A 120668-nucleotide genomic window follows, 5' to 3' on the forward strand; every position below is an offset into this window, starting at 1 on the left:
GCTGGAATGCATCTCCTTGGCTCAGGCCACCATCTTGAGACCACAGTAGTGAGGGCAGCAAAGCAGACAAGGCAGAGGGACCTGGGAACTGGCTCCTCAAGGATGCTAATGAGTGGCTGTCCTGTTTCAAGAGTGCTTCCTCATGGGGAAACATAAAAGCTCTTGTTTTTGTTTTGTTTTGTTTTAATTGTATTTATTTATTCATGAGAGACGCAGACCTAAACCTCTTGTTTTTAAACCGGTTAGCCTTGGGTTATCCAGCCAGGTCTTCTCTCCAGCACTCCCTACCCGGAAGTGGTGCTTCTGCCCCCCAGGCCATCCAAGACTCCTGTCGGAGGCCTATGGTGGGGCTTCCACTCCACTGTTTAACCTGTTCTCTGGCCCTCCACACCCCACCAGAACTAACCAGCCCCCTAGCCTCTGGGCTCCCTCCTTCACCCACATTCTGTTACCCTAATGATTTATCTAAAATACAAATCTGGGATCCCTGGGTGGCGCAGCGGTTTGGTGCCTGCCTTTGGCCCAGGGCTGGATCGTGGAGACCCGGGATGAATCCCACGTCGGACTCCCGGTGCATGGAGCCTGCTTCTCCCTCTGCCTGTGTCTCTGCCTCTCTCTCTCTCTCTCTCTCTCTCTCTCTCTCTCTGTGTGTGTGTGACTATCATAAATTAAAAAAAAAAAAAAATCTGCTGTTTCCTCCTCAAGTATCTATGAGCTACAGAACAATGTTTGAGATCCTGAGCATGGATTTGAGACCTTCGGTACGTGGCCTGCAAACCACCTTCTGCTCTCCCCACCGGGGCTGACACTCCCACAGGCCCAGTCTGTACCTGTAGCTACCCCAGAGTGTTCCCTGCACAGACTGCCACCCCTGCGACTTATGTTCTTTGTTCCCCTCATCTCTGAATATGAATGCCTACTTATCCTCCAAAACCCATTCCTTTTTTTTTTTAATTTAATTTTATTTTTTTTTAATTTTTATTTTTATTTATTTATGATAGTCACACAGAGAGAGAGAGAAAGAGAGGCAGAGACTTAGGCAGAGGGAGAAGCAGGCTCCATGCACTGGGAGCCCGACGTGGGATTCGATCCCGGGTCTCCAGGATCGCGCCCTGGGCCAAAGGCAGGCGCCAAACTGCTGCGCCACCCAGGGATCCCCCTCCAAAACCCATTCCAAATATCCCCTCCTCTGTGAAGCCCTCCTCACCCAAATAAACATTCCTCCCCCACCCCAGCCCACAGCCTATTGTATCACTTATGACTCTATTATAATTCTCAACCTATATTCTAATTATATATTTGCCAGCAGGCTAAATTACTTTAGGGTAAAGATACACTTCAGAGTCCCCATTGTTTCCACACACACATACAAAACACCTTCTGGTGATTTTTGTGCAGAAACCACAGTCATGTCCATCCTCCTTAGCACTGCCTGTTCCATCTCCCTCCCACTCCCCATCCTGTCTAGCCTCCTCTTCCCAGCAGTGGGCTCCCAGGGGAAGAATGCCACCCCCCCAAATCTGGAGTTGGATATGCAATATGCAGGAAGGACAGATCCATTAGGTTCTGGTCACCTTATCCCTCAGTAAGAGAATTGGACCAGTAGTCAAAAGAATTTGGCTTCCATTTGGCAATATCAAAAGCATTTTCTCACATCTGTAAAATTCTCCAAAATCTAAGAAAGCAGATGTCCAGATTTCATCTAAAATGTAAATTCCACAAGAGCAGGGCCCTCACCTACTGTCCTCGGTTAAGCCCTCAGCCCCAATCCAGAGCCTGATCAGAGTGGGTGCACCATAAATATCCAGTGAATGGAATTCAACCTCAGGATCACCTGTAAGTTCAAAGAAGCAATCAACTCTGCTCAGCCACTGAGGAGTGCTTGAGTGAGTGTGCAGACACTCTAATTTATTTCTATGTGTCCTCATGACACTGGCAGACAGAAAACACTCAGACACCTAATGAAACATTATGCTGCCATGAAAAATGTCTGGGATGCCTGGGTGGCTCAGGGTGTAATCCTGGAGTCTCGGGATAGAGTCCCACATCGGGCTTCCTACATGGAGCCTGCTTCTTCCTTTGCCTATATCTTTGCTTCTCTCTCTCTCTCTCTCTCTCTCTCTCTGTCTGTCTCTCATGAATAAATAAATAAAATGGATAAATAAAATCTTTTTTAAAATGTTGTTTACAGGGAGTTTATAACACTGAAAAATGTCTTCTGTTGCAAAGCTAAAAGGGAAAAAAAAGAAATAACAATAGAAATGAGTCACTTATCACACTATCTAAAAGCAAACAAACTCTCAAGCAAAGGCTGGCAGGGAAGGGACAAAGATGCTAAGAGTGGAGGCTGTGTCCCCCACCCTATTCTACTGTCCTCTATTTTCCAACTTTTGAAAAATATACACACATTACTAATAAAGTGGGAAAATATCCTTTATTTTTCAAATGACATGGACAGAGAGGAGCAGAGGCCACTCCAGGCTCAGGATCTACCCTGGCAGTCCCCTTCCCGCCTCACCCCATGGCCCAGAGATGCCCTGGAGCTGTGCCAGGTTACACAGTGCCCAGGGGCACTATGGCCCTGGCCTTCCCCACCTCAAACCACAGGGCACTCAGCAAGGGAGTGGCAGCCTGTTACAGCCTGGAAAGAGCGCCTCCAGGAGGGTAGTGTGCCGTCCCGCAGGTGGACAGCATCTCTCTCCGGGGGTGGGCCTCCCCTGGGGCCTCAGAGGGCTAATCCTGCACCTCAGGAATTTCCAGAAAGGACTCACTAGGGGAATTTCCCAGACAGGCAGACAGGCAGACAGGCAGCCACCTCAGCTCTCACCACTGAGCACAGATGTTTGCCTGGGGGTGGCAGTAGCAGGAGCCAACAGAAGCACACAACTGGCTGCCAGAGGTAGTCCAAGGCCAGAGCCAGACACCAGCTGCCTGGGCAGGCTGGGTCCGGGGTGGGCAGGGAGGGGGCAGGAGGAGCCGCATCTGGGAGTGGAAGTCCTGGCCATGTCTCATCCTGGGTGGCAGAGTACCTGCAGCCCTCCTCTGGGTCTGGCAGGTCATGGTGCAGCTCTAAGGGGCCACCAGGGAGCATGGTGGCCAGTGGACAGCAGCCTGGGCTGCAGCACCTGGCCAGTATGTTGTATAAAGTGTGACTTGTCTAATAGTTCCCCTACTGGTCTAGGGGCTTCCCAAGGGCAGGGATTTTATCTCAGACCCACCCTTACCCTCGGTAACAACACCACACCTGAGGTGCCCTCCCAAGTCTGACAAATGACACCCCATGCACAAATACATGTATCGAAGAATGAGGGGATCAAAGCCTGAAGTGAGAGTACTGGGAACAGCTCTAAGTCAGGGAGGGCCCCCACCTCTTCCCCATCCGGCTCGCCCCAGCCCTGCCCCAGACCCAGACCCAGACACAGGCAGAGTGGAACGGACGTGGCCCCGCCGGGCTGGGCCCAGCGCGCCACAACCTGCCCGACCAAGCGGCGCAGCCCTGGGACTCCACACGATCCCGCCCCCAGGCCGGGCGCTCGAGAAACGGGGGATGTGCTCCCGATCCGCAACGCAAGGCCACCCTCCCCGGAGAGCTACCAGCACCCTCCCCTACAAAGCCCTCTTCGAGCAGTAAGTCTCCAGAAGCTCAGCCCCTTCACTCGACAGTGACTTCACTCCCTCCACCAGCACGTATTGACCATCTGCCGCGCGCCCTCGGTGCCGGGCTAGTCCAGCGGAGCCGCCGTGGGCTCAGACCCTCTACCGGCCGAGCCGCGATTCTCCGGGACACACGCGCGCGGATCGGGTGATCTCTCCAGGGGCACGTAGGAGGCCCACACCCAGGTGTCCTCCCAGGTGAGCTAAGCGCGCGTGAGGCGTCGCCCCGGGGCTGGGGGGCCGCTGGACTTCGGACCCGCGGGAGCAGGCGGGCTGCAAGTCTGCAACCGCGGGGCTGGGCGCGCCGCCTGGGGCGGAGGCGCGGGGGAGGGGGAACCCAGACATCGGCTTAGGCTCAGGAGGTGTTTACAGTCCGCGGGGTGGCTCTCTCCTACCGCAGCCCGCGGCCCTCGGAGGCCAGCCCCGGCCCTCCCGCCCCAGGCTCCTCCCCCGCAGGACCTCTGCGCCCGACTGGCAGCGGCGTCGCGGCCGTGTGTAATTACAGGCGCTGTCGTCAGGCCCGGCCGTAAAAAAAGAGGATGAAACGTCCTGGGAAGCAGGGAGCTGGGCCTGAGCCGGCCAGGAGCCCCGGGTCTGCGGCTTCCCGCGATGCGCAGCGGCGGGGAAGAGCCGGCCGGGGAGGCGCACACATTCTCGAGGCCAGCCGGGCGCGCAGACAGCCACGCAGTGACACGCAGACACACAGCATCGGGCCTCCCTCCCCAGACGCCCACACTGGCCTCGGCAAACACCTGTCCTCCCTCGCGCCAACCTTTCTCCAGAGGGCTGCAGATGCCGGCGGGGGAGCCCCGGGAGGCCGAGCCCCGCGGGCTCGAGTGCCCGGCGAGGGGGAGGGGCCCGCCAGCCCGGAGCCGCCGCCGCCCGGCGGTCCCCGCCATGCACACTCCCGCCCCTCCGCACACGCCCCGCTCGCCTGTGCACCTTTCCCCTCTTCACACGCCGTTCACTAACATTAGCACGCGTACGCCGGAGCTGCACACGCTTCCCCACACGCGGCTGTGAAGCTACACACACATGCCTTCACGCTCGCGTGCCAGCACACGTATTTACACATGCCAGATGCACATGTGTGGTTACAGTTTGTCACCCTGGGTGACTGCCCAGATTCTCACAGTCCAGATTAAAAACCCTTTCGCGCGGTGCACACGTGTGTTGGCACACAAGCGCGCACACAAATACACGCGTCATTAGCATTAGAAACGGGAGAGACTTTTCTCGGACCCGGGAACCCGAGTGTCCCTCCCTCTCGCAGGCGATGATGGGCAGAGGCGCCCTTCGCCCCAGCCGCACACGTTTCACACCTGATCACACAGGGTCGCACTTTATTCCCGGCATCGAGACGATGACACAATCTTCCGAACAAAGACAACATTGACAATCTCAACGAAAACAAACAGCCGCGTGTGTGGGGAGGGGCAGCCGAGCGCAGAGTCCGGGGAAGGCGGGTGGGAGGAGGGCGGGAAGGCGGGCGCCGGAGCCCGGGTGTGCGGGGCTGGGGAAAGGTGTGGGCCGGGTAGAGGACCTTGCACCCCGCGCAAGCCGCGCGCGGAGCGGCACGACAGGTTCCCGCACCGAGCGTTCGAAGATCTGCACGTGCAGCTGGCTCCCTTGTCCCGCACGCCCCCGAGCCAGGGGCCGCAGAGCCAGCCCCCCGCACGGGCCCAAAGGGCCGCGCGCAGAGCGACGGGCAAGCCAACTCGCCGCGCAGGGCACCTCTGTCACCGCAGACGCTCCCGTCCGGCTCCTCCTCTCCCTCCTCCCCCCTCCTCTCCCTCCCAGCCCCCAAGCGCCGGGGCCGCAGCGCTCCTGGCTGGGCGGTTCTGGGGGCGGGGCCGGGGGCGGGCCGGGCGGCGCCGGCCCCAAAGGCGAAGTCGCCGGGAGGAGGGGCCAGAACAGTGCGCGGTGCTGCCTGCGCCGCCGAGACAGCCCGCGGGAACCCGACCCCGAGAAGCCCTTCGTCCTCGCCCGGCCCGGCCAGGCTCTGCGCTATGGAGTTCCTCTGGGCCCCGCTCTTGGGTCTGTGCTGCAGTCTGGCCGCTGCTGACCGCCACACCGTCTTCTGGAACAGTTCAAACCCCAAGTAAGCCCTGAGTCTCCTGCGCGCAGCCCGGGCGCCCGGTTGGCACTGCCCACGCCCCGGCCCCCTGCCTGGGTAACTGCGCTGGCCAGCCCCTGTCCCGAGTCTTGTGGCAGTGACCAGAGGCGGGAGGGATTCCTAAGGCTTTTTCCCCCTTTTATCCCCATAACTGGGAGTACTCCGCCCCTGGGTAGGAACCTGCCCGGGACTACTTGCACAGGGTTATTTCTGCCGCTCCTTCCCATCCCTCTGTTACCCTGAAGTGCGGGACTCTTGCTGAACACTTCAGGGCTCTTGTTCTAGGTCCTTCTACCACAAAACCCTCTGTGCCTCTTCTTGTGGGTCACCTGGACTTCTGCCCACACAGACAGGTACCCTAATGTGACATCAGGAGTAAGCAGAATGCTCATATTGTAACCCTGGAAGGACCCCTCAGAAGGAACCTGGCCCTTCCGGCTTTAAGCCTATGCATTCTGTGTTTGAGATGACCCTGGAAAGCTCCTCTCCACACACAAGAGATCTTTTGAGGTGGCAGGAGGGAGGTATGTGGTTTTGAGATGGGGGGGCACACCTGGGAAAAGTTCAGAAAGAGTGGAAAGGATTAAAAGGGCCACAGAGGGCTCTGGGCAGGAAGGAGTTAACGTCTCCTGGGCAGGTTTAGGGCTGGGAGGCAAATGGTCCTGGGAGGAAGAAGCCCATTGGACCCTTTGTTCTTGCCCTTGAGTTTTCAGAAGTTAAGGGAACAATATTTGTGGGAAAACGGGAGAAGGATGTGTAGGGGGTGGTAGGGCGGGGCAGGGAGAGAAGGGCTGGGCAGTGGGGTCAGGAAAAACACTTCACTCCGCTTGGCCACCCTCAGCCCAGAACGCCTGACCCCCCTCCTCTTGAGGAATTCCTTGAACCAGCTTCCTCTGACCCAGTGGCAACACGGCCCGGCCCGGTGAGGGTCTGTGGGCTGGGGCTGGGAGAGAGGGAGCAGCCAGCTGCTAACCCCGGAGGGCAATGCCCTCTTGCCCCCTGGCCACGGGGGCAGCCCGGGCAGCCCCCCCTCCCTCCTTGCTTCCCGCTCCAACCTCGTAGTGGGAGAGAGCGAAGTCCTGTTATTGCCCATGCCAGGTGCTGGGGGGGGGGGGCAGGAAGCCGTGAGGAGGGAGGGGGGGAGCCCTTTCCGTTCCCAAGCTCCCAGATTTCCTCTCTTTCAGGAAGGAGCCTCTTCCTTGCTCCCCCTCCCCGCCTTCCCTGACGCCGCCGCTGCCCCCTTTTCCCAGACGGAGGGCCAGAGTCAAAGGAGCGCTAAGTGGAACAGATTGTCCTGGGGGCGGGGGCAGGTCAGTGGGTGCCCCCACCCAGCACAAATTCTGCCTTGTCCATCTGGCTGCACGTGCGCACCCCCCTCCCCCCACCCAGAACGGGAGAGAAGCCGGCCAGAGGGCAGTGTACAGGCGGCCAGGCCGGGCCAGCTTGCAGGCTCCGAAGAGGCGGTGATGAGCTGGGTAGGGGTGAGGCCGGCCAGGGTGACTCAGGCCGAGGGCCCCGGCGCGGATCTCCAGCCGGGGGCGGGGGGCTGCCGGGAGGTGGGCGCTGGCCTCCACGCCCCGCCCCATCCCCGCCGCCCGCGCAGACCTGCCCGAGCCCCAGGCCTGAGGACAGTGCCCGGGGCAAGTCCTGGCCCCGGGGGCCCCGGGACCCCTCCACAGTGGACCGAGCTCTCCGGAGCGCCGGGGCGGGCGGCAGAGGTGGGTGAGGAATGAGTCAGTGCCCGTCACGGGAACCGGGGAAAGACGCCAGGCCCAGAGCTGAAATACCTGTTCTGAAATGGCTTCTATGTTTATCTCTCCAGAGAGGAATTTTAAAAGCCTCTCCCTCGGTCGCGCGCTCCTCCCCCCTACTCCCCCGCCCGGTGGGGGAGGGGGAGGGGTGGCTTGCCGCGCGCTGGCACGCGGCCCCGGAGCCGGGCCGCTGGGGGCCGGAGGTGCCCACCCTGGAGGCCTCCCGTCCGAACTCCTGCCCTCCCCCCGCCCGTGCCCTTGCTGGTGCTCCGGTTGGCAGCAGGTTGGCAGCCGACCCTGCAGAGTCTCGCGGGCGGAGCTGGGGGAATTCAGAATAGCAGGGCAGCCGAGCTGCGGGGAGGGAGGCACCTCCCCCGCCGGGACCCCGCCGCGCCCGGCTGGAGCCAGGTGTCCGGGCCGCCGGGCTGGAGCCCTAGGGGCCCCGGGGGCAGGGCTGGGAGAGAGCCGGCTGCCCGGGGCGGCGGGGCTGAGAGGCAGCCTCCCAGAGAAGCCGGGCGGTGCTGGAGCTCCGCGCTTGGGAAAGTGTGGCTTGGGAGGCGAAGGGGCTGGGAGTTTTGGGGTGCTTTGAGAGGCGGACACAGGTGTGAGCTACAACTGCGGAAGCTTGGTGGGGTGGGGGGAGGATTTGCTGTAAGTGGGCCGATAGTGTCTGTAGGCCTGGTGTGCTGGGGGCGGGAGTGAAGCTGACCGGTGGACTGCGATCGGGGTCTCCCCGGCGAGGCCAAGAGGAGTGAGGGACCGGGAGCCGCAGGTGTGCTGGGGGCTGAGCGCAGAAAGAAGGGTTTCCTCAACCCTGATGGGAGGGTCTCAGCCCCAGGGCTAACAGCATTTAAGGGAACACCTGTGAGAACAGATTTGGGGAGATACTTCCTGTAGAAGAGCAGGATGAGTGAGCTACGACAGTCATTTGCCCTTCCTTGGGTAAATATCTGGGAAGTGCTTTGGTACCTGAAGGATCCTAAAGTGGATGCTATGTAGAGGATGAACAAGAGGTAGTGATGGTAGGAAGCATGTTTGATGATGGTGTAAAGATATTGAAGAGGTCAAGAGCAGTAAACATTGGGAGTTGGGCTTCCAACTTTCCAATTTTTCCAAGAAAAATCTTTGTAGGGTTCCCATGTGAAATGTGAGGGGCCAACTAAACATTTGGTGGCTCACAGCCCTGGCCTGGCTTCCAAATGACCACTTGCTTTCTCCTGCTCTTCATGCACAGGTTCCGGAATGAGGACTACACGGTACATGTGCGGCTGAATGACTACCTGGACATCATCTGTCCACATTACGAGGATGATGCTGTGGCGGATACTGCCATGGAGCGGTACACCCTATACCTGGTGGAGCATGAGCAGTACCAGCTGTGCCAACCCCAATCCAAGGACCAAGTCCGCTGGCAATGCAACCAGCCCAGTGCCAGGCATGGCCCGGAGAAGCTATCTGAGAAATTCCAGCGCTTCACGCCCTTCACCCTGGGCAAGGAGTTCAAAGAGGGGCACAGCTACTACTATATCTGTGAGTCCTCAGGGCATGCACACAGGCCATAGAGGGACACGGCCAGTATGATGCCTGCGCTCAGAGCTGCACACAGCCCCTTCCAATCCTGAATTGTTTTCATTCATTCACATTACAGGCATGGAGTCAGCTGCTGCTGCGTACTGGGGACTCTGCTTGGCAGAACAGGCACAGAGATAAACAAACATGATAGAGTCCCTATCCCCTAGGAAGCTGGAAAGCGACATACAGAGGAGACTGACCATTAGAACAGTTGTGATATGAAGATGTGGACCAAGGGGCCTTGGGAAAATGACTTGGGTACCTGCCAGGCTCAGGAGGCTCAGAGAAGCATTCCTGGGGAATATGGCCCAAGAGCTTAGGACAAGCAGAAGGGTTGGCCAGGCACAAGGAGACATGTGCAAAGGGGAGCATGGTATCTTCAGGGAACTCCATATGGATTCAAACTATGGCAGGAGTGACGCTGGAAGTGGGGAGAGGTAGACTGAGCAGATCATGGGGGCCTAGAAAGTGCTAAGGAGTTAGGACTTTGTCCCAAGGGCACTGGGGAGGCACTGGTGGCTTCATGAGTTGGAAAATCAGCTTGTCAGTGGAGTCTAGGCAGGGGGAGCAGAGTAGGAAGGCCCCAACCTACTTCAAGCTGTGAGGAGGAAAGGACGGACTGTAGCAAGAGGACATGGTCTGTGTGTGTTTCTTAGTGCTATCTCCAAAGCCAAGGGTCATGGCAAAGAATGGAAGGTTGAGCATGAGGCAGAGAGCCGGCCAACAGGGACGCCTGGGTGGCTCAGCAGTAGAGCTTCTGTCTGCCTTTGGCTCAGGGTTGTGATCCCAGAGTCCTGGGATCGAGTCCTGTGTCAGGCTTCCTGCATGGAGCCTGCTTCTCCCTCTGCCTGTGTCTCTGCCTCTCTGTATCTCTCATGAGTAAATAAGTAAAATATTTAAAAAAATAAAAAGAAAGCAGGCCATCAACAAGGAAGGTGAGGATCACAGATGAGTGGGAAGAGAGTGCCTCAAATGAACAAGGCCTGAAAAAGGAGAGCAGAAGGTGTCTGCCACCTGTATTTTCTTCCTCCCTTGACACTCTGCGGGTTTATCTTACAGCCAAACCCATTGACCATCAGGAAGACCGGTGCTTGAAGTTGAAGGTGACAGTCAGTGGCAAAATCAGTGAGTGTCAGAGTCTTGTGGGCCTCCCTCCTCCATCTCGCTGCTGGGCCTGTGCAAGTGATTTCGGGTGGCAGGGAGGTCCCGCCCATCTGCCTCCCCAGTACTGTACCTGATTTGCTACCACTCTTGCCTTTCAGCTCACAGTCCTCAGGCCCATGCCAATCCACAAGAGAAGAGACTTCTGGCAGGTAGGTAGCCTGAGCAAATTGGGCCTGAAGTCTGCTTAAAGAGGTTGGGTACAGAAGGTGGCTTCTGCACAAGCAGGGGCTGGGGAAACCTCATAGAGCTGAGGGCCAGTGCCAGCAGTAGGGCCACTTACCTTGGGGGCTTTGCCCTCTCATCTTGCAGATGACCCAGAGATACAGGTTCTACATAGCATCGGTCACAGTGCTGCCCCCCGCCTCTTCCCCCTCGCCTGGGTGGTGCTGCTCCTGCCATTCCTGCTGCTGCAGACCCCATGAAGGCAGAGGCCACATCTAGCCTATGGATTGGAATGGGGCTGAGGAGCCCTGGCAGAGGCATCCTCACCTGTCCTGGGAACCATTCCCACCACATGCACAAGCTGCCATTCAGCAGCCTCAAAATGGGTCAGTATTAAGGGTTTCAACCCAAAGGAGGTCAACGAGCCTGGCAGTGCCAACCCTGCCTCCACCCTGAGGGACGGACAAAGAAGTGGAGACCGTCCTTTCCCTACCATTCCTGCCCTTAAGCCAAAGAAACAAGCTGTGCAGACCTGGCCTCTTAAGACCAACACTGTGGGAATCAAGCTGGAAGGGGCCTGGGGTCATGCAGATGGACACTGAGTTTGGCAAAGATGCCCCTCCAAAGAGAGGCAGGATGCCCAGATGAACTGACTGAAGGAAAAGCATGAGACGGTTTCATGCTTGGGAGGCAGAGACAGGAGAGGCAGCATGCTTGAGCTGATCCAGCATCTCTCCCAAGGCTTCTAGAAGTCTTTGGAGCTGCCATGGAGAGGTTTGTAACCAGGCACTGCATCCTGTCCCATCTGGGGACTGCACTCCCCAGAGCTGTGCCAGCAGGGGGGCTGTGCCACCCTGTGCCTAGAGTGTAGCTGTCAGGGCAGGGCCCACGTGTACAGGATCTGTATATAAACTTGATGTGTGTCTGTGCTGATTTCTACAACTGGAGTTTTTTTATACAAAATAAATAAATAAAGCCATGTGTTTCTTTATTTGGACCTGTTTCTCTGCCCTCACCCCACCTCCACCCTCATTTATGACCACTGAGTCCTTGCCATGTGCTAGGCTCTGGAGGACCACCAGGTAACAACTGGGTTTAAATTTTGTTCCTTCCCTCTGAAAAGAATACATGCCCCTCCCCAGCGCCAAAGGGCAGGGTGTTTCCTCCTCTGTGCGCCAGGCAGCAGTCTTGGGGGCTCTAGGCTGCAGCCCACCCTAGAAGCCCTTCCTGTGAAACCTCTACCCCCCACACCCCTCCCGCACTGGGCTCCTGCTGTTGGAGGGGTCCGGGGAACAGCAGCTGAGGCGTGACCTGCTCCCACAGCCCCAGCCACCGGGGCAGTGGGCTGCGGCAGGGGAAGTTCCCAGCAGCCTAGTCGGGCAGACTAGGGGTCAGAGGCTGGCGCTCCAGCAGACTGGCCAAGGCACACAGCAGTATGGCTGAAAGCCCCGGCAAGAGGCTTCAGACCGGGGAGCCTCAAAGCCTGGGCCGGGGAGCCGTGGTCCGGGGCTCCTGGCCGCGAAGGTTCAGCAAGCTTTGCTTTGTGGGCGGCCACGTCGGTCACGAGCAAGAGACTGGAGGCTGGGGTCCGAGTGAGCCAGGGGGTAAGCAGAGCGTTGAGGGGCGGCGGGGACCCGGCAGGTCCGCGGAGCCGGGACGAGGTACCAGCTGGAACCCGGAAGGAAACATCCGACCCGGGCTTCTGCGCGCGTGAGGACCTGCAGGGGCGGGGCATGGTTCCGGCTGGACGTCCGTGTGGGCGGGGCTGCGGGCCCATTTCCGGCGGACGGCGGCGCGCGGGGGCGGAGCTCCGCCGGGGCGGGCTCCGGGTTAGCTAGTTGACGCCGGCGGGCAGCTCGGGATCCGACCCCGGGGGAGATGGAGCCGGGCGGCGTGGCTGACTCACTCCTTTCCGGGGCTTGCGTGCTCTTCACCCTCGCCATGTACTCCACCGGCCTGTGAGAGTGCGGCTGGGCTAGGCGGGGGCAGGCGCTGGAAGTCAGGAAGGGAGAGGGGACATGGACGTGGGCGCAGCCCCAGGCTGCGTCCGAAACCTGGGTCAAAGTGGATTCGGGTCGAGGGAGCCGGGGCACCTGAGGGAGAGGCCAGAGACGGGGCGGGGCCGAGACCTTCAATTGTCCGGGGACGACCACAGGTGTCAGGGATCTCGACTCCCCAGCAGCCCGCTTCTCTCTTCCCATCTCTCACCTCTACTTTCGGGGGTCCATTACAGCTCGGACCTCAGGCACATGCGGATGACCCGGAGCGTGGACAATGTCCAGTTCCTGCCCTTTCTCACTACGGACATCAAGTGAGACGGGCGTCTGCGGCGGGAGAAGTTGAGGGAGGTGGGGATTGGGGGGAGGAGGAACCCCGGGTCCCCCTCCCATCCCCGTCCCGAATGACCGTCTTGTCCACTCTGCAGCAACCTGAGTTGGCTGAGTTACGGGGCCTTGAAGGGTGACGGGATCCTGATCTTCGTGAACGCCACGGGTGCTGTGCTTCAGACCCTGTATATCTTGGTGTATGTGCACTACTGCCCTCGGAAGGTAGCGGCCCTCCCTGGGACCCACCTCTGTGCTGCACACCCTGCCTTGCTGGCAGAGTAAACACTGCTTCCTAGAAGATGACAGGCTGGCACTGCCACCCTTTCCTGGAAGGCCCCTCCAGTCTGCGGTCTTGCAGTCGTCCTTCCTCCGTGAAGCCAGCCTCTGGAACTCACGCATTGAGCAGTCCCCCACCCCCACCCCCCTATCTCTGGCAAGCTGGTAGTTCTGCTCAGCCCCATGGTGCCTTGTTGCCCAACAAGCTGAGGGGAGCGGGCTTTTGTCTCTGAGAGTTCCTTCAGAGTCAGGACTGGCAAAAGAGTTGATTAGCTCTGCTTCCCCAATCACACCAGCATTTATTAGGTTCCTACTGTGTATACCAAGTTCACACCAATACTAGCCTTCTCCTCTAGAAACCTCCAGTGCTGTGAGGGGATCAGACGGGTTTGTTACTGGTGGGGAGGAGGCTGCAGCAAGAGCTATACTGGAGGCTTAGTGAAGGTTACCTCCCCCACTGGAGCAGGAGAGGGCAGGATGAACTAATTCCAGCAGGGCCATCAGAGAGGACTCCTGGGACACCTAAAAGAAAGGTTCCTCTCTCCCCTGCAGCGGCCGGTGCTCCTTCAGACTGCAACCCTGGTGGGGGTCCTTCTCCTAGGTTTTGGCTACTTTTGGCTCCTGGTGCCCAACCTGGAGACCCAGCTTCAGCAGCTGGGCCTCTTCTGCAGTGGCTTCACCATCAGTATGTACCTCTCACCACTGGCTGACTTGGTGAGTGGGGGCTGTGCAGGGAAGTGGGGGAGATAAGAAGGGTCAGGGTCCCATAGCCAGAGACTGTAGCCTACGTTCCAAAGGAAGGAAGATCCTGGAAGACAGGCAGTAGAAGTAGGTGACTGGGAGACAAGAGGGAGAGGATGTTTGATCTTTTTTCTGAGGAAATTCTCAGACAAATGAGAGCTTTATGATGTGTCTGGGACAGCGGTCTTTCATCCTTTTACCTAGGCCAAGATCATTCAGACGAAATCAACCCAGCGTCTCTCATTCCCACTCACCATTGCCACCCTCCTCACCTCTGCCTCCTGGACCCTCTATGGGTTTCAGCTGGGCGATCCCTACATCATGGTAAGCTGAGCAGAAGGATGGGCAATAGGTGTGAAAGGTGGAAAATCCTCTCCTCATAGCAGCCCTTGTGACTTCAGGTGCCCAACCTACCTGGGATCCTCACCAGCCTTGTTCGCCTCTGGCTTTTCTGGAAGTACTCGCAGGGGCCAGACAGGAACTATCAGCTCCTGCAAACCTGAGACAGTTCACCTGACCACTGCTCATCTTCATGCCAACCTGCTACCAAAGAGAGCTCTGTGTCTCAGCAGTCTGCTGACCAGCTCCATGAGTGCAGTGGGTTGTGGGAAAGAAAAACTAACAACTAACACTGAGACTCGAGGGACCAAAGAAAGTGTTTTGCTTGGAAGATTGGCTGAGACTTGGGAAATGAATCACTTATTTTTTATAGATTATATTTTTTAATTGTGGAGGTTGGGGTGAAATCTTCAGAGTGTGCCTTAAAATAAATTGTTGCCTACCCCTGCCCATCAAAGCTCCATCTCTTTTTGGTGATTCTCAACCTGCCTGGTTTGGTGAAGGGCAGAGGTCCACGATCCCACCCACAGCTTGGCCTGCTAGGTTGGCTCCTAAGAGGTATCTGAAGGAACCACGAACTCGGTGGAGGCCTTAGAACAGAGCCTGGGTGTTGGGAAGAAGAGAAGCTGAGAAGTACTTCCAGACACGGTTAACAGGACCAAGAAAGGGAAATGACACTTCTATCAGAGATCTTAAGAAGGGGTCTTTGCCTCCTTTGGAGCAAAGAGGAGGAGGGACCCACAGCTGGTACACGGAACCCCCAAGTCCCCGCTGTCTATGCTCCAACTAAACAATGTTAGAAAATAAACTTCTCTTTAATGGGCCGCGGGAGGAAAGGCTGTCGGGTAAGAATGGGCTGGGGTGTCAGAAGCGCATCCCCCTGCGGGCTAAGTCGGCGCGGGCCTCCTGGATCTGGCTCTGCAGCTCGCGGGCGGCGTCCTCACAGTCGTGAAAAGTGGCCACGCGGTAGCCCACCGTGCCCAGGGCATAGCAGCCGGCGGACACTAGCAAGTAGGCCGGGAGTGGCCACAGTACCTCCCGGCATGGCGAGGGCAGCTCCAGGCCCAGGGCCCCCGTGGTCAGGGCCGCCCAGGTGGAGCCCAGGAGCGCCAGTCCCCAAAGCCACTGCGCTAACTTCGTCATGAGCACTGCGGGGAGAGGAAGCAGAGCTCGCGGTCCCGTCCGTCCCGCGGCCCCCTCCACCTGTCCCCGTCACCCACCCTCCGAATCGCCTGCCCGCGGGGCCGCTCCGCCGCGGTTCTCGCCCAGGTCGCCCCGGACCCCACCCTACCCCCGCTATCGGCCCTCAAGCCGCACTCACCTTCGCCCGCGTCTCCCTAGCCCGGCGCGGCTCCTACGTCAGCATCCGGAAGGCCTCTCGGCTCGCGCAGCCTTCTGTGAGTTGTAGTTCTCGCGGCGGCGCCTCTCGCTAGGCCTCGGCGCGGCATTCTGGGAGTTGTAGTCCTTTCGGCGCTCTGCCTCTGCCTGGCCTTTTGGAAGTTGTAGTCCTCGCGGTTGGTCCTCTGGGAATTGGGGGCCTCTGACGGCCGCCTGAGTCCCCAGGGGCTTCGGTGCCGCTTCTGTCCCTCAGGACCCCGCTCCACGGTGGCTGACGTCCTTCTGAGAACACTGTCAAACTTTGCAAGAAGATGGGAATGTCACTAGTTCTCCCTAAATTTGACTCACGTATTCCTCGGGAGCTGTTCCATCCGAGGTAGCAGGTTTTCTTTAATACTTAGACGCAGGAGTTCACTGCCCTGGCGCCCTGAGGAACAGGGGCCCTAGCAGGAGGTCTTGGAGGAAAGAAAAGTGTGGAGCCCGAGAATTACCTGATGGGTTCGAGCTATTGAGAGGTTTAGGGACGAATTCATGGCAGGTACATAGGAAACTACGTAAAAGAGAAGGCCGGGGGCACAGGTGCAGGCAGGTGAGGCTTACAGGCCTCAGGGGACAGGTGCAGGTGGGGCGTACACGCCGCGGAGTCTTGACAGGTTCAAGCCAAGCACAGGTGTAAGGGCAGACATCAGCAAGCCTGGGCTGAGAAGGGGACTGGGGTCCACTTTGTAACCACAACATTAGGATAATTAATTTTAGGGAATTATGTAATAGATAACTACATAATTAAGATACAGGTAGAGGGGATCCCTGGGTGGCGCAGTGGTTTGGCGCTTGCCTTTGGCCCAGGGCGCGATCCTGGAGACCCGGGATCGAATCCCACATCGGGCTCCTGGTGCATGGAGCCTGCTTCTCCCTCTGCCTGTGTCTCTGCCTCTCTCTCTCTCTCTGTGACTATCATAAATAAATAAAAATTTAAAAAAAAGAAAAAAAAAAAAGATACAGGTAGAGTGCTGTGTCCAGATGCCCCCTTTTGAAGCTTTGCAGGGAGGTTGGAATTTGAGGCTGCCTCTCTGTGTGGACATGATGCACCTGGTTCAGACCTCTAGGCCACAGTGGGACGTCCCATTCTCACCCATTGGTTTCAAATCGCAAAGTCAGTACCTACAGGATATTAGAGAGTGAAGTTTCTCAATCTCATGTCCTTGATGTTAATTAACAAAAGCAATTTTTACAGATTCACAGAGTCTTAGTAGGGACATGACATAACTCAGCTCTGAAGACTATTTTCACAGCCTTAGTAATGTAAGCACTGAGTATGGAGTTAAGTAAACATTATGATGTACTTGAATGCATGGGGGGGGGGGGGACATGAGGAGGGTCATGAATTGAAAGAACCATATCCTCATCTTCTAATTGAAGAAAAGAAAAAAAAATAAAAATAAAAATAAAATGGAAGAAAAGAAACAATAGGACTATGTTACTAAGAAATACGAGGTGTCCCAAAGAAAGCCAAGAAGCCCAGGAGTGCCATCTAGAGCAGCACGTATGGAGGTAGGAGAACTAGAACAGGGGACTGGTATTTTTAATTAAGTGCCTTATAAAACTAATTGGCTTTTTAAAATATGCAAATTCCTTTGTTAAGGTAAAAATTAAGACAAAATAAAAACATTTTTATTTTTTTAAGATTTTATTTATTTATTCATGAGAGACACAGAGAGAGAGGCAGAGGGAGAAGGAGGCTCCATGTAGGGAGCCCAATGTGGGACTCCATCTCAGGACTTCAGGACCACACCCTGGGCTGAAGGCAGGGACTAATCCCCTGAGCTACCCAGGCATCCCTAAAGACATTTTTAGAAATTTGCTATATGAGGGGCACCTGGGTGGCTCACTTGGTTGAGCAGCCAACTTTTTTTTTTAAGATTTTATCTATTTATTCACAAGAGACACGGAGACATAGGCAGAGGGAGGAGAAGCAGGCTCCACGCAGAGAGCCCGATGTGGGACTCAATCCCAAGATTCTGGGATCACGCCCCGAGACAAAGGCAGATGCTCAACCACTGAGCCACCCAGGCGTCCTGAGCATCAAACTCGATCTTAGCTCAGGTCTTGATTTCAGGATCATGAGTTGAAGCCCCACATTGGCATGGAGACTAATTTTTTTAAATTTGCTATATAAACTTCAAAGCCCCACTCCACTCACTTCCCCATTCTGTCTAAAACCCTATTGGTTGCTCATGCAAGACCTCACTGGTCACAGTGACTTCCAGCACAGTTCAGGGGTTCAGTATCAACTTTGTAGATCCAGAAATTCTATTTGTTCACCCAAAGAAGACCAGGCCCTGAAAGATTGCCACTCCCCAGAACAGTTTTGAGGGAAGAACATGAGAAGGGGCTTGCCCTACAACACATAATATAATAAATCATATATTTATTTTTACTTTCCCTACAGCTCATAATATAATAAATTATGTATTTATTATATCTTATGTGCCCCATAATATATAATAAATTATGTATTTATTGTTATTATTATATATCTTATGTGTCCTACAACACATAAGATAATAAATTATAACATAATAATAATCAGCCCTTCATTGAAGGGCTGTGATGTGTCGTGCCCTAAACATTGTCATGTTTAATTTTCACAGCATGCTGCAGTAGGTACTTTTATATTGCCATGTATAAATGAGGAAGCTACAACAGATGGTAAATGGTAAGTAACTTGCCCAAGGTCCTGCAGATAGTGAGCAGCAGAGCTGTGCCATCCAACTTGAAGCTCAGTGCTTAATGATTTCACCCTCCCCATCCTGGTACTTGGTCCTGAACGGGGCAGGGAGGGATCATCATGGCAGTTGACATTCACTGATTCAATGAGCACTTTCTGTGCATTATCTCATTCAATCTTCCACAGCCACCATACGACGCAGGTACTATTGTCTCCACTTCACGAATGAGAGCACTGGCAAACCTCACAAACTGTGACTTCTGAGCTTGCAAACGCTGCCATTCCAGTATAGCACTTCTCTCCCTAGATCAATGAAACAGAATAAAAACTAAGGAAATAGATTAAAAATATACCAATTTTGGGATGCCTGGGTGGCTCAGCAGTTGAACGTCTGCCTTTGGCTCTGGATGTGATCCCGGGGTTGGGGGATCGGGTCCCACATCGGGCTCCCTGCATGGAGCCTGCTTCTCCCTCTGCCTGTGTCTCTGTCTCTCTGTCTCTCCTGAAAAAATGAATTTAAAAAATCTTTAAAAAAACATACCGGGGACACCTGGATGACTCAGCAGTTGAGCGTCTGCCTTTGGCCTGGGGTGTGATCCTGGAGACCCAGGATCGAGTCCCACATCAGGCTCCCTGCATGAAGCCTGCTTCTCCCTCTGCCTATGTCTCGCCTGCCTCTCTCTCTGTGTCTCTCATAAATAAATAAATAAATAAATAAATAAATAAATAAATAAATAAATAATAAAATCTTTAGAAAAAAAAAATACCGGGACACCTGAGTGGCTCAACAGTTAAAGTGCCTGCCTTCAGCCCAGGGTGTGATCCTGGAGTCCCAGGATCAAGTCCAGCATCAGGCTTGCTGCACGGAGCCTGCTTCTTCCTCTGCCTGTTTCTCTGCCTCCCTCTCTCTCTGTTTGTGTGTGTCTCTCATGAATGAATAAATAAAATATTTTTAAAAAAATAAAACAAAAATAAAAAAATACCAATTTACCATATGATAGAGATGGCAACTCAAGCAAATAAGAGAAGATGGATGATTTAAAAACCATTTGCAGGGACTCCTGGGTGGCTCAGTGGTTGAGCATCTGCCTTCAGCTCAGGGCATGATCCTGAAGTCTGGGGATGAAGTCCCGCCTTGGGCTTCCTGCATGGAGCCTGCTTCTCCCCCTGCCTGTGTCTCTGCCTTTCTCTCCTGTGTCTCTCATGAATAAACAAATAAAATCTTAAAAAAAAAAAAACCACACACACACACAAAACCCCCCACAAAACCCCAGAAAACTTAATGTGAAAAGTGAGACCATAAATATGCCATAAGAAAATGTGGGTACATATTTCTCTATGTTCCACTCAAACTTCATGTTCTCCAAAGTTGCAGGGATGGCCACCATCTTGCTTCTCTGAGCTCCCAGACTATCTTAATAGGTAGCACTAACCATGATGATCTGCAGTGTTTTTATTTCCCTGCGTGGCCTGCCCAGGGACATTGTAGCTCCAGGACCAAGGACAGTGTGGCAAATCAGCAGGGCTTCCCTAAATGTAAAATGAGGGATAGAGGGAAGGACAGGTTAATCTCTGATGTTCTCCAGGGAGACTGACCCAGCTCTCCTGGTCCCATGAAATAGAACTACTCCAGAGACTCTCATCTGCTGGACACAGCATCCTCAACCTTGGATAGGGCTGGGCAAAAGCCAGTAGGTTCATATGATCCAACCCCTTTCTCTTCTGTCTTTGTGCAGGCCATCACTCTCCTGCTGCCACAGGACATGCTACACGTGATTACAGCAGAGCATGAGAGGCAGTACAGCTTGGGGGTTAAAAGTTTGGGGTTTTAGGGACGCCTGGGTGGCTCAGCAGTTGAGCGTCTGCCTTCAGCTCAGGGTGTGATCCTGGTCCAGGGATCGAGTCCCACATTGGGCTCTCTGTGTAGAGCCTGATTCTCCCTATGTCTATGTCTCTGCCTCTCTCTGTGTCTCTCATGAATAAATCAATAAAATCTTTTTTTAAAAAAGTTTGGGATTTTAGGGGCGCCTGGGTGGCTCAGTCGGTTAAGCATCTGACTCTTGATCTCAGTTCAGATCCTGATCTCAGGGTCATAAATTCAAGCCCCAAGCTGGGTGTGGAGACTATTAAAAAAAAGTTTGGGGGGTCCCTGGGTGGCTCAGCAGTTTAGCACCTGCCTTCAGCCCAGGATGTGATCCTGGAGACTTGGGATCGAGTCCCACGTCGGGCTCCCTGCATGGAGCCTGCTTCTCCCTCTGCCTGTGTCTCTGCCTCCCTCTCTCTCTCTCTGTCTCTGTCTCTCATGAATAAATAAATAAAATCTTTTTTTAAAAATTGGGGGAGGGATCCCTGGGTGGCGCAGCGGTTTGGCGCCTGCCTTTGGCCCAGGGCGCGATCCTGGAGACCCGGGATCGAATCCCACATCGGGCTCCCGGTGCATGGAGCCTGCTTCTCCCTCTGCCTGTGTCTCTGCCTCTCTCTCTCTCTCTCTCTCTCTCTCTCTCTGTGACTATCATAAATAAAAATTTTTAAAAAAAAGAACTTTAAAAAAAATAAAAATAAAAATAAAAATTGGGGGATTTTAGAGCCTTGTTATCCCGAGGTTGGGTCCCTGCTCTTACTATTCCTTAGCTGTATGATCTTGGGCAAATAACATAACCTTCCTGAGCCTCAATTTCCCCATCTAAATACTGGAGCCAGTCATTGGTCCTCCCCCCAGGTTGCCATAGAGATGGAAGGAGAGAATGTAGGTATGATGCTTACAACAATGTGCAGCCCGTGGTAAGCATGCACTGGGCGTTGGTGCCTCTAGTTACGAATAGTTATCATCACTCACCTTCCCAGCCTACCTAGCATCTTCTGGGATAAATTACTTCTATGGGTGGCTCTGCTCCTGTTTGGAGGTGGGGGGATTTCAGCTTTTGCAAGCTTTGGTGTCAGAGAAAGAAAATCCAGACCTGGGTGGCCTCATTCAACAGGGCATTGAAGACAGGTGGATGGGCGAAACCAGACATGGTATGGATGAGGGCTTGGCTTCTGGGGCCAGGCTCCACAGATGCCCTGAAGCCTCCCTGATGCTGGAACGAGGCATGAAAGCTGTTCAGGTGGGGGGGGGGGATGCAGGGCCCTGGGACCCTCCACAAAGGTGTAGATGCAAGAGAGTTCTCGGGGAGTAATTAACATCCATGGCTGACTCTGGGACAGATGAGCCGATGGCTTTGGGGGTGGGGAGAGTAGCTAAAGAGGAGGCTGGAAAAGCAGGCCAGGGCCAGGCAACTAGAGGGCCCTTAAGAGTATCTGTGTGGGGTGGGTGGCACCTGGGTGGCTCAGTTGTTGAGCATCTGCCTTTGGCTCAGGTCATGATCCTGGGGTCCTGGGATCGAGTCCTGCTTTGGGCTCCCTGCAGGGGAACCTGCTTCTCCCTCTGCCTGTCTCTGCTTCTCTGTGTCTCTCATGAATAAATAAAAATAAAATCTTAAAAAAAAGAGTATCTGTGTGTGTTGTAGGTTGTTGGCTCCTGAGGTCAGTGGTGATGCTGGGTGTGCCTGTGTCTGCTGTCAGGCACCCACCCAAGCTTTCCGGGTGCCCACGGGTACCAAGGTGATTACTGGGTCCTTGGGGAAGGTCCTAGTTAGTCAGGTTGTGTTGCCTCCATCCCTGTCCTAAGGGGCCCCCACCATCCGCAGAGGCAACAGGACAGACACACATATAATTAACAACAACACACCCAATATCACCTGCAGGGTGAGGGGACAGGGTAGATCGGAGACGGCGCTTCTGCTCTGAGGAGGGGCTGGGTGCAGCAGGATTTCCCAGAGAAGATGGTCAGCTGGAGAAGGTGCTAGCCTGAGGGAGGAGGCCCCAGGCCTTGGGGCTGGCAGCAGACGGAAGTCCTTGGTTGATTCTGGGGATTCAACAATTTGGAACTGAAGCAGAGAGGATGGTGAAGAGCTCAAAACATGACAATGGAAAACAAAACAAAAAAAAAAAAAACGTGACAATGGTGTGTCACTGCAAGAAGTTTGAGCATATTTAACAAATGTGTATCAAGTACCTCAAGTCGTATTCCGGTGAACAAACCAGACAAATTCCCTGCTTTCAATGAAGCATTCAGTGAAAACAGATAAATTTCCTGCTTCAGTGAAGTAAGTGGTGGGAGACAGACAAGAAACAAATAAATATTTAATGAATCAAGTAATGAGCAGCCCTGGGAAGAGAATGAGAGCCAGGGAAGGGGCAGGAGGGTGACAGAGGGCACTGTGTCACACAGCGTGGTCAGGAAGGTCACTCTTAGAGAGGCGGCTGCATGGAAACCTGAATGCCAGTGGAGGCCAGTGTCCAGACCTCAAGGAGCTGTGGAGGCTGTGGAGGCTGCAGAGGCTGCAGAGGCTGCAGAGGCCAGGCTGGGAGGTGGGAAGGAGGTGGGACCAGAGCCTGTGTGGGAACCGCATCAGCTCAGCAACGTTGTGGCACCAGTGGGTCTGAAGTTCAGCTGCAGCCCTGCCTTCGCTTATCAAATTGGTTTTGTTTTTGTGGTTTTTTTTTTTTTTTTTTTTTTTTAAATAATCTCTACACCCAGGAACGCCTAGGTGGCTCGGTGGTTAAGCGTTTAGTTCTTATTTTATTATTTTATTTTATTTTATTTTATTTTATTTTATTATTTATTTATTTATTTATTTATTTATTTATTTATTTATTTATTTATTTTAGTGTCTAGTTCTCAGAGAAGAGCTATTCACAGGCCTGGGGTCTGAGCAGCCAGGGCCTCAAACACACCCCAAGCGCAGCCATCCCCCCACTGCCTCTGACAGAACCAAGAGAGGGAACACACCACACAAGTGACCCCATCTACTATCACAGAATTTCCAAATTATACAGAAGTAGAGAGACTTGTACAATGAAGCTGGGATGCCCATTATCACAGGACTTTGTATTATGAAATAGGGCCATGAAGGAAAATTTTCTAAAAATCTTGTTAATGATCTTGTTACTAGCATGATTATAATATATTGCAATTTTGTGTTAAAAAGTGTTCATGTGGGCAGCCCAGGTGGCTCAGTGGTTTAGTGCCACCTTCAGCCCAGAGTGTGATCCTGGGGACCCGGGATCGAGTCCCACGTCGGGCTCCCTGGATGAAGCCTGCTTCTCCCTCTGCCTGTATCTCTGTCTCTGTGTGTGTGTGTCTCTCATGCATAAATAAATAAAAGCTTTAAAAAAAAAAAAAGCGTTCATTTGTTAAATGTAGAACTAAAAACATGTTTCCATTTTTCTTTCTTTTTTTTTTTTAATATCTTATTTACTTATTCATGAGAGACACAGAGAGAGGCAGAGACAGAAGTAGGCTCTATGCAGGGAGCCTGATACAGGACTCGATTCTGGGACTCTGGGATCTTGCCCTGAGCGGAAGGCAGACACTCAACCGCTGAGCCACCCAGGTGTCCCGTCCATTTTTCTTTATCTTGAGGCACATCTGGGGCACAGACAGACACAAGGGATCTGAGTCCCAGGCATGGTGGTCGAGCACTGAGGGCCCAGCTCCAGGAGAATGAGTTGGAGAGGAGGACGCCCGCCCAAGCCTTCCCAAGCCCTCCCAAGCCCTTGGTGGCAAGGCCAGGAGAGGGACAGCTGGCTCTGGGGCCTCCCCACCAGGCTTTTGCCCATCATTCCAGGTGAGGCACTCCCCATCACTCTGGGGCCTGCAGCGGCTTCCCTGTCTGTCTCCCTAGGAACCCCAGCAAACAGTATTTCCAGCACAACCTCTGAGGGGCCAGCTCATTCTCAGCCCAAGCCTGGGGGCAGGAGGTAGGGTGTGGGGAGCTTCCCCTCTGCTGGGAGAGAGGCAAATAAAGCTACCAGAAACAGAGCAATCAGGTGCCATCAACTGTGCCTGCACAGGGGTTCTACCCATTGTTTGCTTAGGAGGCGGCTCTGTGACTGACCCTAAGTCCAGAAGGAGTCCAGCTCGAGGCCTCTGAGGGGCAGGGCCTTGGGCTTCCTATTCTTTTAAAGTTCCCACAGTGCCCACGGCCTTTTCTGCTCACAAAGAACTTCAATGCTGGCTTTTGACTGAACCTTTCCCCTTTGTGTCTCTCGGCATCTCTGTCTCTACCAGTCTCTGGCTCTCTAGTTTCCCAACATCCTTCCTGAGCCCCTGGGGAGCAGTGCTGGGGGGCCAGGGCAGTGGGAACCTAACCATGTCCTGTTCTCACCGAGGACAATAAGGACCGGAAAAGGCTGGAGCCAAGGCCTGGCGCAGACTCGCTCACTCCCTGCCCGTCCTGGGCGCCCCCCACCCTTGTTACACCCTGTGGTGTCCCTTCCCTCTGGTGCCAGCCTGGGAGGAGTCTAGCCTGGGGTTAGGGAGCTCTCTCACCTCACCTTCCCACTGCCCTCCTCTCCAATGGCCTCACCTCTGGCCCCACAGCCTGTGCTTCCCAGAGCCAGGAGCTGCTGGAGCGCCCTCCCCTGCCTCCCACACATCCAAGGCCCCCTCCCCCTGTATTATTGACTCCTGTTTCCGGAGCTGGTGGCGGTGCTGACGGGTGGGAGGGTGTCAGGGCCACGTGTGAGAGAGCAGGAGGAAACATCTGGCTTCCCTCTGTCCCCCAGGGGCTCACTGCCTCTCTCCCCGAGGCCTCCAGCCGCTGGCGTGAAGTGGAGTCCAGGAGTACAGGGGCCAAGAGGTTAGCACCTTTGCCCTCCCCATCTTCAGGCCCTCAGAAGCCATGACGGCCTCACGCCCCCTCACTTAATGATGGTTATTAGTGGGTAGGATACCCCTGCCAGGGTTAATTGGTAGGTTAAGTCAGGCAGCCTGCAACTAGGTACCCCAGAGATAGGCTGGGTGGAGAGCTGAGGTTGGCACCAATCTGTCTTGTAAATGCACCTGTTCCCTGAAGAAGGGGTCATTATCCCTGAGCCACTCACTGTCCCTGGTGCCTACACAGTGGGTGACAGCAGGTGCTCAGATCATTGGGTATGGCCCTGGCACCTGCTCTCCGACTCCTCCCCACCCTTCCTAGCCTGGCCCCACCCAAACTCTCCTCTTGGAAGCCAGGGTGTCCTCAGGTGGCCAGAACCCCAGGTGCCTGTGCTCCCTTAGGCTGGGACCTGGCCCTCTGCCCACAGCTCTCACCTCAGTTGGGAAGTTAGGGTTTTACAGAGGGAGCCCTAAAGCCAAATAGCCTCCCCTTAGATCCAGGGCCCATTTTGGACAACCTGTTATCCTCCCCCAGAGGGTCCCCCATCTCACAACACCCTATCACTAGGTAGAGCTTAGACCTCCATCTCCAGGGGATGAGGGGGGGCAGGGGGCCCGGACAGACCTCTGGTGTCCCTTTAACTCTGTCTCCACTCCCAGTAACATTTGATTCAGACTTCAGCCCTCAGAGGCAAGTCCTTCAGGGCTTAGCCAGGTTGAGCCCCAGTCTCCACTCTCCCTAGCCTTCAGAGCCAGCTTGACTGCAGTGGTGCAGGTATGCAGGAGATGCGAGCTCGTGGCGCCCTCTGCAGGCATCCTGGGCACACTGCACAGTACTCAACCAACCTAGGGCCTCTACTCAAAGGGACTCAAATTCTTGACCAGAACTCTTTCAACTCACTTATCTCCATTGGGACGTCATCTCTACTTAAACACATCCTATGTACATTATTTTGTGACTAGAAAGGCTGGTTCTTTCAACCAACCCACCTGTCTTTACTGCCCGTTACAAAGCACTGTGCAGAATACAATGCTCACCAAGGCACTGTGCACACGCTAAATCTCACACAATCCAGCCGGAGGGAAGGTGCCTAGATGCCCTCAAGGGACAGGTACTCTGGACAGAGAGGATCTTCTCAGGGCAGAGCAGAGTAGGACCTGAGAAACCATAACCTTCATTCCTATCAAGGATGGCTCCAAGGTTGATGGCCTTGTCCTTACCGTTTTATCTCATTTTAATATTTTATTTATTTATTCATGAGAGACACACACAGAGAGGCAGAGACATAGGCAGAGGGAGAAGTAGGCTCCCTATGGGGAGCCCGATGCAGGACTTGATTCTAGGACCCCAGGGATCATGGCCTGAGCCAAAGGCAGATGCTCAACCACTGAGCCACCCAGGTGCCTGTTCCTATCATTTTATATACTCTGCTAAAACACAGCAAGTTCCAGGGTGCCTGGGTGGCTCAGCGGTTGAGTATCTGCCTTCGGCTCAGGACATGATCCTGGAGTTCCAGGATCGAGCCCCACGTCAGGCTCCTGCATGGAGCCTGCTTCTCCTCCCTCTGCCTATGTCTCAGTGTCTCTCATGAATTATCAAAATCTTAAAAAAAAAAAAAATTAAAATATTAAAAAAAAAAACCCAAAAACATAACAATTTCCTAATCTCTTGTCTGTAAAACAGAGAAGAGAAATGAAGACTCCAGAACAAAGACGATGGGGCAGTGACCAACCTTGGAGTCTTTCTGAACACAGGCATGTGTCCGAGTTGGAGTTGAACAAATGGGTCCAGAAGGGAACATCAGTGGGGAATTCCCTCCCAAGGACTTGGAAAAGGGGCAGGAGGCTTGTTTGCTCAGAGTAACAAAGTCCCCAGGGGTGTAAATGAACTCCATGGGGAACTGGAGGGGTGAGGGTGCCTTTTCTTCCTTATTCTTCTGTTCCTTATTCTACTCTGGTTCTGATGGGCATAGAAGGCTTCCTGCATTACAGCCTCAACCCCTTGCCCAAAAGGTCAAGACGGCAGGTCACTCACGCACTTCTCTTCCATGAAACTTTCACACAAGCACTCACAGCACTGACGACAATCAATAAATATTTGTTAAGAGACGAACCCTGGAGGAAGGTAAGCCCCACATCCCCAAGGTTTGCAAACAGTAGGTATCCATCTGCCATAAGTAACATTCTGCATACCCATGCAGGCCTTGGCAGAAGAAGCCACAGAATATCACAACTCACAGAGCTACAAAGAATCAACTTTATTGGACAGTCAGGGTCAGTTTCTCTTTTTGCCTTTCCCCGTGACCTTGGCTGGTGTGAGAACTGGAGTTGCTGCCTGGTACAGAGTAGAGGAGATCTTGTTGATGTAATATAGGCCAACCATGGAGAAGATAAAGCTACAGGGCAAAGATAAAAAGACTGTGGCATCAGTGTGTATGCTCCCAGCCTGGTGCCTCCTAGGGTCAACAGCAGCAGCAGCCTTAGGAAAATGGGGAAGGGGAAAGGAGGGAGGGCAAAGGGGGAGGGAGGGACAGGGAAGGTCTGAAATTACTGGAGGATCCAGCACCAAAGGACAGGATGCTGCACCCCTTATGCAGCTGTGAGGCACTTACCAAGTGGTGACGCACACTCGATGGATGAGGCCAGATGCAAAGAGAGCCAAAAGGAGGCAAAGAAGAACTGAGAAGGCAAGAGGGGACAAGGAGGGTGGTGGTCAGAATTGGAAACACCAGGCATTCATATGTGGAGTCTAGGAGAAATCTGGGGCCCTCTGAATCTTGGGGGATCTGCTTGGAGGAGTAAGGCACAACATCAGCAGGACGATATCAGACACGTTTAATGATGCCCAGGACACAGAGAAGAGACATGTGCTCGTTACCAGCTCTGTCCCATCACTTCCCTATCCTGGCCTTCTTCTAATGTAAAGGAAAAGGAAAAGTGATACAGAATGTGAAGGGCAAGTTTTGCTCCCATTGGAAGTAGGCCTTTCCAACAAAAGCCAGCCACTAAGGATCAATTCATTAAACTGGCTGGCCAGTGGTGGAAGTTGAGGGCCTCACTCCCTGGACACCATTGGAGGGCCGGGTATCTGGATGCATGTGTCCATGGAGGCAGGAAAGGGTCTTGGGCTATCTAGCATAAGACTGGAGAGAAAGTGGCAAGCTAGCCAGCAGGGCAGACACCACCTGCCCAGCTGGGGAGGCCAGGGTGGGAGAAGGGGGTCAAGAACCTTGCCCCACAACAAAGGTTTCTTTCAGAAACACAGGAAGACGATACACATGGAAACAACATCTCAGAAGTCTAGAGGCTGCTGGACCGAATGAGCTCTGGAAGGCTGCAACTGGGCTAGGTGGAGAGCCACCACCCAGAGGAGCACAATGACACGAGAGCTATGCGGCAGGTTTGCGTTCTAGCAGACGAAGGCTCCTCAGAGGCGGCATTGGCTGCCACTTTCAAGTTCATGACATTCCTTAGGTGATCCTAAGGTGATACCCCAATTGCTTTATGAACTTAATTCTGTATAAATAACTAAATCATCAATTCTCCATTACATGAGCAATAACAAGTATCCTTTCAAAAAAATAATCTAACAATAATTCTAACTTGGTCAGGATTCCTGCCGACCAGAAATCTGGTGTATCTACTAGGGAAGCTCCTCACCATTATCTCAAATAAACAGAACCCATTGCCGCTGATTCAACTTCCCATCAGAACCCCTCAGTAAACTTGGTCCTGTTTCCACCCCCCCCTCCACCTCCCCCGAAGACTATGCAAAGCAAGCATGCAGGTGCCCAGTGTCCTCAGAAGCCCCTGAGAACTGGGCTTCCTGCTTTCAGGCCCGAGTCCAAGCGCTCAGAGAGGCGCTGGATTCAAGGGTGGCACCCACCTCCGGCCGCTCTTAGGAAGTATTTCCTCCTCCTTCTTCTTCTTCTTTTTTTTTTTTTTTTTTTTTCTATTTCCTTCTTTTGAACAAACTTTACCACCCAAGCACCTGGAAAGTCAGCATTGTGTTGGGGGAGGTTACTCGACTCTCGTTTGCACTTACTCTCAGGGAAGATCTTTGCTTGGAATCCTTTGCCAAAAACCAGATTCTCCAGATTATTGAAGGCCTGGTGGAGGGAGTTAAGGGCAGGTGGAGCGAAGCGACGAGGCGGAACAGCGCCCCCCACCCTCCCACCTCCAGCAGCCCTGGAAGGATACGGTGAGCGAGAAGACGAACAGGCCGGAGCCCAGCAGGCCGCCCTGGATGGTAAGCCACTCGGTGGAGGCCAGCTGGCGGCTGTACATCTGCATCCCGGCGAAGAGCAGCAGGGACAGCAGGGACGAGAGCGCCAGCGAGGTGCCCGTGCCCACGGCTGGAGGGGAGGAGAGCATCAGAGGCGCAGGGTCGGGTCGGGCCCTCCCTGCCGCCCCTCGGGGTTGCGCACCCCCGCTGCGACCCTCCCCCCACGGCGTTCCCGGCCCCCGCGCCCTTCCGCCCCCGCGGCCCGGGACACGTCAGCTCTGCGGGCAGAGGACCGGGGCAGCCGGTGCGCCCCCGCCCCGTCCCGCCGGTCCGTAGGGGAACCCCGCCAGTCCTGTTACCCATCGCACGCTGCCCCCAGGCCCAGAAGGCACTTCAGGAAAGAAAGAGAGGCACCGAACCGCGGCGGCCGTCCGTGCGCATGCGTCAGCCCAGCTCGCGGACTCGCGGGCCCCCAGGTCCTGCCCGCACTCCCTCTAGGCGCCTGGACGCAGCGCCCCTGCCGGCATGGAGGAGGTATCGCGTCCAGGAGCAGCCTTGGCCACCGCCCTGGTCCCCTGCCCTTCCCCGCACCCCGAGAGTCGGCTGCCTTCCGCGCAAGACGCTGGGTTCATGGCCCATGGCCTCTAGCCCACTCCTGTCTTTCTTGCATTTATGTCATCTCTAGTGCCCGTTCCTCACACCTCCCTCCCCCGCGTTCGTTGCCTTGGCATCTCCCGTGGGCTCTTGCCCAAACCAAAATTGAGTCCTCCGGTCCTCTTGCTCCGAAACTATCCTCCCGCTGTATGTAAGTAAGATTAGGGAGCCAATGAAGAGTGCGAACATAGGAAATGGCTCCCCCCCTCAAATACCATTCCATGTCACCCAACCCCCCCCCCCCCCCCCCCGCCGTCTCCAAAAGACCACGTGGGGAGAACTACTGCCCACCTCCTACCTCGACGGGTGCTGTTCGAAGCTGTCCCTGGAGCATGCGCAGTGACATCTCACCCCCACCCCTCCCACACCCCCACCAGGCTCCTGCATCAAGCCCGGGGTTCGCAGCCGCAGCCGGGATCGGGCACCCGGGGGCGGGTGGGCATGGTAGGGCCATGGCTGAGGGTGAGGATATGCAGACCTTCACTTCCATCATGGATGCACTGGTCCGCATCAGTGTGAGTTAAGGTGGGGTCGAGGGGAAGGGGAGGGGGAGCATAGGGGTCTGGGACAGGCCGGGACCTCGGCAGGTGGAGATGAGGCAGGTCGCTGGGATGTAGCCAGGGGGCTGGGGATGGCAGAAAGCACCGGGAGGGTCGGGGTGCAGACTGGAGAGGGTAATCCCGGGGGCAGCCCAGGGGTGAGTGCCGTGTAAGCGTCCATCTGCTGGGGTTTAAGGAACCCGGAGCTACCCGGATGCGGCGGGTGGGCCGGGGTAGCCGCCAGCAGTGCACCAAGGCTGGGGCTGCAGGGCCAACGGGCTATGCTATGAGGAGGGGGCGTGCGTGAGCTTGGACTGTTTCCAAGAAAACTGAGGCTAGGTGAGGGGCGCTGAAGGAGCCGCCCCAGGGTGCAGTTCCAAATTTGGACCCTTCCGCGAGACCCCACCCCACCGCGCCCCCACTCGGGGCTGCCTCTGAGCCCGCGGTTGTCATGGCAACCCGTGCCCGGCTCTCCCAGGGGCGGTGCCAACCCTGCTCCCCCCCACCACTTCCTTCCCCCTCCCTGCCTGTGCCTCCCTCCTTTGTGTCAGCTGCGCCCCTGACCGGGATGGCTGCGAAGAGAGGGACCAAGGTGAGGTGTGGGGGTGGGGCATAGCTTGAGGACCCCCTCCACCAAAAAAGGGAGGGGTACTTCCGGTGGGGAGGGGGCAAGTAGGCGGGCGCTTGTTTCCCTCAAGATTGGGAAGGGGCTTGTGACGAGTCTGGTTGCGCCGGGGGAAGGAGCGGGAGGGCCGGATGGTGCGGGTGGAGGGCAAAGGGAATGGGTTAGTGTTGGGGACCCGAGAAGACGGCTGGGGAGGTGAAGGATGGGGAATGGAGGCTGGGGCGGCTGCAGGCAGAGCCGCGGCAGGATGATGGACGCGGTGAGCAGCAGGATGGAGAGCGTGCGGCGCCTGGCTCTAGGGAGGAGTCACGCTGGGGAGAGGGGTTGCCAGAGAAGGGGGCGGGGGTCTGCATCAAGCTGCAGAATGGGCGGTGTCCTTGAGAGAAGCCGGCGGCCCAGAGGTGGGGGGATGGGGGCCGTGGCCAGGTGAGAGGGGCTGCAGGCCCAGTGAAAGGGGTGGGGATTGATGCTGGGGGAGGCAGGTGCTCCCACCCGGAGCTCCAACCGCCCCTCCGTAGGCTTTAGCTGTCTGCTGTCTGCCGGAGGAAGACGGGCAGGAGCCGGCGCTGGGAAGGTCTGTGAGCCCGGCCCAGGCTCGTGGCTGGGGAAAAGCCCCAGATAGCTTGTTCTGCCCCTTCCTGACAACCTTTGGGCTTCTAAGGGCAGCTGAAAGGCTTGCTGAGATATGCCCAGGTGTCCATGCTCTGACCCAACTCCTGCTCCCTCCACAGACAAGCATGAAGAACATGGAAAAGGAGCTTCTGTGCCCAGTGTGTCAAGAGATGTACAAGCAGCCACTGGTGCTGCCCTGTACTCACAACGTGTGCCAGGCCTGTGCCCGGGAGGTGCTGGGCCAGCAAGGCTATATAGGCCATTGTGGGGACCCCAGCTCTGAGCCCACCTCTCCTGCCTCCACCCCTTCCACCCGAAGTCCCCGCCTCTCCCGCAGAACTCTCCCCAAGCCTGACCGCTTGGATCGGCTGCTTAAGTCAGGTGGGGCTGGGTCCTGTGGGGTGGGGGTGGGGATGGGGATGCTGGGATGTACATCAGGAAGCTGGAAGGGTCTGGCACTGTGCAGAGGGTGAAGATACCGCTCATGCAGGCTCTAATGGGAGCTGAGCTCTGGCACAATAAAAATTATTTTTTTAATTGAACAGACTTTCCCCATTCTCAGCCAGCTGTAACTCCTCCCTCCCTACCTCTCTGGCTCTTCCACAGGCTTTGGGACGTATCCCGGGCGCAAGCGAGGTGCTCTGCACCCCCAGGTGATCATGTTCCCGTGCCCAGCCTGCCAGGGTGATGTGGAACTGGGGGAGCGGGGCCTGGCAGGGCTGTTCCGGAACCTGACCCTTGAGCGTGTGGTGGAGCGGTACCGCCAGAGTGTGAGTGTGGGTGGTGCCATCCTGTGCCAGCTGTGCAAGCCCCCACCGCTAGAGGCCACCAAGGGCTGCACCGAGTGCCGGGCCACCTTCTGCAACGAGTGTTTCAAGCTCTTCCACCCCTGGGGCACCCAGAAGGCCCAGCACGAGCCCACCCTGCCCACCCTCTCCTTCCGCCCCAAGGTGAGCCCGCTAGGAGAGGGACCTGGCAGTGTTGGGTGGGTGGGCGCCCGGCTCTGTGGGCTTCTGAGGGGAGGTGGGCAGAGGTTTGCCTTGGCCAGGCTCCTTCTGTGACAAAAGAGAGGGACTGGATAAATCTTTAAACATCTTGGAGCCCCAATCTTCTGTGTGTGGAATGAGAATGATAAAATCTGCCCTGCAATACCCATACCTTGGGGTTTGTGGACAGGATCACATGAGGTAGTTGGTGAAAGCTCCCCGTCAACAAAGGTCTGGCTGCATTCATTCATTCAGCGAGCAAATATTTATCAAGCACCGTGTGCCTGGCGCTATTATAGGCAATGGGGATGGGCAGGGAGCAAGATGGACAAGGTTAATTATTAGCCATGAGGCAGAGATTAATTATCATTATTATTGCCCTTAGGACACATGTCCGTGTAGACGAAGGGAGGGTGCTGGCTGGGCTCCCTTCCGAGCCTTTGCCACCAGTAGGTGGCGCTGCAGGGCACCCCGGCCCCTCTCCCCACTCCCCTCTCTCCTCTCCCGGCTCCAGCAGCTGGTGGAGGCAGGGCTCCATACTGCTTCTGTGTTAGGTCAGCTGCCTTAAACTCACCCTTGGCTGATCATGTCGTTGGTCTCTCTGTCCCTAGGGCCTGATGTGCCCAGACCACAAGGAAGAGGTGACCCATTACTGCAAGACATGCCAGCGGCTGGTGTGCCAGCTCTGCCGGGTGAGGCGCACCCACGGCGGACACAAGATCACGCCAGTGCTGAGTGCCTACCAGGCCCTCAAGGTGAGGACCCTGCCTTACTCAACCTTGGTGCTAAGCCACACGCATACCCTCTCACACCGCCTCCTGCCAGTGTGCTGGCTTCTGCCGAGTGAGGCATGATGCCCACCTCTTTCTTCCCCCTCAGGACAAGCTGACAAAGAGCCTGACATACATCCTGGGAAACCAGGACACAGTACAGACCCAGATCTGTGAGCTGGAGGAGACCGTGAGGCACACTGAGGTGAGGGAGGGCACGGAGGTGGGCCTGCAGATAGGCATGGCCCAATCCCCTGGTCGAAAGCTCAGGGAGCCCACGTGTGGTCCACGGATGTGTCTGGTTCAACCAGGCTAGCAGGAACAACAGTGCCCCAGGCCAGGCTGTACCTGGGGCTACAGTGGGGACGGGGTGGCTATCACCCAGGGCAAGGATAGTTTAGGGAGCCCTAGGGACATAGCTCAGATGCCCTCAGGCTCTGCTGCCTGTTGAGGATGGCACATGTCCCTGGAGCTAGGGTAAGGCTATGGTCTCTGATACCTGCTGCCAGGTCACTTGAGTAAACTGACCTGGGGACAGACAATAAGGGTGGCCCGGAGGCCAGTAAACATTAGTGCAGTCCAAGTGGACATTAGTGCAGTCATAGTCTTTTTTATTTGGGGGACTCCTTATAGGGTCAGGATTATGGTGTGGGCATCCAGGAAGGTTGGCACAAAGTCTCAGGAGCTGAGCCCATCTGGGTGTGCAGGTGCTGTTGCAATAGGGCCGTGAGCCTGGAATGGGTGGGTAGGATTTGCCTGGGGCCTTCGTCATCCTAGCTGTGCTGCAGTGCCCCAGGAGGCTGGCATAGGCTGGCACAGGTGCTGCCTTCAAGAAGGTAGTGAGTGTTGCTCTTTGGGCAGGTGAGTGGTCAGCAGGCCAAGGAGGAGGTGTCCCAGCTGGTTCGGGGACTGGGGGCTGTGCTGGAGGAGAAGCGGGCATCACTACTCCAGGCCATTGAGGAATGCCAGCAGGAGCGGCTGGCCCGTCTGAGCGCCCAGATCCAGGAGCACCGGAGCCTACTGGATGGCTCAGGTCTGGTGGGCTATGCCCAGGAGGTTCTTAAGGAGACAGACCAACCCTGCTTTGTGCAAGCAGCCAAGCAGCTGCACAACAGGTACACGGGCACAGCACAAGGGCACAGGCTCCTAGGGGCAGGGGCATCATGGGTGCAGCCACTGTGGAAGACGGCCTCCAGAGTGCTGCCCAATGGAGAGATGAGCCCTGAGGGGGTTTGTCCAGCCAAGCTGATATCCAGCTGGCCTGAAGGGACAAGGAAGTGACCTAAGCAAGTGCCAAAGCTCTAGGGATGGGCGAGGCAGAATCAAGGGGCAGGACAGCTGCCCACACAGCAGTGCCTGACCCTTGCCTGCCCACATCCCAGGATTGCCCGGGCCACGGAGGCCCTCCAGACGTTCCGGCCAGCTGCCAGCTCCTCCTTCCGCCATTGTCAGTTGGACGTAGGGCGTGAGATGAAGCTGCTGACAGAGCTTAACTTCCTACAAGGTGAGGAGGTGGCCGGGGTGGCCCCGCGCCCAATTAGAGCCTTCCTCCCTTCTTTCCCAGCAGCGGGCCCGGGGGGCAGTGCCCACCGGGGACCTCCCTGGCCTCCTGCCCAGCCTGGTCAGCTGCCCCTCCCACCTCACCCACCCGGCCACACTGTCCCACCGCGCTCAGCGCTGCTTCTCCCTCTCTTTGTTTGTAGGCTGTGGCCACCGCGGACTCTGCTCCGGAGCACCCCAGGCAAGTCAGCGGCCCTGCCCCGGGGGCCCTGCCCTGCCGCCCCCACTCAGCTCGGCCACCCACTCATTGCTTCCTTCTCTGTCTTGCCCTCACCAGACTCTTGGTCCTCTCCCACCCCCCTGCCCTAGTCCCCTTTGTCTCTCTCTGCCTGCCCTAGGCTCCTGCCTCATCCCTGCCTTCATCCCTGTCCTTGGGATCCTTGCCCTCTGGACTTTACTTCTCTTTCCCTTGACCTTTGTCTCCTGCCATTGTCAAGCTGATGCTTGCCCTTTGCTGTCCCCTTCTCTGCCTTGCTGACTCTCACATCTGTCTCCCTCCAACTCCACCCCTCCTTCCTGTCCAGTGCCCTTTTTCCTGGGTCCCAGTGGCCTCTGCCTGCCTTTCTCCATGGCTCCTCGTTATTCATAGAATTTAAAAGGTCATAGAAAGAAGGGTCCCCATCTGGTCTAAGACCATTTTTGACAGAGGAGGAAACTGAGACCCAGAAATGGGAAGCAACTGCCCCAAGGCCGGAGCTGGGCAAAGGGCAGTCCAGGACCCGCACGAGGCCTCCTGCCCCCTGCAAGTGCACGCCAACACACCTCTCCCCTGCTCCTTTGGGCTCTGCCCTACCCCTCCCTGCCAGGCACCCAGGTGGCCTCACCTCCAGCCCCCTCTCACCCACACTCACCCCCCCGGCCCCCGCTGCTTTCCCCTTTCCTGCCTGCCCTCCATGCCAGGCCCATGACCAGGCCCCGACTGACCCCAGCTGTCTCTCCCAACAGTGCCCGAGGCTCCCGTCATTGACACCCAGCGCACCTTTGCCTACGACCAGATATTCCTGTGCTGGCGGCTGCCCCCCCACTCGCCACCTGCCTGGCACTACACCATCGAGTTCCGGCGTACCGATGTGCCTGCCCAGCCAGGCCCCGCCCGCTGGCAGCGGCGGGAAGAGGTGAGGGGCACCAGTGCCCTGCTCGAGAACCCTGACACAGGCTCTGTGTACGTGCTGCGTGTCCGCGGCTGCAACAAAGCTGGCTACGGCGAGTACAGTGAAGATGTGCACCTACACACACCCCCAGCACCTGGTGAGTGGGCAGATGGGGGGCACCGTGTGGCACCTCCAGGGTGCAGGGTGTGTGGGGACCCACGAGCCCTACTGACAGCTGGTACTGGGCAGGCACTGGACAGACAACAGTGGGATGCGCTCCCAGACCCTGGGGCTAGGCTGCCTGGGTTCACATCCCCACTCTGCCTCTTGCCAGACGTGGCCCTGGGCGAGTCGTGTGCCCCCACTGAACTCCCAGGCCCTCTTCTGTAGGGACAGTGACAGTGTCTGTGAGACTGAAGCCAGGTGAGTTCCCAGCTCCCACTAAGAACTCCATGATGGCAGCTCTCCAGGGGGGCCCAGCTGGGGGGTGCGCTGCAAGGTGTAGGTTGGAGGTAGGGGGCATAGCACCAGCTGGAACAGAACAGCAGTGGGGACTCTCTGGGGGGCCAGCCATCAGAGAGGGGTGGGAGGAAGCCCTGCAAGTCCTCTAGGTCTGGAGAACCAGTATCTGGGCCCACCACTAAAACTCTTCCTGGGATCCTGGGCCCATTTGGGATGCCCTTCTTTTCTCCCTATGTCCTCCATTGCGATTCTGTAGGCCGTGGTCCCTGGAGCCCCTACCCATCCCTGGCAGCATGTTTCACGTTCCACAATCTTCCAGTGTCCTTTGCTGACACCTCACGGCCTCCACGGCCTCCCTAGCCGGTGTTGAGGCCAGTGTTCATCCCCTGACGTCTCTCCTTTGTTACCCTCCCCAACTGCAGTCCTGCACTTCTTCCTCGACGGCCGCTGGGGGACAAGCCGGGAGCGGCTGGCCATCAGCAAGGACCAGCGAGCAGTGCGGAGTGTGCCGGGGCTGCCACTGCTGCTGGCTGCGGAGCGGCTGCTCACCGGCTGCCACCTGAGCGTGGACGTGGTCCTGGGCGATGTGGCTGTGACCCAAGGACGCAGCTACTGGGCCTGTGCCGTGGACCCGGCCTCCTACTTGGTCAAGGTGGGCGTCGGCCTGGAGAGCAAGCTTCAGGAAAGCTTCCAGGGTGCCCCCGATGTGATCAGCCCCAGGTCAGGCCTCTTGGGGGGGGTGGCATGGGGGCCCAGGTTGGGGAGCTGAGGATGGGATGGGGGTGGTGAGGGGAGCTCCCACGGGCTTGGGGGGCAGTGGGGCACTCTAGGAGCATGGATGCCAGGCTGGGGCCTGTGGCCGGGGCAGGCGGGGGCTTAGGGGAAGGGCTTGGAGAATTGTTTTTCCAAGAAGGAGCGTATGGCTGGGAGAGGGGGCCATCCACTTGCTCCATCTGTCCTCAGGACCACCACACCATCTCTCCGAGCCTCTGCGCCTCGCAACACCCTGTTCCAATGCATTTTCTCCATGAAACCCTCTCTCCTCCTTCACCATGTCTGTTCTCAACATCCTGAGATCCTTCCCTGAAAATGTCCACCTCCATCTCCTCTCTTGCCAACGCCTGTTTAACACCCCCTAATACATGCACTTCCCCAAACCCTTCCTCCCAGCACTCCCTTAGCAATCTCTAAACACCCCATTTCTCTGCAGTACTCTCCTGCCAACATCAGTCCCCCCAACCCTGTGGTGCCCCCAGCCCCCTCCATCCCACCTCCCTCCGAACACCCACCTCCCTGACTACCTTCTTTTTCCAGCCCCTCAGTGACGAAACCCTCATCCTTGAATGTTCCTTGAGGGCCTCACCAGCACGATGTCCCCATGTCCCCACATGGTTCTCCTTGCCACTTGCTCATCTCCTATCTCCCTGGGACACTTGATCCCCAGCTGATCCCTCCTTCTCCGCCACCTCCCTGCCAGTGTGCCTGCTTTCAATACCCCTCTCCCACTGGACTCACACCCGCAGCCCCACATTTTCATTGCTGTGCCTGCGACACATCCTCTCAGTACCCCAAATGGATCCTTTCAACCACTTGCTCCCTGACATTCCATCCTCATGGGCTCAGGCCTCTGCCCCCACCCACCCACCCGGAGTGCCACACCCCTCACCCCCAACACTCTCCTACCCAACTCCACTTCTGCAGGTACGATCCGGACAGTGGGCATGACAGTGGTGCCGAGGATGCCACAGTGGAAGCGTCCCCGCCCTTCGCTTTCCTGACCATCGGCATGGGCAAGATCCTGCTGGGGTCTGGGGCCAGCTCAAATGCAGGGCTGACAGGGCGGGATGGCCCTGCCGCCAGCTGCACTGTGCCCCTGCCACCCCGCCTGGGCATCTGCCTGGACTATGAGCGGGGCCGTGTCTCCTTCCTGGATGCTGTGTCCTTCCGCGGGCTCTTGGAGTGCCCTCTGGACTGCTCAGGGCCTGTGTGTCCTGCCTTCTGCTTCATTGGGGGTGGTGCAGTGCAGCTTCAGGAGCCCGTGGGCACTAAGCCTGAGAGGAAGGTCACCATTGGGGGCTTTGCCAAGCTGGACTGACCCTTTCTGGCCCCTCCTGGGCCCTGGTCCCCAGGCCTGCTGGAGCTGGGTTATTCCTCCGGCAGCTTCTCCCCAAACTCTTCCTGCCATGTCGTCCTGTCCCTTTCCCTATGTCTGTGTATTCCTGGGGCCTTCTCTTGACCAAGGGACTCTCCCCTGTTCACCCTTCTAGATGTCTCCCATTCTCTCCATTGCCTGTTAAGCCAGGCTCCAGCCCCCACCAAGTCTCTGCCCCACACCCTGCCCATGGCATCTTACCCAATTCACAGAGAGAGCCCCTGCCCCATCCTTGTCCTGTACCCCTCCCCAGGCTGACTGGGAGGGAAGGCATCTGGAACACTGGGCATGGCCCCCAGCTCTGCGCCCTGCCCTTGGCCCTGCCCAGCTCCCTGCCCCATGGATGCTGAGCTCCAGCCTCGGGGCAGGCAGGCACTCCCTGGTGAGAGGATGGGGGCCCTGTCATCCTGCTTGAGTTGTCCGGGTCCCATGTCCCTCAGCCGCATGCCTGTATCTCTCCTCTCTCTTGCATGCTTCACCCTGTCCCACACCCATGCCAACGTGCCAAGTCTCCCTTGGGGCCCCAGCTGAAGTTGGGTGTCCCCAGTGGGTTCGGCTAGGCAAGGCCTTTGGGGCTCCCTGCTGCCCCCTGCAGTGGGTGCTGCCAGGCCTGTGCCAAGCAACAGCTGTTATTTTCATGGTTTATAAACAATAAATGACGTTGCCAGGCACATCTCTGCCTTCCCTGAGCCTGACCATCCCTTTTCATTTCTGCGCTGGGTGTGACAGGTGGGAAGGATCCAGGGAGCTCCACTACTGCTCAGAGCAGGGGTGCTCAGGGGATCTGATGCCCAAGGGAAGGAGATCCCAAGCCAGATGCTCCCAACCCTCCTCCAGCCACACGTTCTGGCTCAGGCTCCAGGCGACAGTGGCCTTCAGGGGGTGCACTGTGCTGGTGGCTGAAGGCCATGCCAGGGCCAAGGCCCCCAGGGCATGTGGTGAGGGGGGCAGGCACCGTGCCTGGGCCCAAAGGGTCAGGGAACCAGAACCACTTCCCCATTCCCAAGGTGCCTAGAGCAGACCCTGCTGGCCAGGGAGGGGGCCAGGCCTGGCGTCAGCGTCCGGATCTAATGCTGTGCTTATCGTGGCCTGTTGACTCTATGTTGACTCTGCCTCTGTTATCGCTGCCCACAGACTTACTTCACACCCTGGCAGCTAAGAATAGAGCTGCCTATGGGCACTGGGCCAAGGGGAGGCAAGGGCGTGGCTGCCACCAGCCCCCAGCCTGAGGAGAGGGGAGAGCCAGGGGTGCAGGTGGAGCTGGGTCACACTGACTTTGGGTCATGCTGGCCTCCAAGCCAACTCAGTTTCGTTTCCTCCTTCCTTGTGTGCCGCCAGGGATGCAAAGAGGTGACCCGTGCCCCAATGTCATCTCTCCACGTCTGCTTTCCAGACAAAGCCTATTCCTTGCCTTCTTTCCCTGCCCCCAACTCCTGCAAAGACCCCTTCCAACGCCCCCCCCCCAGCCTGCCCCTCACCTATGGGTCACAGATGACAGATCCAAAGTTGGCAGTCAGCACAGATGAGGTCCCCATTTTATTCAGCCATGGTCTGGTTTGTACTTCCAGCCTGGAGCTTTCTGGGTCAGTCCTCCTGGGAGCCCCTGTCCCCAAGGGGCTCGGATGGGCTTCAGCAGGGTTGACATGGGTTAGGGGACATGGTGGGGTCTGTGAACAGCCCACCTGAACCCCCTAGTTCACCAGCCCAGAACACAGTTGAGAGGAGAGGACTCTGGTGGGGGCCTGGGGGAGGCAAGTGGCATTGTCATCTGGACGCTGGGCAGGCAATGTGCTCCTACAAGTTGGCAGAAGTGGCTGCTGGGTTCGGGTTCATGTAAGAGAGGCTGCTGCCCCCATTGCCTGCAGAAACCTGGGTGGAGGGAGGAGACATGGGCTGAGAAGCTGTGGGTTTCCTGGGAGGAAGTGGCTCCCGGATCATACCACGGGGGGGGGGGGGGGGGGGGGGGGGGGGTAATAGGTCCGAGAGTCTAACTCTCAAAGGGTTAATTGGGAGAGCACCTGCTGGGCACTAGCAGCAGCCAGGTGACTATAAACAGGGCGCAGGGCCACTCCTCCTCCCTCTGGTCCCCTTCACTGCCCCCCTCGGCTCTCAGCAGCCCCCTCGCCCTCCCCTACTGCCCCTTTCTCCTTCCATCGCGCTCCTGAACCCAAGCAGGAGTATCTGCCTCTGTAAGACTGGGAGAAGGAAGTCTCTGAGCAAAGAAAAACAGGCTCAAGAGAAGGAGACTCCCCTCCCCCGACCTGGAGTGTTGCTCAGGTGGCCCAAGTAATTATTGACTAGGTCCTGGAGAGAAAGGCCAGGTGAGAAACAAGGAGGAGGGGTCCTCGCTTCCTCCAGACTCCTGAGAACCCCTTGGCACCCAGGCTCACCTGGATGGGTTATACTTCTCCCCCACATCCGAGACCCCCTCTATTCCTGCCAGACTTTCTAAATCCACCCTGCTCCTAGGAGCTAAATGAATAGGGGCACAGGTGCTCCTAGGAGCTAAATGAATAGGGGCACAGGTGCTCATTCCTTGGTGAGTCCTGCATGGATGGCGTCACATCCCTTTCATCCTGGGTCCCAGGGAGCAGCTTGTGCTGCCAGTTCAGCGGAGCGGGGAATGCTGCTTTGGAACTGTTGGTCATGGGGACACTCTCTTTTGAGATCCCCTTCCTCCCAAGGTCTCCTCCCCTCCCCCGCTGTTCCACCTCACCCCTCGAAGGCCCTCCTGCCTCCGAGGGCTGCCACCACCACCGCCACTGCCACCACCACCGCCACTGCCACCACCACCGCCGCCACCATCACTTACTTGGTGCCCCTCTCCTATTCTACCTTCTCTGAGCATTTTCAGAAGCCCGGCGCAGCCCAAACCTCTGCCTCCCTCCACCTGCGGGGCCCTCCTCACCTCCTCATAGGGGCTGTGTCTATTACCGCCAGGGGGCACATAGCGCCCATGGGTGTGGTAGGTGGGGTACTCGCTCATAGGATGGTAGGCGTCTCGGGTTGGAAAGATGTCCAGCTGCCCACAGTTCTTTCGGCGGCACTGGCACACAGTCTGGGAGAAACAGGGTGTTATGGGAGGCCATGGAGTTCCTTCTAGCAGGGGGGCTTCTGGTCAGGGCTGGAGACCTAACACTTACCAGGGCAACAACATAGATGATGGCGAGTGCAACCAGAACACAGACCAGCACCAGCAGGGCAATGCCCCAGCCAGGAACCCCAGACTCGAACGGGGCAGAGGAAGGGAAGGATGCATCTCGCACTAAAAGGAAAAGTAGGGGTCAGAATATTCTTCCAAAGGAGTTACCTTCCCTATACTAACACCCTGGGGGACAGTAGGAACCCAGGTGCTGGACAGAGGGGCCCCCGGAGACAGAAACAGAGACATGGTGCTGGGCCACAGCTTGGAAAGGTGGCCTCACCACTAATACTCGAGATGTTCAGGTTATATCTGGCTCCTTCTTTGCTGTCTTCAAACTGTGTCTTCACCTTGTTGGCATCAGTGGCACCATTTCGGAAGGCCAGAGTTGATTCTACCACCACAGATCCTGGTCTGCTCACAGGGAAAGCGGTGACTCAACCATAAGTCCCACCTTCAGGCGCAGAGACTCCCCCAACCAAGGCAACCTGCCCCTCCCCCACACAGGTTCCACACCCAGAACCCCCTACCTGAATCTGATGTTACAGAGGCCCAGGAAATCTTCCTGCCCATAAATCTGCAAAAACTGGGGTGAGAATGGAAGGACTAAGGCTTGAGGCAAACAATCCAGGCAGTTTGGAGGCTGCTGTGGGGGGAGCATGGAGCACAGAAGAATAAAGACACCTACTCACCAATTCAGAAATGTTCCTCTGCAGCTCCTGGTAGTAGTTGCTGCTGGGATTTTCCAGAGAAGAATTAAACTGGAGGTTCAAAATGGAAAAGGACAGAAAGAAGAAGGAGATCCTAATAGACTGGGGAGAAGTGCTATGATTGGAGGAGATGGGAGGTTCCATGCTATGGTCAGTGGTGCTGGCAGTAGTCCTGGTGGTGTGGCTGCTGGCCCAGGATGAGGCACTGAGTTTTCCCAAGGTGGAAGTGGAGTATGAGACTGGGCTGGTGGTGAAGGATGAGGTGCCATGTTGTGCTGGGGTGGCAGTCAAGCCTGAGACAGGGCTGCCGGGCAGGGATGAGGAGCTGAGTTTTCCCAAGGTGGAGGTGGAGCTTGAGGCTAGGCTGGTGGTGGAGGATGAGGTGCCATGCTGTGCTGGGGTGGTGGTGGAGCCTGAGACAGGGCTGCCGGTAGGGGGTGAGGAGGTGGAGCTTGAGGCTGGGCTGCTGGTCAAGGATGAGGAGCTATGCTTTCTCAAGGTGGAGGTCAAGCTTGAGGCTGGGCTGCTGGTCGGGGATGAGGTGCCATGCTGTGCTGGGGTGATTATCGAGCCTGAGACAGGGCTGCTGGTCAAGGATGAGGAGCTGTGTTTTCCCAGGCTGGTGTTTGAGCTTGAGGCTGGGCTGCTGGTCAAGGATGAGGAGCTATGCTTTCTCAAGGTGGAGGTCAAGCTTGAGGCTGGGCTGCTGGTTGGGGATGAGGTGCCATGCTGTGCTGGGGTGATTATCGAGCCTGAGACAGGGCTGCTGGTCAAGGATGAGGAGCTGTTTTTTCCCAGGCTGGTGTTTGAGTTTGAGGCTGGGCTGCTGGTCAAGGATGAGGAGCTATGCTTTCTCAAGGTGGAGGTCAAGCTTGAGGCTGGGCTGCTGGTTGGGGATGAGGTGCCATGCTGTGCTGGGGTGATTATCGAGCCTGAGACAGGGCTGCTGGTCAAGGATGAGGAGCTGTTTTTTCCCAGGCTGGTGTTTGAGTTTGAGGCTGGGCTGCTGGTCAAGGATGAGGAGCTATGCTTTCTCAAGGTGGAGGTCAAGCTTGAGGCTGGGCTGCTGGTTGGGGATGAGGTGCCATGCTGTGCTGGGGTGATTATCGAGCCTGAGACAGGGCTGCTGGTCAAGGATGAGGAGCTGTTTTTTCCCAGGCTGGTGTTTGAGTTTGAGGCTGGGCTGCTGGTCAAGGATGAGGAGCTATGCTTTCTCAAGGTGGAGGTCAAGCTTGAGGCTGGGCTGCTGGTCGGGGATGAGGTGCCATGCTGTGCTGGGGTGATTATCGAGCCTGAGACAGGGCTGCTGGTCAAGGATGAGGAGCTGTTTTTTCCCAGGCTGGTGTTTGAGTTTGAGGCTGGGCTGCTGGTCAAGGATGAGGAGCTATGCTTTCTCAAGGTGGAGGTCAAGCTTGAGGCTGGGCTGCTGGTTGGGGATGAGGTGCCATGCTGTGCTGGGGTGATTATCGAGCCTGAGACAGGGCTGCTGGTCAAGGATGAGGAGCTGTGTTTTCCCAGGCTGGTGTTTGAGTTTGAGGCTGGGCTGCTGGTCAAGGATGAGGAGCTGTGTTTTCCCAGGCTGGTGGTTGAGCTTGAGGCTGGGCTGCTGGTCAAGGATGAGGAGCCATGCTTTCTCAAGGTGGAGGTCAAGCTTGAGGCTGGGCCGCTGGTCAAGGATGGGGTGCCATGCTGTGCTGGGGTGATTATGGAGCCTGAGACAGGGCCCTCTTCCTCCTTCCTGTTAGTCTCCCTCTCTCTTCCCACATCCTCTGACCCTAGCTGTCCATTTCTCCAATCCTAATATTTACCTCTCCCGACTCCCACCACCTCCCCAGACTTCTCTCCAGGTCACTGTAAGGTCCTGGCGCCAGCTCTCCTGAGGAGCTGACTCTCCCGTCTGTCCTTAGCCTCTCTCCATTCCGGCACAGACTGGGTCACCCCTGTCTGCAAGTTCTGCCTCTGGGGGTGCAATCTGCTAGGAAAGAAAACCCACAGAATGGCTGGGAAGACCCCATGAGCAAGGCAGCCCCCATCTTGTGCCCCTCACCTGTAAGCTCTCGGGTTACCAGGAGCAGGAAGAAGAAAGGGGCCTGGAAGCTTGGAATCATGGTGGTGGTGAACTGGGTGGGAGGAGGTGGAACAGTTTCAGGAAGGCGCTGCGTGTGAGGTGGAGCGATCACAGGCGCCTGCTGCTTTATACCGGTCCCCAGCCCGCCCTAGACTCCGTGCGAGCAGGTGACAGGTAACAAAACTCCGCCCCTTCCCCCTTTCCTTACCTCCGACTTCTTCCTCCTCCTCCCCAACCATTCCTGGGCCCTCCTGGAGGGTACCTGGGCTCCCATCACTCAACCCTCTGACAACCTGTCTGTTCTCCAAATGGTCTACTCCTTCTACCAACCACTCCCTGGCTGCAGAAGGCAGTGGAAGAGTGGGGGGAGTCCAGGACCTGGGTCTCCCGGGCTCCCCGTTTAGCCTCAGGGTGACAATCAGGGTGAGAAAAGGAACAGAGGAATGGGCTACGTCAGTCCCGGACAGCAGGCCGAGGAAGCCCACCCTTAGGTCCCTCACCCCACTGCCTCATTTTCACCGGGTCCCTGGAAGCCGCCCTGCGGGGACTGGGGAGGAGCGAGACGGCTCGAAAAAGGGTGGACCGGGTGCCACTCGTGAACCCCCTCCCCCCGCCACTTCCCGGAATCTCTGCTCCTCGGCCAGTCCCAGCCGCTCCCTGTCCCGTTCCTCACGCAGGTCCCCCGAAACCCACAGTCCCCGCCCCTGCAGCAGCCCGCGTTCCCGCCTCAGCTTCTCTGGAGGCGGGGGCGGGGGAAGAACCCCTTCACGCTCCGCGGGACCCCGGGGTCTTTCCTGTCGGATCCTCCGTCAGCGGCGGGCCGGGCTCTCCTGCCCCCTGGCGGCCCCCGGGAGCCTGGCAGCCGTGCGCGCGGGAACCGGGGACGCCGGGGTCTCGGGAGAAAGCAGCGTGCTAGAGCGCGGCGGGAGGGGCCGAGGCGGGAGGTCGGGGAGACGGGGACCCCGGCGCGCAGGTCAGGGGCTCGTCCGCAGAACGCAGGGACGCGCGGTTCAGTCCACGGAGGGCCTGTCGGCGATAGGGGACCCCGGGGCGCGTGGGGGGGGGGGCGTCCCAGGGAGCCGGCGCTCGGTGGGTGGGGCCCTGAGGTACGTGGTAGGGGCGCCGAGGTATGTGGGAGAGGACAGCGGAATGCGGGAAGGGAAATGGGTCAGGTTAATGACTCATTTAGCAGGCAGGGACTAGGTGGGGCAACAGAATGGTATTTGGGGGCCCCCGAGCGACGCTGGGGGGCGGCAGGCTCTGCTGTGACCACGGGCCGTCTGTCTGGGGGCGTGATGGGGGTGCAAGGAGGACGAGGGCAGGAATGTCTGGCGCGGGGAGGTATTTGGGGCACAGAGCACATGGAGCGCGGGGGTCGGGCCCCCTCCGGAGGCTACATCCCCCCAGTTCTCGGTGGCCGCGAGTACAGACTGGACAAGGAACTTTCAGGGCACTCGGGTGCCGTGCGGCTGGAAGAAGCCGGGCGGCCAGGCGGGGCGCGCGGCCCGGGGGTGGGGGGGAGGGGGTCGGCGCGGAGGCCCCCCCACCCGCCCGCGGGAGAAAGCGCTAGCATCGAAGTGGGCGGTCCCAAAAATTCGGCCCCGTCGTTTCCTGGCAACAGCCATTCAGTCCGGTTGCTGGGACACGCGTCACCATGGCGACAGCTCCGCGCCGCCCGCTCCGAGTATTTAAAGAGCAAGCGCGCGCAACGGCTGGGTGTCGGAAAGCAGTTTTCCGGGCCACCGCGGTCTTCCCTCCGGCCTCCGCGTCCCCCCACGACCGTCCCCTCCCCCTCGTTCAGGCGCCAAGTCTCTGGCCTCCAGGGTGGACCCGACTCCCCAGCGCGACACCGTTTCTGGGGCTGGTCCGGCTGCAGGCGGTGCGGAGCGGGATCCCGGGCCCCGGGTGGGCGGGAGGGACGGGACGCGGTGCAGTGTTGTTCTCTCCCCCGCCAATATTGCACTCGTCCCGGCCTCCGGCCCCCCCGGCCCCCCGGCCTCCCCCTCGCCCCGAGCGGGCCAGCTCCAGCCCTCCTGGCTCTCGATCCGAACGACCTGATAGACTGGATTGTCGCCGCTGCCACACCGTGAGTAAGGGGGGGCCGGGAGGGCTTTAGCCATCTTCTGGTCAGCCCCTCATCCTTCACCTGCCCCAATCCAGTGCCCTTCTTCCAGCACGCCACGGGGCCCCACACTCAGAGGAACTTCCAGCCTCCCAGCCCTCAGGCTCCTTCCTGCTCCCTGCACTATCCCGGGAAGTCCCTCATATAAGCAACACGTGCTCCCTTAGAAAACCACTGTAACTTTATGGCAACTGGAGGTTATCTTTCCTGGGGTTAGCTCCTGAGAAAAATACCCCTTGAAAAGCTCCATCTCCTGGACAGTGGGGGTCACCAACCCTCTGGGGCTGAACACCTGTGGGTGCCACAGGACAGTCTGTTTGGCTGGGTGGTTGTAGATTAGACCCCAGGGGCTCCAGGATGGACCCCAAGGCCGGAGGATCTAAAATCGGGATTCTGAATCCAGTGGGCACCTCTTCACACTCTTTCCTGGAGCAGCTGCCTCCGGAATGGCTCAAAATCCTCAGGCACTGTGTCTAATGAAGGAGAAAGGATTAAGGTCAGAAGATAGAACTCTCCAAGAGGGGATACAGAAGGTCAGGGTGATCTCAGACTGGAGCCTCACCATTGCATCGATACTGGAGATTGGACCAAATGATGTTTTCTTGGGAGAAGCAGAATACACCAAGACGCCCTCCTCGCATGGCTGTGTCAATGATCACCCCAGAATCCGCCACTAGCTGAGGACCCTCATAAAGCTTCACCCTGTCCAGGATAGGGGTGTCCATTGGTGCTAGGGTGCCAGCAGGCACTGGGCCATCGAACCCAGGCCCTGCTCATCCCCAACCCCCCTTGAGCTCACCAGGCCAGAGAGAGAACGGAAGGAGGGAGTGGGAGGAAGGAAAGGGGAGGGACGGGTGCTTTTCTCAGGACTGGGGCCCCTGCCTCTTTGTCCACCCCCTTTGCATCTCAAAGCACCAGCCGCATTCCAAGCGAGGATTGGGTTGCCATGACAATGAGCACAATGGGCTGGGGGGTGAAGTCACCCGCTTCCCAGGCTCTAGTCCACCCTCCCTCATCCTCTGCCCTGGCACCCTGCAGCCCCAGGCACCTTAAAGGGAAACCAACCCAAGTCCCTGGACCCTAGGCTCTTGCGTTTCCCCTCCCTTCCCTGTCACCCCCACCAACTAGGAAATGCACAGTGCTGCACACAGCACAGAACTGAGAAGCCTTAGCTCTGCTACTGCTACTAAGAACCATGTGGTCTGGGCCTCAGTTTACTCTTCTGCAAATGACCCCTTCAGAATCAGCTTCTGGGAGGTGCCACAGAAGGCGCCGAATGTCACGGGCCTCTCCACAGACTGGCCTGCGCTTTAGAGGCTCCCAAGGTATGCCCTCATTTTACAGAGGGGAAATCGGATCATGGACCAGGAAGGACTCGCCCAGCATCGCCTATAGGTCCTGGGCAGCACCAGCTCCAAGGCCCAGGCTGCCTGACGGGTAGGAGAGTGGGGCTGAGAGGGCAGAGAGAGAAGCGGCTTCAGTCCCAGCCCATAGCACCAAGGAATGGAGTAGCGGGGCAGTCACTGGTGAGTCCCAGCTACAGATGAAGAAAGAGTGGGCTGGGGTCCCTCAAGAGGGTGCAGCCCCTCCCCTCACCGAATGTAGCCAACTTGGGGCCGGTGCAGCAGCTGCCAGCGATAGGAGGTCTTGTCACGCCAGCCCACGTTTCGTGGGTCAGTCCACAGCAGTCGGACCTGATCAGGGGTGTGGCCAGTATGCCACAGGGCATTCCGGAGGTGTTCACCTGGGCCGGACACTGATGTCACTGCCTGGAGGGTATTGGCAAAGACAGCAGCTCAGCCACAGGTTGACAACGGGTTGGTAAGTGCAGGTGGAAAAGGAAGTCAAGGAGATCGGAGAACATTCTAGAGTCCTGGGGAGCTAGCTTCCAGGCCAGATGTCTAAGAAAGAGGGTTCCCCCTCAGGCAGTGGGGGAAGCCCTAGGGTCAGCCCAAGGAGGCTTTGGGACTGGGGGAAGTGGGCAGACTCAGACCTTGAGCTGCAGCCCGGGCTGAGCGACAGCCCGGAAGGGTGTGGCTTGCCAGTAGGTCTGCTCTGTTTGCTTCCACATGACCACATAGAAGCGGCCGCTATCCTGATAGCTGAAGAGAAAGCCTGCGTAGTCATCATCAGTCACTGTGTTCACATGGAAGGTGCCTTCAAAGTCCACACCATTGAAGGCTGTATACCCTGGAGGTGGGTGGGATCAAGGTCAAGGGCAGCAAAGCCATTACAGGCCTGCTGTGGGCCAGGGGTGGGAAGGAATGCTTGCAGTATGGGTGGCCAGCGTGGCCGCCTCCCTCTGCCCCTGTAGGATTCCTCCATTTGGAAACGATTGACTGGGTGTCCCGCACATACCAACTGCCAGGCCGGGGTCACTGTTCATGGTCTGAACGATTTCCATACCCTGGTGGTGTGTAGTAAAGAAGAAAGCCCTGTTCCGGGTACGCTACCTCATCTAGGCCCCACCTGGTAGTCTGCTCTGTCCAGCACTTGCCCAGCCCACTGCCCTCATACCTGATTGAGCACGACCCAGTTTGGATCAATCTGAGCATCACCCTCGGGATCCAGGACGACAGTCTGATAGGCTCGAAAATCTGTGAGGGTCACCTCTGCACTTTCAGGGCACACGTCCAGGGGATCTACCACCGCATCATTGTCAAAATCATCCTCACACACATCACCAACGCCATTGCCTGGGCAGAGTGAAGCCAGGCATTCAGGAAGGCCTGGTCGTGGCCTCTAGACAACACTACCAACTGTTGGGCCTTGTCTTCCTGACTTCCCCCTGGCAGCACCCACCACCTCCCCCTGGTTAGGGCTCCCACCAGTGCCATCCTCTGTGGGACCCCAGCCTTACCATCTGAGTCCTTCTGATTGGGATTGGGTACCAGGCGACAGTTATCAGGACCAGGAGGCACATAGTCTGGGACCCCATCATTGTCATCATCCCCATCACACTCATCTCCAAGTCCATCATTGTCTGAGTCCAGCTGGGAGCTGTTTGGCAGCTGTGGGCAGTTGTCTTTGGTGTCCTGATGTCCATCCCCATCACTGCCCAGAAGAGGCATTGAGTAAAAGCTCTAAAAGTACCACGTCCATCCCCTCTCTTCTGCTCAGGAGTCTGGGGTGTGCCCTCCATTCAGCCACATCCCCTACAGTCAGCCAGGTGAGGCGAAGCTCCAACAGCAAAAGTGGGGGGTAGCCTAGGGGAGTGACTTCCCACCCAATAGTAGTGGAGAATCAAGCTGTATAGGAAGTAGAAAACAGACTGGAGGAAAGTAAAGGAGCCCTGATGAGACCAGCTATTTCCTGGCGCCCCCTACCTGTCCTCATTGGTGTCACAGACATCCCCCACCAGGTCACTGTCTGCATCTGTCTGAGAGAGAGGGGCCTGTTCTCACCATCTCTTGATAACTCTGGAGATAATGGCCACACTGCTTCCCATGTGAAGGGCTGGGGCTTTACCTCCTGTCCTCCCCATCCCCTGTACCTGGGTAGGATTGCTCATTTCAGGGCAGCTGTCACAGGCGTCTCCTACCCCATCCTCGTCCCTGTCTGTCTGCAGGGGGTTGGGGACTTTAGGACAATTGTCTAATCCATTGGGGATGCCTACGAGACAGGCAGGTTGCACAAGGTTGTCACTACAACATGTCACACTCTTTTGGGGTCAGCGAAAGCCCAGAGCTTGTCTCCCACTCAGAGGACAGCAGGTTAGAGAATCCACCAGGACCCCCTTGCCCACTCCTGCCTCCCCCTGCCTCCTTCACGTTTCCAGGGACTTCTGCTCAGCCTGCCTACCCCCACCACAGGTCTCACACTGCCCAACTGCCCTTCATTCCCACCAGCATCCGAATCCTCACAGGCCTCCCAGTCCCCCCGGCCCCAGCTGCACCGTCCCCATCCACATCGTTGTCACACGCATCCCCTTCCCCGTTGCCGTCTGTGTCCTTCTGGTCATTGTTGGGAACGTTGGGGCAGTTGTCACAGGCATCCCCGAATGAATCTGTATCAGAGTTTTGTTGGTCCTTGTTGGGGAACAGCCGGCAGTTGTCCTGGGGCGGGACAAAGAGTCAGGCTTCCCTTGCCCCACTGGCCACCCAGCCCTCACCTTATCCCTGAGCCCTTGTCTGCCATCACTTCTCAGGATGGCCTTCCTGCCCACCCTCCATGTGATCCATCTTGTCCTCCCAAACTGAGTACTGGGGCCCATCCTGCAGAGCTGCCAGGGACTGAGGGGGTTGTGGCAGGGTTATGGGACAAGGTGTGGAGGGGAGCAGAGGAGCCACCTCGACATTCTTGATCCCATCCCCGTCAGCATCATCGTCACACTGGTCCCCCACGCCATCATTATCAGCATCTTCCTGCCCAGAGTTGGGTGTCAAAAGGCAATTGTCCTAAATGTCAGGGGAGGAGGTCAGATGAGTCGTGGCCTGCCCCAGCCTGGATGCCCACCACAGCCCACCCGCCTGCCCCCCCCCCCCCCACCTGCTTGCAGTGCTTATTGTTGTCCATGCATGGCAGGGCCTGGTCCGGGTAGCCATCGATGTCCGTGTCGGTCCCACACACGTTCCCATTCCCGGCCCAGCCCACATTACACTGAGTAAAAAAAGGGGAGCAGTGAGGGCCAGTAGGGCTCTTCACACCCCAGTCCCATTCTTCTCAGCCAGTTCCCAGGGCCCTTTCCCATGTGGGGCCCCATCCCAGGCCCTAAGTAGGTTCATGGCCCTCCCCCCTTTCTCCAGATTCTCCTGTTCCTCTCAGGCCCCAGGCCTAGCTCACCGAGCAGGATACTGCCCCATTGCGTTCAAAGAGACAGTGCGCGTGGACATGGCAGGGGCTGTGGGCTGGGCTGTGGCAGGTGCGGGCTGGGAGGCAGCCCTGGCTCTGGTTGCCCAGGAAGCCCAGGCGACAGGGACCACACTTGAAAGAGCCCTAAGGACAGGGAAGCAACGTCTCAGGAAGGAGGGTCATCCTGCCTGGCACCTTGGACCAACACTGTCCCACTTGAGGGGTGTCCACAGGCACACCCAGCTTGATGCCAGCTAAACCTGGCAGTACCTTTTGGGCTCTCCTGGCAGCCTGTCCATATGTATCCCAGCCCCAGTTTTCAGGGGAGGATGCTGAGGCTCTGGAAGGCTGCTAAAGGTCACAGTGGAAATGGACCCAGAATTCCCAACCTGTGTGTGCAACATCTATGTGGACTGCCCAAAGGGAGGAGGTGGCCACGCAACAGGTTTGAAGTGGCCGCACACCCCACCACCACAGACACATACTCAGGGCACTTGGCTCACCACAGTGTTGGTACAGATGGAATTTGGGTCACAGCCACCATTGTTCCCATCGTTGCACTCGTCCACATCGTTGCAGACCTGAAGGGGCAGACTCTGGGTAGAACCAGACTGACGGCGGGTCTCCTCCAGCAAAGCCAGTGCACACATCCAATCCCACTCATCACAAGGACCCCAGATCCAGCCTAGATACCCTTGGTCCCCATGAAATCAACACCTCATCTTCACACTCTGCCCAAGCTAACCTGTTTGCTGGCACGGGCATAGTCGATGCCCACACCGGACACACGAGTGCCTTTGTAGCCTCGAGGACAGGCTTCACAGTGGAAGCCAGGCATGGTGTTGATGCAGCTGACCCCAGGGAAGCAAGGGTCAGCGTGAGCACACTGGGGGCAGAGGACAAAACAATCAGTAGTCAGGCCCGCCTGTGCTTTTCTCTCCACCCAGCTTTACTGCACTCTGATGCCTGCCCCTGGGCCCCTAAGCTCCCTCCCAGCAAGGTTTAGCTGGCCCTGTGCTCCCCATGTGGTCCTCTGGTCTTCCCCATGGGCTTTGTGTCCCCCCTCCTCACTCCTTTTCCAGCACCCCAATGTCCTAAAGCCCAGGCTCTTCTGCTTCTGAGGGATGGACATCCACCCCTCCCTCCTTGGGCCAGATCTCTCTGCCCTCCCGGGCCACCATCCCCCACCTCATTGATGTCAGTGCAGTGGGTGCCATTGCCCTGCAGGCCAGGGGGGCAGGGCCCGCAGCGGTAGCCGGGGTACTCATACACTTCCATGCAGTCCACGCCTCGGAAGCAGGGGTTGGGGCTGCAGTGGGAACGCTGCTCATGGAAGCCTGACAGAGGGGTGGGGGGCACCATCAGAGCCACCTCAAGGTGGCCGTTCACATCACCAGAAGTGGAGGCTGAAGCCTTGGGGTGGGGAGCACAGGGACACCATCCAGAGCCTGCCCCACTCCCACTCACCGCACACCTGACACTCCATGATGGTGTTTCGGATCAGAGACATTTCCTTCACCTGGTAGATAGAAGGGTGGGGGCTGTAGGCTCTTTGCCTCCACCAGCTCCCCAGGATCAGGGCCACCCTCCACTGATGCACTCAAACCTGGTCTCGGATATCGTCCCGCAGCTCCACCAGGATCTGGTTGAAGAGGGTGAGCTGGGTGACCAGCGCCTTGGTCTGCTCTCCTGTCAGAGCCCCAGGAGCAGAGAAGCTCAGACCTGGGCGACAGCCCTGGACCCCCTCTGGGGCAAGAAATCAATTCCTGCCCCTGCTGCCCACCCCACCTTTAAATCCACCCAGCTCTTGGGCTAAGGATTTTGCTTCAGGCAGCCTTTCCTCCCTCCCACCTCCTCGACCTGCTCACCTAGGATGGACTGGAGTGCATTGGTCACTGTAGAGGAGAAAAGAGCATCAGAAGGCAGACATGGGAAGGGGGGAGGGAACAGAGGCTGAGAGGTGTCTTGGAACAAGGCAGCACCAGCTCTCCCCCAAGGGTACAGACCCTCCAAGGGGTTGCCTGGGTCACAGCCCAGGTCCTCCTGGCTCCCAGGCCTGGGAGTGGCAGAAGGGATCCCAGGGAGAGGTGACCCAGGGCAGGGCCAGGGCCCCATTCCACTCCATTTTCAAGCCCCTCCCCTGCACCAAGCTTCTGGGAGAAGTCGGCGTTTTATTTAACTAAGAACCTCTGATCATCCTTTTCAGAGAGACTAGGTGGATGGACAATGCTCAGAGGAACTGCTGGTAGGTGACAGCCACCGGCAAAGGCCGACCCAAGTTGCCCTCTGGGTCACCACAACCAAGCTAACTCCCTCACCCCCACACAGGTTGCTTCGGGGTCCATTCTTCTCAGATGGACCTGTTTTCCGAGCCACCCCAGTAGGTGTGCTGACCTGAACAGGTGCCTGTTCTGACCCACACCTCCCTGGATGGCTGTGTCACTTGGAGATCATAGAGCCAGAGGTGAAGGAGATTGGGGGCCACAGGGTCAGAAGCCCCAGGAACCAGTGAGCCAAAGGAATGTGTTAAGGGGGATGTCAGGGAGATGAGAATTGACAAAGGTCAGAGGATGTGATCTGGGGTCCAGAAGGTTAGCTAACAGAAGTCTCCATGTTACCTGCACTGTGGATGGACTCGTCCCCCTGGAAGGGACACTCACTCAGGGCTCCCACCCGGGCCATGGACCCGCCCAGAATCATTTTCATAGATTCCACGAAGCCCTGGGGAGAGGACAGCAGCAGGGTAGGGTGGTAGACCCGCCAACACCTCCTTCCCACTGTTGCAAAATGTTTCCATTGAAGCTTGGGGCCCCCTCCCCGCTCACCTGCATCCTCAGATAAGCCTTCTGCCCAGTCCGAATCTCCAGCCCGTCCACCTCTGCTGGGGGAATGGGGGCCATTCCAGGGAGGCCAGCATGCTGGTCTCCCAGCTTGCAGTCCACATAGAGCTGCAGGGCAGGGCTGGGTTGGGCCGGGCCTCGGAGACGCAGGAGAGCTGTGTGTGTCCGCCCGTCAGCCAGGCCTGCTTGCTGCAGGTTCACTGCGTGGACTTTGCCATCCTCCCGCTGGTACCGTACCAGCACTGCCCAGAAGGGGAGGTTAGTACGGATACTGTCTCCCAGCTAAGCCTTGGATAACCTCTTCCGGATAGCACACCCATTATCCCCTAGTCAGCTAGGTATCTCTCATCACCTTGTATGTGATAGGTGAGGAACAATAAATGTTCCTCAAACTGGTTCGAAGACTAGAACTTCCTTAGTCTTCAGTGACATCAGATCACTCTGTCCCTTGCTAGAGTGGCAGCTAGTTCTGTACCCACTGGACTGTGCCAGGGATTTGAGAGATTATTGGGACACAGCAATGTTCCTCTCCCTCCCCAAGGCAGCCCCAAGTACAACATGCCCTCCCTACGAGTATCAGGCCTTGCTTTATTGCTGTGTACCTGGCCTTCTGAGGCACCTCCTAGGCACCCCATTCCAAGTGCCCCATGGTGCCCAAGCACAGCCAGATGGATCCATGCCCCACCCCTCAAGAGCCCGAGGAGAATTAAGAGGAATATGGGAATGGAGGATGAGGGAAAGTGCTTGAGGGGATCACTGTGGCAGGAAAGGAGATGCGCACTAGTCACCTTTGTTAATTTTGCCCACAACAGAGGCCTCCAGCCATCGTGTGTTGTCTTGGCGAGAGTAGAGGCCAAAGAGGACACCACCCTGCTTGGGGGGCAGGCGGAAGGTGGACAGGAGGTAGATGTCCCCAGCAGTGAGCAGGGCTGCCCGGATCTTCTCCGCTACAGCTGTCATCTGCCGAGACTCGCCCACAGTCAGCAGGTCAATTACTAGCCAGGTCAGAGAGAGGGGTCAAATGCTAAATAAGGCCTGCCCTTTCTCCTGAACCCTGGGGGGTGGAGCATCCTTCATCATTACCCCCGCCCCCACCCCTAGGCAGCGTTAGTCACCTTCCTGAAATTCAACCCTTGCTGGCATCTAACTCAACTCGAGGAGCCTGCCTTCCCTTCCTGGAGGTTGCTTACTGCCACCCTCTGGGAACCCGCAGGCCTGAGGCTCTCTTGGAAATACAGAAACAGCGCCCGGCACACTGGAGATGCCCCCAGCAGGTGGCGCAAGGGAGCTACTGTGCTGATCCCACGCAGAAGTAGCACCTGGTGCCCACAGGGCAGAAATGGAAAAGCACTTTCTAGGCTGCTGGGTTTGGCTCATTCCACACCCAAATGCCCCTCCTCCCATCCTGGGGGCTCAGCACATCCACTTTGGATGAGCAGAGCTGCCCAAGGAGGACTCCAACTCTCCTCCTGTCTGCCTCTGTCCCACGGGAATGGAGGACCCAGCTCTTCTGCCTCCTGTGTCCTGGCCAATCTGTGGTTTCCCTTCCAGCCAGTAATGAATCTGTGCCTGTGTCATCTGTTTCAGCTACCTCTCCCACACCCACAGGCCCATCCCACAGCCAGACCTCCGGGAGAGCCCAGACCTCTCCGTCCCCACCCCCACCTTGTCCCAGGGCAGCCAGGAGCCCCTGGCTGGAGCCCCTGGATGAAGAATCCCACCTTTGCACTGCCCTCCCAGACCCTGGGGTGCCTGGGGATGCTCAGCCACCAACCCGGCAGAGCAGCCCTTGCACCCAGCTCCTGAGTCCTCTGCCCTGGCCTGGTGCTGACCCTGGCCAGCTCCTAATCACCCACTACCCTCTGGTGTTCACTCCTCCCCCTATGGCCAAAATTTCACCACCTCTTCCCCCTGTTCAATTTCAGGACTCTCTCCTTGCCCACATGTTTCCTGCTCCTAGGCTGGAGGCAAATGGAGCAGAGGCCAAGAGGGGTCTAAGAGGATGGACGCTGGCTTACCCTGCAGGTCCTGACTGGCAGATGCGAAAGTGCAGAGGAGGAGAAGAGCCAGGGCCCCCCGAAGTTCCTGCGTCTCCATGCTGCTCAGCTGGCTCACTACCCCTGGCAGGCAGGCAGCTGGGAGGGGAAAAGGCTAGGCGGAGAGAGCAGGAGCGGGGGGCGGAGGGACTGGAAGGGGGAGCCGAAGGGGGGGGCCAGCAGGCGGTGGGGGGGTGGGGGCGAAACAAAGAGCTGCCAATCAGCCTGGAGGCATCCCCAGCTCTGGGACTCAGGGGCACTGGGGAAGAGTCTGAAGGCCTTCCTGCCTCCTGCCTTTCCCTAACGGTCCTCTCTCCCAGGTGCCTACCTCTCTCTCACCCTCCCGGCATGTCGCTGCTGGGGGCCACTACCGAACGCTACTGTTTTCTGTAAGTTACAGTTGGGGAAGACAAGAACCCCAGGCCGGGGCAGCGTCAGACAGTGGGCCTTATTCCACAGCTGGCAGGAAAGGATGCCAAGGGAGTGGTGGAAACCAGCTTGCTATCGTGCTCAGGGGATGCCCACATGGCTTGAAATTTGCTGCTCTGACGAAGCAAGTACTTTTTATTAAGGTGGGGGTCCTCCGACACGTGCCTCTTTCCTAGGGAAACGTGGAGGCCTCCGCTGGGAACCGCAGGGCCAGTTGAACACAGTGGCCAGTGGAGAGGTTGGAAGGAAGGCCTCTGGAACGAGCAAAGGGCCAGCAGGGCCAAGAGGGAACCAGGGCACAGGCCGGGAGGCCGGGGGCCGGGGCCGGGCCCGGGCCCGGGCCGGGAACACAGGGGGCACTGGCGGGCAGGCCATGACCCGGATGAAGCGTAGGGGCGCCTCGGTTCTCGTCACCACGGCAACGGCCGCGAGCCCCACCCCCTCCCCCACCCAGGCCCCAGCCCGACCCGGCTCCGGCCGCCGCCGCCCCTGTTTTGTTTCCATGGCGACAGGCGGCGCGGGGCCGGCTCCAAACATAACGCGCTGTGGAAAACATGCGGCTCGGGGGACCCCCCCGCGGCCCCTGCTCCGGGCCGAGCCCCGCGGGGCCTTGGCGCGGCCCAGGCCGCGTGCAGATCTCCGAGAGCCCCCAGAGCCGGCCCGGGCGCACAAGACTCGCCTCGCCGGGACCCGCCGCGCCCTCGGGGCTCCCGGCCTCGCCGCAGTCACGGCGCCCAGCCTCCGCGAGGAGGGCCCGGCCGACAACCCTTCCCCCCTTCGGGAGCCGCCTCTGGTGCCGGCGGCGGCCGCCCTCCCCCGAAGCCCTCGGCTCCGCCCCGTGCAGCCCCGCCCCGCCTCGGGGCTCCCTCCTGCCCCCGCCCCCGGCGGTCCTCTGGGCGCGGCGGGGGGGCGGGGCCGCGCAGGGGTGGGCGGAAGCGCGGGGGGAGGTGCTTCCGGGCCAGAGGGCGGGCAAGATGGCGGCGCCCATGGAGCTGTACTGCTGGTCGGGGGGCTGGGGGCTACCGTCAGTGGACCTGGACAGCCTGGCCGTGCTGGTGAGGGGTGGCGCCGTTGTCCTGTGCTGCGCCCTGGAGGACTGGGGAGGGACTCGAACTGACCGGTCGTCCGAATTTTGCCAGGACGCCTCAGCACGGGCGCACTGGGGGAAACTGAGGCAATCAAAGGCTGTGCCCGGCCGATAGGGGCTCAACGCTCTATGGCTTAACAGCCCGGGTTTTGTGCAGCCCGAGCAAGAGGTCTGGTCGGGGGTTTAGGAAATAGGTCTTAGTCCTTGTTCGTCCATTGTTCATTTACTGGCTGTGTGACCTTGGAGCGATCCCTTGTGGTCTCTGAGCCCTGTTTCTTCATCGAGAGCTTTACTGAGTCCGGACGATCTCAGGGTTCTCAGGCTTGGCATTCCTGTCTTCTCCGGCTCCCTTTTCTCCTTCTCCCCCCGCCTCACTAAACAGCATTTGCTGAGATTTATTGAACCAAGAAGCTCACCAGCACGTTCTGTGGAAAGAGTTTTGGAGTCAGACTAGTTCACTTCATTCGTTTACTCCTTCATTTAATAAGCACTTGTTGGGCCTCTTCTGAATACCACACTTGGGCACGCAAAGATGAATAAGACTTAGTTCCTACCCCGTAGTTATTTGCAGAGAGGCAGACACGTTATCAAACGGGCCTACTGTGTAACGTATTCTGGTGCTAAGCTTTAAGTAGGAACAGGCCACAGAGACTCCCAAAGAAGGACACAGTCAGTGTTCCTGAGAAAAGGGATGTACGAGAGTTAGGAAGAAGTTGGGAGGCTCTGCGTACATCAGGGAGATGGCAGCAGAGGAGATGGGGGAAGGCTCTTTCTGGCAGACCTGACATTAGAGACAGGTCCATGGTTTCTCCGAGCCTGTGTTGCCCATGGTGAAACAGCTGATGTCCACCTCTTTTGTGAGGCAAGTACTAAGCGTAGCACAGAAGGAATTCACTGAGTGTTATTTCTCTTATTGATTCCCCTGTGGGGGCCTGTCTGCCTTCTGCTTCCTTCCCTGCAGACCTATGCCAGGTTTACTGGCGCCCCTCTCAAGGTGCACAAGATTACCAACCCCTGGCAAAGCCCTTCAGGTACCCTATGCTCCCGGGGGGGTGAGGGGAGCCGAGCAGGAGACGGGCAGGAATATGCTGCACGTTCATATGGACAGGCAGCTGAGGGTCTGGTGGGCCTCCTGTCTTCTCAATGTCAGGAACTCTGCCCGCCCTTCGGACCAGTCATGGAGAGGTCATCTCGGTACCACACAAGATCATCACCCACCTTCGAAAAGAGGTAGGTGGCTCAGTGGGTAGGAGGGCTGCCAGTGAGAGGAGTTCAGTCATTTCAGCACAACACACGTTTATTGATAAAGCTGAGCTGGATGCAGGTGACCCAGAACTTCAAGGAGCACCTAGTCCGATGGGAGAGGCACACACAGTGCTGCTGGCCAGGTGTTCTGCTGGGGCACTGGGGAGGCCTCTGGAAGCTCAGTGCCTTTTGCCTGCTGGGCAGGGAGGGGTGAGTGGGCAGATGACATAGGGAAGGGGAAGGAGGGCAGAGGACAACATCAGCTCAAATGAGGCCCCCAGAGGTGGCTCCTGTCCTCTCAGGGACCGAGTTAGGCTGAGTAATGGGGCTCAGGATGGACAAGGCATAGAGCCAGCATGGGGACATTGAGAAAGTTATTACAAGACGAACAGGGGCACCTTGACTATGTGATCTTGGGCAAGTCCTTTCACCTCTCAGGGATGTAAGTTCCTTGTTTGTAGAGCGAGGGGGCTTAGCCAGGGCTCCTCTTTCACCAGAATACTAGTCAGATAGGGCCTCTTCTTCATTTCTGCTTTCCCAAACGTGAAGGACCCGAGGATTCAGTATAGGCTTGGGAGGCATGGAGGGAAAGGACCCAGGTAGAAGGCAGAGCTCCTGGCAGGGACAGGACCTCTGCCTTGACTCTTTATGTCTGGGCACAGCCTTTCTGGTTTCCAGTTTTCTCCTAACACAGCCACAGTGAGAGAAGATTCCACAAGGAAGAAACTGAGGCTCAGAGAGATGGTTTTCTTTCTCTTTCTCTTTTTTTTTTTTTTTTTTTATATTTATTTATTTGTGAGAGACACACACAGAGAGAGAGAGAGAGAGAGAGGCAGAGACATAGGCAGAGGGAGAAGCAGGCTTCATTCAGGGAGCCCAGTGTGGGACTCCATCCCAGATCCCGGGATCACGCCCTGAGCCAGAGGCAGACGCTCAACCATTGAGCTACTCCAGCGTCCCGAGAGATGGTTTTCTAAGGATCATGTTCCAGAGGTTATGTGGGGACAGACCTTCCTCAGGATGTGGAGAAGGTTGCTGGAGACCAGACACTGGAGCCTACCAAGGCGTGGCAGACTGAGACTTGGGGTACGGTTAGACCATGTGTGGTGGCAGCACAGAAGAAATAGCCAAGTCTTGGGCTTTGAGAGAACCCGCAGGGGGGCCCGGGCATGAGGATGGCGTCCCCTAGTTCTGAGGGCCACACTGCATCTGAGCTCGACTCTGCCAGCTGTGTGATATACAGACAGGGGAAGTCCCTGTTAGAAAGTGGCTGTCAGCAGGCATGCTGCCAGCTTTCCATGGAGGCTCCGGGAGCTGCTCCTGGTTTGTGGCTGGGCCTTCCTCCCTCCCGGCAGTGGGCACCCGACCTTGATGGCCAGCAGGCTCCAAGGCCCAGGCTTTCCGCCAACAGCAACAGGCTGCAGTATGGGCCCAGGCAGGGGGCCTCAGTGGGAGAAGTGCTTGTTCTGCCTCTGCTATACTCAGAGGCCAAGAGGGTGGTGCTGGACAGGATGCCTCTCTCCTTGGGGAAGTGCCCCCTGGAGCCTCCTCGTGTCCACCTCATAGACGTCTCCTCCACAGAAGTACAATGCAGATTATGATCTCTCGGCCCGGCAAGGGGCAGACACATTGGCCTTCATGTCTCTGCTGGAGGAGAAGCTGCTCCCGGTGCTGGTGAGTGCGCCTGGACCTCCAGTGGCTGTGGCTGGTGGGGGGCGGTGGGGGAGTCAGCGACACCCACGAAGGCCTCCCTAAGTCAGGCAGGTGCACTGGCTTAGACCTGCCTCATCCTTCCTACTGCCCGATCCAGATACATACTTTTTGGGTAGACACCAAGAACTATGTGGAAGTGACCCGGAAGTGGTACGCAGAGGCTATACCCTTTCCCCTGAACTTCTTCCTTCCCGGCCGCATGCAGCGGCAGTTCATGGAGCGGCTGCAGCTGCTGTGCGGGGAGCACAGCCCAGAGAATGAGGAAGAGCTGGAGAAGGAGGTACCTCTGGGGCAGGGGGCTCCGTAGGAGAGGAGCCCCAAAGACGATGGTCAAGAGTGGGGGTGCCTGGGATGGGAGGTAGCTCTGTTCCCACAGCCACAAGCCTGCCTCATGTCCTCCCTACAGCTATACCAAGAGGCCCGGGAATGCCTGACCCTGCTCTCTCAGCGCCTGGGCTCTCAGAAGTTCTTCTTTGGAGATGCGTGAGTCTGTCTTCAGGGCAAATATACGTGGTTTGGGAAAAGATACGGGTTCATATGTTGCCACAGGGACTGGGGTGGCTCAGGCGCTGGACGAGAGGTCCTCGGTACAGACCCTGGGCCTGATGACAGTGGGGCTGTGTGTGTGTGGGGTGGGAGGGCTGCCAGGCACAGGAGGGGCTTGCAGGGCAGTGGGGCACTCAATGGGCCCTTTATGCAGCCTCAGGATAGAGTCCCATTCAGGGCCAAGCTGGCGCCACCTGGGGAGCTCTCGCCATACCAGGCCCAGAACTGGGTGTCTTCTCCTCCCCCAGGGGCCCTCTGCTGTCAGAGCTCACCTCCTGGGCTTGCTTTTCCTCTAATGCTCTCCTCGCCCCTTCTCTCTGTGCTCCAGCCCTGCCTCCCTGGATGCCTTTGTTTTTGGCTATCTAGCCCTGCTGCTGCAGGCCAAGCTGCCCAGTGGAAAGCTGCAGGCCCACCTGCGGGGGCTGCAGAACCTCTGTGCCTACTGCACACACATCCTCAGCCTCTACTTCCCCTGGGATGGAGGTAAGGGGCAGACAGGTGAAAGGGTAGGCACGAGCCCTGGGGAGGGTACACAGGGGTCTAGGACGTAGCCCTCCTGCCCACCTTCCTTCCTTGTTCCTCAGCTGACGTGCCACTCCCACGCCAGACACCAGTGGGCCCAGAGACAGAGGAGGAACCATACCGGCGCCGGAACCAGATCCTGTCTGTGCTGGCAGGACTGGCAGCCATGGTGGGCTACGCCTTGCTCAGTGGCATTGTCTCCATCCAGCGGGCCACGCCTGCTCGGGCCCCTAGCACACAGTCCTTGAGCATAGCTGAGGAGGATGAAGATGAATGACTTGTCCTCATGCTCTCAGGACTGAGTTTTCTACTCTCGTACATTCCAGAGGCCCCTGTGTTTCCCTGTTGTTGGTACGGCTGGAAGTGGGCTGCTGCTCCCATAATAAACCTGTCCACGCTGACTGGAATCAAACATTCTCTTCTTTAAGGGGCCACCATGTTTCCTAGGTGGGGTGCAGGGGGTCATCAGGGGACCTGAGCTGGCCTGCTGGCACCCAGCTTCCCTAGCTGCCTGTGCCCTTGTACCATCCCTGCTGCTGCTCAGCCCAGGAGAGGCACCCAGCTCCCCACTGGGGCCCGGTCTTCCTAATTTCCTTTCCTTAACCACCCCCACCCCTAGCTTGTGTTTGTACAGACGGTGAGCTCACCCTGGGCCTGGGCCCAGTTTCCACGGGAGCCAGCACATAGCACACACTCACACAGCTTGGGGGTAGGGCTACTGGGGCTTCCCTGCCCTCTCCCAAGGGGCCTCTAGCCCTCTGGCCTGCCCCCCCAACATGAGCTGGGGGAGAGTGAGTCACCCAAACCACTGCTCCCGGGCTTACATCACCTATGTTCACCCCAGCCCTCCTAGGTCCTCTTTAGCCACAGACAGCATGGGAGCCAACTGTCCTTTTAATGCCCCAGCTGAGCCCCAGCCCTGCTTGGGCATCTGCCCCAGTCACTGGCGACGCCACAGATAGGTATGAATGGAGTAGCCTGGAGAGAGCGTCTCCACGAAGCCCACGGCAGGGTCCTTGATGGTGAGAGGCACATCCTTCGAGGACCTGGGGAAGGAAAGAAAGAGGCTCAGCGCTTGGGCCATCAAAGCTGCTGTCCCAGCCCCAGCCCAATTCCCAGGCCCTGCCACTCTCACCGGTTTAACACAACCACAACTGCAGAGCCGTCAGGACGTGTCAGTGCCACAGTGTCCAAGCCATTCTTCTTGCTGGCTGCCAGCCCCACTCTCTGGGAGCCCTCTGGGATGAACTTGCTGAAGTGGGAACAAGCATGGTCAGTGACTCCAGCCTCGCCCCTCCGGGCTGGAGCCCACTCCCTTGAGAGCAGCCCCTGTCAGCCCCTCACCTGAGAAGTCTCTCTACCCACTGTCCACCCCAGAGCCCTTCCCATCCCCTGCATCGGGTATTCAGGGCTTGTCGGCTGCCACCTGCTCACTTCCTGCCTGGATGGGGCAGGAGGGACAGCGGTGCCTCTCCCCAGCTCCCACCCTAAATGTCTGCATGGGGCCACATAAGCCCAGTGCAGGAGATCCCAGGCCTGGTGTGGAGTCGGGGCACCTGCCCTCCACTCACCTGAAGTGGCCAAGGTGGTAGAACATGGGCTGTTTATAGAACACATCTTTGGTGATGTCGACGATGATGGGGCTGTCGACAAAGTTGCGCACCCAGTTGGGCCCTCCTTCCAGGTTCAGGGCAAGGTTCCAGTCGGTCCAGCCAACCACGTGGTAGAGGAGGTTCTGGGGTGGGAGCAGGGCAGAAAGAAACGCTCCACATGGGGTCCCCGGAGGATATAGTTAAGGGGTGCACAAACGAAACAAGCTACAATGGTGCCCTGGCCCTGGGAGGGGCACCCTACACCCTCAATACCTAAGGAGGGGGATGGTGAGGACAGAGGCGTCAAAAGAGAAGCTGAGGAATCAGGGCAGATGTGACTGCCCTAGATGCAGGCGTTAAGGGAGGGTAACGGGGTATGCATATCCGTGAGGCGAAGGCACCATAGGGAATCATGACATCCCAACATGTGCCCTAAAGAGCAAATCAGCTGGACCAGCTGGGGAAGGGGCCTTCTGTTGGTGAGAGGAAGAGGGTCTGTGGTGGTCTGCTCGACAGGAAGGCCTGGGGGCTCACCGTGATGATGCTGTGGCTGTACTGCACCCCTCGGTCCCAAGAGCCCAGCCGCACACTCTGCTCCCAGAACTTGGAGCCCACACAGGCCTCTGAGGCAAAAAGCATTGTGTTGGGGAACAGGCGGTGTGTCTCCCCCAGTGTGGCTTTCGCTGGAGCCAGAAAGTCCAGGTACCAATGTACAGCAATGCCATGGACGTACTTAGCTGCCTCTGGGTCTGCCAGTACCTGTACAGGGAAGGCCAGAGATGCCTGGGGAAAGGGGCCACCAAAGCTGAGCCTGGCATGGAGGGTTCTGGAAACAGCACTGGGGACCGGAGGAAGGGGCAGAGGGATGCAGGCAACTAGAGGGACCCCTGGGGCCCTGGAGACGCAGAGAAGGTCAGCACCTGTCAGCCCCTATCAGCACCCAGGGGAGCCACCAGGGTGCCTGGCTCCAGCCCAGGAAATTCTAGGAGTCAGGAGTTGGGGCAGAGAAGACACTACAGGAGCCAGCCACCTGGATGTCGGGATCACTGGGATAGCCCTGGAGACCCTGGGCCTTACCACCTGGGCCCAGTGGGGCAGCAGCAAGCGCTGGTCATCTAGTATGAGCAGACGGATGTCATGGTGTGTACTGTTGGCCAGGGCAGGACCCAGGTCCCGGGCAATGAAGTCTCGCTGGTGTTCAGGGGTGAAGCCCAAGCACTGGAAAGGGTATCCGCTGAAAAGCCCTGCGGAAGGCTCATTCTCTGCCGTCACTGCCCAGAACTGCAACTTGTGCTCTGCATAGGCGTCCAGGAACCTAGCAGGGGAGAGGGTGTGAGTGTGCCTAGCCAAGGAAGGCAAGCGAGACTCGAGAATAGGAAGCCCATCGAGGTGGGGGGAACCGGCAGGCCAAATCCAAAAGGCCCAGGAGGTAGAAAGGTGACCTGAGGACTCAGATCTGGGGGTGACCCAGGCCCAGGGGTGGGGCAGAGATGAGGGTGTCCAAGAGGGGATCTGGTCCAGACCCCATGGCCTTGCAGTTCCCTTACTTAACAAAGTATCTGGCCCACGTCTGGTGGTAGAGATCCCCAGGCTGACCCTTGAGTGACCCCTTCCCATTCACTGCCCCGTTGGTCTTCAGCCAAGTGGGTGATGTCCAGGGACTGGCGAAGAGTGACACAGGGTGCTGGGCCAGTTCCAGGGCTTGGTGAATCAGGGGTATCTAGAGAATGGAGGTGAGGGCAGAGATACCCAGAGCTGGAACATGGATAGACTGGCCCAACCAGTGCATCAGGCCTAACCATCGGCCCCCGCCCTGCCCACCCCCTCCCCTTGAACACAACAGAGAGCAGGGGGCAGGTTCCAGCTCTCTCTGCAGACTGCTGTTGCCTGAGGCTTCTCTCCCAGCAGCCATCAACTCCCCAAGGGCCGAGTACCCACCTTGAGCTTGATGTCTTCCTCAGGGAGGCTGAAGTTATGCAACTGGAAGTCATCATGAGTGTCATCATAGGTGTAGGTGCGGATGGAGAAGTCACAGCTGGCCATGGGTACCCGGATGATGTTGTACTCGATTCCTGTAGAAAAGGCAGGCCAAGCTATGAGGGTCTGGGTCAGTGGAAGCACGTGAGACCTAGCCTGCCACTTACCAGTCCTAAATTATGACTGAGGTAGGACAAAGGGAGCCTGGGCTCCTGAGCTGAGCCTGTAGGGCCAGGCCTTCTGAGCCTCAGCAACTCTAAGCACTCAGTGAGAGTCAGGCAGGACAATCTTACTTCACTGGGCATTAAGAGAGGACCCAAATGTTGGGGATGGGTGGAAGTCACGGTCAATGGAAAGGTCAAAGTGTCAATCGCACTATGTCATCATGTTCCCCTTCTCCTCACCTTCTGCAGAGAAATAGGATTTGAGTAGCAAATTCCGGGCAGAGGGTGACAAGGCGAGGATGTTGAGGGCAGCTGCATCCGTCATGGCCCCTCCAAATCCCTTGACCTTCTGGAACTTCTGATCTGGCTGCAGGGTCAGTAGCAGCCCTGAGAACACGCAAGGCAGTGGAAGGGTCTCAGTGCCTCAGGGAGGAAAGTGTGGTGGTCACCAGTGTGATTCTGCTCCAGGGAGATCCCAACCTGCATTTGGGGGTGAGGGGTGGAGTCACCTGTGCCCGTGTGGTTGGACCGGATGGTCCCCAGACTCAGCTCCATTCGGCGCCCGCTGCGTGTGCTCTCATACCGGCTGAAGGTGCCAGGGGCAGGCAGGGCCAGGGGGTCAAGAGAGTCACAGTATGTGGCATTGCAGACACAGACTACTGAGCTGTAGCCAAAGCTTTTAGGGATGCAGGGGCGGGCACCTGGGAAGGAAGGAGCACAAGTCGAGGCTATAGGATGAAGATCGAGAAGGGACATGCTGGTTGGGATCCTGATCTCAAAAACCCTCTCACTGTGCCCCCACCCCAAGGTGGGTCCCCATCACTCAAAAGGGTTTATGTAACACCTACTGGAGCTCCAGTATACTGGAAGATGACCAAGGACCCTCAGGCAGAAGGAGCCCGGGGCTCTCCGTGACTCACTCACCTGATACCCATGATACTGCCTGAAGTAGAAGCAATCCCATGAGGCTGGCAGCCATGATGCTTACCCTGCCCAGGGACTGGAGACGGTCCTGAGAACAGAATGACGAGTGGCTGGAAGGCAGGCCCCTCTCTGTCCCCCAGCGGCTCCCCTTTGGGCCGCGTGCCCACAGCCCAGTCTCCCACCTTCCTTTAACTGGGACAGGACAAGGCCCACAGACACTGGGTGCTGCCCACCCCAACCAGGCTCTTCTCCCCTCTTCCCAACTACCCCTCCATCAAAGGGCCACGATCGCCTGGGTTGGAAGAGACTGTCATTCATTGAATTCCAGAGTCTGGAAGGCCAGGATTCCAGAAGCAGCGTGACAAGACCAATTGGGAGCACTTACCTCTCTGGGAGGACTGGAAAGCTCCATCACCAGGTGAGGGGACTGCAGGGTTCCCAAGCCTTGGAAGGATAGAGGATCCACTAAATAAAAACAGGGATGCAGGTGCCAGCGGTAACTATAGACACCGGATTAGCCCTGCAGGTTTAATTCCGGCAGAGGGGAGTGAATGGGTCATGTGATAACTCTGGGCGAGTCACATGATACAGGAAGTGAAGCAACTGCAGCCATACTTGTAGAGGGCGGCTTGCTTCCTCCTGGCTGTTGACTACCGGTCTTAAGAACTTCTGGAACGCACATTTGGATGACAACCTCAGGAAGAATCTAAATCAAAGATCCGAGTGCAAAGTGAAGTAGAGGCTCCCAAGTCCCTGAGGCTGGGAGCCACAGCAGGCACTCTGCTTTCTTGAGAAAAAAAATTTTAAGTAATACCTAATAAAGATGGGATGCCTGGCTGGCTCAGTTGATAGAGCACTACTCTTAGTCTCGGGGTCATGAGTTCAAGCCCCATGTTGGGCACAGAGCTTACTTAAAAAATAAATTAAGGGGTTCCTGGGTGCATCAAGTCAGGGAAGTGTCTGCCTTGGGCTCAGGTCGTGATCTCAGGGTCCTGGGATCAAGTCCCACATGGGGCACCCTGCTCAGTGGGGAGTCTGTTTCTCCTTCTTCCCCTCCTCCCTGCTTGTGCTCCCTTTCTCTTTCTCTCTTTCTCTGTCTCTCAAATAAATGAATAAAATCTTTTTAAAAAATAAAAATAGGGATCCGTGGGTGGCTCAGCGGTTTGAGCACAAACCTTCGGTCCAGGGCATGATTCTGGAGTCCCAGGATTGAGTCCCACATTGGGCTCCCTGTGTGGAGCCTGCTTCTCCCTCTGCCTGTGTCTCTGCCTCTCTCTCTTTTTCTGTGTCTCTCATGAATAAATAAAATCTTTTTTAAAAAAATAAAAAAATAGGGATCCCTGGGTGGTGCAGCCGTTTGGCGCCTGCCTTTGGCCCAGGGCGTGATCCTGGAGGCCTGGGATCGAATCCCACATTGGGCTCCCTGCATGGAGCCTGCTTCTCCCTCTGCCTGTGTCTCTGCCTCTCTCTCTCTCTCTCTTTCTCTCTCTCTCTCTCTCTCTGTGACTATCATAAATAAAAATAATAATAATAAATAAAAATAAAATAAAATAAAATAATAAATTTAAACATTAAAGAGAAAAATAAGGCAATACTAGGTGGGTGGGGGGATGGGGTAACTGGAGGATGGACATAAAGGAGGGCTCCTGAGGTGATGAGCACTGGGTGTTATATGCAACTGAAAAATTATTGAATACTACATCTGAAACTAAGTATGAACTATATGTTGGCTAATTAAATTTAAATAAAAATAAAGTAGGGATCCCTGGGTGGCGCAGCGGTTTAGCGCCTGTCTTTGGCCCAGGGCGCGATCCTGGAGACCCGGGATCGAATCCCACATCGGGCTCCCGGTGCATGGAGCCTGCTTCTCCCTCTGCCTGTGTCTCTGCCTCTCTCTCTCTCTCTGTGACTATCATAAATAAATAAAATAAAATAAAAATTTTTTTTAAATCAAAAAAAAATTTTAAAAATAAAGTAATACTAAGAAAGGTGATACTAAGAAAACATGTTCACCCTCAGTATACTGGGAGATGATTAATGACGTGGGAAACAAAGGCAGAAGAAAATATTAAATTTCCTTTCTACCTGCAGCCCACTGACAGGTCCTTGAAACAGGCAGAGTGACATTCCTCTAGGGACTCAGCTGCCTAGATGTTAATATTTTGCTGAGGGACACCTGGGTGGCTCAGCAGTTGTAGGCTTCCTGCACAGAGCCTACTTCTCCCTCTGCCTGTGTCTCTGCCTCTCTCTCTCTCTCTCTCTTTGTCTCTCATGAATAAATAAATAAAATCATTAAAAAATATTTTGCTGAGGACAACAGGCAGTCTCAACTTAAGTCTACCTTAACATATAAAAATTCCTTTGGAGGGACGCCTGGGTGGCTCAGCGGTTTAGCATCTGCCTTTGGTCCAGGGTGTGATCCTGGAGTCCCAGGATCGAGTCCCATATCAGGCTCCCTGCATGGAGCCTGCTTCTCCTTCTACCTATGTCTCTGCTTCTCTCTGTGTGTCTCTCATGAATAAATAAAATCTTTAAAAAAGAATTCCTTTGGAAACCTGCTTTATCTCTACCCCCCGCCCCGAGATACATGTTGGTGACCATTACCCAAGCATATGACCCACCAATGAACGTCCAAAGGGTTTCATGACTCAGGCTTTATTAGACAGTAATAAATGACCTTTCCCAACAACAGCTAGCCCCTTCAAGATCCTGGAAACCTCGCTTCAAAATTCCTTAGAGACATATACTATACCTACCCTCTGCCAACTTGGAAGTTTACAATGGGCCACTCCTCAGGACCCCAGGGTGGCTCTTCCTGCCCATGGGTCCCATCTCTGGGTTTTTGTTATTGTTGTTGTTGTTTAAAGATTTTATTTATTTATTCATGAGAGACGCAGAGAGAGAGGCAGAGATATAAGCAGATGGAGAAGCAGGCTCCATGCAGGGAGCCCGATGTGGGACTCGATTCCAGCATCCTGGGATCACACCCTGGGCCAAAGGCAGATGCTCAACCACTGAGCCACCCAGGTGTCCCATCTGGGAGTTTAATAAGACCATCTTTTCACACCAAACACATCTCAAAAATTCTTTCTTGGCCATCGGCTTGAAACCTTAACACTTATGGTACATCAGTTAAGGTATAGTTTGCCCTACAGAGGGTTGAGAGGCAGGGGAGTCAGGCAGGTACACGAGTAGTCACAGATAAAGACAAGCCAGGGGCATCTGGGTGGCTCAGTCAGTGAAGCATCTGCCTTTGGCTCAGGTCATGATCTCAGGGACCTGGGATCAAGCCCATGTTGGCTCCCTGCTCAGCGCAGTCTGCTTGTCCTTCTCCCTCTGCTCCTCCCCCTGCTCATGCTCTCTGTCTCTCAAATAAATAAATAAATAAATAAATAAATAAATAAAATCTAAAAAAAATTCCAAACAGATAAAGACAAGTTACCAGGTGTTCATGGAGTGACCCTTCATGCTGGGAGTGACCCAGGAAGGCTTCACAAAGGAGAAGGGGTGGAAGAGCAGGGAGGACAGGCCCTGGGCAGAGGGCCAGCATCACTGGAGGGAGGGAGTCACCAACATCGCGGGACAACATGTTTTGTCATCAGATGAGGACTGTCATAACTGGTTTTCATTTCTCACAGAACAGGGAGGTTGTATGAGGCAGTTCAGAAGCTGGAAAGTGTACACGGCTGTATCCTCAGTGGTTGTGAGACAGAGGCTGTCCACAATGCCACATGACCACAGCACCTGTGGCTTAGTGGGAGTGACACACACAGCTGTGACCGACCAGCTCTAGCTCTTGGAGCCGATTTGCTCACCTATAGAATGGAGGCAATACCACCACCTCTCAGGGTAGCTCCTGGAGTCAGTAGCCCTAGTAGGTGCCCAGGAACTGCTTCTTTGTTGTGCCTTTTTGGCTTTTTTTTTTTTAAGATTTTATTTATTTATTTATTCATGAGAGAGAGAGGAGAGAGACAGACAGAGAGAGAGAGAGAGAGAGAGAGGCAGAGACACAGGAAGAGGCTCCATGCAGGGAGCCCAATGCAGGACTCAATCCCCATTCTCCAGGATCAGGCCCTGGGCCAAAGACGGCGCTAAACCGCTGAGCCACCCGGGCTGCCCACTTTTGGCTTTTTAAATTATTTCAGTGAAAACTTCCAGACACACTGTGGGCAAAATTGATTCTCTCTTCTAGGTTCCTACAGCACTGATGCCGATTATCAGCGAGGTTAGCCAGGCTTGGATCCTGGCTCTACAGCTTACTAGCTGACTGACCTTCAGGCAATTTCTTAACCATACTGAGCCATATCCAGTGCACTCCAAATGAGCTGACACCTGCGATGTCCTCAAGTGTGGGAGACTCGGCTGCATCATTTGTGGTAGTTGGGAGCTGCATTCTGTCTTCCCTCTGACCGTAAAGTGGCTCGATATGGAGTCACGATCTTATTGCAGCACAGAGCTTGCAGTCCTGAGTTTCCATGCAAGTTCAGTCTTCTTTGGGAACAGTTTCGCCCCTAGAAGAAGCAGTGAGTCTTTGTGTGTGACTAACCTGGTTCATAGCCCTTCTCTGTCCTACCTTCCTGGCCGGGAGGAGAGTGGCCCAGTTCCCACTCTCAGGGCAGAAAGGGCATTTGATATGGCCCAAAGGAGGATGAGTAGAGTCTGTGAGGGTTTCTGAAGTCTGTTTCGAAGCAGCAGGGGCAGGTGCCCAGGAGGGCACTTGACTGTGACAGTGTCTGGAAATCTGTGCCCCTTCCCCCAAGGAATCCTGCTCAGCCATTTGAGCGTAGTGGCAACTCAACCTCACACATTTGTTGAGAGCTTTAAGTATGATATTGTGTGTGTCTAGTACACTGCCTGGCACCAAATATCGGAACAGATGAGGTCTGTGTTTAATTCTGTGAAGGCACATCTTACTCCACGCAGATGGTCAAGCCCAGAGTGGGCAGGTGCCAAAGCGTTGAACTGAAGTGAATCATCACCACGCCAGCACTTGCCCCATCCTGACTTCCTATTTCTCCAGAAATCACTCTCCTGCAAGGGCCTTGCTCTCTGGAGGTGAGCAGTTGACACCCAACACCTTATTGCCCTCCAATTCATTAATTCCACAGCATATATTAAGCACATACTACATCCGGCCCTGCCCGCTTGCTCCTAGGCTGTAAAGCCCCCATCCCTGCCCTGTTTCACTCTGCAGGCACAGAGTTTGTCTCTTGTTTCTTCTCCTTACCCTTCAGTTTGTAAAAATTCTCCAGCACCAGGGCACCTGGTGGGCTCTGTCAGTGCAACATGTGAGTTTTGATCTTGGGGTTGTGGGTTCAAGTGCCACACTAGGTGTCGGTATTGCTTTAAAAATAAAGTCTTAAAAATTACATTTTGGGGTGTCTGCGTGGCTCAGTCAGTGAAGCATCTGCCTTCAGCTCAGGTCATGATTCCGGGGTCCTGGTATCAAGCCCCACATCGAGGCTCCTCTCCTTCTGCCCCTCCCTTTGCTCACTCACGCTCCCTGTCTCTGTTTCAAATGAATAAATTAAATCTTTAAAAAGAAGAAACCAGATTCATATCCAGAATCCCATGACACACACCACATATTTCAGGAAAACCTCTGGTGTCCCAGACACTATGCTAGACACTGGCTATTTTGAAAACCTGCAGTGGGGATCCCTGGGTGGTGCAGCGGTTTGGCGCCTGCCTTTGGCCCAGGGCGCGATCCTGGAGACCCGGGATCGAATCCCACGTCGGGCTCCCAGTGCATGGAGCCTGCTTCTCCCTCTGCCTGTGTCTCTGCCTCTCTCTCTCTCTCTGTGACTATCATAAATAAATAAAAATTAAAAAAAAAATGAAAACCTGCAGTGTTCATATTGTTTTAAATCATTCCTTGTCTTCATGGAGTGTTCTACTCGACCAAGCTGAAGCCTGCTTTGGCTTCTAAAGGACGTGCTGATTGCGTGGCAGCATTTCTGGATCCTTTTCTCCAAAGGTATCAGTCAGGGGATGCGGCTCAGTAGTGAGCTGGCCTGGAGAATTTCCTGGGCAGCTCTTGCTCTGTGGGCAAGCTTCACCTTCTCCAGCCTGGGAGGTCTCAGCCCAAAAGCTCTCAAGCACCTCCTCTCCCTAGCAAGTATTTCCTAGCATACTCTCTCCTCCGCTGAAATGAATGTAAAGAGGATTTACTTATACACCTAATTTAAAAGAATAAACAGTTACCTTAACTGGAATATTAAGAAAGAGTATGGGACAAATTTTTATTATAAAATATGTTTTCAGTAAGTAAATGCTTAGGCCCCATCATCTAAAAGACATAATGTAGTCAGATCTTGTGCTAACCTAAAGGGAATAAATGGGATTTAATAGAAGCAAAAACGGGCCACAAATTAATAATTTATAAGCAATGTATGTCATTTTCACAATATGTGATTATCACTGTGCTACAAATACATAAAATATATGACAAATCAAAATATTTAAGGGGGCGCCTGGCTGGCTCAGTTTGTGGAGCATGTGACGTAAGTTCGATCCCCACATTGGGTACAGAGATTACTTAAAAATAGAATCTTAAAAAAAAAGGAGAAACTTTTATAGTATGCAAATTACACCTCAATGAAGTTAGCATAAAGTGTATTGCGTATTTGTGGTTGGTTGGTTGCTTTTGCAAGGATCTGCACTAGTACACGGAAACTCTTTTCAATAACATATTTTACACAGCTGGAGGCGTGTAAAATACTGAGAAGACAGATTACGATAAATACTGAGAAGACAGATACAATAATTTCAGGATGAAGGACTGTCTTTACGCTTTCTTCTTCATGATGATCTGCTAAATTATTGGGCTTTCCCCTCTCCTCCCAAAAAGCTTCATGTAAAACTTCCCTTTATGGGATGCTTGGGTGGCTCAAATGGTTGAGCGTCTGCCTTTGGCTCAGGGTGTGTTCCCAGGGTCCTGGGATTGAGTCCCACAGCGGGTTCCCTGCATGGATCCTGCTTCTCCTTCTGCCTTCTGTGTCTCTGCCTCTCTCTCTGCGTGTGTGTGTGTGTGTGCGTGTGTCTCATGAATAAATAGATAAAAATCTTAAAAAAAAAAAAAAAAAACCTTCACTTTATTATTATATGATAAAGTCCTACTCAAATTTAAAGGCTTAAATTCGATTTTTACTTTGACCATGTTGTTGAGCAGAACACTCCAAAATCAAGTAGAATGAGAGATGGTTTTTCCTCCCGTGGGACAGTAATGCGCTTTCTGGAATGTCTGCCTTTCCTGTCCTGGTGCCCCAAAGTTCTCAGATTACCTTCTTGCTGATAGCTGTCCCCGCTAAAGACACAAGGTTTCAGGACGCCCCCTAGGGGGCGACTGAAGACCATTGCCCTGGGGCACCCCCTCCAATATCTAGATCTGCTGGCGGTGGCCACCAGGGGCGCGCGAGGTGGCCTAGACACCCTCCTCAGTCCCCTTTGCACAGCACTTTTAAAAGACTTAGTTGAACTCTAGAGAGGGCATCTGGGAACGAAACATAAACGACAAGAAGTACAAAAATAGTTTGGCTGAGCCAGCACCACAGCTCTGAGCCCACTTTGCCCGCCCTGTACTGGGCTGTAGGCTTTGCTCAGATGCAAGCTCCAGTGAGGGAGATGGCTACCTGTTCTTTAGGCCTCAGACCAGCTCCCAAGGGAGGAGATGCCTTCCCAGGCCCAGGTCACCCCCACAGTCAAGTCAAAGAGAGGTATTTTCTCATTCCACCCACTGCAGAGCAGGAGATCAAAAAGTTTTTACTAGATGAATGAATCCATCAACCTTATCAATCCAGCTAGAATACATCCCTTACTTACTAGGGTGTGGTTTCGTCCCTGGATTCATCTGATTAACCAACCCTCTCCCCACAGCCTTATTGAGATATAACTGACATATCACAATTGGTAAGTTTAGGGTGTACAATGTGATGATTTGATACATGTGCATACTGCAAAATAAAGTTAGTTTGATTCACCAACTCTTCACCAATACACCTAGCATTGAGGGAAGGCCTGGGGCAAACTGAAAGTACTTGTTTGTACCCTGCATGCTATCCTGTAAGTTTCTCAAGAGAACAGCCGCCAATCTTTCATGAAGTCTTCTCACAACCATTGGCCTGACCACTTCACATCACCAATGAAATGCACGAGGCACAGAGAAACCACAGAGCAGTAAGTGGCAGAGAGTCGAACCTCATTTCAGATATGTCCTGTTCTGAAGCCCAGGAAGCTCTCAGCTGCCACGTCACCTGGTCTCCCAGGCACCTGAGCAGTGTGTCAGTCTTCCTCAAAGGTGATAACTGGTTGCAGAGCAAATTTCCTGGTTCCTTTTTCTTTGAAACCTCAAAGCTCCTCCCTCAGAGGCAAGGGCAGGATGGGGCCTCACTGTACACAATGAGAAGACAGTGAGATCTAACAGAGATACAGCTGAGGCTGCAGGAAGGATCGGCTCCCACGCTGAACACCAGGGAACTGCCCTCGTGTTCCGTCCTGCTCTGAGCCTCCCATGCAAGGTGGTGATGAGGCCCATAGAAGATAAGAATGTTTGTGAACTGGAAAGTTCCATGGAAAATTCAGAAAGGAATCAGGAGTTACTCAGCCTCCGGGTACAGTTCCAGGATCTTCTACACAAAATCCCTACCTCCAACCTCGCCCGATCCAGTCGCCACCATTTCTCTCTTGTTCCCTTGAAGAGAGGCAGGATGGAAGGTTGTTTCAGTGTGGACGGTGGAGGACTGTTTGGGCCTAAAATCCTTGCTCTGTCACTCACTAGACCTGAGATACTGGGAAGTGATTTGACTTCTCTGGGCTTTGTTCCCTCATCTCCAGAAGCATTGCCTCAAGGGTTTTTGTGAGGGTTTAATGCAACAATGTACATGATATGATTTGTAGCCAAACTCCTTCAGCACTTCCTGCACTCACAGGCCATCTCTGGCCTTCTCTGCTCAGGAGCATCACTTGCCAAGGTCACTAATGATCTCTGTTGCTGAGTCCAACGGGTGATGTTCAGCTCTTATTTGACTTGACTCTACCTCAGGGGACACATGACTTTCCTCTTCTTGAAGCATGCTCTTGTTTTCACGACTCCATACTCTACTGGTTGAGATTTTACCCCACTTCTTTGGCTGTTCCTTCTCTTTGCCGGCACCCCCTCCTCTTTCCTTCTATGGGTGTCCCTTTGAGGGTCTGTCCTAGACTGCTCTCCCCATGCATCATGCTCCCTCCAGGACACAATACCATGCTTTTATTGCTTCCTAGTCGCTTTTGGTTCCAAAATCTCCACCTCCAATCCCAATCTTTCTCCTGGGATTGACTCTATGATGGGACTCAGCTCCCCAGATCTTTCCTCTGGGTGTCTCAGACACGTCAGCAGGACCATCATGAGGTCATCCTCTGCTCCAGCCAAGCCACTCTTCCTCCTGTGTTCTCTTCCCATGAATGCAACTGCTTCTTCCCAGAATCTGGAGCTCATCCTTGACTCTGTCTTCTCTGTATCCTTATCCCCATTATTTCTTCTAAACTACTGAAACATCTCTCTCTTGGTCTCTTAACCTCTACTTTCTCTTCCAATCCATTCCCCAAGAACTGGATTTTCTAACTAAAATACAAATTCTGAAGTCTCCTCTCTCTCTCTCTCTCTCCTAAATTCCTTTGGTGGCCCCATACTGCCCTTAAGAGAGGTTATGGGACCTGGCCTCTTGTCCCACCCTCATTTCTCACCTGTCTACTTCCACTTTATGCTCCAACAACATTTCCTCTTATAAGCCATATTTCATCTCACCTCTGCTCTCCCTTTCACCATGAGTACTTCCTTTTTCTCCTTTCTCTCTCTCAAAAAAAATGAAGTACTCCTTTTAATCATTGAGGCCTGAGATTTAATGTCACTGCCATCAGAACCATCTTCCTCACACCTCTGCTAGGGCTAGGCATCCTTGCTATGTGCTCCCCAATTCACACATTCAACAAATAATCATTGAACATTTATTTATATATGCCAGACACTCTTCTAGGTCTTGGGGATACAGCAACAAATAGAGTGCTAACGTCCTTGGCCCTATGGCGCTTATATTTGAGTGGAGATCGGAGACAAAACACAGATAATTCCAGGTGGCTGGTGGCCATGAGAATTACAAAGCAAAATAAAGGATAGAGCATGCTGGACAGAGCCAGTGAGGGGGCTAGTGAGGAGTTTGGAGGAAAAGCTTGGTTGCCAAATTGGTGACCACATAATGAGTCTAAATTTTGTTCTAAGATGGAAATTCACCGGAGAGTTTGTTGCAGGAAAATGCCAAGATTAGATTTATATTTTCAAAATATCACTTTGGCTGCTGTGTAGAAATCTGACTGAAAGGAGCAGCTGCAAGCCAGGAAGACCAGCCTCTTCCCCCTTGTTCTGTATCCCTTCCGCAGACTCTTCCTTCAGCAGTGCACTTCACCTCCAGTCGGACTCCTTAATGCTTAATGCTCGTGATACAAGCTCACAGCCCTGCCTGTCATGGGCAGTTTAACACGGTTGTAATGAATCCTACCAGTGGGGAAGCCCGTTGTTAGTGTAGTGACAAGTGTGTCCTGCCCCCCCCCCCCCCCCCCCCCCCCCCCCGCCACCGCGGCCCCGCCGCATCCCCAGCGGCTCCCTAGTCCCCCTCCTGGCCCCGCCCCATTCCCCCTCTCAGGCCCGCCCTATTCTTTCTGCAGACCCGCCCCACCCCCAACCCTGGCACCACCCCCCAGCCCTGGCACGCCCGGCAGGGCCCCATCCCCGCCGCCAGCAGTGCCTGGCGCTGGTCCCGTGCTCGGTGTACGTTTGTCGAATGACTAAATAATCTATTTTGTTTTTTAAGATTTTATTTATTTATTCATGTGAGACACATACACAGAGGCAAGAGACACAGGCAGAGGGAGAAGCAGGCTCCATGCAGGGAGTCTGATGTGGGACTCGATCCCGGGACTCCAGGATCACGCCCTGGGCTGAAGGCAGGCGCTAAACCGCTGAGTCACCCAGGGATCCCCAAGAATGGATAAATTATGAGCTTCCCACTGCACCTCTCAAAAAAACAGGCGGATGGAGAGCATTTAAAGATTGCATCCCCTCTCCACTAGTGTAAGAGGGCCATTCCTACAATTAATAACAACGATGATGAAAAGGGGAACTCCAAACTCAGGGAGGGGAAAATGAATCCAACACGCCTGCCGCCGCCGAGGGGACACAAAGCGTCAGCCGGAGGCGAAGGGAAAGCCCTGCACCGCCCACGCTGTGGGGAGGCTGCAAGGAGCTCAGCACAACCAAGGCTGCAACCAGCCCAGCCGCAGCCCCTCGATGCGCAGCCGCGGGACGCGCGGGGCGGTGGGGCGGGGCCTCGAGTCACTGGGAGGCGGGAAGCGGGCCCTTTCCGCACGCCCATTGGTCTTCCTCGGGATGGACTGCTCTCGCTGACCAATCGTATCACAGATAGGGCGCAAGCGTATTCGGGAGTCCACGCGAACGAGCGCGCGGAAGGCAAGAAGCGCGCATGCGCCTCGGCGGCTAGCTGGCGGTAACGGGCGGGGTGGGTGGATTCTCTCAGCGAGTCCCGCCCTGCGAGGCTCCGCTGCATCCCGGAGGTTCTCAGGGAGCCTCGGGACCGGGAATGTTCAGTGCCCAGAAACTGCCCCACTGGGAACCCCCGTCTCCGCCTCCTCCTACCCCGAGTTGTTGTGCGGCCGCGCCCTGACCCGCTCGAGGTTGTGAATTATTGAAGAAGCTGTGCAGCCTGACGCCTCCCCGCCGTGGCCGCCCCGCCCCGCCCCGCCTCGCCCTTCTAGTCGCTGTTACCCCAGCGCAGCGAGCTACACCAGCAAGAGGTTACCCTAGGTAGTGGTAATCCTAGATAGTGCTGAGTGCTCAGAAAAACGTGGCACTGACAGAATGACTGGTGCCCGGCGCCCAGGTGACGAGGGCACAGCTGCGGGGCGTGGCGGTTGAACGTAGGGGACGAGCAGGTGCACAAGCCTCTGTGTGAGGCCATTTGGCTGGAGCAGAGAGGCTATAGCTGACCATAGCCTGCTCAGGAGTTTGGAGAGTATCCAAATACACCTTGATGTGACATGATTTCTTATCACTCTGCCAAGGGGAGAGATTTTTAGGAAGAGTGGAAATAGTTAAGAGGCTGGGATCGAGAGAGGGGCTTGAACCTCCCTAGGTAGCTGGTGAAACAGCTGAATTCATGAATTCAGGAGAGGAGTGGGCGTGTTGGATGAGGGAAAAGATGAAATCAGGACGATTCCAAAGCTTCTGAAATGTGCAGCTGGGTGAATGGTGGTGCTGTTTATTGAGATGAGAACAGGTGCTGGGGATGGGACTCAAGGTTCATCTGTGGCCATGGTGAGTCTGAGGTGACCATTGGAGACCCAGGCAGACCTGTCAAGTTGGATGTTGGAGCTCTTGGAGAGGGATCAAGGAGGGAGTTATGCATGGACATGTAGATGGGTACTTAAAGCCATGGATTTTGATAGTGCCACTTGCAGACAGAGGGCAGACAGAAAACAGAAGAGGGCCAAGGGGAAAGCCCTGGGGTTCTCCAGCATCACAACAGCCCAGCAGAGGTGTAGGAGCTGCCAAAGGAAATCCAAAAAGTGTGGAGAGGGAAAGTAGGAGTATGATTACTTCAAAGACAAGAAAGGGCAAAATCCAAGAGAAACAACGTGGATTACCTGGGCTAAATGTTTCTCAGGAGTCAAGTGACATGCAGGCAGAGAAATAGCCTTTGAGTCTGAAACCCTTTTTGGTTACTGAACACTTTTTCAAGAGCAGTGCCTAGGGAGAGATGGGATGGAGCCTGACTGTGGAGTGTTCCAAGAAGAGGAGGGAAGGGAGAAAACATTTCACTATGAAAAGGAGCACAGATACAGATAGCTGGAAATAAATGTCTTGAGAGTTTTCCTTTTTTTTTTTTTTTTTTTAAGATTTTATTTATTCATGAGAGAGACAGAGAGAGAGAGAGAGATGCAGAGACACAAGCAGAGGAAGAAGCAGGCTCCATGCAAGGAGCCCGATATGGGACTCAATTCTGGGACTGCGGGATCACACCCTGAGCCAAAGGCAGATGCCCAATTACTGAGCCACCCAGGCAACCCTTGAGAACTTTTTAACTATGACTATGAGTCATAACTATAACTATGAACAAATTTCAGTGGTGACAAAGAATGATCCAGAAGAGAAGGGGAAAACTGAAATTTATTGAGGACTTATTTAGTATATTAAGAGCTTTACAAACATTCATCTTCACAAGGTTTTACAGAGCAGGCAATTGAGGTTAAATACTTTGCCCAAGGTCATGCAGCTAGACGAGGCAGAGCTGAGAGCCACCCAGATTTCTCTGACTCTTCATGCCTTACCACCCCATCGCACAGGCACACCGCCCTGTATGCTGAAGCACTGGGATATGCCTCTGCTCTGGCTATAGAGTCCCTGTCGAATCGGAGAGCTTTCATGCTAGGGGATGGGACTTTTATTTTCCTCTTCCAATGCTGTAAGCAGGGGTCTCTCCCCCTCAACAGCCTGACTACCCATGCAGCACAGTAGCTCTCCCAGTCCAGAGGGGCCCAGGCAAGCAGCAGGAACCCCCAGAGGTAGGAGGCAAAGGTATACTTCGGGGGGTGTTCAGCGGGTTTCTTTGTGTCAGCCAGTGCATGGGGTGCTAGAGGTTGTTGGTCCCAACCATCTGGTGCCTGTGGCCCCAGCATTCATCTGGATATGTTCAGAGTGGCAAGAAGCCCAGGTCAGATTCCAGTCTCCCGGCTGCCCCCACTGAGGCTGAGGCTGTGGGGGCGGGTACCCCGTTCTAGCCGGCGGCCAGACAGGAGGCGCCGCAGGGAAGAGCCGGAGCTCAGGTCACCACAGCTGCGAAGGTGGAGGCTCTCTCGGCCTGGCCGGCCCCATGGGCTCCGGGGCACCTAGAAGGGGGCACAGGACAGGGCATCAGTGAGGTTCAGCCTGAAGCTCCAGGCTTTCCTAGGTATCTTCCCAGATTCCCATAATTCCTACCTGCTTAAGCCCATGGGCCCCATTCCCACTGGGGTCTGGGGCCTTCTTGGACATCTGAAAGAAACGAGTGACCAAGCCCCGGCCTGGCCAGCTGCTCTTTAGGTCTCCCAGGGAGTGGGCGGGTGCAGGGCCGGAGGGCAGGGGGACTTTCTGAAAGGTGGGCATGGGGCGCCGTTTCTCAGCTGAGCGGGCACGAAGCAACTTGGGTGAAGGGCAGCGGGCTAGACGGAAGAGGCAGGCTTCAGAGCAGAGCCCTGGAGAGAGAGAGGAAGGGAAGATGGGAAGGAAGTGCACAAAGGGCCAGGCAGCACTCCCTGCCCACCCCCAACCCCCCAACCACAGGCCTGACCTGTATCTGCGGAGGAAACGGAAGCAGCTTCTTCCTCAAGCACTTTGGTATAAAGGTCCCTGAAGTCAGCTGGGGAGTAGAGGGAGGGAGTGGAGGTGCCCTGTGGATATGCCCACCGACCCACAGCCCTGCTTGGAGAGACTCAAGCCCAGCCCCCACACTCCATCCTCAACCATGGAGGCACCACCTCTGCCCACGTCTGCCAGAAACCTGATGGTAGAGCCCAGTGACACAGGGGCCAAAGCGCTGGTTGGCGGCTGTGTGCTCCACCTGCCTGATACCTGATGCCTCAGGGCAGGGATGAGCACCTTCTGTGCCAGTGCTCAGATCCTCCTGGCATCACCTCATTCCTCAGTAACTATAGCACCTGGGCTGCACACTGCTGCTACACCCCGTTAACAGGCAGGAAGCCGAGGCTTGGGGGTTAACTAGTTCCAGCTGTGAGCTGTGGAATGTGTTTTCAGAAAATGTCCTCCTCTCTTGGCTACTCGGCTACTGATGGTGCTTTAGGAGGTGTCTACTGCAGGAGTGACCTCGCCCTTTCTTCCTCCCCAGGCACCTCACAGCATCCCTGAGGCCTGGGAGTACCACAGGCCCTCTCACTGCCCTGCCTGCCCCCTCCTGAACCTTGAGGGGTGTGGGGTGCTTACCGGTGTCGCTGGAGGTGGTGATACCTGGGTCACTGTGGGACCGAGGCAGCAGCAGCGGTGGCGGCACAGGAGCCGGGTGAGGAGGCCGCTGCCCCGGCGGGGTGAGGGAACCTGAGCTGTCGCTGAAGCGGCGAGTGGGACCGCGGGCTGGAGGGGCTGTGGGGGCTTGGGGCCGGCTGCCTCCGCGGGGGACCCGCCGCCTCAGCTCAGGGAAGCAGGGTCCCACCCAGGGCGGCCAGCCCTCCAGCCGGTGGCAGCTGCGGGCGGTTGTGGGGGCGCCCAGAGGCGGTGGGGCCTCAGGGGCAGAGCAGGAGTAGGAGCGGGCAGCCCGCGGGGGCCGCTGAGGCAGGGGGCTGTCCTCGAAGGGGCCCCGCAGGCCGCAGTCCAGGCTGAGGCAGTAGCCAGCTCGGCTGCGCTGGATGGAGCGGAAGAGCACGTAGTCGACGGATCGCACGGAGCCCTGCAGCTCCAGCAGGCAGGAGTCCTCCGATGGGCTGGAGCCCCCGGGGAAGTCACCAATGGCTGACAGCACCAGAGACCCGCTATCCATGGACACTGTGAGTGGCGGCGGTGGGCACGGGGTGGCATCAGAAACCCGGTAGGGGCCACTCCACCTCCAGTTCTTCACCCCCCCGCGGCGGGGGGCTGCTGATCAAGTCCAGAAGCCCCCAACCCGGCCCCACCCACCTCTGTTTTCCCAGGCAGCCCAGCCGGAGTCCACCCTCCCGGCCTTCTGCTCACCATCTACAATGGAGGCCACGCGATCGCAGATGCAGGAGCTATCGTGAAGCTGAGGATCAAACAGAGTGGCCTGCAGAAAATACAAGTGTCAAGGGGCCAGCTGGTGTGATGGACAGAACTCTGAAGACTGAGATTTCAGGCCCACTTGGCCACTCTGTACAGGTCAGTTATGTGGGCCTCAGTTTTCACATCTGTAAAATAGAAGTAATAGTTCCTACCCCTGCCCCCACCAAATCAGGCTCCAGGGAAGACCAAAGATGACCATGGATGTGCTGGTGCTATCAAGATGTGACAACTGCTGTTTCCCTGTCCAGCAACAGCAGCTCCCTCAGCTTTTCAGGCTCTCTCCCCAGCTCCCCAGACCACCCTAAGCCCTGCTCTCACCTGGCTGTCTCCTCGTAGCCCCATGACAGCCTCATAAGAAGGGGGGCAGTCGGTAGGGTACAAGGGCACTGGACTGTCCATGGAGCCATTGTAGGTGATGCTGGCAAAATGAGGGAGAGTAAGAAGCTTGGAGAAGCATTCCTAATCCACAGTGCTCCCTCCCCACCAGTCCAGGCTGCAGCCCCAGCTCCCTTCCTCAGTTCCCAGTAGGAACCCACCAGGTCTCACCTCTGCGCATCTGTTTCGGAGCTACAGGTGTACTCTGGGGGATAGTAGGGCGGAGGGGGTACTGGTGGTACAAATTCTTCCAAATCCAGCATGGTGTGCAGGAGAGGGGCTGGGGGCGACGATGCACAGCCCAGGGACCCCAAAGGGCCAGAGACTGAGCGCTCAGGGGCCAGCTGCTGGGGAGCAAGCAGGTCAGCAAGCCTGGTTTCTGGGAGTCCAGCTCCTAGGCTCCCAAAATCTTCCATGTTTCCCTGGCCCTGCCCTCTCCCTCAGCCAGAACTGGCTCCTCTCTGCCCCAGCCATCTAGAAAGTCCTCCACTTTATGGGCTTACCTACACTCAGAACTGCCACCTGTCTTCTGCCCCCACTAGAACATCAACCCTTTATCCTTGTCCCCATCTAGGATCTTCTGGACTCCACCCAAGGGCAGTCCCATTGTCTAATGTTCCCTCTCTGGGCTGACTAACATCACATAATTCTCTCACTCCCCGTCCTTCCCCTCCTCATCATTCCTTGGACCACCTAAATATCCCTACACTAGATACATATATACACTAGAGATCCCTACACTATACTGCCTAATAAGTGGTGCTCAGAAGCCCAGCACTGTAGCCACCATCCCCTCAAGCCCAATCCCAGCACACACACATCCCTACCCCCATCACACCTGCTCGGCTTTGACCCTGGCCCCCTCACCGTGTGCACAAGGTCCAGGGAGAAGATTTGGATGCAGCAGATGATAGCTGAGAGGGTACAGATGATGGCGGCACAAATGGTCAGCCCACAGACACTGAAGAGCAGGTTCTGAAAGCAAGAGTGGAAGAGGGATGTGAGCGGGGCCTAGGGAGGGGTGAATCTCACCAGTTCTGGGTCCCTGAGAACCCCAGAAAGGGAGGCAAAAGTGAAAGCCAGGAGAATGATAGGAGAGAAAAGAATGAATGAGGCAGGGAGAGCACGCTCACCTTGAGGGCTCCTCGGGCTTCGTCACAGGTGGAGTTAGAGGCAACTTTCAGTTCCTGGCCTGACTCTGGGCAGGGCCGGAGGAGGGGAACGGAGGGGCAGCACACACAGACCTTTCCTTCCTGGGTGGCAGTGAGGAGGGTGAAGCAGCCCAAGTCAGGACAAAACCAGGTGTCCTGCACAGCTCCCCCCACCAGTTCTTTCAGGCTTTCCTTTCTCAGTCTTACCATGGAGCAGTCTTGGAAGTCTCGGGCCAGCTGAGCATTCTTACAGGAGAGAACAGAGCCAGCCATACTGAGCATGACACAGAGCACGGAAAGCAGGGAGAAGAAGGAGATCTGGGGGAAGCAGGTGCACACTCAGGGCTGGAGCCCTCATTCAGGCCAGTTCTCTTCTCGGGGGCATAAGTGGGCATCCCCTCCGGTGCTGGGCACCTGACTCCCAGTGGGCACCAGACCCCAACACCTACCACTAAAGTGAATGGCCGCTTCCAAGACACAACGCCAACTACCCCGGAGAACGCCAGCTGGGGACAGAGTGGGTACAGGCTCAGCCTGGCAAGGGGGAGGCACATGAGTGAGCCCCTCACCACAGGGCGTGCCCAGCCCTGTAAGAAGACAGAAGCCCAGAAGAAGAAGGAGAGGCCAGCATTTGGACTGGCAGCTAATATGGAGGGGTGGGGCCCCAGGAGCCTACCCCACCCAAGGACTGTGCACCCAACTCACCGAGAACCCAGCCCAAGATGGGCAGGACCTCTTGATGCTCTCAGTGGTGGTGACGGAGGAGGCCACCATGCTGAAGGTGACCACCAGGACGCCCAGGAGCACCTGGGCCAGCCCTAGCGTGAGCAGGGCCTGCAGCCAGGGTCGGTGGAGGCGGAGGTGGGTAAGGCCCCGGGTGCTGGGTCGGCTGGTCAGCGAGCGGCTGGAGTCACTGGGTGAGGGCATCATGCCTGCTGCCCGGTTGCCTGCGCCTCGCTCGGCCTCCACTGTCGCTTGGGAGCATCTCAGAGGTGCCCAAGGCCCCCTCGTCCCTCCTCTCCACCCTCTTTGCTCTAGAACCCACCTCCCGGATGGGGCCCCTGGGGCATGGCCTAGAGCATCCAGCTGGGCGGGGGCCCAAGGGAGGGGCGTCGCGGAGGGATCGCGGAGCGCTCCCTCCCCACCGCGGGCACCGGACGGGCACCGTGCCCGGGACGGCGATGAGGTCGCTGGGGCGCCGGCTCATCGCATCTCCCTGGAGAACAGGGGCGCCGAGAAGGGCAGGTCCAGGAGCGGCCGCGGTCCGGAACCCGGGGAAAGGCGGGGAGGGTAGAGGCGAGGAGGGTGGAAGGAAGAGGGGAGGGGTCCTGGAGTCCGAGACCGTCTGTCGGGGAGAGGCCGGGGCGCCACCGGCTGCGGGGCACCCCGCCCCGCAACCCGCGACACGCTGCGCTCCCCAGCCCGGGCGGCAGCAGGTCCTGCCCGGCGGCGGGGGCGGGGCGGGGGCGGGGCTGCGCGGTGCACCCCGGGAGTCCGCGTCGGCCTGCAGGCCCGGTGCAGGGGGGCGGGGCGGGCCAGGGCACCCCGGGAGCCAGTATCTGCCCGCGATCCTGGTACAGGGGGCGGCCGGCAGGGGTGGGGCGCCCCAGGAGCCCACGTACGCCCGCAGGCCTGGTGCAGGGGTGCTCTGCCCGCCTCCCCAGGCCTGGGGCCCGATCCCAGCCCCGCCCAGCCTCTGGGGCCCTGGGCCTGCAGCGTCCCCAGCAGAGGCGGCAGCACCTTCCGGGTGTGGAGCGGAATCGCCCAGCCCCGCCGCCCCGCCCTCCGCAGCGTCTGCTGGCTCCCAAGCCCTACCCGACCTTCCCCTGGAGTTCATTCTGCTTCCGCTCCGGTCCCTGCCCCTGCCGCACTCCCTTTTGTCTTCCAAATGCCTAGTTCTCAATAAAAATTCCGGAAAGGGGGCTGGAGTTCCAGTTCCACTTTCTTTTTATTTAAATAACCGAAGCAACAGCCTTGGCACAGCAGAGGGAAGCTGGGTTGGGGTGTGTGAGAGGTGGCAGTAGTGTGGCCTATTGTGGGGGGGGGGGTGGCAGGGGTAGCGGGACTGGGTCACAGTGGGCTCCCCACACCCTTAAGTCAGGGTCAGCAGTTATGGCTGCAGACCTGGGGGCATGAGAGGAGACCCCAAGTAGTGACAGATGTCTCACCAAGCCCCAGAGCCCTCAGGGATGGGGGCTAAGTGCGCTCCCTCCAGGCCAGAGCATCCCCGCCAGGGCTCATGGGGCTCGGAAGGCATTTTCGGCAGCGCCAGCGGCTGCGTTGGCGGCGGCAGTTCGCACCGCGGGGTTGGAGAAGACACCAGCAGCAAATTCTTGCTGGGCTTTCTGAAAGCTGGCACCTGTGCGGCGGTACAAGGAGTGGATCTGCAAGTAGATGGCAGAGATGATTGCTGTGCCCGCCGCCACCCCAACCTAACGCCTACAATCCTACAATACCACCACTCACTCACCGCTTTCACTTTTCCTTCTTGGCTCCCTCCCTCCCAACACACACTCCCTGAGAGATCCATTAGCTGAGAACCTGCACGTCTTTGGCCAGGCCCTCCCAAGTTCTTCCAGAGTGACCCAGCCAGGCCCCTAGGGGCACATGATCTCACTCTTCAGGCCCCACCTTCTACACAGCCCCTCACCCGCTTTAGCATCACAATTCCCAGCACAGCTATGCCAGTGAAGAGCAGGGCAACCAGGAGCATGAGCACAGCTACAGCCGTGTTGGTCTTCAGCACCACCAGAGCAGAGATCCAGCCACTGCCAGGAGGGGAAAGCAGGGGGCAGTGAAGAGGGTGGCTCCCAGCAGGGCTCTGTCCTCCCAGCTTCTGTACCCCCTGCCAAACAGCCCTACCCTATTCTACCCTCCCTACCCCCGTCCCCTGTCTGTCCATCTCACCAGGGGTCACTCCCCCCACCTCCCACCGCTGGGCAGCTTTCCAAGTACCACAATCCCAAACCACATCTACTGCTCAAAGTTTAATTCCAGCTTCTGAACAATCAGCTCCCAGCTATCCTCAGTCCAAAGAGACCTTTTGTTGAGCAGTCTCTGTGCCCTCTTAAAGAGCACTTACTCCTACTTCCTCTAGGAAGCCTTCTCTGATTGACCGCATGTGCTTTTCCCCTTCCCCAAAGCTAGGCCTGTCTAGAGTTCTGACTGAGCCCTTTCTATCCTGCTTTTTTCATTCAACTGGCACCTCCTGAGAATAAAAACCACACCTTCTTCTGAACAACTCCTACCCCAGTACTCAGTGCTGACTTGGTCTAGAGGAATGAGGGGAAGTGCTAGGGGGGCGTGGACAGCAGCCTCACGGACCTGAACCCCCAACCTGGGATGCCAATGGCCTGGAGGACAAAAAGCACATCCTGGACGAAGAAAATGAAGAAGAAAACGAAGAAATTGAATGAACTGTCACTCCTGCGGGCAGAAAAAATGGGGAGAGTGGGAAACGAATGAGAGCAGGAGCAACAGACGGGCTCATCTTGGGCTCTCCACCACCCCCACATCTGAACTTACCGGAAGGCCTTATACATGGGGCGGTACCAGCACACAAAGGAGCAGGGAGTGAAAAGGAGGACCCAGAGGATAGAGAGCCCAAAGCCTGAGCCATTGCTGGTCTCCACACAGAAACTGGCCAGGCAGGCAAGAAAATTCAGGAGAAGGGCCAGCGTGCTGCCTAAGGGACAGAGGTACAAGACACTGAGCGTGGGCTGCAAAGGCAGCTCCTTCCCATATGAGTCCATCACACGACAGTCACCAAACTATGGCAGAGTAACAAAAGGAAGCTTCTGCTTTCACAAAATCCTCAACAGTGGAGACAGATTCCTATCACACATGATCACCTTTGCAAAAACATTTAAAGGACTCAGAAAACACTTACGTAGGAGGACAAAGAAAGGGGAAGGAGATAAGAACATGTGCTTTCTAGAAGATGGGAGAACAGGTTTTATGTACTATGAAATGAGTAACCCAGGAAAATTCCTGGAGAAACTAGCCTTAAACTCAAAAGCTGAGCAGAGATGAAATGCTGAGTTCTAGGTGGGTGGGCTCCAGGGTAGAAAAGATGTAAAGTCATTACTTTTACTCTTCCTCCAAAAAAGGCTTCTGGCTACTCACACATCCAGAGGTAGTACATGGTAGATACGGTCTTCTGAAATTCTTGGGGGATCTCCATGGAGATGTCCTGGAAAAAGCAGGGCTGGACTGGGCAAAAAGAAGGTAGGGGGGGCCAATTGTTCTGTCGAGCTGTAAGGCAGAGAAAGAGAGCAGGAGGACCCAGATGTGAGGCAGAGACCAAGAAAGCAATCACCCCTTCCCTTCTGCCCAAGTCCTCTCTTCTGTCTCCAATTGGGGTCTGAGGAGACGAGGGAGAGCACGACTACGGTTGATGGTATATACTACATTTACAACTTTTAGGCATGATGCCAAGCACTCTGTACGGATGATCTTATTTAATTGCCACAACAATCCTGTTAAACAAGTACAAATGTTATCTTTGTTTTACAAGTAAGAAAACCGAGACTCTCAAGATGAAATAACTTACCTAAGAGTTCCTAGGGAATAAACAATAGCACCCAAATTCAAACTCAGCAACGTGGCTCCAGAGTCCATGCTCTTAGGCTGTTTTTGCTTCTTCCAAAGTGCCAAATGCATCCCCACAAAGAGCCCCCTTACCAGCTGTGCCCCCCAGGGCAGCATGCTGCAGTTCCCGCTCCCTCCGGTCCAACTCCTCGGCCTTCCGGTTGAGCTCCTCCTGCTTCTTCAGCAGCTCAGCAGTGGCTGCAGCAGCTGAAGCCTGCCCAGCAAGTGCAGAGGGGAGACATGAGTCCTCTGCCCAGGTCTAGCCCCCACGCCCCCACCCCCACTCACACACCCTGTTTACCTGGGTGCTGTAGGAGCCATAGTTCTTGGGTTCTGTGGGGCTGAGCTTTCTTGACGACTGCAAGGAGGGCGCCGAGGGTGAAGGCAACGGGGCAGGGGCAGGAGGCTCATAGGCCAGTGGGGGCTGTTGGTTTTGTTAGACTTTAGGATCATCCAATCCCTCTCAACGCAGGTATCTAGAGTCAGCTTGAGTAACTTCAGCTCCAGAACCCATTCCCCAACCTCTCCCCCAGAGTCAAACCTCTGTCAGAGAATTGTTCTCCAAGTTAGGGCAGCCAGCATCACCCTGCACATCCTATCCCTAAGTCAGGACTCATCTACTCAACCCAACCCCTTCACTTTTTAAAGCTGTTAGCATTTTCTGTTCTGTAGGACCAACAGGTCCGGTCCTTCTCATCCCTCGCCCTCTGAATGCACACCTAAGCATAATTGGTTTTCTCAACTCCTACCAGCCTCACTATTTTCTTCAAGGAAGCCTCCCCAGATCCTCCTAGGACTGATGCTCAGAGCTCAAATGGAATGGTTGGCCCTCCATCTCCAGGAGGGTTAGGTAAGCCAAAGCTGACGGGCCTCCACAGGGGGCTAAGGTCCTTTGCATGCAGGAACGTCCTGTGTTTCCCAACAGAGTGGGCTCACTGGCATATCCTCCCCTCCCCGCCATCCTGTGTTCCCCCGAATCTCACCTCCCGGGTCTCAAAAGGGTTGTAGACGTCAAGAGTGGCATACTGCGGGCTGGGTCGGTGCTGGATCACAGCTGGGTCCTGCGGGCAGAGGGCCGGGGCTCAGCTGGCACCTAGTGCCTCTGGGAGGAACTCCCCGGGCCTCTTCTGATGCCGGTGGCTCCAAGCACTGCATCTTGGAGGCCACGCTGTTGTCCCAACATTTGCCCCTCCATCCTTCACCCCACACTGCTAGCACCAGCTCCTTATAGGGGCACGGCCCGCCCCCAGGGTGCTCACTGGTCTGGAGTCACCGTCACCCCCACGTGGCGGCCCTTCCCCGGAACAAATCTCAGGAATGGGAATACAAGTTAGCCCGTCCAGAACCAAGAAGAGTCAACCGAACTAGCCAAGGAAGGCGCATCACCTGAAAGGGGTTGTCAAGCTCGCCGGGCCCGGCGAAGGGGTTTTCGCCGTCTCTGCTCTGAGCCATGTTTGCAACTGCGGCCTGAGCCGCCCCTGCCCTCCACGCCCCTGCACGGCGGCGGCTGCAGCTCCCTCCGCTTCTCCCGGTCTGCCCGCTCGGCTGTGCACGGATTGGCCGCGAAGGCCGGAAGGACCCCGAGGATCCCCGCAGCGGCGGCGGGTTGCGCCTGCGCCCCGGTACGGCGAAGACGGAAGAACCACCACGTGACGCCAGGCCCCGCCCACGCCCGAACTACAGCTCCCGGCGGCCTCGCGGCCGGGATTCAGCCCGCCCACACGTCCGGCGGGAATCCTGCTTTGGCCTCTGGCTAGCCCGGGTTCCCACCGGACCGCGGCGGAGAAGCACCCCGCCCACGAGCACAACCCTCCCAAGACAAACGGGACCCGCGGGCTGTGGGCTCGGGAGGGTAAGATGGACTCCCTTCACGCATAAACTCCGAAGGGCTGCCAATCTTCCCAGCCCTCTGGCCCAGCCTCCAGCACCTCAAACTCCAGGGGTGGGGGTCCGATGAAGCACGTCATTTTTATTTCACAAAGACTGTACAAAATTCCTTATAAAACACGGGATAGGTGTCACCTGGTTCTCTCCTCCTGCCCCTGTCCAACTCCACTGTGAGGGGGCAGGGGAGGGTGGGAAATGTGCAGGACGGAACAGCTCTGTACAAAGCCGGGGAGGGCGCAACAGGTACAAGCTCTTCTGTATGTACACTATTTCACATATTCACAGGTATACAAGGAGCCGGGGGAAGGGGCAGGCTCCGGCTCTGTTCTCTTGTATAAAAAAGCACCAGTGTCCTGGACTGGACACCCACTGCTGGAGGAGATGCAGAGGGGCCCAGGGTCTGATCGTCACCGACTGATATCCCGACTGGAGTCCCACAACTTGGTGTTGGGTGGCTCAGCCCGAAGGCGGGCGAAGAAAGGATGCTGAAGGGCTTCACCCAAGGTCAACCGCTTAGCAGGTTCATATTCTAGCATGCTTTCAATCAGATCGAAGAGCTGGTGGTGTTCCTCTGCCTCTGAGGTCAGATACCGCTGGTGGTGGAGGGCAGGAAAAAGGTGAGGCACAATGCCTTAAGTCCTGTTTTTATCTTCAAGGCCCTAGCTTTCAATCTCGAAGGACCAAGGCTCTGCCATTATGAATACTATCATGAATACTACCTTATCACGGGTACAACGTGACCAGCATTTCTGGTATTACTGCTCAACCTACCTTCCCACTAGCACAATTACTCCTTCATACTCTGAAATTTCTGTTTAATCCTTGTCAACTTCATGAATCTTCTTTAGCTCATTAAAATGTAAACTCTTCAAAGGTAGTTTATTCTTTTCTAACCTCAAGAATCCAGGACATTGCTTTCATCTCTGGTTGACTCAAGAAAGACATGTCCGTCTAACTTCCTTCCCTCCACAAAACCACTCCCTCTTATCTCTCTTCTATTGACCAAAGTGGTCTTCTTTCAGTTTCCCCCCTTCCTAACTCTGCTTGTGAGGTGCATTCCAGGGGCAAAGCACCTTAGGAAGAAAATAACCTCTCGGCGGTAGGCACTATCTCAACCCTGCCTGGCTCACCCGCAGTGGTTTGCAGTTTTCTCGTACGTAGCGCCCAGCCGATGTGTTCTCATCCCAATCCAGGCGACCCCGATAAAAATATTTCTGCTTCCTAGAGGGGAAGGGGAGGTTGAAGGATCAGGAGGTTCCTTTTGTTGTGGGATACTTCCCTTATTCCCCCATCTGAGAGTAGCTGGGGGGAGGGAAGGCGTCAAAGAAACAAGAAAATGATGTGAAATAGACGAATATTGTGGAGAGAAAAGGAAAAGACTTAAGTACCCCCTGCCCAAAGTTCACCTTGTCTTTCGGATCATCCGGGAAGGGATAGGACCCAAAATCCTTTCCATCATGGCTAGATGCTCTCTGTTGTCATGGGTCTGGGAAACAAAGACAGAACCAAGCATGGGAGTGGGAACAGGATGCTGAGGACCGGCTTTCAGGAAGGGAACATGGAATAAGCAGGCATGTCCTCAGCAGACGACAGGAAGCCAGGTAGGAGAACATCACATTGCTATTTAAGACACCCCACCATTTACCTGGAATAGTGTGAAGCCCACGTAGTACTCGAAGATGATGCAGCCTATGCTCCACACATCACAAGGCTGTGACCAGCCCAACTCTGGGTGGGAATGGGAGGCACAAGGTGTTATGGATGATGAGGGGCCTTCCCCAACAACCAATCACACATACTTGGATAGCCTTGTTTCCCCACTCGACCCCGCGTACCGAGAATGACCTCTGGTGCTCGATAATGGCGAGTGGAGACAATGGTACTGTGATGTTCGTGGTCAAAGGTGGCACTGCCGAAGTCCACCACCCGCACAGCTGTGCTCTTCACACTGCGTTCATCTCGTTTCTAGGAGCACAGCAGAAAGAGGACGGACCCAGCCACCTTAGACCAAGACTCTACCACTATTCTCCAAAGTGCTTTCAGGCCTTTTTTTTTTTTTTAATTTCTTTATTTATTTATGATAGTCACACACACACACACACACACACACACACACACACACACACACACACACAGAGGCAGAGACACAGGCAGAGGGAGAAGCAGGCTCCATGCACCGGGAGCCTGACGTGGGATTCGATCCCGGGTCTCCAGGATCGCGCCCTGGGCCAAAGGCAGGCGCCAAACCGCTGCGCCACCCAGGGATCCCGCAAAGTGCTTTCAGGCCTTAAAGAAAGCAACTTGAGGGCAGCCTAGGTGGCTCAGCGGTTTAGTACCGCCCTCAGTCCAGGGCATGATCCTGGAGACCTGGGATCTAGTCCCAGGTTGGGCTCCCTGCATGGAGCCTGCTTCTCCCTCTGTCTGTGTCTCTGCCCACCTCCACCCCCACCCCGTCTCTCTCATGAATAAATAAATAAAATCTTAAAAAAAAAAAAAAAAAAAAAGCAACTTGACCTGTTTGTTTCCAGACACACTGGAGAATCTGCTTGACAGCTTCCCCCATATCCCACAAGTAATTTAGAAGTGGGAAAGGATTAAGGAATGATCATGGCATAACATGCAAGTCCCCGTGTATCTGGACTTTTCCTAAGTGACTGGTATACAGTGTTTCCAAAAACAGGTCAAGAGAACTGAGCTTCCTTACAGAGAAAAAAAGCATTTGTACTCTGTTAGAAAGTTATCTGAGGTCCTCCTTCCCAGTTCTCTTCCAGTTTAAGTCTTCTTCAATCTCTCCCTTTCAATCTACACTAGTACTCTGGTTTACTATATTGGACCAGACCAGGAGACAATATGGGAGAAAGTAAAAGGGAAGAAGGAAAAGAGCTACGATAAAGGGATGGCATAGCTGCCTGTCCCTCTTACCTTCTCTAAATTGTAGGTGAGCTCATAGTCTGAATTCACAAACAGAATATTTTCAGGCTTGAGGTCCGTATGTGTCAGCTTGTTATCATGGAGAACTGCAAGGCAGAAGGCCAAGTCAGGGTGGGTCCAGGTGGCCAGGGTTAACTGGCACCAGTGACCCCAAGCTTGGTCACCTTGAGTCAAAGCTGGTGAGGAGGCAGGTCCAGAATCACTAGGCTGCTCTCTACTCTATATTCAGATGAAATGCCTGGTTTAAGATGCCCCACACTTATCAACGTAAGACACAAATATAATTGTCAACTGATGTATATGAAATTGGCCATTCATTGTATTTTTGTCTTTTGACATATGTGCCTATCTGACATTCTGTGAATTTAACTCTGTAAAACTTCAGTTATGAAAACCCAAGAGGAACTTGTCTGGGTCCCCCACCTGGACCCTTGGTTGCACTAGTCCCTGCTTCCACTTGCTCTGCTGGAAACGAAGAGCACTTCAGCTCAGACAAATGTAAACATCTAGCTTGGGAAATCATTTGGTCTCTTTGTGCTTGCAGCCTAACTTAACACTTTTGTGAAGAATGGAAATGAAGGGAAAGAGGTAAATGCTTTGATTTCAAAGGCTTTCTCCTCCAGCTCCTGTTAGATTGCATACGGAAAAAAACTAATCAGTGATGGTGAGGACATTGGTCAAGCAGTCAAGTGCAGGAGCTGTCCACATGACAGCGAAGAACTACAGACAATCCAGTTGATAGTTTAGGGGCTCCACCAGTTTAAACGGACACAAAAGAGGCCCAACGAGGTAGGGGCTGCCCAGAGTCTACCTCGACCCACCCTACTCACACTTGACAGCCTGGCACAGCTGGAAGGCCATGTGGCGCACTTGATGGATGGGGTAGGGCAGGTAGTTGTTGTCTTTGAGGAAATCGAAGGTGCTAAGGCCCAGAAGCTCAAAAGAGATGCACATGTGGCCATGGTAGTCAAACCAGTCAAACATCTGCACACAGAGGCTGAGAAGAGAAGTGAGGGAAGAGGGATGTCTGATGAGCTCCCACCTGCCCACCACCCCTCCAACAAGGAGGGACCGCAGAGCTGTTGATTCCACATGCTTGTGTAAGAACATGCCAGTTAATATTACCAACAAAATTCACTTGAACTACAGCATGGCCTTTTTGGCAGACCCAAGAAGAAAGATACTATCCACCAAGCTTTAAGCCACCTTCCTACGTCATTTTAAATAGTTAAAACAATTCCATTGGCCAAAGAGCTGGCTGCCAGGCTCCAGTGTGGATGCTAAATTGGCAAACTGTCATTCCTAAACACTGACCCCAGCTCCCACTCCTGAAATTTATTCACCACCAGCCACCAGCGGGCCCACGTTTATACTATCGTCTCATGTCTTTGCTTAATGGCCTTATTCTACATTTAACTTGCAGAAAGTACAAGGACACAAATACTACATATATATGTCTGGGGTCTCATCAGCACAGTTCTAGGCATTAAAAGCTCAGATGACTTTTTGATGAAAATGCTAATTCTCAGTGTCAGGGCCATTTCCAGGGCACAGCTCTACAGAAGCCATCCCGGACTAGGGACAGACTGCAGAGCAATCTAATTATCCTGAGAACAAAGGGAACGGATTACAGAATGTCAGACCCTCCCTTTCTGCCCTACCATTCTACTAGTCTAAGATGATGAACAAAAGAATGAATGGATGAGGTCTAGAACTCCCCTGCCTGCTTCAGCCAGGCCAGGAAGGTTTTCCTGTACAGGAGTGGAGCCTCTCAGACTCCCCACATACTCCTTTGCTTGCTTACTTCTTATTGTCAGGGTCCTTCTCGTTGATTTTCTCTAAAACATTGATTTCAAGTCGAGCTGCTTCCTTGTACTTTTCCACGTTCTTAATGATCTTCAGGGCAACTCGGGCCCCACCCCTGCAGGGTGCCAGAAGGTTTTTGCTCAGTCGTCAAAAACATTTCAGACTCAATGGGGGCTGCCCAGGGATTAAGAAACCCTACCTTTGGCTCATCAGCAAAAAGGCCCCAGATAACCCACACTGGCTCTTTATGCCTAGCAGGTAGGGAACCAGGAGGGAGGCGCTAGTTACCTGCGATGGTCGACACACTGTACAACTCGGCCGAAGGTCCCCTCTCCCAAAGTGCTTACAATTTCATCTGAAATGAAAAATAGCAGGGTCGGGGAGAGGGAGGGAGAGAAGGCGGGGAATGAGCTGAGTTGGAAGAAAAAGGGGTACAGCAACCTGGGGTGAGGAGATGAAGGAAGGGGGAACAGATACAGATGGTCACAGGGGAAGAACACCCCTGCATGATTCCCACCACCTTTAACCCAGGGGCCGTGAGAGCTGGGAGTGGACAGCAGAGATCAATTCTCAACAGCAACTCAAACCACCCAGATAAACAACACCACTGAGGAAAGGCAAGAGGCTGTGACTTGGGTTGGCTTGGGACGTTAGGATGGCTATGGGACCATTACAGGCTATAGGATTGTTACGATTTGGCTTGTACATCGCTCTTGTAGCCAGTCCCCGACGTGGTAGATGAGGTGGCCCTCAGCGTCGTCCTCTACACTCTTGGCTCTCCGGCTGCTGTGCTGCTGTCGGGGGGCGGGGGGGGTCGGAGCAAGCCAGGTGTCGGAGCGGGGGCCGGAGGGAGGCGGGGTGGGTGGTGGAGGGGTCACCGGTCACAGGCGCCCAGCCAGGGGGGACAGACGATGATGGGGGACAGTGGAAGGGAACACGTCAGATGCAGTAAGGCGGATCGGGGTGAGAAGAGAGAGCGGCGCATAATCCCAAGTCCCCAAACCCAAAACGGGAACCGGGAGAGGAACGGGCAGAGCAGAGAAGTGGTGTCGTTGCCAATGTCACCCCAACCCCATGCTCTACACAGTGCCCTACCAGGCAGGCACAGATCTCCCTTTGCCCCCACCCAAGCCCACCTACTGAGGGGGCCGTGGAGCCCAGAGCCTGTGGGAAAGAGGCTATTCACAAGCAAGGTCCCCACTAAAGAGTGGAAGCCTCTAGGACACAGGAGCTGCTCCCAATACAGGAAGCCCAGCATGCCAAGGAGGGCACTGGGGTTCACAGATGCTCTGCGCCCATTAATCTCCAGAGCAGATTCCAGGACCCTTTAGGAGCTGGAGAGCTTCCAAGAGAGCAGACAGACTCAGTGCCCACGTCAGCGTTTATGCCCCAGTACTCAGCTGAGAACAAGGATACGTCTGACTTACCAGAGTCCTAGAGGGCTGAAGAGTGGGGAGAGGAAGGGCCCAGACTGGCACTCACCGAAGACGAGCGGCTGAATGTCCGGCTGCGCCGCCTCCGCCGCCTGTGCTTCCTCCGACTGCTGCGCTGGCTGCGGTAACTGCTATTCTCCCGGTGGTACTCGTAGGAGTGCCGGTAGTCTGGGTCACAGTAGGCTTCTCCCCGGTCTCGGCTACAGCCATTGCGCCTGTAGCTGCCATAGTACCGCCGGTCATATACCCTCCGGTCTGACGAGCGATCATCGTAACTGCTATCGGACAACAAACAGCCGTCACCTGCCTCTGTTCCAGCCATATTCCTTGCCACATGATATGACCGGTCATCCTTCCATCAGGAAAAAGGGTAATGTTGGAAAACCTATTCTCAGACCCTCATGAAGTCACTCTGAGGCCCAAGGAGGATCCTCACATCCCCAGGTCACCGAGACCTCTGAAAAGACATCGGCAGAACAACTGCCTCTGGGGGCCTCCTCTCCCCTCCACTGATGTACTGAGTGGAGCAAAGAGCCATTTCTTTCCTGAGCCTTGCTTGACTAACATCCAATTTTGCGGCAAACTGTCCCTAACCCGCCCCTGCCACACAACATGCTGTTAAGTTATTAAAACCATGCAGATCTAACTCTGTCTTGTCTATTAGGTCATTACCTACCTCTAGACCATACATAGCCTTTTGCACCTCCTGTCCCTTTGCCTGATCCTCTTGATTCCTTCAGACAAACTTTGATGGCATGTCCTTTATTAATTTCCCCTGAATTGCACATCCTGTCCCACTCCAATCAAATCTGCTGGATGCTTCCTCAGCCCCTCACTATACACTTCTACAATAACAATCTTTTTTTTTTTTTAAAGACTTTATTCTTGGGATGCCTGGTAAATAAATAAGTAAAATCTTTTTTTTTTAAAGATTTTATTTATTCATGAGAGACAGAAATAGAGGGAGAAGCAGGCTCCCATGGGGAGCCCGATGTGGGACTCGATCCCAGTACCCCAGGATCATGACCTGAGCTGAAGGCAGACTGATGCTCAACCACTGAGCCACCTAGATGCCCCTACGATAACAATCTTAACACTACAGTGCAAATGACTTATTCGGTTACCAACCCTGAACGTCACCTTACCCCACCTGCTCAGCATATAACCAAAAAATCTTTGTTTAATAAATAAACAAGTGAGTGCCCCTGAATGTGAGTGTCTCCTCTTGATGCCTCACCTCCGGGAACGGACATGGTAGCTGTCTTCCCGCCGGCGCCGCCGAGTCCGGTCACTGCTACTTGACCAGGAGCGGCTTCTTCGTCTCTTATGCTTTCGGCTCCGATAGTGTTCATGGTAACTGCCCCGGCTTCCTCGCTCTGAGGAATGGTACCTTCGGGGATGAGGCATCTGAACAGAAGGAAAAACAGAAATAGTGGGGGAAAAGCTCCAAGTTTTCAGAATTCACCTCCAAAGCCTGGCTGCTCTGGAGAGGCTAAGCTTCTTCCTGCTCTTCTAGTTCTCATTTTATGACCTACAACTTCCTTGGCCTTCCCTGTGCTCACAACTCCTCCTTAGTGGAGTATATATTACCTACTAACTGCTGGAATAATAACTCCCCACCCCCAGCTCCCCACCAGTGTTGCTCCACTGACTCTCCTCAAACTTGCCTCCCTGAAGACCTTTGGGTCTGGCCTACGGCTCGTTGCAGGTGAGACTGTGTAACAGACGGAGACTGCCACAGTCCTCCCCTGCATGGAATCTAAACTATGTCTGTAACCAGGCTGAGTTCCTCAAAACTGACAGAATAACACTTTGGTATACACTACCATGATCGATGTTTTACAATTATTAAAAGTGTATCTTTGTCTTCACAACCAGACCATTCTGTGTCCTGTGGGCAGGAATCCAGTTTACCAGGCTTGTACACATAGCAGCATATGCCACATATAAGCAAGTTCCAGGGATTTGAGTCCCACCTCTTGAACAGTCTTAATCATCTCTCATTGAACAGTCTTAATCATCTCTCACATCACTGGCCAAAACCACCTTAAAAGTTTTTAGTACAGGAGGCCCCAAGCTGTACTCAGCTTCCTATTTGGCTGCTCCCCTCTTGTGCTTAGGAAGTACACGATAACTGGTTTTTAATTAATATCAGCACTACTTGGCTAAAAGCTGGTCCCCTTCCAGTTAGTTACTGGGATTGGAATTGCATGGTGCACAAATGGCTGTTTTCCTTAAAGGAAAAAAATGGGAGACAAATCACTATCACAATACAGAAAGATAAGGGTATGAGAACATAATGAAATTAAAAAGGCCCAGGGACAGAAGTCGGGGCGGGGTGGTTAGGTGTGGAAAGGCCTAATGACTCTAACATCTGGGTTTCATTCTGAGCTTCTACTTCCCGACCTCCTCAAGCCGAGGAGGGGGCGATATTTGATTTGGTCCTGGTTTAGCAAGGCCTGTAAGCAAAAATGCAAGCAGGGGGCTCTCCATGTCATCAACCTTGTGTGTAGCACAGCCATAGAAATCTCCTCTTGCCACACGACACACCGCCACCAAAGTTGCTCACGGCCCCTCCTCAACCGGAAGCATCTCCAGCTCACCTTTCTCAACTTAGAAACCTCCCCCGGCCCTCCGTCCTCACTCGGAGAATCGAACCAACTCTGCGACGCAAACTCTTGGCAGCGGCTCCCGGGAACCCGGCGGCCCCCCACCCCATCCCCGCTCCATCACCCCTTCCCCAACTCCGGCCCCTCCCAAATCTCCCAGAGGTCCTCCCGGGTACGAGGGCGGCAGGCCGGTCTTCCGCCTCACCTCCCCGCTCTTCACCTCCGCCGCTCAGCGGGGCCCTGCCTTCCTCCCTGCCCCGGGCCCGCCGCCGGGCCCCCAACCCAACTCTGCCCCCGCCCGCCCCGCCGTCGCCATCTTTCCGCGCGGCCCCGCGGCCCGCCGGCCCGCGCGCTCACCGTTCTGGCGGCGAGGCCCGTGCGCTTGTCCCACAGGAAGTCCGTGATGGCGGCGGCACTGCGGCCGGAGTCCCGGCACCCCCGCGGCGACGAAGTGCGGCTCCACCCCCACCGACCCGAACCCTGGGACCTCCCGCCTCGTTCCCGGGCTCCGCTCCAGTCCCGCCCGCCCCGGCTCCGTCCCCGCCCCCAGGGTCCGCTCGGCGCCGCTCGCACCGCCCCCGCCCGGGGCCCGATCCCAGCTCGGTCTCCGGCTCTGGCCTCTCCGATCCACCGCCGATACCGCGAGCGCGCACGCACGCACGCACGCACGCACGTCCGCGCCACTTCCCAGCACCCCCCCCTCCCGGGCGCGCACGCCGCCGCGTCCTCGCGTAGCTCGCGGGCGCGGCCGTGGGAGCCCCGGGGGAGGGGGGGCGCGGGGGCGGGAGTTCCTGCCGACCGGAGGCTGGGAGGGCGGGATCCCAGGCGCTGGGTGCTGGGGAACTGGCCGGGCGCGTCCCGCCCCGCCCCGCCGCCTTCGCTCCGCGTGCTCCGTCTAGGCCCTGTTCCGGCGCCGGTGTGGCTGACACTGCGAGCTGGGTCGAGGAGCTGGAGGTGGGGAGCACCTGGAAGTTGTCGTTGGAGCCTCGGCGCTTGGCGGGGGTCTGATCCTCCAGCAAGGCCTGCCAATATCCAGTTCCTAAAGCAGTTGGGCTTCCCAACCACAGCAAAGGAGGGCCCCCGCTTTGTCCTGCAAACACGGTATGCACGTGAGGTCAGGGGTGCAGCCGTTGGAGGACAGGTTTGAGAGGTGCAGAGACAGAGAATCCGGTACTGGAAGAGGGGCGCTCGCTGTCGAGCGAGAAGTGCAAATCAACCGAGTGGAAAATAAAGACAAACTGGATGAGAAATAGTCACGAAGGGAAAAGGAGGAACAACTTGAGGATGACTGTGCACGTCAGGACGCTTCAGAGGGGAGCTGGGATCGAGGTCAATTAGCCGGAAATGGTTGAGGAAAGTTTCCTAAAATAGGGGAGGAAGGGAAATGATAGGAGAGAGTGCAGAGTTCCCTTCCTCTTACACGCACAGGCCGTTCATGCATGGCCAGCGTGCGTCCACGCTGTGCCAGGCGCAGGTCTCCTGTCCCTCAGAGCCTCGCGGTCTATGCGATAGAGAGCCTGTCCGTGAACCACAGCAGCCTCGTGGCCGGAGCTGCCATGAAGGCCGTGAGAGAGCCCTGGACTAGACCCCAGCCGGGGAGGGAGCTTGGAGATGTCCTCGAGGACAGGCTGCGTGAATGCGCTGCCCAAGAGGGTATATTTACAGAGGGCTGGGGACAAGACAGAACACGGCATTCGGACACGGAGGCCTGGCTTTCCAGGGGGCACAGTCAGGACAGAGACTGTTGAAATCAGTCCAAATTCTGCAGGGCCTTGCACGTCGTTTCACAGAGCTGAAATGGGGTCCTGCAGAGGGTGAAGAGGTGTGAAGGACATAATATCTTTGAGTCTATGGCAGTGGTGGGAGGACGTGCCCAAGAGGATGTAGGGCCCTCGTGGAGGCCCCTGAAACAATCGGGGTGAAAACTGGAAGGCTGGAACTGAGGCGCTGGCAACGGGAGACAGATATGAGGGGAAGAATTGGAGCTTTTAGGAACTTCTGGCACCGTGTGTGTCTGCGGGCGCAGACGACAGTGGCTTTGTGGCTGGGACTGGGGTATTCATCTTGTGTCCTCAGCGTCCACGTCGTGACCGTCAGGGTCAGTCTTGGTGAAGATGGCAGAATGAATTCGGAAATGAAATAGTTGAGGGAGGGGTCTGGAGAAGATGAGAAGAAAGGAATATGCCCTGGAGGGTAATGAGAGGAAGAAAGGGAAACGCAGAAAGTCCCCGGGTGAGAGTGGCCACCCCTTCCACGGGCCCCGAAACCTCGCCCTCGGGAGACTGGGACCTACCACCAGCGTCCGGTTTTCCCGCCACTCGCAGGCGGCCCCGCTTCCCTAGCGTTCATTGGCTAAAAGCCCACGACGCTAGGCCACGCCCCCGCGACTCCGGCGGCGTTTCCCCGCCTCCTCCTGCTCCTGGAGCCTCCCCCCTCTAGGTCACGCCCACGCCGGGGTCCTCCAGGAGGCGGGCTCCGTCGGCCTCGCCTTCTGACAGGGCGGCTCCCACCAGGGGGCGCCGCGCACCCCGCCCGCCGCCCGCCAGCCCGCCCGCGAGTCTGGCGCACACACCCCCTCCGCCCCGAGCGCCCGCAGCTCGGCGCCCGGCGGGCTGCGCCGGCTCCCACTCCGGGAGGGGCCGGGGTCCCAGATGGACGCGGCAGGGTCTGCGAGGCCAAGCGTGTAACCAACGGGCGTCATGGACGCAGAGCAGCGGCAGACGACGGGGGCCGACGAACGGGCGACCCCGGGGCTGGAGGCGGCGCCTCCTGCTGCCCCGGCGCCTGCGACCGCGGCCTCGGGACCACCCCCCGGGCCTGGCTCCGGGCCCGAGCCCAAGCGGAGGCAGCTCGGGACGCTGCTCCAGCCCACGGTCAACAAGTTCTCCCTTCGCGTGTTCGGCAGCCACAAAGCTGTGGAAATCGAGCAGGAGCGGGTCAAGTCAGCGGGGGCCTGGATCATCCACCCCTACAGCGACTTCCGGTACTGGGGACCCAGCAAGGAGGGCGGGGGACACAGATCGCACCCCACGGGCCGCGACGCGGGCGCAGGGCCCGCCCCACCCTCCATGGACACTTCATTTCCGGCCCAGGGGTCGTGGGGGGGGAGACAGTCACTTCCCCCAATGTAACCTGGGAATTCTTGAGCGAGGGACCCCCAGCTGGAGGTCCTCGGTGACCTGACACGGGAGCAGACACCAGAGACCTGGATTTCCTGTTTCGGGAACCAGGCACTCCACCTGGACCAAAGGGATTGCTCGAGTTAGGGACGACTGCCGCCGGCAGTCCTGTCTGCTGGGGACCTGGGAAATTATGTCATGTTGCAAGGCTCGGGGTCAACCTGGGGGAGAAACCGAGTTCCAGTATCTCTCACCCTTGCGCTTACACCCCCAGCACCCGTAATGCTCAGCAGGGCGGGCTAGCAGGATAAACTAGGGGTGCTGGGGGGGCGGGCGCCGGGGGTGTCCCGGCGGCGGTTCTGGTCGCTGTCCCTGGTGCTGAAAGCGGGATGCAGCGGGACTGGGCCAGGACTCTGAGCGGCTGAGGCAGCGACTTGAGGCCACCGCCACCCTCCCAGGTGACCATTAGAGAGACGGAGGAACGGAGGGTGGAGGTGGGGCTATTGCATAGTCCCCATCAGCCTGTACCTCTACATCAAGGTCGCTAGGGGAGGAGAGCAGCCCTGTCCTTGGGGGGAAATGAAGGACAGCTTTTGGATGAGGCAATGGTGTGTCCAAAGCACCTAAGATGGGGTGCAAAACGAGCAGAAAGGGTGAGGTGTGAATCAGGAGCCTTTGGAGACCTGGACATCATTTTGAATCCACAGCCATACACACTCCCTAAATATTCCTCTTTCTCTCATTGCTCCTTTCTCTTCCCTCTTCTCTGCCTTATTCCCACCCCACCAATAACACCTGTTCTAATTTCCTGTGATCTTTCTCTCCTCCCCCATTTACCCTCAGATGTAACCCCAGAAGCCATGTATCCCCCTTATTATCATGCTGCTTCTCCCTCCTCTCTTCTGCATCACCCGCTAGGCTTGTGACTGCCTGTGAGTCAGGCTGTGAAGATACTCCATGGCTGGACAAGCCCTCTGCTTCCCTCCTCTCCCAGCTCACACTACAGGATTTCTCCAGGGGTCTAGAAGGTGGAGGAGGAAGGGGTTCAAGGATCTGTTGTTGATTGAAAGTCTGAGGGGCTTCCTGGAGGCCTGGATTTGGGAACCCCCATATTTATTTTAGAAGCTGAAAAGATTGATTTGTAGTCAAAGTCAGAAGAGATTGGGTCCTGGTTTGGTGCTATGATTAGGTGTGTTCTGGAGTTAAAACCACCCTAGCTGGGGCACCTTGGTGGTTCAGTCAGTTAAGTGTCCGACTCTTGGTTTCGGTTCAGGTCGTGATCTCAGGGTGGTGAGATCGAGCCCCAAGTTGAGCTCCATGCTCAGTATGCTTAAGACTCTCTCTTTCTCTCCCTTTGCCCCTCCCCCTGCTGTGCTCTTTCTCTAAAATATATAAGTAGATCTTTAAAAGAAAAGAAAAGAAAAAAGAAAGAAAAGAAAGAAAGGAAGGAAGGAAGGAAGGAAGGAAGGAAGGAAGGAAGGAAGATGCCTGGGTGGCTCAGTGGTTGAGTGTCTCCCTTTGGCTTGGGGCGTGATCCTGGGGTTCTGGGATCGAGTTCCACATTGGGCTTCCTGCATGGAGCCTGCTTCTCCCTCTACCTATGTCTCTGCCTCTCTCTTTCTCTCTGTGTCTCTCATGAATAAATAAATAAAATCTTAAAAAAAATAGAAATAAAACTGCCATAGCTAATGGGGGCCCTCAGGTGGTCCAGTGATCTTCTCTGAATAGAGGCTTCACTTAGCATCCTCTTGACCTCTTCTTTCCAAATGTCTACCACAGCAGTGTGGCTCTCCCCTGTCAATGCCCTTGCTTGAGCTCAGCCAGAGTGCCAGCGGACACAGGGAGATGAGTGAAGGAAAGGAATGCAGAGCTTTAAGCCTGTTGCCTTGGGATCTCCTGTGGAGCTGCTCTGTGTGCAGCCCTGTCTGAGTGTTGTGGAGGGGGGTGGGGCATCCCTAAAAAGCTCAGCTCAGATGGGAGGCAGAACAGACCACCCCACCCTGGGACATAGATGAGTAGATCCCAGCAGAGAACCAGGAACCATGGGTCCAACTGGGTTGGCAAGGAGGGCTGGGGAGGGCATGAAATCCTAGACCAGGAAGGGGCAGAGAGCTGGAGATGGAAGAAGCAGCAACCTCTTCAGAAATCTGGGAACCAAAGGTGGGTGAGTCATAAAACCAACTAGTGCTTGTACAGCACTGTCATATCCATTGTCTGAGAGTGTGTCTTTCCAACAACCCTGTGGGATTAGCACAGGGTACTAGATCTCTTTTAACTTTAAAAATATTTAGTGACTGACATAAATCATGTACATGATAAGAAATTACATATATAGGGATCCCTGGGTGGCGCAGCGGTTTGGCGCCTGCCTTTGGCCCAGGGCACGATCCTGGAGACCCAGGATCAAATCCCACGTCGGGCTCCCGGTGCATGGAGCCTGCTTCTCCCTCTGTCTATGTCTCTGCCTCTCTCTCTCTCTCTCTGTGACTATCATAAATAATAAATAAAGAAAAAATTAAAAAAAAGAAATTATATATATATTATACATGTTAAAGAGAAATATATGTGTGTATATATAGTAAGGATGTATATAGTAGATATATCTATATAGTATGTATGTCTATATGGTAGGTCTCTACATAGCAGTTTAGTGTATAATGGTATATTTTACATATAGTCAAAACACGTGTGTATGTATATAAACATACATGCATGTGCCTATATACATACATATACATGTAATCACAAAGCACATCCTCATGTAACAACCACCCAGGTGAAGAGAGACTGTATTGCCAGTGCCCAGAAGCATCGTACAGCCCTTTCCCTAACCTACTATTCTGACTTTTGTGGCTCACATCCTTACTTTTTTCTTTTAATAGTTTTACCACTTTTCTGTGAATCTCTAAATAATCCAGCTTAGTCTTGCCTGTTTTTGAACTTTGCACAAGTGGAATCACCCAGTATGTATCCTTTCATTTTTTTCTTTTGCTCAACACTAGATGTGTGAGATTCATCCATGCTGCAGAATGGTAGCTGTTGTTGGGTGATTTCAGGGTTGTAGATTATTCCAGGGCACGAGTATATCACAGTCTATCTACAGTATTTATCTTATTTATCTACATTTTCCTACTGATGAACATTTGGATTATTTCCAGATTTCATGCTGCTATAAACATTCCTATATGTAACTCCTGGAGCACATACTTCCCTTGAGTGTGAATATACTTAGAATGGAATTGCTGGGTTGCAGGGAATGCAAATGTTTAACTTTACTAGATAATACCAAACTATTTTTCCCAGTGGTGGTCCCAAATTACACTCCCACCAGTTGTAAATGGTCATTCTGTTATTTTGTATTCTTGCCCACTCTTGGTTGTGTCAGGCTATCTGCTGTTTGTCTGGTGGATGGTGAAATCTCGTGGTCTCACTCCCAGTCCCACCCCCACCTCAGGTTTTACTGGGACCTGATCATGCTCCTGCTGATGGTGGGGAACCTCATTGTGCTGCCTGTCGGCATCACCTTCTTCAAGGAAGAGAACTCCCCGCCTTGGATCGTCTTCAACGTCCTCTCTGACACTTTCTTCCTGCTGGATCTGGTGCTCAACTTCCGCACAGGCATCGTGGTTGAGGAGGGTGCCGAAATCCTGCTGGCGCCAAGAGCCATTCGGTCGCGCTACCTGCGTACCTGGTTCCTGGTTGACCTCATCTCCTCCATCCCGGTGGACTACATCTTCCTGGTGGTGGAGCTGGAGCCACGACTGGATGCTGAGGTCTACAAAACGGCGCGGGCGCTGCGCATTGTGCGCTTCACCAAGATCCTCAGCCTGCTGCGGCTGCTCCGCCTCTCCCGCCTCATCCGCTACATACACCAGTGGGAGGAGGTGGGGCAGGGAGGTGGGCAGGGGGGCTCGCAGACTCCTCTGGGACAGCGCTATGGGTGGGGCTCCTGGTGACTTTATGGGGTGAGGCAGCTGGGTGGGCTCTCTCCAGAGTTGGTGGGGCAGAAGCAGGGACACGATGAGGGTTTGGAGGGTGCCCCCCACCGAAGTGAGGAGAATGGAGCACAGCGCAGAGGAATGCTTGTAGGTTAGTTGGCCTCTGGAAGGAGGAAGTGGGAGGGGAGCAAGCTGTGGAAGCGAGTTTCAGCTTCCAGGGGAGCAGAGTTTAGTGGTTCAGAGTGTGGGCTCTGCAATCTCATTGCCTGTGATCACATCCCTATTTTACTATTTACTATATGAGACTTGGTTTCCTTTACTATAAAATGAAGACATTAAATATACTGACGTATGATAAGGCTATGAGAATTAAAGGAATTAATACCCACAAAGCTCCTAAAACAGTGCCTGGAAAATAGTAAGTCATCTGTTAGTGTTATGGGAGAGGAAGGGGCTGTTGGCATGAATCCTTGCACGCATGCCTTGGGGACATTACACTGTAAGATGCCCTCTTTCCTCTTCTCTGCCAGGCACAGCCTAGGCAGCTTGTGCAGTAAGTTTCTTCGAGTTTCTGCTGTGACACTGATTCTGGGCATATGACTGGCATTGACTTCCTATTGGTGAGAGTAGTAATGCAGCCGACTTTGTATTAGCTGTATATGTATGCCATAAGGCTCTATGCACATGAACAATGGCTGCATTTTAAAAATTCATGGGGGCTGGGGCTAGAGAGAAGTGCAAGGAAAGAATTTGCAAGGCCAGGAATAGAGGAGGACCAGCGGGAGGGAGTCCTGTCCACAGCAGCCGCTCCTCGGACTCCTCAGATCTTTCACATGACCTATGACCTGGCCAGTGCTGTGGTGCGCATCTTCAACCTCATCGGGATGATGCTGCTGCTGTGTCACTGGGATGGCTGTCTGCAGTTCCTGGTCCCCATGCTGCAGGACTTCCCTCCTGACTGCTGGGTCTCCATCAACCACATGGTGGTGAGAAATCCCCACAGCTCTGTCACTTCTGGGCCTTCCAAGGGCTCTTCTGTCAGGAAGCGGGAGATGATGGAGTGAGGAGGTGGGGAGGAAAGAGGGGGAAGCTACCTAGAGGAAGTGCTTCTATGTGGGGAGCAGGTAGGGAAGGACACCTAGGGACCCTAAGATGCAGAGATGCCCCTTCTGACCCCCAGACCCCAGAGCCAAACCGAAGTGCCTCCTGGGAGGCAAGTCTAAGAAGCAGGGGTCAGAAAGGACAGAAGGAGGGGGGATTGCAGGAGGAGAATGAGGCCTATCTGAGGAGGCTGTGCCCAGCTCGGCAACACACTCTGCCCTCCAGAACCACTCATGGGGGCGCCAGTATTCCCATGCCCTGTTCAAGGCCATGAGCCACATGCTGTGCATTGGCTACGGGCAGCAGGCACCTGTAGGCATGCCCGACGTCTGGCTCACCATGCTCAGCATGATTGTGGGCGCCACGTGCTACGCCATGTTCATCGGCCATGCCACTGCGCTCATCCAGTCCCTGGACTCCTCCCGACGGCAATACCAGGAGAAGGTGAGCAGGGCCCCAGGAGGAAGGTGCGGGCCTGGAAGGGGGTTAGAGGCTGGGTAGCCCAACTTGAGACCTGTTCTGATGAATGCCCCTGTTGGGTCTCTGTGTCTTGCCCTGTGTCCATTTGTCCCTGTGAACCTGTCCTCGGACCCTTCCTCTGCCCGTGTGTGGGTTTCCCTGTGACTGTGCTGTGTGCCTGCCCTGTGTCTGCACATCCTTCTGTCGCCTGGCACAACCCCATCTGGCTCCATGTTTCACCCCTCCGGCTCTGGCCTACAACCATGATCTTTCTCCCATACCCACCCCTGCGGCCGGTCCTGCCCCACGGTCTCGTCCTCTCACCTACTGGCCATTGGTGGGTCTCTAGTACAAGCAGGTGGAGCAGTACATGTCTTTCCACAAACTGCCGGCCGACACCCGGCAGCGCATCCATGAGTATTATGAGCATCGCTACCAGGGCAAGATGTTCGATGAAGAGAGCATTCTGGGCGAGCTGAGCGAGCCGCTTCGGGAGGTGGGGCTGGGCAGGGCCCCAGAGGGGGGATTTTCTAAGACCTGGGCGTGTGGGGTGCCATCTGGGTTAAGGGCGCTGGTCAGGTGCATCTGTAGGGAGTAAGGCCTGTGGAGGACCTCATCACAGGCCAGGCCTCTGGGAGGCTTTTAGGGACTAGGGTCTTTCTTGAAGATATTATGGGAGTGAAGTATGTATGGGTGAAGTACCCATACACACCCTGGGAAGGGGCAGCAGGGACCTCTGTTTTGGGGGAACAGTCCTGCGGGAGAGCTCTGAAGGCAGGAACTTAGGGTGGTCCTACAGCCACTGAAGCATCCCCATCCTTTGGCAGATCTTGACCCTAGGGGTGGGGCCTCTGAGACAGATGAGCTCGAAGGGGGCACCTAGGGGCAGGGGGCACAGCCTACCTGACAGGCCCCTCCCCTGCCCAGGAGATCATTAACTTCACCTGCCGTGGCCTGGTGGCCCACATGCCGCTGTTTGCCCATGCTGACCCCAGCTTCGTCACGGCGGTGCTCACCAAGCTGCGCTTTGAGGTCTTCCAGCCGGGAGATCTCGTGGTGCGTGAGGGCTCCGTGGGCAGGAAGATGTACTTCATCCAGCATGGGCTGCTCAGTGTGCTGGCCCGCGGCGCCCGGGACACCCGCCTCACGGATGGATCCTACTTTGGGGGTCAGCAGGCCTCGGGGGGCGGGGGAGGGACTGGAACCGAGGACAGAGGGTGATTACTCCCTGGATCAGTGTCCCTGCCTGGCACCTGGCTGTGTGTAGAATCAGAGTTCCAGCCCTTCCCTAGGCCTGCTTAGCCAAGGTCTTGGGGCCTGAGGCCTGGAGCTCTGTGTTTTTAAGTAGCTTCCAAAAGAGTCCAGTCACAGCCAACTTGAAGATTTCTGGGCCAGTGGGCCTTTTAGAACCCTTAAGCTGTAAAATCTATGGATTCTGAGATGAAGGAAAGATAGGAATAAAGCTGTGCTGTTCCAGGGGCTTGAGTTTGACGGTTCCCTGGTGGGATAGATACCCTGGCAGGATGGTTCAGGGCCCTGGGCTGTGGCAGTGGGGGCCATCCCACCAGTTGCTGCCCAAAGCCACTTGAAGCTCTGTACTCTCTCAGGCCCCAAACCACCCTCCACTCCCTAGCATCCCCATTGCTCTTTGCCCTTTGGCACTGCTTTTCTCCTTCTCTGGTTGCCCTGACTCCATTTCAAGGGGTGGAAGGGCAGGTACACCGAGGAGCTGTCCTAGGCCTGCCCCTTGGGCCAGGGCAGGGGAGGTGGGTGGGAATTAAAGCAGAGTGGAATAACTTTGTGCGTGTGGCCCAGCAAGATCCACCTGTTTGTCAGCTTTAATTCAGAGAGAATGAGAGGGATTGTAATTGTGTATGTCTGGAGAAGGACAACCCTTAGGGTGTTTAGAGACGTTGGTGTGGGTGGGGAGGAACCTGAGGAAACTGGATCAGAGGCTGCAGGCCCAGTGAGAGGGAAGTCTGGGGACAGTGGTTCTGAGGGCCTCCTCCCAACCTGGACAGAGATTTGTCTGCTGACGCGGGGCCGGCGCACAGCCAGCGTGCGGGCTGACACCTACTGCCGCCTCTACTCACTCAGCGTGGACCATTTCAACGCTGTGCTGGAGGAGTTCCCCATGATGCGCCGGGCCTTCGAGACTGTAGCCATGGATCGGCTGCGCCGCATCGGTGAGGCCTATCTACCCTGTCTGCCCCCGTGCCCTACCTCCAAAGCCAAGACCCCCTGGACTCCCAGGGCCCAGGATCTAGTCACAACCCGTTATCAGCAAATGCCCCAGTAGACCTTCAACACTGTCTCCCTATCCTTGTCGCTCAGTGTCTCTTACCCCTGGAGGTAACGTCCCAAGTCTCTTTGCCCAGAGTCCTCCTTCCCTGAGGACAAGTCAGTCCCTGACCCTCACCGTTTCTGATCTGTACTCCCCTCCCTGACCCTTGCACTCTTGTCCATGACCCTCTTTCCCCAACCCCCATCCCCATCCCTCACCCCACTGCCATCCTTTGCCTCTGTCTTGCTCTCCTCCTGCTCTGATATCCAACCTTCACCTTGGATTCTGTTCCTGTCCTCATTCTCTCCCTCTTGGAATGATTTCTAGGCAAGAAGAACTCTGTCCTGCAGCGGAAACGCTCTGAGCCCAGTCCAGGCAGCAGCGGGGGCACCATGGAGCAACACTTGGTCCAGCATGACAGGGACATGGCCCGGGGTGTCCGGGGTCTAGCCCCAGACACAGGAGCTCGGCTCAGTGGAAAGCCAGTGCTATGGGAGCCCCTGGTGCACGCGCCCCTGCAGGCAGCTGCTGTGACCTCTAGCGTGGCCATTGCCCTGACTCACCAGCGGGGTCCTCTGCCCCTGTCTCCTGACTCTCCAGTCACCCTCCTTGCTCGCTCAGCTCGACGCTCAGCAGGCTCCCCAGCCTCCCCGCTAGTGCCTGTCCGAGCTGGCCCTCTGCTGGCCCGGGGTCCCTGGGCATCTACCTCCCGCCTACCTGTCCCACCTGCTCGAACCCTCCATGCCAGCCTGTCCCGGGCTGGGCGCTCCCAGGTATCCTTGCTGGGTCCCCCCCCAGGAGGAGGTGGACGGCGACTAGGACTTCGGGGCCGCCCTCTCTCAGCCTCCCAACCCTCTCTGCCTCAACGGGCAGCTGGGGATGGTTCTCCTGGGTGCAAGGGCTTGGGAAGTGAACGCCTGTCCTCCTCAGGGCTCCTGGCCAAGCTTCCAGGGACAGCCCAGCCCCCCAGGCCATCAGTGCCTGAGCCAGCTGCCCCTCGGGGCCCCCAGCTCTCTGCCAATATGTGAAACCCTTGGGGAAGCAGTGGGGTGCAGCCGTGTGTGCCCAAGGGCAGATGCCTCCTGGGGAAGGCCAAGGAGACCTGAGACACAGCCCTGTGGGAATATCTCCCTTTATTCCTGAGGAGATGTTCTCTGTCCTCAGCTCAGGCGCCCCACAACCTGTCTAGCATCCTCCTCATCTGTTCACCCCTTCATCAAACATACTGGGCGCCTACCATGTTCAACACACTGTGCCAGGAGCTAGATGTCTTCACTGCCAAGTAGAAGTGACTCCGAGGCCTCTGAGGAGGGTGTGCCCCAGGCGTGGTCCCACCAGGCTCAGGCCCAGGCCCAGGCCCAGGCCCCTGCCTCACCAAGCACAACTCCTTGCCTCTGCCATCACTGCCAAGCAGCCAGAGGTCTCAGTTTCCCTGCCTGCGCCCCCGCAGGCTCCTTCCCAAGCCTGTTGCACTTGTCCTGTCTCCTTAGCACAGCCGCCCACTGCCAGTCCCCTGAGCCTCCACTGCTGGCAACAGATGTCTGAGCTCCACCCTCTCTGCCATGTGTGGACCATCCCCACCCTGTGGCCCCCACCCCAGAACAGGAACACATGTCTTCTGTTGAGTCCCCACACTCTCTGTCCCTGTGGTAGAACTGGCTTCTTGTAGACGGGGAGCCACCTCCTCCCTGTGCCTGGCCCTGGTGGCATCCCCCCAGAGGCTGAGGGACGGTGGGCACTAGATCCCGCAGGAGAGGGGCAAGAGCTGGAATCCTTAGGTGGCACTTTGCTTCCCTTCCTCCCTCCCATCCTTTCTTGTTTATTCTTATTATTCAACCATGTAATAATTGTATTTAATCATTTGCTAGTTTTATTTACTATGAATTCATTTTATTCAGCCATTCCTTTGTCCATCTGTCTCCACATCTCCTCACAGGGAGAGAGGAAGGAGCAAGGCCTCCCTGCTGGCGCCTGTGCTCCTTGCTCAGCTCCACTGGCAGGCAGCAGTGCTGCGGAGCCCTCAGCCTACCTGGGGAGGTCTACCTGGTGAGTCGCAGGAAGAGCTACCCACGTGGGGAGGAGGACTCTTGCTACTTGTCAGGGTTTTGTTCCTATGGAGTTTACTATTGGTGCAAGAGTAAGGGGAGGACCCGAGGTATCCAGACCTGGGGAAGGGTAGGCTAGCCAGTACCTCTGCCTTCTCACCCCGTTCTCCTCCTGCACCTGCTCTACAGTATCAGAGAATGTTGCCAGGACCCTAAACCTTTCCTCTTGACTGAAAAGTCCTGGGCTTTATAATTGCTTCCAAACAGCCAGGTTTAAAAGGAAACTAGAGCTACCCATTTTGCCTCCTGGTTTGGGTGGGGGCACAGAGGGCATGAAAGAGTTCCTGGGTGCAGGAGGAGGCAGCTGGCATCTGACCCAACAGGGTGTGAGGGACACATAAGAGCAGCCAGGGAGAGGCCTGCAAGCCCCACAGAGCTTGTGAAGATAGTGACAAGATGAGCCCACCCAGCTCTCAATGCTCCCCACACCTGTCTACCCTCACTTCCCCGAAAGGATGGTACTTTGAGGTCACTGGCAATCACAGTGAAGGAAGCCATGGCACTGTCCTCAGGAGATGCCCGACCATCACGAAAGCTGCATTGGAAGGACCAGACTGCATGGACAGGAAACGTAATCTACATAGTGACTTTGTGGAGATGCCCTGTCCCTCTGTCCCCCACCCCCATCCCGGGTATATTGAAGCCTAGGGGGATAGAATTAACCAGTTAAGCTAGGATTAAGGGCTCAGAGCATCTTAGGGCCCAGCTGAGAGCATTGAGTGCAGGGAATGTAGGATTGGTACTTGCCAGATGGTCAGTGCTTAACTGGACACAGACTTTGGGGTCCTGCGTGAAATGGAGAGGGGAAGGAGCACCCTAGAATGGGACTAGATGGCAGATGTGGCCTCAGCAGGGAGTACTGCAAGGGGGACCTTGGGGTCTGGGGCATGGGATCCAGGTTGGGCTGGGTCAGTGGGGCGTGGCATCTCAGGATATGCTGAGCACTCGCATGATATTGGTATAGCCAGAGCCAGGTCGCCAGCCTGTCACCACAATCACCAGGTCCCCCACACGGAGGAAGCCACGGAGCTTTCCTGGGGGGAGAGGGTGGGGGAAAGAAGATGACAATCAACCACAGGGCTGCAGGCCAGCCCTATAAGGAGAACTAGCCACAACCCTCCATCTGTTCCAGTCTGGCCTGAAGGTGCCTTGGGCAAACTGTACACTGTGTGCCATAGATGGCCACATAGGGAATGTGACTGCTGCAGTCTGTTAGAGCTGCAGGGGTGTCCATGGGTGGCAGGGGCCTTGCGACTACGTAGCAAGGCTATCCACCTGTATTGCTATGCTGAAGGGAAGGAGGGGTGGGGTATGATCACAGTCATTTGTAAATTAGATTTTAGTTCCAGCTGGTGGAGGTGGGGGGACTGGGTCCCCCTTGTCCTCTCACCTCTTACTCCTTATGTCCCATCCAGCTCTGGCCACCTGGTGCAGGCAGCAGCTAGGCTGACCTCTCTCCCATTGCCCTCCTCCTCAGTATGTCCCCCTGTCCCTGGAGGCCACAATATCTCCATGTCTTAGTGAACATCACAGAGAAAATGTAGGACCAGAGGAAAAAGGCAAGGCCCTTGGAATGGGTATGAAAGTGAGGTCAGGGGGCTGATGATACAGATCCAGGGCTGTGTGTAGGTGGCTCACCACTTTCAATGCCAAATTGGACCCGGCGATCCACATCGTCTGCCCAGATGGCCTCTGGAGGTTCACTGTAGAGCAAGGGGAAGACCCCTCGGCACAGGTGGGCCTGCCGGGCAGCCTGGGCAGAGCGGGTGACAGCAATGACCGCTGCCCGAGGCCGGTACCGAGATAGCAGCTGTGCTGAACTGAAGGAGGCAGAGAAGGTTCAGAACAGTGAAAGAGTGCTGAACCAGGAAACAAAGGTTTGGGTTCTGGTCCCAGGTGTCACAAACAAGCTGTGTGGCCCTGGGTGAATCATCATATTTCTCTGGGCCTTGTTTTTCTCACCTTGTAAAATGGGCATAAGAATGCCTGCCCTTCTTACTACAGAAGGAAGATAGGAGATAATGAAGGATAGATCAGAGCAGATAATAAAAAAAACTTGGGACACCTGGGTAGCTCAGTGGTTGAGCATCTGCCTTCAGCTCAGGGCATGATCCCAGGTCTGGGGATCAAGTCCCACAACGGGCTCCCTGCAGGGAGCCTGCTTCTCCCTCTGGCTATGTCTCTACTTCTCTCTGTCTCTCATGAATAAATAAATTAAAAAAAAAAAAACAAAAAACCTTGAGAAGTATAAAACCCTTCTGAGAATGTCCCTACATGTAGTAGTTAACTCACAAATGTCTTTTGTTAATTGTCACAACCCCACAAGGAAACAGAGGTCTCTACAGCCTGGGTGACTTATTCAAGAATCATAGCTGATTTCAGAGCAAAGACCTGAACTAAGTAAGGCCTTCTGGGCCCTTCTGCAATGCCTTAGCATTGCAAGGCTTTGTGGGCTCAGGGCAGGGGACTTGCCGAGGGCCCCTAGAAACCTGTGTCCTGGAAGCCAGTGTGCCCCGTGATGTCACCTTCCCCTGCCAACCTCCTGGAGCTCACTGGGATGATTCCTGGTGTGCTCCAAGATCTGCCTCTCCTGCCCTCTAGCTCTTGGGTAACTAGCTACCTCTCCTCTTGCCCCAGAATGACAGTCTTCATGCCTGATAACAAGACAAAACCCAAGCCTGCAGTTTATCCCAGCCTGCCCCTGACCCAAAGCTCTGTTGGTGTTGCCAGTGTCCCCCTCACCGTCCAGTCTTGGTCAGCACGATGATGGCAGCAGCACAGCACTTGAAGGCGGCCTCCACCGCGCCTATGGCAGTGACCTCCGTGGGATCGCGGCTCAGTGGCGCTGCCCGGCGCAGCTCCTCAAACAGCTGCCGGTGGTACACAGCAGCCTCTGCCTCCCTGGCAATCTGCAAGCAGCAGGAGGTCAGGAGATGCGGGGGCACCAGATCCTGGAAGGGGCTTGGTCTTCTGGCCCATTTGCCTAGCATTCTAAGCTCCTACCGCATGCTGCATCTTTACAGCCTCCACAGGAAATTTGCCCTTGGCGGTCTCCCCTGATAGCATGATGCAATCTGCTCCATCCAGCACAGCATTGGCTACATCACTCGTCTCTGCCCGGGTTGGCCGGGGCTTAGTGATCATGCTCTCCAGCATCTGGGGGACATCTGGGTGTCAGAGCTGTAGGGCTCACACTCTGACTGAGGACTTGCCCAAGCTACTTCTCTGCCATTCTCAGAGTGCCCAGAAAGCCAGGATCACAGTCAAACTATGTGATTCTGGTGATTCAGTTTCCTCATCCGAAAATAGGGCTCACAGAATCTCTTTCCAACTTTGTTGTTTGAGGATCAAACCCTGGACAGCAAAATATGCTATAGACCTAAGGTGTGGGTATTGACCCTCAGGTGTCCCCAACACCCAGAGAACACCCGGGGCCCTGAGGGCTCACTCCAGACCTGTGTGGCACAGACGACGGGCTTGCCCGCCAAGTTGCACCGACCAATCATCATCTTCTGGGCCAGGAAAACCTTCTCAGCAGGGATCTCGATGCCTAGGTCGCCCCGTGCCACCATGATGCCGTCACTCACCTCCAGGATTTCTTCAAACCTGGGCGGTTGGGGGAGTCAGGGCTGGGAAGAGCCAGGAGATGCCAGGGAGAGGTAGGCTGGAGAAGAGGAGGGCAATGGGGGCAAAGACCAAGCCTCACTTCTTCACGCCTTCGTGGTTCTCAATTTTGCTAATGATCTTGATGGTCCGTCCTTCCGGCCCCAGAGCAGCCCGGATGGCAGCCACATCACTGGCTTTCCTCACAAAGGAGGCAAAGATGATGTCCACATTATGCTCCACCCCAAAGCGTAGGTCCTGGGCGTCTTGCTCAGACAGCCCCGGCAAGTCCACCTCGGCACCTGGCAGGTTCACGCCTTTCCGGCTGCCCAGAAGACCTCCATTCTCCACTTGGGTCTCCAGCCCCTTCCGGTCTGCGGGCATGGGAAGAGCCAGTGCAGGTGACCGGTGAGCAGGGTCAGAGTCAGGGTCTTGGGCCCCCAGAGGTCAGGAACCCAAGTCCTCCTGTCTGTCCATCCTGGGCCTGGCCTGTGCATCGGACAGGCGTAGGGGAAAGTGTGTGGAAAAAGCAGATAACCCGCCAGCCCCAGCCCAGGTTGATTCCCCGAGTCTGCACACGGGAGTCCTGGGGGCGGGGGCCGCAGGTCTACCCCGCGAGGGGGCCGGGGAAGGGAGTGCGCCCTACGTCCCCGCCCACCTGGGGCCCAGGCTCCTGCGCACCTATTTTCTTGACCTGCAGGGAGATGAGCCCGTCGTCTATGAAGATGTGGCCTCCCACCGGCACGACCTTGACGATATTGGGATAGTCCACCCACACGGTGTGTGCATCCCCCAGCGTCCGGAACGCCGGGTCCACGGTCACCAGGACCCAGGAGCCCTTCACTAGCTCCACTTCGGTCTCAGGGCCCTAGGGACCAGCCGGTCTCAGGGCCCTAGGGACCAGCCAGAGGGGCCTTGACACCCGCCTCCTGCCCTGCCCTCCCAGGCCCCGCCCCCACCCGCGACTCAGTCCCTGACAGGGTGGTGGGGGCCTAGGGAAGTCCCCGGGCGTGGTTGGCCTCTCACCCCCTTCAGGACCCCGGTCCGTATCTCCGGTCCCTTGGTGTCCAGGGCAATGGCCACGGGGCGATAGCCGAGCGGAGAAGTTGCAAAGCTCTCCACAGCCTCCCGGATGTTGGCGATGGACTGAGCGTGGTACTGGGGACCAGCGAGAGGGGATTTCAGGAGCAGGTTGCCCGGCCCCCTACCTCTCAACCCGGCAAGCTTTAGCTCTGCCAGCCTCCCCTTGGCCCCGCCCCAAACCTCATGGGAGCCGTGGGAGAAGTTGAGGCGTGCAATGTTCATCCCGGCCTTGATCATCTCCTTGAGGCGCTCCACCGAATGAGAGGCTGGCCCTGAAAGCAGAGATCCCGCTCAGATCCCACCACCTGCAGAGTCCCCTCCACCCCCACGCCACAATAGTCCCGCCACCTGAACTTTATTCTCTGATGCAACCTCTGCTCCCAGGTGAGCCAGCACCTGCTTCCCTGGGATTGGGGGTGGGGGAGCAGTCTTGGAGAGGAGCGTCCTTAGCCCAGCTTGAGGCAACTGTGTTAACAGTGATGTAGAGTGAGGGTCCCCTGGTGCATGAGGGTTTACGGCAGGGGATAATGTGCCAGGAGAGGGCCTGTGGGGTGTCTGGGCCTTTGGAGTTGGGAGGCCTCATATTGACCACCCAGGACAGGTGCTCTCTCCCCACCCCTGCTTTGCTGGCAGGGCAGCTGGGTGATGGAGAGCCCACCGGCCAACCTCTCCGGTCCCTCCCCAAAGCCAGCTTGCACAGGGGTACTAGGCCCCTTCCTCAATAGCTGGAAGACAGATGCAGCCTTCCTGCAGCCCCCTGTGCTGTCAGTGTGTTCCTTTCTTTTTTTTTTTTTTTTTTTTTTTTTTTAGTGTGTTCCTTTCTATTGGATCATTCCCATCAGCATGTAACCCTGCTGCACTTTCTTCCATCGTAAAAGAAGATCTCTGGTCCCCAGCCCCCTCCAACTACAGTCCTATTCCTTTGCTGTCCTTTGCTGCAAAACTCATTACACGAATTTTCTGTGCTTGCTGCCTGCAGGTCCGTTACCCCCTCCTGGTGCTCTCAGTCCAGCGGGGCACTGGCCCGCCTCTCACCAAGACCCTCTGGGTGGTAGTTAAATGTGATGGTCAGTTCTCAGGCTCATCCTGGCTGGTGGGTCGCTGGCATTTGACCCTCGTCCTTGACGCACCTTCCTCATGTGGCCTCTCCTGTTTCCTCCCACCCCACTGGCTGCTCATCTCAGCTCTGGCTTCCTTCTCTTGACACTAGACACCTCATCCTCTTCTCTGTCATCATTCCTTCTCTCCCCTGGAGGTGTCACCTAGTCTCCTGGCTTTAGATACAGTCTATACACTGCCAACAGCTCCCATATTTCTGTCTCCAGTTCAGCCCTCTGCTCCAAACCCAGACTTGTGTATCTGATTGCCTCTGTGCATCTCAAACTCAACACAAGGCCGAACTCCAAACCTCCCCGCAAAACCTGCTCACCACAGTCTTTCCTGCTCACTTGATAAGGCATCCATCTAGTGCCTCATGCCAAAAGCCTTGGAGTCCTCTGATTCCTTTGTCAACCGCACCCCCAGCCCATATCCAACCCATCTGGAGATCATGTCAACTCCATCTTCCAAATGCACTCACGGTCTGATCAAGTCTCACCACCTCCACTGCCCCCACCTGGTCTGAGCCAGAAATGTCGCAGGAGCCACTTCTGCACTTGCCCCCACCCCAACCCCTGCAGCAGCACAGCCAGGGCCACTCTATTACAGCATAAGTAAGAGAGAGTTCTCCCCCCAGCATTCTGCAGCCCTCTTCCACTTCTCTTGGAGGAAAAGTCAACTCAAACCCAAAGAATGGCTCCCAAGCCCTACATGACCCTCTTCTCCCCTACAGTGTCTTCATTTTGCTACTCTTCCCCCAGATGGTTTCTAACCATTCCAGCCTCTTTGACTCTGAGCCTTTGCACTGGCTGCTCCCTTGTCCAGAACTCCTGCCCCTCCCCCCCACAGGGGCGTGGCCTCCTCTCATCTCCCTCACACCCTTGTTCAGGTCTAATTTTCTTTCCTTGTTGTTTGTTTGTTTTTTGGGATTTTATTTGTTTATTTGAGAGAGAGAGAGAGAGAGAGAGAGAGCGAGAGAGAGCATGAGCAGGGAGAGAGGGAGAAACAGGCTCCATCCCAGGACCCAGGGATCCTGACCTGAGCCAAAGGTAGTTGCTTAACTGATGGAGCCTCCCAGGCATCCTGGATTTAATTTTCAGAACAATAGGTCCCCATCTGGGGCTACAGCCTGCCTCCTGACCTCAAGCCCCTAATGTCCCTTATATGCTCTGTTTCTTGTTTCCATAGTTTCTACTACTTCATCACATACGAAATAATCTATTTCTTTTTTTTTTTTTTATAAGCAACAGGGTGATTACCACTGCTGTTTTCTTTTCTTCTCTTTTTTTAAGATTTTATTTATTCATGAGAGACACACAGAGAGAGAGGCAGAGATACAGGCAGAGGGAGAAGCAGGCTCCATGCAGGGAGCCCGACATGGGACTTGATCCCAGGTCTCCAGGATCACACCCTGGGCTGAAGGCGGTGCTAAACCGTTGAGCCACCCGGGCTGCCCGAAATAATCTATTTCTTTTTAAGTTAGTATGTTTAGTATTTATTGTCTCGCCCAGCTAAATAGTAGGCTCCCTAAGGGCAGCGATCTTTGTTTACCTCACCCATCTACTCCCGGGCCCCAAACCTTAGCTGCTGGAAACTCAACAAGTATTTGTTAAACGAATGACTGTCAGACATGGAAAGGTCTCAGAGGAGATAGAAGGGGGAAAACATCTTGGGAAACGCTCAGGAAGTCCTGTGATGCTGGGGGCTGCTCACCGATGGTGGCAATGATGCTGGTACTGCGGGCGGCCACAGGCTCCGAGTCGATGTCCAACAGGCACAGGTGCTCCAGGAAGGTGTCTGCCATAGCAGCTGACAGCTGCTGCTGCTGGAAGAAGGCAGTGCCCAGCTCTAGGGTCAGCTGGGCCACACTGGCCCGCCTCAGGTACCCCGCCGGTCCTGTATGGGAAGAGGGCTGAGTGGGCCCCTGTTGTACCTGCCACCCTTCACCTCAGCACACTCTGTCTGCTTCAGGTTTCACTGAGTCCTTCTGATAAGCTGGGCGCTACACTGACCTTTCCTAGAGATGGGGTTCGCATCCAGGCCTATCCGACTGTGGCCCAGTTCTCAACCGTCCAGCTCCCTGACCCCTTATGCCCCTGACTTTCTGCCCTTGAGCTGAAAGGGCAGCTTTGCTGGAGGGAGGGTGCTCCCTCCACCTCAGTCCTTCACCAGGTCTAGTCCAGCGGCTGCTCATTGTCCAGAATTAACCTGTCCCCTCTCCTAAACTCCTTCCAATTGGCTGGCTCCCCAACCCCTCCTCTGAGTTTCCAGAGCCTTTAATGCTTTCCTGGTCCTGGGGTCCTTGGAGCTTGACCCGGCCCAGCTCAGAGGAGCCCCACTTCCAGCCGTACCCTCCATGCCCCTGAACGCCTGCCTGTCCCCAGCTCCTCACTTGTCAGCCTGTCAGAGGCACAAGGCCCAGTTGGGCCGGGCGAGGGAGGACTTCTGCATGTTGGTTAAAGTGTCACCACCAAGGGCCAAAGTCCAGGCAACACGGGAGCGCCCCGTGGTTCCCAGGCTGCAGGACCCCCACCCCCCCCCCCCGCCCCGGCCTTGCCTACAGAGGTTGGGAGGGAGGCTTGGACAAGGACCCAGAACTGAACACAGGTTGTTCACAAATGAACAGAGATCCTCCAGCACCGCCAAGGCCCTCTCAGCCAGCAGCAGATGTTGGGCATTTATATTGCCACTGCCCCTTCCCGATTTCCACCCCCATTCCCCCACTCCATTCAGTGGCTTCTGCTGTCTTTCCTTACCTCCTGGAGCCCCAATCAAGATGGACTTTGCTAAGTCCCTTTGGGACTTAGAGATC

General features: G+C 56.0%; 14 protein-coding genes and 1 long non-coding RNA gene across 47 annotated transcripts; 5 read left to right on the forward strand and 10 right to left on the reverse strand.

Moving 5' to 3' along the window:
* Nucleotides 1–5541: 5541 nt before the first annotated feature.
* EFNA1 (ephrin A1) lies at nucleotides 5542–11410 on the forward strand. Of its 2 annotated transcripts, none has more exons than XM_025997206.2 (5): nucleotides 5542–5755; nucleotides 8756–9051; nucleotides 10153–10218; nucleotides 10356–10406; nucleotides 10567–11410. In XM_025997206.2, exons 1-5 carry the CDS (start codon nucleotides 5664–5666, stop codon nucleotides 10677–10679), a joined length of 618 nt encoding a protein of 205 aa, XP_025852991.1. In that variant the 5' UTR covers nucleotides 5542–5663; the 3' UTR covers nucleotides 10680–11410. The 2 variants fall into 2 exon arrangements, with proteins under 2 accessions (XP_025852991.1, XP_025852990.1); XM_025997205.1 differs by lacking the exon at nucleotides 5542–5755 and adding an exon at nucleotides 7496–7804.
* Nucleotides 11387–15510, reverse strand: DPM3 (dolichyl-phosphate mannosyltransferase subunit 3, regulatory). Of its 2 annotated transcripts, XR_011996270.1 has the most exons (3): nucleotides 15424–15510; nucleotides 12628–15250; nucleotides 11387–12411 (listed from the first exon to the last, which is right to left on the reverse strand). XR_011996270.1 is itself a non-coding variant. In XM_072732498.1 (2 exons), the coding sequence occupies exon 2, from the start codon at nucleotides 15243–15245 to the stop codon at nucleotides 14967–14969; it is 279 nt and encodes a 92-aa protein (XP_072588599.1). In that variant the 5' UTR covers nucleotides 15246–15250; nucleotides 15424–15510; the 3' UTR covers nucleotides 11387–14966. The 2 variants fall into 2 exon arrangements, 1 of the variants encoding a protein (XP_072588599.1); XM_072732498.1 differs by having other exon boundaries at nucleotides 11387–15250.
* Nucleotides 12238–14559, forward strand: SLC50A1 (solute carrier family 50 member 1). Of its 3 annotated transcripts, none has more exons than XM_025997208.2 (6): nucleotides 12238–12377; nucleotides 12653–12730; nucleotides 12845–12968; nucleotides 13575–13736; nucleotides 13968–14087; nucleotides 14165–14559. In XM_025997208.2, exons 1-6 carry the CDS (start codon nucleotides 12298–12300, stop codon nucleotides 14264–14266), a joined length of 666 nt encoding a protein of 221 aa, XP_025852993.1. In that variant the 5' UTR covers nucleotides 12238–12297; the 3' UTR covers nucleotides 14267–14559. The 3 variants fall into 3 exon arrangements, with proteins under 3 accessions (XP_025852993.1, XP_072588598.1, XP_025852995.1); XM_072732497.1 differs by having other exon boundaries at nucleotides 14194–14559; XM_025997210.2 differs by lacking the exon at nucleotides 13575–13736.
* An 11592-nt stretch (nucleotides 15511–27102) lies between the features above and the next one.
* Nucleotides 27103–29760, reverse strand: KRTCAP2 (keratinocyte associated protein 2). The gene is made up of 5 exons (XM_025997212.2): nucleotides 29453–29760; nucleotides 29069–29223; nucleotides 28914–28977; nucleotides 27481–27547; nucleotides 27103–27264 (listed from the first exon to the last, which is right to left on the reverse strand). The coding sequence occupies exons 1-5, from the start codon at nucleotides 29454–29456 to the stop codon at nucleotides 27144–27146; spliced, it is 411 nt and encodes a 136-aa protein (XP_025852997.1). The 5' UTR covers nucleotides 29457–29760; the 3' UTR covers nucleotides 27103–27143.
* Nucleotides 29761–30039: 279 nt separating this feature from the next.
* TRIM46 (tripartite motif containing 46) lies at nucleotides 30040–39233 on the forward strand. 6 transcript variants are annotated; one of them, XM_072732501.1, is made up of 10 exons: nucleotides 30040–30878; nucleotides 31643–31904; nucleotides 32130–32473; nucleotides 33121–33264; nucleotides 33389–33484; nucleotides 34141–34394; nucleotides 34662–34783; nucleotides 35785–36087; nucleotides 36815–37112; nucleotides 38094–39233. In XM_072732501.1, the coding sequence occupies exons 1-10, from the start codon at nucleotides 30738–30740 to the stop codon at nucleotides 38485–38487; spliced, it is 2358 nt and encodes a 785-aa protein (XP_072588602.1). In that variant the 5' UTR covers nucleotides 30040–30737; the 3' UTR covers nucleotides 38488–39233. The 6 variants fall into 6 exon arrangements, with proteins under 6 accessions (XP_072588602.1, XP_025852999.1, XP_072588600.1 ...); XM_072732499.1 differs by having other exon boundaries at nucleotides 30089–30262; XM_072732500.1 differs by lacking the exon at nucleotides 30040–30878 and adding an exon at nucleotides 31148–31170.
* An 817-nt stretch (nucleotides 39234–40050) lies between these two features.
* Nucleotides 40051–45304, reverse strand: MUC1 (mucin 1, cell surface associated). The gene is made up of 7 exons (XM_025997217.2): nucleotides 44444–45304; nucleotides 42379–44090; nucleotides 42217–42272; nucleotides 41970–42100; nucleotides 41688–41809; nucleotides 41453–41602; nucleotides 40051–40413 (listed from the first exon to the last, which is right to left on the reverse strand). Exons 1-7 carry the CDS (start codon nucleotides 44502–44504, stop codon nucleotides 40339–40341), a joined length of 2307 nt encoding a protein of 768 aa, XP_025853002.2. The 5' UTR covers nucleotides 44505–45304; the 3' UTR covers nucleotides 40051–40338.
* A 1441-nt stretch (nucleotides 45305–46745) lies between these two features.
* THBS3 (thrombospondin 3) lies at nucleotides 46746–57062 on the reverse strand. Of its 4 annotated transcripts, none has more exons than XR_011996271.1 (23): nucleotides 56236–57062; nucleotides 55006–55212; nucleotides 54203–54459; nucleotides 53996–54098; nucleotides 53246–53272; nucleotides 52984–53066; nucleotides 52845–52896; nucleotides 52566–52714; nucleotides 52123–52263; nucleotides 51881–51958; nucleotides 51369–51521; nucleotides 51075–51185; nucleotides 50876–50983; nucleotides 50482–50641; nucleotides 50080–50198; nucleotides 49913–49965; nucleotides 49447–49640; nucleotides 49104–49282; nucleotides 48945–49021; nucleotides 48580–48776; nucleotides 48183–48355; nucleotides 47149–47288; nucleotides 46746–47059 (listed from the first exon to the last, which is right to left on the reverse strand). XR_011996271.1 is itself a non-coding variant. In XM_072732504.1 (23 exons), exons 1-23 carry the CDS (start codon nucleotides 56312–56314, stop codon nucleotides 47001–47003), a joined length of 2871 nt encoding a protein of 956 aa, XP_072588605.1. In that variant the 5' UTR covers nucleotides 56315–57062; the 3' UTR covers nucleotides 46746–47000. The 4 variants fall into 4 exon arrangements, 3 of the variants coding, with proteins under 3 accessions (XP_072588605.1, XP_072588606.1, XP_072588607.1); XM_072732504.1 differs by having other exon boundaries at nucleotides 48945–48993; XM_072732505.1 differs by having other exon boundaries at nucleotides 48945–48993; nucleotides 52852–52896; nucleotides 56236–56383.
* A 139-nt stretch (nucleotides 57063–57201) lies between these two features.
* Nucleotides 57202–62196, forward strand: MTX1 (metaxin 1). The gene is made up of 8 exons (XM_025997221.2): nucleotides 57202–57737; nucleotides 58731–58800; nucleotides 58920–58999; nucleotides 60596–60688; nucleotides 60825–61007; nucleotides 61134–61210; nucleotides 61602–61756; nucleotides 61858–62196. The coding sequence occupies exons 1-8, from the start codon at nucleotides 57237–57239 to the stop codon at nucleotides 62070–62072; spliced, it is 1374 nt and encodes a 457-aa protein (XP_025853006.2). The 5' UTR covers nucleotides 57202–57236; the 3' UTR covers nucleotides 62073–62196.
* Nucleotides 62197–62671: 475 nt separating this feature from the next.
* Nucleotides 62672–67023, reverse strand: GBA1 (glucosylceramidase beta 1). The gene is made up of 11 exons (XM_025997219.2): nucleotides 66838–67023; nucleotides 66453–66540; nucleotides 66038–66229; nucleotides 65769–65915; nucleotides 65326–65459; nucleotides 64935–65107; nucleotides 64465–64702; nucleotides 63922–64146; nucleotides 63367–63530; nucleotides 62931–63047; nucleotides 62672–62841 (listed from the first exon to the last, which is right to left on the reverse strand). Exons 1-11 carry the CDS (start codon nucleotides 66862–66864, stop codon nucleotides 62736–62738), a joined length of 1611 nt encoding a protein of 536 aa, XP_025853004.1. The 5' UTR covers nucleotides 66865–67023; the 3' UTR covers nucleotides 62672–62735.
* A 12627-nt stretch (nucleotides 67024–79650) lies between these two features.
* Nucleotides 79651–85278, reverse strand: ENTREP3 (endosomal transmembrane epsin interactor 3). 6 transcript variants are annotated; one of them, XM_025997225.2, is made up of 12 exons: nucleotides 84516–85278; nucleotides 84260–84316; nucleotides 84018–84128; nucleotides 83793–83912; nucleotides 83527–83634; nucleotides 82831–83003; nucleotides 82603–82702; nucleotides 82219–82288; nucleotides 81478–82032; nucleotides 80828–80896; nucleotides 80479–80732; nucleotides 79651–80387 (listed from the first exon to the last, which is right to left on the reverse strand). In XM_025997225.2, the coding sequence occupies exons 1-12, from the start codon at nucleotides 84738–84740 to the stop codon at nucleotides 80214–80216; spliced, it is 2016 nt and encodes a 671-aa protein (XP_025853010.2). In that variant the 5' UTR covers nucleotides 84741–85278; the 3' UTR covers nucleotides 79651–80213. The 6 variants fall into 6 exon arrangements, with proteins under 6 accessions (XP_025853010.2, XP_072589620.1, XP_025853009.2 ...); XM_072733519.1 differs by having other exon boundaries at nucleotides 84260–84344; nucleotides 84516–85272; XM_025997224.2 differs by having other exon boundaries at nucleotides 82831–83006; nucleotides 84516–85269.
* A 456-nt stretch (nucleotides 85279–85734) lies between these two features.
* On the reverse strand, nucleotides 85735–90280 carry SCAMP3 (secretory carrier membrane protein 3). The gene is made up of 9 exons (XM_025997232.2): nucleotides 89787–90280; nucleotides 89384–89461; nucleotides 88702–88824; nucleotides 88494–88614; nucleotides 87936–88064; nucleotides 87336–87495; nucleotides 87135–87236; nucleotides 86461–86578; nucleotides 85735–86194 (listed from the first exon to the last, which is right to left on the reverse strand). Exons 1-9 carry the CDS (start codon nucleotides 89850–89852, stop codon nucleotides 86048–86050), a joined length of 1044 nt encoding a protein of 347 aa, XP_025853017.2. The 5' UTR covers nucleotides 89853–90280; the 3' UTR covers nucleotides 85735–86047.
* Nucleotides 90281–90349: 69 nt separating this feature from the next.
* CLK2 (CDC like kinase 2) lies at nucleotides 90350–99705 on the reverse strand. 5 transcript variants are annotated; one of them, XM_072733521.1, is made up of 13 exons: nucleotides 99424–99705; nucleotides 97695–97864; nucleotides 96507–96735; nucleotides 95731–95815; nucleotides 95313–95379; nucleotides 95023–95139; nucleotides 94049–94215; nucleotides 93210–93304; nucleotides 92123–92252; nucleotides 91933–92015; nucleotides 91694–91773; nucleotides 91418–91508; nucleotides 90350–90880 (listed from the first exon to the last, which is right to left on the reverse strand). In XM_072733521.1, exons 2-13 carry the CDS (start codon nucleotides 97862–97864, stop codon nucleotides 90695–90697), a joined length of 1500 nt encoding a protein of 499 aa, XP_072589622.1. In that variant the 5' UTR covers nucleotides 99424–99705; the 3' UTR covers nucleotides 90350–90694. The 5 variants fall into 5 exon arrangements, with proteins under 5 accessions (XP_072589622.1, XP_072589621.1, XP_072589624.1 ...); XM_072733520.1 differs by having other exon boundaries at nucleotides 95731–95818; XM_072733523.1 differs by having other exon boundaries at nucleotides 96507–96732; nucleotides 99424–99697.
* A 1876-nt stretch (nucleotides 99706–101581) lies between these two features.
* HCN3 (hyperpolarization activated cyclic nucleotide gated potassium channel 3) lies at nucleotides 101582–111868 on the forward strand. 2 transcript variants are annotated; one of them, XM_025997233.2, is made up of 8 exons: nucleotides 101582–102049; nucleotides 105640–106069; nucleotides 106948–107109; nucleotides 107450–107668; nucleotides 108033–108179; nucleotides 108611–108851; nucleotides 109705–109869; nucleotides 110295–111868. In XM_025997233.2, exons 1-8 carry the CDS (start codon nucleotides 101766–101768, stop codon nucleotides 110993–110995), a joined length of 2349 nt encoding a protein of 782 aa, XP_025853018.1. In that variant the 5' UTR covers nucleotides 101582–101765; the 3' UTR covers nucleotides 110996–111868. The 2 variants fall into 2 exon arrangements, with proteins under 2 accessions (XP_025853018.1, XP_025853021.2); XM_025997236.2 differs by lacking the exon at nucleotides 101582–102049 and adding an exon at nucleotides 104068–104345.
* On the reverse strand, nucleotides 105445–108834 carry LOC140595029 (uncharacterized). Its single transcript, XR_011996434.1, has 3 exons — nucleotides 108700–108834; nucleotides 107563–107699; nucleotides 105445–107158 (listed from the first exon to the last, which is right to left on the reverse strand). It is a non-coding gene; the product is annotated as an uncharacterized lncRNA (long non-coding RNA).
* Nucleotides 111836–120335, reverse strand: PKLR (pyruvate kinase L/R). 11 transcript variants are annotated; one of them, XM_072733527.1, is made up of 11 exons: nucleotides 120249–120335; nucleotides 119570–119752; nucleotides 116939–117030; nucleotides 116702–116833; nucleotides 116357–116543; nucleotides 115779–116049; nucleotides 115528–115678; nucleotides 115076–115228; nucleotides 114815–114981; nucleotides 113711–113892; nucleotides 111836–113106 (listed from the first exon to the last, which is right to left on the reverse strand). In XM_072733527.1, exons 2-11 carry the CDS (start codon nucleotides 119658–119660, stop codon nucleotides 113000–113002), a joined length of 1533 nt encoding a protein of 510 aa, XP_072589628.1. In that variant the 5' UTR covers nucleotides 119661–119752; nucleotides 120249–120335; the 3' UTR covers nucleotides 111836–112999. The 11 variants fall into 11 exon arrangements, with proteins under 11 accessions (XP_072589628.1, XP_025853022.1, XP_072589630.1 ...); XM_025997237.2 differs by having other exon boundaries at nucleotides 120208–120305; XM_072733529.1 differs by having other exon boundaries at nucleotides 119570–119681; nucleotides 120249–120284.
* Between the last annotated feature and the right edge of the window lie 333 nt (nucleotides 120336–120668).

This window comes from Vulpes vulpes, chromosome 13, assembly GCF_048418805.1.
Source record: "Vulpes vulpes isolate BD-2025 chromosome 13, VulVul3, whole genome shotgun sequence".
NCBI lineage: Eukaryota > Metazoa > Chordata > Mammalia > Carnivora > Canidae > Vulpes > Vulpes vulpes.

Excerpts from the sequence above, each read along its gene's own strand:
- MUC1 (XM_025997217.2), bottom strand. The coding sequence starts at position 44,504 with ATGATTCCAAGCTTCCAGGCCCCTTTCTTCTTCCTGCTCCTGGTAACC. Across the intron at positions 41,810-41,969 it reads GAACATCTCGAGTATTAGTG|TGCGAGATGCATCCTTCCCT; the intron begins GTGAGGCCACCT and ends TTTTCCTTTTAG. Across the intron at positions 41,603-41,687 it reads TCATCTATGTTGTTGCCCTG|ACTGTGTGCCAGTGCCGCCG; the intron begins GTAAGTGTTAGG and ends TGTTTCTCCCAG.
- CLK2 (XM_072733520.1), bottom strand. The coding sequence starts at position 97,864 with ATGCCTCATCCCCGAAGGTACCATTCCTCAGAGCGAGGAAGCCGGGGC. Across the intron at positions 96,736-97,694 it reads TACCATGTCCGTTCCCGGAG|CAGTTACGATGATCGCTCGT; the intron begins GTGAGGCATCAA and ends GTTGTCCGATAG. Across the intron at positions 95,380-95,730 it reads GGACTGGCTACAAGAGCGAT|ATGAAATTGTAAGCACTTTG; the intron begins GTACAAGCCAAA and ends TTTTCATTTCAG.
- SLC50A1 (XM_025997208.2), top strand. The coding sequence starts at position 12,298 with ATGGAGCCGGGCGGCGTGGCTGACTCACTCCTTTCCGGGGCTTGCGTG. Across the intron at positions 12,378-12,652 it reads GCCATGTACTCCACCGGCCT|CTCGGACCTCAGGCACATGC; the intron begins GTGAGAGTGCGG and ends GGTCCATTACAG. Across the intron at positions 13,737-13,967 it reads TCTCACCACTGGCTGACTTG|GCCAAGATCATTCAGACGAA; the intron begins GTGAGTGGGGGC and ends CCTTTTACCTAG.
- KRTCAP2 (XM_025997212.2), bottom strand. Across the intron at positions 27,548-28,913 it reads AGCAAAGATCTTCCCTGAGA|TTCTTCTTTGCCTCCTTTTG; the intron begins GTAAGTGCAAAC and ends TTGCCTTCTCAG. Across the intron at positions 27,265-27,480 it reads CGAGTGTGCGTCACCACTTG|CTTTATCTTCTCCATGGTTG; the intron begins GTAAGTGCCTCA and ends TTTGCCCTGTAG.
- TRIM46 (XM_072732501.1), top strand. The coding sequence starts at position 30,738 with ATGGCAACCCGTGCCCGGCTCTCCCAGGGGCGGTGCCAACCCTGCTCC. Across the intron at positions 31,905-32,129 it reads GGATCGGCTGCTTAAGTCAG|GCTTTGGGACGTATCCCGGG; the intron begins GTGGGGCTGGGT and ends GCTCTTCCACAG. Across the intron at positions 34,784-35,784 it reads AGAGCTTAACTTCCTACAAG|TGCCCGAGGCTCCCGTCATT; the intron begins GTGAGGAGGTGG and ends CTCTCCCAACAG.
- DPM3 (XM_072732498.1), bottom strand. The coding sequence starts at position 15,245 with ATGACGAAGTTAGCGCAGTGGCTTTGGGGACTGGCGCTCCTGGGCTCC.
- ENTREP3 (XM_025997222.2), bottom strand. The coding sequence starts at position 84,740 with ATGATGCCCTCACCCAGTGACTCCAGCCGCTCGCTGACCAGCCGACCC. Across the intron at positions 80,897-81,477 it reads CACCACCTCCAGCGACACCG|CTGACTTCAGGGACCTTTAT; the intron begins GTAAGCACCCCA and ends TCTACTCCCCAG. Across the intron at positions 80,733-80,827 it reads CGTTTCCTCCGCAGATACAG|GGCTCTGCTCTGAAGCCTGC; the intron begins GTCAGGCCTGTG and ends CTCTCTCTCCAG.
- SCAMP3 (XM_025997232.2), bottom strand. The coding sequence starts at position 89,852 with ATGGCTCAGAGCAGAGACGGCGAAAACCCCTTCGCCGGGCCCGGCGAG. Across the intron at positions 89,462-89,786 it reads AGCTTGACAACCCCTTTCAG|GACCCAGCTGTGATCCAGCA; the intron begins GTGATGCGCCTT and ends CTCTGCCCGCAG. Across the intron at positions 88,825-89,383 it reads ACCCTTTTGAGACCCGGGAG|CCCCCACTGGCCTATGAGCC; the intron begins GTGAGATTCGGG and ends CAAAACCAACAG.
- HCN3 (XM_025997233.2), top strand. The coding sequence starts at position 101,766 with ATGGACGCAGAGCAGCGGCAGACGACGGGGGCCGACGAACGGGCGACC. Across the intron at positions 108,852-109,704 it reads GGATGGATCCTACTTTGGGG|AGATTTGTCTGCTGACGCGG; the intron begins GTCAGCAGGCCT and ends CAACCTGGACAG. Across the intron at positions 109,870-110,294 it reads GGATCGGCTGCGCCGCATCG|GCAAGAAGAACTCTGTCCTG; the intron begins GTGAGGCCTATC and ends AATGATTTCTAG.
- THBS3 (XM_072732504.1), bottom strand. The coding sequence starts at position 56,314 with ATGGAGACGCAGGAACTTCGGGGGGCCCTGGCTCTTCTCCTCCTCTGC. Across the intron at positions 54,460-55,005 it reads TGTGGGCAAAATTAACAAAG|TGCTGGTACGGTACCAGCGG; the intron begins GTGACTAGTGCG and ends CCTTCTGGGCAG. Across the intron at positions 47,060-47,148 it reads TCTCCAGTATCGATGCAATG|ACACAGTGCCTGAGGATTTT; the intron begins GTGAGGCTCCAG and ends CTCCTTCATTAG.
- GBA1 (XM_025997219.2), bottom strand. The coding sequence starts at position 66,864 with ATGGAGCTTTCCAGTCCTCCCAGAGAG. Across the intron at positions 64,147-64,464 it reads TGCCCCACTGGGCCCAGGTG|GTACTGGCAGACCCAGAGGC; the intron begins GTAAGGCCCAGG and ends TTCCCTGTACAG. Across the intron at positions 63,048-63,366 it reads TACCACCTTGGCCACTTCAG|CAAGTTCATCCCAGAGGGCT; the intron begins GTGAGTGGAGGG and ends TTCCCACTTCAG.
- MTX1 (XM_025997221.2), top strand. The coding sequence starts at position 57,237 with ATGCGGCTCGGGGGACCCCCCCGCGGCCCCTGCTCCGGGCCGAGCCCC. Across the intron at positions 57,738-58,730 it reads TGGACAGCCTGGCCGTGCTG|ACCTATGCCAGGTTTACTGG; the intron begins GTGAGGGGTGGC and ends CCTTCCCTGCAG. Across the intron at positions 61,008-61,133 it reads AGGAAGAGCTGGAGAAGGAG|CTATACCAAGAGGCCCGGGA; the intron begins GTACCTCTGGGG and ends TCCTCCCTACAG.
- EFNA1 (XM_025997205.1), top strand. The coding sequence starts at position 7,500 with ATGAGTCAGTGCCCGTCACGGGAACCGGGGAAAGACGCCAGGCCCAGA. Across the intron at positions 7,805-8,755 it reads GGTGCTCCGGTTGGCAGCAG|GTTCCGGAATGAGGACTACA; the intron begins GTTGGCAGCCGA and ends CTTCATGCACAG. Across the intron at positions 10,407-10,566 it reads AGAGAAGAGACTTCTGGCAG|ATGACCCAGAGATACAGGTT; the intron begins GTAGGTAGCCTG and ends CTCATCTTGCAG.
- PKLR (XM_025997237.2), bottom strand. Across the intron at positions 116,544-116,701 it reads GGACCGGGGTCCTGAAGGGG|GGCCCTGAGACCGAAGTGGA; the intron begins GTGAGAGGCCAA and ends GCTGGTCCCTAG. Across the intron at positions 113,107-113,710 it reads CCAATTTGGCATTGAAAGTG|GAAAGCTCCGTGGCTTCCTC; the intron begins GTGAGCCACCTA and ends CTCTCCCCCCAG.